Source organism: Molossus molossus, unplaced genomic scaffold (genome assembly GCF_014108415.1).
Source record: "Molossus molossus isolate mMolMol1 unplaced genomic scaffold, mMolMol1.p scaffold_m16_p_4, whole genome shotgun sequence".
Classification (NCBI taxonomy): domain Eukaryota; kingdom Metazoa; phylum Chordata; class Mammalia; order Chiroptera; family Molossidae; genus Molossus; species Molossus molossus.
Genome location: NW_023425377.1, coordinates 15,028,164 through 15,148,676, shown reverse-complemented (window position 1 = coordinate 15,148,676; position 120,513 = coordinate 15,028,164). Strand labels below are relative to the sequence as shown.

At 41.5% G+C, this 120,513-nt stretch overlaps 2 protein-coding genes and 1 pseudogene across 10 annotated transcripts; 2 read left to right on the top strand and 1 right to left on the bottom strand.

Annotated features, from left to right (window-relative positions):
* The first annotated feature begins 2,758 nt into the window (after nt 1-2,758).
* Nucleotides 2,759-2,854, top strand: LOC118616634 (annotated as a pseudogene).
* Nucleotides 2,855-22,560: 19,706 nt separating this feature from the next.
* On the top strand, nt 22,561-69,619 carry TTC1 (tetratricopeptide repeat domain 1). 4 transcript variants are annotated; one of them, XR_004962008.1, is made up of 10 exons: nt 22,561-22,618; nt 23,837-24,193; nt 43,705-43,765; nt 44,853-44,965; nt 48,188-48,224; nt 52,439-52,587; nt 54,784-54,838; nt 64,975-65,022; nt 65,985-66,133; nt 69,393-69,619. XR_004962008.1 is itself a non-coding variant. In XM_036281668.1 (9 exons), the coding sequence occupies exons 2-8, from the start codon at nt 23,867-23,869 to the stop codon at nt 64,998-65,000; spliced, it is 768 nt and encodes a 255-aa protein (XP_036137561.1). In that variant the 5' UTR covers nt 22,561-22,618; nt 23,837-23,866; the 3' UTR covers nt 65,001-65,022; nt 69,471-69,619. The 4 variants fall into 4 exon arrangements, 3 of the variants coding, with proteins under 3 accessions (XP_036137561.1, XP_036137560.1, XP_036137559.1); XM_036281668.1 differs by lacking the exon at nt 65,985-66,133 and having other exon boundaries at nt 69,471-69,619; XM_036281667.1 differs by lacking the exon at nt 65,985-66,133.
* On the bottom strand, nt 61,069-104,074 carry PWWP2A (PWWP domain containing 2A). 6 transcript variants are annotated; one of them, XR_004962007.1, is made up of 5 exons: nt 103,450-104,045; nt 84,662-85,626; nt 74,904-75,023; nt 72,384-72,582; nt 61,069-61,113 (listed from the first exon to the last, which is right to left on the bottom strand). XR_004962007.1 is itself a non-coding variant. In XM_036281665.1 (5 exons), the coding sequence occupies exons 1-4, from the start codon at nt 104,016-104,018 to the stop codon at nt 83,946-83,948; spliced, it is 2,373 nt and encodes a 790-aa protein (XP_036137558.1). In that variant the 5' UTR covers nt 104,019-104,037; the 3' UTR covers nt 74,969-75,023; nt 83,932-83,945. The 6 variants fall into 6 exon arrangements, 5 of the variants coding, with proteins under 5 accessions (XP_036137556.1, XP_036137554.1, XP_036137555.1 ...); XM_036281665.1 differs by lacking the exons at nt 61,069-61,113; nt 72,384-72,582 and adding exons at nt 97,022-97,073; nt 97,841-97,911 and having other exon boundaries at nt 74,969-75,023; nt 83,932-85,626; nt 103,450-104,037; XM_036281661.1 differs by lacking the exon at nt 61,069-61,113 and having other exon boundaries at nt 71,563-72,582.
* Between the last annotated feature and the right edge of the window lie 16,439 nt (nt 104,075-120,513).

Sequence of the window (120,513 nt, the reverse complement as noted above, 5' to 3'; positions counted from 1 at the left end):
CCCTTCAACATCACCTCCCCTTTTCCTCTCCCGCCAGCCCCTGGCACCCACCGTTCTGCTCTCTGCTCCCAGGAGTCCGTGTTTTTAGATTGCACACATAAGTGGGGCCATGCAGTATTTGTCTTTCTGTGCCTGGCTTATTTCACTTAGTATAATGTCCTCCAGGCTCATCCACGCTGTTGCAAATGGCAGGATTTCCTTCTTTTTTAAGGCTGAATAATATTTTAAATTAGGGCAGGCAGCTTTGTGCTCCCCAACCTTGAGGACCTCCAAAGTCTATTTAGTATTGCATTCATTTGCTAGGGCTTCCATAACAAAGTGCCACAGACTGAGTGGCTTAAACAACAGGAGTTGTTTTCTCACAGTTCTAGAGGCTGGAAGTCCCAGATCAAGGTGTCAGTATGGTTGGTTTCTTCTGAGACCTCTTTCCTTGGCTGATGGAAGTCAACGTGACCTCACACAATCTTTCCTGTGTGTGTCTGTGTCCAAATGTCCTCTTCTTATGAGGACAGCAATCATATTGGATTAGAGCCCATCCTAATAACTTATTTTATATTACTTACCTCTTTAAAGACCCTGGCTCCTAACACAGTCACATTCTGAAGTATTGGGGGTCTAGTACTTCAACCTATGAATTGGAGGGGGGCACAACTCAGCACATACAAATATCAGTATCTCAGAACCTTGGGACTAAAGTCATAATGTTAGGGCACATCAATGAGATAGGCATTAGTATTGTCTCATTTTTAGGCTCAGAGAAGTTTAATAACTAGTCCAAGACTATGTGACTTGCAGATGAAAGAGGAGGGCTTGAATCAAACAGCCCATGGACCTTGCCCTGCACACCTCCAGCCTGGAGAAACCTCTGCATGTGGGAGGAAGCACCTCTCACCTTTTGTTTTTTCAAGGGCCCTTCTCCTCCCCACCCACCCTGCCCAAACTGTGCCCTTTCTCTGGTCGTGGGCTTTTAGAAAACAAAAGCCAGGGAATTTTGCAGCTCCTGAACCCCCTCTATTTACACCTCACCTGAAGCTTTGAAGCACAAAGCCTGCTGCCTGCTTGAATGAAAGGAAAGTGATGGGAAGGGGGAGGCAGAAACATGAATGAACAGTGCAACATATCATCCGTTCTCACTACACAGATGTCCCAGCACCCCCATCCGAAGGGTGAATCAGTGCTAAGATGCTTCGTGTGTGTGCATGCTGACTCAGCCAGGTGTGAAGGGGGCTCGTGCTCACAGCTAATGCAACTCCAGGCCACCCCCACACGCTCTTGCAGAGCAGGGATTGATGGGGAAGCCTCTGCTGCAGCATTCAGGGTCTCCTCTCCTGCCTCCCCACCTGATTCCTGGGTGGTCCTCAGACCACATTTTGAGAAGCACTGTGCTTGAGCATGCACACCCCTCAGGAAAAGGACCAGGTTTTACTCCCCTTGAGATCCCTTGCAGGGACCCACTTTGCTAAACACTGAGCTGGAAGCGCCGCCTCCTCCCTCCTCCGAAGCCTCATAGCACCGGGAGCTCGCTTTATGCCTGCCCTTTGCTTTAAACCCAGATGGCTTCGGAGCAAGTAAGCCTCTCATCTGACCCTCGTGTCTCAGATTGTTGACATTCTCACCCCCGCCTCCGTCGAGGCCGGAGCCAGGCCTGGATGCAAAAGGCCGGTGATGTAAGAAGCTCAGGGAGCCTGTTGGCAGAAATCAAACAGCAGGTATTTTCATGCCTTTTAAACCACTCCGGGAGGTTTCAATGTCCTCCTTTTGCAGGCTCACACATATTTGGCGTTCGGTTTCTGTTTTCTTCCACTGCCAGGAGTTCGGGTCTCCAGTCCCCGGGCGGGGGCGCACTGCGCGCCCAGGTGAGCGGGTGTCTCCTGCGGGCTCAGCAGGATGGCGCCGCGGCGTCTCCAGCTGCGCGCTGCAAGGAAGGCGACGCCTCTCGGAGCTTCTCCTCGCCTCCCGGAGCGTGGCGTCCTTAATCGGTACGTGCAGAGACTGGGAAATAGTTGTTTAAACACTGCAGTGACCGAGGCCGCTCCACGCCCCCTTCCCCGAAGCAGGTGCTCCGAGTGGGGCAAACTCGGCCTTGAGGCGGACCCGGGCGCCACCTGCTGGCCAACGCACCTACGACCGGGTGTAAAAGAACAAAGTTGCTTTGCAATTCAGTTTGCGCTGCTCGGCTCGTTTCCACCGACCCCCCTATTGGTATTTCAGCTGCAGCCAGACTGGGTAGAAATCTGGATTGGGGATGCTTGAAATCAAGTATTGGCTTCAGGGGAGCCGGGAGGCCCCTAAACAGTTACGCAGAAGGTACAGGTTTCTGGAAGAGTGCAGAACAACTTTCATGAGTCTAACTACTATTTTATGATCTGTAGACAATGTGCCAGGCAACATGCCAGCCATTGGTAGTTAGTGGTAGTAGACCATTGGTAAGGCAGGTCACTTCTGCCCTTGGACCTTACATGAGCTCTACTATAATCCGTAGTAGGGTGAACAATGGCCTCCAAATATGCCCACCTCCTAATCCCCCGACTTGTAAATGTTACAAGGGATTTTGCAGATGTGATCAAGTTAAAGATCTAGATCGAGATGAGGAGATTGTCCTGGACTATCCCAGCGGACCCGATGTAATCACAGGGTCATTATAACAAAAGGGACCCAAGAGGAGTCGGAGACAGCCAGGTGATGTGACAACAGACGCAGTAGAACAGAAAAAACATTTGAAGGGGCTCTGTTGCTGACTTTAAAGATGCAGGAAGGGGTGCAGCACATATGTTCAAATTGGAATGATGCAGAGATTCGCACGGCCCCTGCGAAAGGATCATGTCCACATCCGTGAGTGATGCGTCCCATGTTTACAGAAATAAAAACAAAGACGTGGAGAGGAGGCCTGGAGCCAAAGGACAGCGACGGCGTCTGGAAGCTGGAAAGAGCAAGGACCTAGAGCTGCCAGAAGGACCTGCTTTCACCTTGAGTTTAACTCAGTGAAACTGCTTTCAGGCTCCCAGCGTCCGGAACCGTAAGAATACATTTGTGTTGTTTATGCCACTAAGTTTGTAGTGATTTCTTTCAGCAGCAATAGAAAACCAATACACATCTTAGCAGGCCTCAGACCCTAAAAGTGGTGAGACCTCACACTCACAGTCCCTTTCAATGCGGAGGATCTCCACATCACTAGTCCTACCCCTCTGCAGGAGGAGACAAGTCAAAGAGACAGAGGAAGTGGATTTACTGACCTTCTCCCCTGTGTCAGAGAGATAAGCCTACATCTGAGTCCCTTTCCCGGAGAGCTTTGGGACCAGTGGGGAAGATCCAACTCAGGCTGCATTTTTCTACCTGGGCTATACAGAGATGTGCCAGAGATCCCACAAAGCTATAGGATAAATGTGGGACATCTCCTCAAGCACTAGTTTTACTGGAAGACACAAGATTTAAAACATTTTTACTACAGGCATACCTAGGCAATATTGCAGGTTCCGTTTCAGACTGCTGCAAAAAAGCAAGTTGTGATCTCTTTGCAACTGGAGGGGCTTGCTTTCAACTCGTAAAAAACACATCTGTAAAGTGCAAAAAACCCAAGTGCAATAAAAGGAGGCAGGCCTGTATACAACTGGAATTTTAAGATAAAACACAGGACTTGAATGAACATTTTCTCTCCCTATCGCTACTTGCAGCTGTGCCTCCCAGATATTCCGGGCTATGCACTCATTTCCCCCGCCCTTGGTGATATTTCAGTGGGGAAATCTAAAAAGCTCCAGATTAAGAAACAGGTGACTTTGAACTAGCGGTGGAAGGTGCAGGCAGATAAGCCTTGACTCCATGGAGGTCTCCAGGCAGAGGGTGAGGCGGGAACCTCTGGGAAGACTGTTAAGAAGGGGACTGAGGCCCGCCTGGGAGGGTGTAGGCAGGCACATCCGGGGGAAGGAGGGAGAGGCCACAGGAGCACGACCCAGCTGGTTGGCCACTGAGTCAGGAGGAAGAGGTGTGCAAGCTGGCCTGGTCCTGAAGGCGTCTGAAAGCACAGCAGGACATATGTTTCAAATTGATAATCTACTGAGAGTGTGGAGACAAAGGCAGCCTCGTTCAGTGCTGGGGATGGTGTGAGTTCATGCAGACATTTTTTAGGGCAATTTGGCAACATCCAAACATTTTTTTTAACTTTTTTATTTTATTTTTTATCCTCACCCAAGGACATTTTTTGCATTTATCTTCAGATAGAGCGAGAGGGAAAGATGGGGGAAGAGAGAGAGAGACACATCGATGTGAGAGAGACACATCGACTGGTTGCCACCCACACAACCCCAATGAGGGCCGGGGACAAACTGCAACCGAGGTACATGCCCTTAGCACAAACCAAACCCAGGACTCCACAGGCTGATGCTCTAACCACTGAGCAAAACCAGCTGGGGCGGCAACATCCAAACATTTTAAATGAACATTCCTTCAGCAGAGCACCTGTAGGCTGTGAGCCACAGAGACACTCCTACAAGCACACACAGCTCTATGAGGGTGTTTCCTGCAGCATTGCTGTAGTAGGGAAAACGGTAGTGATACCTGTACCTGTCCATCCAGAGGGAAATGCTTAAGTGAGTTATGCATATCCCTGCTGTGAGATTGTGCAGTGGTTAGAAGAACGAGGTCACTCCATATGTAGTGACATGGTGAAAATCTCTACAACACAGTGGACATGGCCAAAGGCAGATTACTAACCATACATATAGCTTCATTCCATGTGGACACATTTTCAGACCGTATGTTTGTGTGATTCTGTGTGGGAAATGGGAATAAGTGGCAGGAAGGGAGGAACAGGGAGGGTTCTCTGTTTTTATTTCATGTATTTCCTATCTGTTGGAATTTTTGTTGCTGTTGTTTTCACAGATAATATATTCCTAAAGTACTCAAAGTTTTTTTTAATTGTGGTAAAATACACCACATAAAATTCATCATCTTAACTATTTTTAAGTGCACATACAATTCCATAGTGTTAAGTATATTCACCTTGTTGTGCAACCAAACTCCAGACCTTTTTCATCTTGCAAAACTGAAACGCTCTACCCACTAAACAACTCCTCTTCCACCCTCCAGCTCCCATCGTCGCCCCTGGTAACCACCATTCTCCTTTCTGTTTCTGCGAGTTTGACTCCTCTGCATGCCTCATGTATGGTTTTGGTCTTTTTGTGACTGGCTTATTTCACATAACAATATTCTCAGGGTTCATCCATGTTGTAGCATATGCCAGAATGTCCTTCCTTTTTAAGGCTGAGTAATATTCCACTGTATTTATATATCACATTTTGTTTATCCATTCTTTCACTGATGGACATTTGGGTTGCTTCCATCTTTTGACTTTTGTCGATAATACTGCTGTGAACATGGGTATAAATATCTCCTCAAGACCCTGCTTTCAATTCTTTTAGGTAGATACCTAGAAATGGAGTTGATGGATCATATGGTAATTCTGTGTTTAGTTTTTTAAGGTACTGCGGTACTATTTCCCATAGTTGCTGCGTCATTTTATGTTCTGCCAGCTGTGGAAAGTCTTCCAGTGTCTCCGCATCCTCACCAGCACTTGTTATTCTCTGGGTGTCTTGTTTGGTTCTGTAGTAACCATCTGATTGGCTATAGATAATACCTTATTGTGGTTTTGATTTCCATTTCTCTAATGATTAGTGATGTTGACCAACGTCGTGTGCTTATCCATTTGTATATCTTTTTTTGGAGAAATGTCTATTCAAGTCCTTTCCCCGTTTTTTAACGGAATTATTTATTTCTTTGTTGTTGAGCTTCAAGTAAGTCTTTTAAGTCAGTTTTATTGGAGTATACTTTATATAAAATACATTTGCTCTTTATTAAGTGTATGGTTTGACAGATATTGACAATTGTTGGCGGTCATGAAACCAACACCACAATCAAATATAGAACATTTTTATCACCCCAGAAAGTTCTCTAAGGCCCCTATGCAGTCATTCCCCTCCCCCCACCCTCCGTCCCCGCAGCCACTGATCTTTCCTGTGGTTTTCCCCAGTATCGTATAATGAAATCCTACTGTATGTAGCCTGCTTTGTCTGGTTTTGTCCATTTTGCAGGATGCCTTGAGATTCATCCATGTTGTTACATGGGTCAGTACAGTCGTCTCTCATTTATCGGGGTTAATCTGTTCCAGACTCTAGCGGTTGCACCTGGCGCTGAAGGATTCCTGGGGTGCTCGAATACATAGGCCTACAGTCCATACATATAGTAATTTACATTTTAATTGTAATACAGGGGTATATAATTGACTCAGACAACCGAGCGTGCGCTGTGTCATTTTCACTGTCTCCATCAACTTTTTAATGAATATATTTGAAAAAACCACAATAGAGTGAAGCTGCAGAAGTCAAAGCGCGAAGTGGCGAGGGACGACTGTGATTCATTCCTTTTTATTGATGAGTATTATTCCCTTCTATGGATAAGCCACAATTTGTTTCTTAATTCCTCATTTTATGAACACATGGGGCTGTTTCCAGTTGTAGGACATTATAAATAAAGCTACTGTAAACATTTGACTACAGGTTTCTGTGTGGAAACACATATATATGTTTTTCTTTCTCTTGGGTAAATACCTAGGAGTGAGATTTCTGAGTTGTATGCTAAGTATATGTTTAATTTTATAAAAATAACCAAACTGTTCCCCAAATTTGCTGTGCCATTTTGCATGTCTACCAATAAGGTGTGAGGTTTTGAGTAGCTCCACGTCCTCACCGACATCTGGTATAAGTCTTCTTAAGTTCAGTCATTCTAGGAGATGCATAGTCTGTCTTGTGGCTTTAATTTGCATTTCCCGAATGACTAATAATATTGAACATTTTGTTGTTGTTGTTAATCCTCACCTGAAGATATTTTTTTCATCGATTTTTGGAGAGAGCAGGGGGGAGGGGAAGAGACAGAGAGAAACATCGATGTGAGAGATACATCAATTGGTTGTCTCTGGCATGTACCCCAACCAGGGCTGGGGATCAAACCTGCAACCCAGGTACATGACCTTGACCAGGATTCAAACCCCAGACCCTTCGGTGGGTTGGCCAACATTCTAACCACTGAGCCACACCGGCCAGGGCTTGATCATTTTTTATGTGCTTCTTTGCCTTCTGTACATCTTCTGTGGTCATGTTTCCAGACCTCTTGCTCATTTTTATCGTTTTGTTTTTTTTAATCTCCTTATGGAGTTGTAAGAGTTCTTTATTTTCGGTCTAATTCTTTTAACATGTATGTATTTATTTTGCAAATGTTTTCTCCCAATTTATGTCTTGTCTTCTCATTTCTTTAAAAGTGTCTTTTGTAGAGCAAGCATATTTCATTTTGATACAGTGCAGTTTATAAATTTTTAAAAATTTATACTTCATGCTTTTTATTGTCCTATAAGCAATCTTTTAATTTGAGAAGAAAGCAGACCCAGCAGATAACGCTGCTTGCTCCAGGAGGCGTGTGGGGAGGAACAATTGGTCTTTGAGCTAAAGAATGCAGAGATGGGAAAAATTAGCGTGACCTTCATGGGGAGGACTGAATGGAGAAGGGAGGAGACAGTGGCTCTAGGTTCAAGCAACTTCCCCGGCCTCATTGGTGGGCTCTGTTCTGCGAGAAGACATGAATAAACGTGTAACTGCAGACAGGGCTAAGTGTTCTGAAAGAGAGACGCACTGTGCTCTGAGTGCTGACACCCGGGCCTCTGGCCTAGTTGGAGAGGGCGGGGTTAAGAGGTGGCTTTGAATGGAAGGAATGAAGCTTGAGCTGAGCTTCCAAGGGGTGGGAAGGGAGCACGGCAGGCAGGGGGAACAGTCTATGCAATGGCTCTGGCAAGAGGATGTTTCTGAAAGGCCAGTGTGATGATGCTGATCAAAAGGCTGCCAGGGCCCTGGCGGGTTTGGCTCCGCAGTTAGAGCGTCAGCCTTCGGTCCGGAGAGACCCGGGTTCGGTTCCCGCTAAGGGCACGTACCTCGGTTGCAGTTTGTCCCCGGCCCTGTTTGGGTTGTGTGGGTGGCAGCCACTTGATGTGTCCCTTTCACGTCGATGTCTCTCTCTCTCTCTCTCTCTCTCTCTCTCTCTCTCCCCCCCCTCCCATTCTATCCGAACAAAAATATCGAAAAGTGTCCTCGAGTGAGGATAAAAAATAAATAAATAAATAAAAAGCTGCCAGGGGCCAGGCCATGCAGGGTCCTGTAGGCTTTGGATGTATCTTTGACTTCATCCTAAGAAACTGGGAGCAAAAAAGTGAGTAATGTAATCAGATGTGCGTTTTGGAGAAATTAATCTGGCTTCTGGCTAGAGGATGGATGAGACGGAATGGAGAGGTAGCACTCCACCAAAGTTAGTCTAGCCTCCTCACTGAGGTGACTGCACCTCAAAACAACGGAAACAAACAACGGAAAACAACAGAGAATACAAGTGTTGGCAATGATATGAAGAAACTGGAAAACTTGTACATTGGTTTGTGGGAATGTAAAATGGTGCATTTTACAACTCCATAAGCCCCTGTGGAAAACCTAGATTGACCGTTTGACCCAGCAATTCCACTCCTGGGGACAGACCCCAAGGACTTGAAGATAGAGACCCAAACAAAAACGTATACATGAATGTTCATAGCAGCACTATTTACAGTAGCCCAAAGGTGGAAATAACCCAAAAGTCCATCAACTAATGAATGGATAAACAAAATGTGGTATAGCCATACAATGAAATATTCTTCAGCCATAAGACAGAAAAGAAGTACTGATATGTGCTGCAACACAGAGGAGACTTGAAAACAGCATGCTCAGGGAAAGAGCCGGACACAAAAGGCCATAGCGTGTGATTCCATTTATATGAAGTATCTAGAGTCAGCAAACCCATAGACACAAAAAGCAGCTTAGAGATTGGCAGGACTGAGAGGAAGGGGCACAGGGAAGTGAGTGATCATAGGTACAGGCTTTCTTTTCGGCGTGATGAAAAGGTTCTGGAACTAGACAGTGGCGATGGTCACATAGCATTTTGAATGGTCACTAATAGTAACTTTCATGTTATCTGTATTTTACCACAATAAAAAGTTAAAGTTAGCCCTGGCCAGTTTGGTTCAGCTGTTAGAGCATCGGCCTGAGGTCCCGAGAGACCCGGGTTCGGTTCCCGCTAAGGGCACGTACCTCGGTTGCAGTTTGTCCCCGGCCCTGGTTGGTTGTGCGGGTGGCAGCCACTCGATGTGTCCCTTTCACATCAATGTTTCTCTCTCTCTCTCTCTGTTCCTCTCTCTCTTTCCCACTCTACCTGAACAAAAAATGAAAAAATGTCCTCAGGTGAAGATAAAAAAAAAAAAGTTAAAGTTAGTTTGTTCTCATCTACCCCTTGGGATCCTAGTTTCTTTATCAACACAAGGAGGAAGTTGATCTCATTAGGCTCTTCGAATCCTAATTTTTTTGGATGCCATAACCGCTCAGGTAGTGTACTTTGCCCTCTGCCTACCTGTGGGATGATTTAAGTAAAATCTAAATAGGTAATAATATCGAACCATAAAATGAGAATGTACTCTCTTTTACTCCCTCTGATTTATATCACGTTGAAAGTCTCAGTTTGGTGCTAGTAAATTTCTAACACTTGCCAATCGCTCTCGCTCATATATATATATATTAAAGAGATAGCAGGCCTTAGGCTCAGAGCTCAAATTTAATAATACTGTTTTCTTTTCATTGTATTTATTTTTTTAAATATGTTTTTATTGATTTTTTAGAGAGAAAGAAAGGGAGAGAGAGATAGAAACATCGATGTGAAAAAGAAACATCAATCGACTGCCTCCTGCACGCCCCCTACTGGAGATCGAACTGGAAACCTGGGCATGTGTCCTGACTGGAATTGAACCGGGACCTCTCAGTCCCCGGGATGATGCTCAATCCACTGAGCCGCACCGGCAGGGCTCATTGTATTTACTTTTAGTGAAAACTTCTCTTCAGAGCAAGTGGCACTGGTATTATGAGACTGACATAAAATTTCCCTTTTAATATAAGTTTTGTTAAGTGGAAAAGGATGAAATTATTTTAAAATGTATGTCAACAATAGAAGGACCACACAAATAGCAAAAATCGCTATGCGAATAAGCTAATGCCTGAAGTACACTGTACAATTACTGCTGTTACTTCTTAGAAACTATAGCCCATCCAGCTGTGAGAAATTGTAGGCTGCGGACAAGTTCTGGCTAAGAACTCAGATTGTACCAGCCCCCATGCCCCTCCACACTGTCACTGTGTCACTGTCATGGAGCAAGGGGAGCGGGCCAGACAGGCCTACAGTTTGGAAATTAAAGCTGAGGAGACAGGAGCTGGCTTCTGCTCCAAGGCCTCTTGAGCTGACCCTCAGGATAACGGGGATCTGCTGTGACTCCTCAGAATTCCCCAGCAGGGGAAGGGATGGACAGACACCGAAAAGAAGATCTGGTCAATCTCACTCCCCCCCGCCCCCCCGCCCGCCCTCCAAGGGACACATTAGCCACCCCTGAAAGAAGGAATCGCAAATGTTGACTGCTGCTTGGTAAGAGGAGGAAGGGGAGATGGAGAAGGTCAGCACAATGTAACATTTTGAGAAGCGCTCCTACTATTGTACTCATATAATTAAGTCAGCGTTATCAGTCAGCTCCGGCTGCCGTAACAAATACCACAGGCTGGGTGGTTTCAAGAACAGACATTTATTTTCTCACCGTTCGGGAAGTCGAAGATCAAGATGTCAGCAGGGTTGGTTTCTACAAGGCCTCGCCTTGGCTTACAGGTGGTCGCCTCCTCATCCCTGGTGTCTCTTCCTCTCCTTAGAAGGACATCAGTCCTATTAGATTAGGGCCCCACCACCCTTAGAATCTCCTTTAACCTTCATTATTCCTCATAGGCTTGATCTCCAAATACAGTCATATTGGGAGTAAGGGTTTTAACACACGATTTGGGGGGAGACACGGTTCAGTTCATAACGGTCAGGGTATGGAAATCTTCTGGAAGGATACGCAGCACACTGTAGTTAATATCCTTTCCGGGGGTCAGGAAGGATACACAACACACTGTAGTTAATATCCTTTCTGGGGAGTGGTGCTGGGCTCCAAGGTGGTCCTATTCTTCTACCTGAAGTTTTTAAATGGTGTTATTTTAAAAGACAATGATGATGATAAAAGGATATTAATTGGATGGGGTGACACATTAATTGGATAGCCTGCCCAGTACATCTAAAGAGGCAACCCAGCCCTGGCCAGTTTGGCTCAGCGGTTAGAGCGTTGGCCTGCAGTCCAGAGAGACCCGGGTTCGGTTCCCGCTAAGGGCACGTATCTCGGTTGCGGTTTGTCCCCGGCCCTGGTTGGGTTGTGCGGGTGGCAGCCACTCGATATGTTCCTTTCACATCGATGTTTCTCTCTCTCTTTCTCTTCCTCTCTCTCCCTCCCACTCTATCTAACAAAAAAGGGGAAAATGTCCTCAGGTGAGAACAGTGAGGAGAGTCAGAGGCCTCACTTCTAGGCCCCGGGAAGCCTTCTTTGCAGGCCTAGTGATCCCCAATCTATAGTGCCAAGGGCAGGAAAGGGGCCCGGTGGGGAAATAGCACTATCCTGTGACCAGACTACAGGCCAGGTGTGTCTATAGGGACCGCCATTGCCTCTTTACCCTTTGAGCCTTCTGAGGCCCGTGGGCTTACACCCCCTGCACCCCCAAGTCCCCAGCTCTGATGGCAGAAGGTCCATCAGAGTAGCCCCTGGAGCAGGGAGTAAGGGGGGTGTCGTGAAGTCTGAGGTCCTTTCCAGCCCCACAACCTCTGCGCTCACTTCCCGTCCCACGTTCTTCTGCGCAGTCAGGGCGCTGGCAGAACCGACTTCTCAGGGCTCCTGGAGGAATCAGGGGCGCTCCGGGCCCCGGATTCACACAGACCGCCCAACTCCATGGCTGCGGTCCTTCCCACTGATTACTAGGTGCTTTGTCTCTGCCAGCATTTTCCGAAACCGTCCCTGTCTGTGAGACACAAGCATGTAACCCCCGCGGAGCCGCGTGGAGGCGCGCGGGCCAGAGCTGGGCCAGGGGGCTGGGGCGGGCCGGGTGATGCCGAGGCTGCGTGTGGGGCTGCGTGTGAGCCACCGGGGTAGCAAGTGTGCCGAACAGCAACGCCCCGAAACAGCCGTATGACAGCATCCGCCCTTTAGTGAGCTGGGCGCTGTGTGGCGTCCTTTGTACCCACGAATCCTTGACAAGAAACCCCGAAGGGAGCTCTTGCAGGTGAGAGGCTGTCACCGGCCAGGAAGGGGTGTGTCAGTCAAGGCACGAGTTGGCCTGCACATAACAGATACAAGTGACAGTGGTTTGGACGAGACAGAAGATGTTTTGTTTCTCTCACATGAAAAGTCTGGAGGTAGGCCGTCCGGGGATGGTGTGGTCGCTCCAGAGTGTCAGGAGAGGCCCATGTCCCTTCTAAGGTTTGCCTGCGTTATGTGGCCATAATGTCCCTCTTCCAGGCAGGGACAAGGGCAAAAGGCACATTCAGCTGACTCTGTCCCCCCTTTTAAGGAGGTTTCCAGAAGGTCCTCTCTGTGCTTCTGCTGTGCACGTGGTCACTGTTTCCTGCCAGATGGCGTGTGCCCGAGACAGCACTAAGCATTACATATATTATTGCACTGGTTTTTCATAGAGCCTTTAAGGAAGGTCTTTTCAACCCTGAGGCTCTAGTGTACCCCTACTATTATACTGCTAAGGGATCCTAGATAAATCACTTTCCCTCTTTGCTCCTCCGTTTTCTCATTTGTTTTATGGGGAATTGGACTAGTAAGTTCTTAACTTGGAGTCTACAGACCCGTATGGGGCCTTGCAGGTCAAGGGGAAGGATCATGAATTTGTTTTTTGTTTGTTTGTTTGGGGGGTTTTTTTGTGTGTGTTTTTTATCCTTACCCGAGGACATTTTCCCATTTTTTGTTCAGATAGAGTGGAAGGGGGAGAGAGAGAGAGAGAAACATCGACATGAAAGGGACACATGGAGTGGCTGCCACCCGCACGACCCAAACAAGGCCGGGGACAAACTGCAACTGAGGTACATGCCCTTAGCGGGAACCGAACCCGGGTCTCTCTGGACCGCAGGCTGACGCTCTAACCACTGAGCCAAACCGGCCAGGGCAGGGTCATGAATTTGGATGGGGGGAAATATAATATTCTTGTTTTCACTGCCCTCTCGTTAAAATTGAGCATTTTCTTCTATTATGACTGTAGGCAACAGACCACAGTAATCTCAGCAGAACCTATGACTTTTTCACCAAAAGAAATTACACATTTTTATAGCATATTATAGTTGTTCAGCTATGTTAAAATACTGTTTTTTTCTCATCACTAACTCAAAACTATGATAGTTATTACACCTACCATATTTAATGTGATTATATGTGTGTGTGTATATATATATATATATATATATATCTCCAAAATGTGATTTATGTCACAGAAACATTTTTAAATATTTTGGGAAGCTATTGCAATAGAATTTATTTTCTTCATAATCCTGCATGTTTTGTTTTATGCACACCAAAAAAACATTTTTCTGGAAAGGGGCCCATCGGTTCCGTGGCCTGTCCAAGGGGCCCGTGGAGCAAACGAGACGACCTCCTGGGCTAGGAGATCTCTGCCCCTCTGGCTGTAAATGAAACTCTGCCAATGGCTATCACGGTCACCTTTCACAAGTTCCTTCATCTCTTGGTTTCCTGTTTTCTCTTCTGCAAAATGGGAATAATGCTTTGTCTAGCTCAGAGCTGCTAGGAGGACCAAAGTAATCTGCGTTGAGCACACTCAGTTGCAGAGCTCATGCATATTTAATTGCAGGGGTCAGCTTCTGAAGTGCCAAGCAAATGCTGAGTGTTATTAAATTATTCAGCTTTAGCCCTATTTCCCAGAGATGCTGATGTTTTTCTATTACTTCCGGATAAGTGTCCTCCTATAGCCGTATATTCGCTGATGCCAGGTTGGGATTGAACTGGCACAAAATTCAGCAGTAAAGAGGAAAATGCACCTTAAGTGCATTTGGATAAATCTACTGAAGAGCACAAGGAGATAAAATGAGATTTCACCAATGGGTCATATCACTTCAACTGTCTTAGCCTTTTGAAAAACTTGAGCCAATGTACCATGGTTAAAAAATGTCATAGATCAACAAGTCATTTTCTCTGCAACCTCTAAACACAGGGATAATTGGACAAATGGCAGAAAAGTTGGTTTCCTTCAGAATCTTTGCCTTTAAAATATCTGTGAATGCTTATTAAATATTTATTCATCCAAGAAGTCTGCTGAGGCAGCCATCGTTAATGTTTTAAGTAGCAAAGTAAAGATCTACAAAATCTTATTTGTTAAATTATGTTTTAGAAAAAACCTCAAATTGTGTTTGGAGTGTTACAGAATGTTTTCGGTCTCGAACTCAAAGACACAGGTAGTCAGCTTGGCCAGGAAAGATGGCTCCTAAATAAGCCAGTATTCTGATCAATTTCCCCCAAGATTTATGGAACTACTCTGCGATGTTTTTGTTGGAGAGGATGTTTGGTCTGTGCAATGGAAGCTGCCCTTTTTTCTGGCTTTGAGAGACTTTCAGTCTGATGCTGGGAGCTGAGCTGTATAGAAAACCCAGCTAAATGTTAGACTTAGAGGAAATGTTTATGCTACTAAAATAGAAAAAGAAAAGCTTTTATATGTTTTAAAAACCGACAAAGAATACACCCTGGTTTGTATGTTTTTATCTTGGGACTAGTAACATATCACTCATTCATTCATTCATTCATTCATTCGTTGACAAGTGTTTCCTGACTATCTACATTTGCAGGGCACTATGTCAAGCACTCAGGATACAAACAATGAGGCCCCTGCCCTAGTGAAACTTAAAGGCTAATGGTATAACATTCAAATCTTTAAAAGACAGGCTCTGTCCTAAGTATTTTATATATGTTAATTTGTTTATGCTTCCCAACACTCCAGAAGAAAAGTAATGTTACAGGGAATCAGAAGTTTATTGAGCTTATGGAGCTTGTTCAAAAACTTTACAAACTAGTCAGGAGCTGAGCTGAGATTCAGTCTTGGCCAGTCTGATGCCACACTCTGTGCTCTAAAACAGGGGGTGGGCAAACTACAGCCCACTGGCCAAGTCCAGCCTGTTGTCTGTTTTTGTAAATAAAGTTTTATTGGAACACAGACACTCATTGTTTACATGGTATCTATGGTTGTTTTCACGTGACAACAGCAGTCCAGCAATTGCAGCAGAGACCCTAAAATATTTACTACCTGGACCTTTAAGGAAAAAGTTTGGCAACTCTTGCTCTAAAACTCTACTTTCTAGCAGAAAAAAAAAGAAAAGAGGTGAATATAATAATTGAAAATAACTAAGTGCCATGATTCATGAAATGGGTGCTATGAAAGAGAATGAATAACTGAGCTTTGGGTCGTGGTTAGAGGCATCCGAGCCCCCAAGGGAGGGGACCTCCATGCTGAGATCTGCATCCCAGGACTCAGCCCTTTACTGAAGAATTTATAGATTACTTAGCTCCCCAAATATCTACTGCCTCTGCCTTGAACTAAACAGAGATGACAAAGAAATCAGTCTCCTTTCTGGAGCGAAAAGATTTTCTCCCCTTCAAAGGCAGCCTGGGAGGATTCAGTGAGGGGAATAACAGATGACAATGTTCAACACAGTGCTTGACACCTAGCTGGCCCCTTTTCCTTCTGACTCCTGACCTTGCCACCTGCTGGACCAAAATTGACCCACTGCCTGACCTTGCAAAGGTTTATACATCATGAACTCAGTGCTTTATGCTTTCAAATGGGCATTGACATTTAATGTAGAAAAGTGAGGGTCAGAAGTATGTTTCCTAACTTGGAATAAATTGTTTGGTGCAGTTGATGAGTCCCAGAGGAAAAAATGTGCCAGCTCAGTCATTCCATTTGTGGTTGGAGCACAAGATTCCCTTTCTTGGTCTAAATGACCAAGTTTGTGAGGGCAGAGCGGGGTTGGGCAGCCAGGCTAGTGGGTGCAGGGTGCTCGCCTTGGCAGTCTTCTGGGTGACTGTCTTCAAGACTGTCAGTCTCCATTTGTATGGTACCTTCATCATCCACCATCCGCATCAAAGGCCTCATCTCTAACCAGGCTCTGAGCCATTTGCTTGACACTGAAAAACTGCTGAGTTTCCCTGCCAAATATATATCCATACATATTTTTAGAGATATAGATCACCTTCAAAGGCCGCTTCTCCTTCTTGCGGTTAAGGTTACTGTATCTGCCCACCTCTTCTGTTCTTTGGGAAAATATACTTTATGACTAGACCTGGCATTATGTCCTTGGTCTGTTCTACTAGCTGTGTGACCTTGGAGAAAATGTTTAACCTCTTTGAGCCTCCACCTTATCATTTGTAATAATAATACCTAGCAATGCCATCCATTTATACAATATGCCAGGCACTGTGCTCGGTTCCAGGAATTTCAAAGCAAGGAAGAAAGACAAGATCTCGATCCTTGTGGCTCTCACAGTCTGGTAGAGGGAGTTGTAATAATGAATAAAGAAATACTCAAGATTGTTACAGATGTGATAAATGCTCTGAAGGAAATGTACCGGGTGGCATAATAGAGTAAGCTGCTCGGGGGATATTGAGGCAAGACCTGAAGAATGAGAATGAGCAACCCATGGGAAGAGCTGTAAACAGCATCAGGCAGAGGGAACACTGAGCACAAGGGCCTGGAGATGGGGAAGATACTGTGTTTTAGGAACACAGAGTAGCCTAGTGTCCAGGAGGGAAACGTGGTACAAGGTGAGATCAGAGAAGTAGGCAGAGACCAGATCACACGTGTCTTCTAGGCTGTGATAGGAATTTTAGACTTTATTCTAATCAAAGTGGGAAGTTCCTGAAAATGATTAAGACTTGTGTAGGATTTGTGTTGTTAAAAGATCAGGCTGGTCACCGAATGGTGAAGAGATTATAGGAAACTAGGGTGAAAGTAAGGAAGCCAGGGTTATTGTAAGGATTACCTACAACTGCAAATGTGAAATAATGAGCCCAACCCCTGACACACGTAAGTTCTCTGTGAATGTTTGTTAGCTGTTGTTCCGGAAAGTCTAAGTCCATCCTGTCTGCTGCAGTAGACACCAGCTTCCTGTGGCTGTTGAGCATTTGAATTGTGGCTAGTGCAATCATGAACTTAAACTTCTCGTTTCATTTTATTTTAATTACATTAAACGTGCATTTAAAAATTAATATTTGATTCAGTCATTGGGAAGTATATTTCTTAAAACTTGGGTATATGAATCTACTTTCCTAACTGTAAACGTTATGAAATCTGAATACAGATTCAAGTATTTTCGATGAAAACTTAAGGTCCAGAGAGAGATGTGCCATGACAGTGAAATTCACACATGATCCCAGAGTCTTAGACGGGAAAGGAGAATGTAAAATATTCCATTACTTTTTATGTTAACTGCATGTTTAAAGGATACTGTTTTGGACATACCGGGTTAAATAAAATATTATTTAAATTAATCCCCCCCCCCTTTTTTTACTGTTTTTTAATGCTGCTACTAGAGATTTAAAATTACATCGGTGGTCCATATTTTATTGTTATCGGACATGCTTATCTAAGGGAAACAGAGATACAGAAATTTAAATGCTCAGAATGTTAACTCTTGGTTGTGTTTCCTATCAGAAATCTCAGAAATCTTGAGGATTGGACCTGGGAAAGAATAAAGAACAACAGTATCTTTGGGAAACACGACAGGAATACAGTGCTTATGTATATATCCTCAAGGAACCCTTCAGCATCCCCGACTACTCCTGGATATTGGACCTGCTTTGGCAAGTTCAGGTACCCCAACTCTGTGGGAAGATGAAAAATGGCCCCAGAATAAAGCTCTATTCCCAAAGCCGGGCTCAGTAAACCTCGTGGTCTTAATATAGCTACTTTGGGCACAGAAAGGACTGAGCCAGTCTAGCATAGATTTATCAGATGTCTAGGTCCAGGGAGTGTAGAAGCACAGAACCTCCCAAAAGTTTAGCACAGTGTATGCATAATATGTCACCGGGAAGGCGGGAGTGCTTACCACCTCTGCCTGCAGATTCTCTCCAGAGCAATTTATTTTAAGTTAAAGTGTGCCAGGGTCTGTACAGAGTAGTTTAGGTTCATTATCCCATTTAAGCCTCATGAAACCTTACGAAGTAGGTATCAAGGTTCAGTGACTCGTCCAAGATCAGATCACCCAGCTGCTAAGAGGCAGAGCAGGAGTTCCAACACAGGCCGTCTGACTCCAGAACTTTCACTCTTAACCACCAAACTGAACAGCAATCCTGTTGTCCTGCAAGTGACCCAAAGGACCACCTTGTGTATAAGGCTTCCTCTCTTGTCTCCTCCATCACTTCCCACCATGCTGAGACTTGCTCATCTCTCCCTGGCCTCTGCTCTGCTCCCAGCAGACTGGCCACAGACAAAGCGTGCAGCTCCTTACTGCTTGAGGGATAGGCGTGTGCCACTAGGAAATCAGCCAGCTGCTCCCCTGAGAGAAAAGCAAAGAGAAAACGGCTCCTTTGCTACTCTCCTGATTTATTGCTGTACCCACCACAGGGTCTAATATGATGCCTAAGGTTCATTCATTACTCATTCATGCATGTTCAACAAACTTTGTTGATGAGTCCCCTGTCTGAGCTGCACAAATATTATCACTATTAGTAAAATTATTGATTATCATTAGCCACACTAATAATAATAAAATTCCTATCACTATTAGTAATTGGTCATAATAGTAGTAATACTGTGAGGCCTTCATGAGTAATAATAATGATTGTGATAGCAGCAAACATTTATTGAGCATTTACTGTGCCAAGTGCTGTTAATAGTGAAGTGTTTTTATCTTTTTTTAGCACTTCACTTTCTGTGTTTTAGATAAGCCACGATGCCATTTAATTCTTACAACAATCCTATAAGGTCATTCCAGGAGTCTCCAAATCTCCTTGCACAACCCATCAGAGCACTGAATGTCCAATGTCTGGACCATAATTCCTGAAAGAAGATCGTTCACCCATGTGCTCCGAGGATGTTCACTGTCCCTTGACAAGAAAACAAGACAGACATGGTATCTACCCTGGGAAATAACCACAGAACTGCCCTCTAGATGAAAAACCCTTTTTCCTGTTACAGAGTGGCCATAAGAGCTAAGAGACCAAATCTCCACGGTTCCAGAACCTGATTGGCGGCCTTCCATCTGTAAAAATCTGTTTCTTGCTTTGTATTTTATACTTGAGCAACATCCAAATACTTGTTGTTAAAATCAAAAGCAAATGGAGACCAGCCTTGAGGGTTCCCTGAGCAGATAAAACCAGTTTAGTCATCAGTTTAACTTACTGCCAATCACTGGAGAAAATAAACTGTCCCTGCTTCCTTATTCCCTATGTAAGCTGCTTTATAACACTGGGCCCTGAGCCTCATTCTCCGTTTTGGTTTGAGTGGTCTTGGTTTGCAGGATGGCTTTTTGGTGTGCGCATGATAAATTTTTACTAATCACTAGTTCAGTGATTCATGGGTTTTACTTTGGCTATTTCTGAACCTTTGATATATCGTGGCACCTGAACAGGGACCCAAAGAAGATGAACCCCAGCAAACTCGAGGCTGGTGAGCAAACCAGATGCTGGTACCCACAGAGCTTTGTGTGCTTATGGAGTTTTTGGGTGTCTCTTGGATCCAAGCTCCCCTCTCTCTGCCTTCTGAGCTCTCCAACTGTATTGTGCACACTTGCTTTCTGTTTCTGTTTTGTTTTCTGGTGTCTATTTCTGTTGAAGTTTCCAGGCAAGTCAAACATCCTGTTCAAAAGAAGCGAAAACACACAATCCCCAGCATTTTGGAATCTCTGTGGAAATCAGGGCCCCTCATAGCTAAGATGTTTTAGGGAACCCAAAAGCAAGATAGGATTCCCCCTTGTCCTTGGACCAGGCTCTTGCGCCTTTCTGGAAAAATGGATGAACTTTTGGATATTTGGAATTGTAATGGCCATTCTGGGGAAACCTGGTTTTAGATAAGTCCATCTTAAGAAATATCCTTGAAACGAGAGGATCTCAACCCTTTGGAAGATGATGGAGTGCATGATCTAGTATCCAGAAGCTTTTTAGATACAAAAGACTCCAAAAATAGCTCTAAAGAGATCCTTACAGCATGCAAATAAATATCTTCTGAGCAGGTAACCTTAACTTAGCCCATCTGTCAGAAACACAGTTTGGCTTTAACTATTTTTTTGAGTTTGATACCTGAGACATGGCTAAAAAAATTGAAATTTCTCTGTCTGTCTGTCCATTTAGGTATGTCTGTGAATGATATTATAGATATGACATTTTTCTGCCTCTGGATGGTATTACCAAAATTAATTTGTAAAAAGCTCTATTCCATTGGTTTAAAGACAAACAAGCATTATATAAATTAAGTATACTCTCAGAAATATAGGAACTAACCCAAATGTTTTTCAAGTTCACATAACCTAGGGTAATCTTTGATAAATAAAAGCTAATTTAAGTTTGTTTGTTTAATAAAAGACAGTCATGACTTATTGTTGTCAATATCGAGTATAATGCAAATATATAGCTTTCTATAACTGGGTTTACTAATCAAATAAGCTCATGTTATCTCTTACAAAATTTGTTAACAAGAAAAATAATTTGAAATGATGGTCAGCTGTTTAATGTCTAATCCAAAAGCAAGTAATTCAAATAAATGTAAATAAGATAAATGTTTATAAGTTAACTAAATCATGGATATTCATTGACTGTATGTCATTTCCAAATAAGATCAACATTCCCCCAAATGCTCCTTATATTTTCATGATGTCCTTCAGTCTCTCCCTGTTTTCTTTTCCTCTTAATAAACAGCCTAACTCAAATACAGTTATAGTTCATTTTATTGTGCTTCACAGATGCTGTGTTTTTTGTTTTTTTGTTTTTTTTACAAATTGATAAATTGAAGGCAAGACCCTTCACCAGCCAAAAGTAATGATTCACTTTATTGCAGTGGTCTGAAACCGAACCTGCAAAATCTCCGAGGTATGCCTGTATCTTGTTAAAGAAGACCTACCAAACGGGAACAATTGGATGTTTGTTCTTGGTGTAAAAAGAAAAGAGTTCTTCCTTTAAGCTCAGTAGTGCCTTTATCTTCCTCTCTACCTCACCCCCACTGGCCTGTGAGCTCCTGGGGATGGAGCAGGCCAGGGACTGTCTTATTTCGGTTTCCTGTACCCAGCTACTGTCACAAGGCCTGTCACTTGTTATTATTGTCTCTAACATTGAACACTGTGTGCCATGCCCTGTGCTCCTTGTCTTCTAGATGACGTCATTTCTTTATTCCAATAAACTTAAATGGGAGGTACCACTGTGACCCATCCCAGTTTTTACATGAGGTAAATGTATATATTAAAGCTTAGAAACATTAAGTAATTTGCCCCGAAGTCACACAGGTAGTCAAGTGGCGGAGGCAGATTTAGAACTCAAATAATCAAATAACCCACCTAAAGCATTTTTCAAAGCATGTGGCACCTCCTAAGCATAGAATCAGTATGTGTTGGCTACTAGAATTATCGTCCAAAGTTGAACAACTGGGAAAAAAGTAAAAAAGCTGACACTGTAACTGAAGCTTATTTTGTTTATTTTGCTCCAAAACTCACAAGAATTTAATTAACAGGACTTCTTATAGGTCATAAGAGGCCTAACCACTTACATTTCTGAAGTTTCTGCTATATTTAAAATGTAAGAAATATTAGGTTTCAAATTTTTGATGCATTTTTTAATGTTCACTTTTAATATATTAAAGCTTTTGCCTTACACAAAAATAGAAGTGAGTGAATAACTTCATTTAGACATAAGTTCAAAAACAAGTCTGCTTTCCTTCCCGGAAAAGCCCCTCCAGCGCTCTCTGCGATAGGTTCTGTGATTACAGAAAACTAATTAATACTCCGCTGTCATTACTGGTTACCTGTCTATCTTAAGGGATATCTTAACTCGGAGTCCCCAGCACAATGCCTGGGGTCCAAGACGCATTTCTTGAATAAATGTACAGGGCAACAGTTCGAGTTTGGTTCCAGGACCTCTTACACTCTTAAATATTATTGAGGACCACAGAAAGGTTTTGTGTGTGAGAGTTGTTATACCAATCACTGTTTACTGTATGAGAAATTACTACTTGAGTTAATAAATACTAAAAAAAATTTAAGTTAACACTACACCCATTATATGCTAACTTAAATCATCTTCAAAGGCACACTTTTAAGACCATTAGAGGGAAAACCTTCTTTTCGGACAAGGTTTATGCTTCAGGATTCCTCTACGTATTGCTAGCATGAGAGAGGTCCGACTGAAGGAATAAAAGGAACACCACAAAGACACCAAGAGCCTTTCCCTTTTCCTTTTTCAACAAGTGCTAACGCGGAGTGTTGCCGTAACCCAAGATGGCCACCGCCATGCATATTTCAGCCCGTACAATGACGTCACGCAGCGCCATTCCACTACATTTCCCAGAATGCTCTGCCAACAGCGACGCCATTGGTCGGCGCCGACGGAAATGCACTTGACGGAGCGGAAGTAGAAGATCTCAGAAGCTAGGAAGGTGAAGAAGAGAGGGACTGTGAAGCTGTGAGTAGCTACCTGGGTCTTTCTAATTGGCGGGGAGGGACGCAGCGTGGGGACGAACTGTTGGGAAGTGCGGGGGTGGTCCCTTCTTAATCCTGGGGCCTCAAACTCCTGCGTTCTTCCTGCTGACCTGAGAGCGAGGAGAAAGGAAACTGCTGTGGAGGCGAAATCTCCCTATTACGATATTGCTGTTTTAAGTTTGCTTGACGAGCTGGGGCGAGTTCGGCCTCTTGTCGCGACACAGGGGTCAGTGGCTGATTTTACTGCGAACGGAGGGTGGGGCTGTGACGGTCTGACTCAGCTTCTCTCGCAGTGGTTCGCAAATGGCTGCACATTAGAATCACCTGGGACGCCTTTTTGAAAAATACAGATTCCCTAACCCAACGCCAAACCAGTAAGTCAGAATCTGTGGAGAATAAGGTCTGGGTTAAAGCGCCCCAGGTGTTATGTTGTGCAGCCAGGGTTGGGAACCACTCTTACTTAGTTCCCAGTTTTGACCCCCACGGAAATCCACTGTAACCTGCGTGGGCTTATGGATTGGGGTAAAGTTGATAATCACTGGACAGGGAATGCATTTTGAGTTCCACCAGAAACTTATTTTTTACTTTCCGTGTGGTGGTGCTGGAAGAAAGAGGGTGTGTGTTTTTATTTAGGTCCTGGCTATTTATTCTAAATAAAGCTTCGGGTCACATAATTTATCTTGCCATTGTTTTAACCTCTCCCAATTTTTTGCTATCCGACGAAATGTGAGCAGTGGAAAGTGGAAGAGTCATATTAAAATCGGGCTCTTTTGTTGCTTATGAGAAGTAGCGAAGCCCTGGCCGGTTTGGCTCAGCGGTTAGAGGCCCACGGACCAGTGAGTCGTGGGTTGGATTCCGGTCAAAGGCACGTAGGTACCTACGTTGCGGTTTGGTCCCGGCCCTGGTGGATCGAGGGATAGGCAACCAATCAATGTGTCTCTCTCACTCCGATGTTTCATCTGAAGATAAATGGATAAAATATCCTGGGGTGAGGATTAAAAAAAGAAGTAGTGAACGGGATAGCAGTTAAAATGTCATTTGACATTATTTATGGGCTCATGATAATCTCTTTATATATAATGAATTCTAATAAAAGGAAGTTCGGGTGTGTTTTGCGCTTTGATGGAGAAGTTCATTTACATGTGATAGGATTGTTTTTTAATGTAAGCACCATTGCTTAACATGTTTTCTCTTTTCCCAGAACCAGCTTCACCTCCCTCACTGATTCAGCATGGGGGAGAGGTCAGAAAACTGTAGGGTTCCAGAGGATCTGTTCAATGGTTTGAAAGTTACAGATCCCCAGGAGGCAGAATGTGCTAGTCCTTCGGTTTCTAATCCCAAAGATAGCCAGCCCCAGAGCAAGCTGCTTACGGATGTTGAGCCCCAGGAGGACCAGGGAGAAGAGGAGCACTTTCATGACTGCAGCGCCTCGTTTGAAACGGAGGAACCAGGAGTGGACAAGGTTGAGGACAAACCTGATAATGATGTAAATTCCTCTGAACTCGATGAAGAATACCTATTAGAACTGGAAAAAAACATGCCAGATGAAGAGAAACAGGTAAGTATTTTATTTATTGTGCATGATCTGCCAAATAAACTGCTTTTTAAAGTGAATAAATATGTCTGACACTGTATTATAGACCACTTCGTCTGTGGTAAAGAATAACTTGCCCATTTGTGTCTTTATTGCTTTAGTGGTGATGGATCTGAGATAAATCAGTAGCATGACAGAGAAGCATAGAGTGTGTCTGGTTAGCAAAATTTTCCTTTCTTTTTTTTTTGGTGAACTTTGATTTCTTATATTTACTTTTGTGTAATTATTTTCTAACCTGTATATATACCTTTTAGCTTTTTTATTTGAATTTTTTTTTTTTTTTTTTTTTGGTATGTGCTCCTAGCAGGAACTAAACCCGGGACTCTCTGGTCCACAGGCCGACGCTCCAATCACTGAGCCAAACCGGCCAGGGCACCTTTTAGCTTTTTTGTGACCTTATTTATGGTTGGCTGCTGAAATTCTTGTAATGGACATTGTTTTGTCAGACTTTAGAGTTATGGAATGCTGCCTATTTATAGTAGTCCTTGTTAGCAAAAAAGGACTGTCTGAAAATCCTGATGGTGGTTGAGTTACAGTGGGGAGTGACTGGGGCTTGTATCATTTACACAGAGTTCTCAAGGAACAGAATTGTGTATGATAGGAGCTGTAATTTGTTAAGCACCTGTAATGTGCCAGCCGAGCTTAAAATAATACTTGTTTTCATTTAATCTTCACAACATGCCTAATGAAACATACCGTTGGCATCCTTCATAAGAGAACAGAGTTCAGAGTGGTAAAGTACATTGCCCAGGATCACACATCTAATAAATGGCAGAACTGATTCTCAAACCCAGATCTGTTTGATTCCAAAGGAAAGAAAACATACTGTAGAGTTTAGTAACAAAATTAACTGTTTTCCTACAAGGCCAGTACACGAATAAAATGTACACCTTCCTGCTTCTTTGCCTCAGGGCCCCATCCTTAACTGGGCAAGCTTTCACTTTTGGAGACAGGAGTCTTGGTGTCCTCTACATACCCTGATTTCATAAGCAAGGTTGTTGAAGAGTTACCATAATATCTGAGCTTGTCTGCAGAGAACTTGAACAAGACTCATTGTTTAGCCTGTGAGGAGTTTGCTCACTAAACGGGTTATGATAGATGGGTAATAGGCTGAGATAATAAATGAACAGTGACAGGCACTTGTCATTATTAAGTCTGTTGGTTTTAACATGCATGTGTTAACTTTTGTGCTAATGTATGCCACCAGTAGAGGAGGATAAAGGACAGAAATGAGTGAAGTTCATAAACTGCCTCAGCAGAAATGGCTCAGAAAATTAAATCAAGTGTTATTGGATAACATTAGGGAATTGATTTCCCAGAAAATGAATGTTTGGTTCAGCTTTCATATCGCTAGTGCAGACTTTTTAGAAAAACAGTTATGTTAAAATGGTAGCAGTTTTCTGATGCCTTAATATATATTTGTGCCTTGTTATCGCAGTGTATTTTCTATAGTGTCATCGGTTTGGCTCAAGTGTTATACATAGTCTGCACCCCATTCCCAATTTGCAAAACTTTTTTGTGTCTTCTGGCCAGGAAATCACATTTTAAATTCTAGAAGTATTTAAAATTATTTTTATTACCAATTAATTGTATATTCTAAATAGCACAATACTTTTTATAAACTTTTAAAATTTGAGATATAATTTACATATAGTGAAACTGTTGATGTTCTAATGTACAATTTATTGGGTTTTGACAGCTGTATGTAACTCACCCTATCAAGAAAGAGAACTTTCCATCATGCCAAAAACTTCCTTTGTGTGTTTGATCATCCGTTCCTTCTCCCAACCCCACCAGCCCAGGGAACCACTGTTCTGATTCCTATCCCATTGGTTGGTTTTTCCTGTTCCGGACTTTTATATAAATATAATCACTTTTAAAATTGTTAAAACCGCCCTGGCCGGTTTGGCTCAGTGGTTAGAGCGTCGGCCTGCGGTCTGGAGAGACCCGGGTTCGGTTCCCGCTAAGGGCACGTACTTGGTTGCAGTTTGTCCCCAGCCCTGGTTGGTCGTGCGGGTGGCAGCCACTCGATGTGTCCCTTCATGTCGATGTTTCTCTCTCTCCCTTGCTCTCTCTCCCTCCCACTCTATCTGTACAAAAAAATGGAAAAATATCCTCGGGTGAGGATTAAAATTGTTAAAACCCTTGGAATTTTATATTTTATATATTACACCCTATGTTTTCATAGCTTAATTTGAAAGTTTGTAATAATATCTCCTAGAAATAATATGCTACAGTGATAGTCATTATTTTATAGAAGTGTAAACCATTAACTCCATTGTAAGAAAACAACCTATGTATGAGAATGCAGACTGCCTTTAGCTAATTGTGGAATACTCTGATAGTTATTTTTATGCTGTTCTGTGAAATTATTAGGAAACCAGCAAAACAATTGAAGAAATATCTCTCTGCTGCATTATGTTTAGATTTTATAGGTCATTGGGAGCAGGATATCTTTAAACTTGACTCGTAAAGTGTACAAAATTCAAATAATTGAACAACAACAATGAAAATAAGCACAAATGGCAAAAAAAAATGTGAAAAGACTTTAATAATGTAAATTAAACATTATGTCTCATCAATCAGATCAGAACATTAATCTGATGTTGATAAGAGGATATAGGAACTCCTGTTGGGAGTTTACATTGCCACAACATTTTTATGGGATACAACTATCAAATTTTATATGCACTTTTCTTTAGACCAGGACTGTCAATAGAACCTTCTGCAATGACAGAAATGTTCTTTATTTATACTGTCCAGTACGGTAGCCACTGACCATCGGCTACCACACATCACATGTGACTGGAGAGTACCATACTGGACAGCACAGCTTTAAACTTCTGATTCTCTTCTAGTCATTTCTTTTAAGGATGTTATTAGAAATATGCATATATGTATATGGAAAGATGTGTTGCAGCATCATAATTTTGGAAATCCAGAAATAATATTAAATAGAAAGTATTACTTTATTACTTTTGGCATATTTATGCAGTAGTGTACAATGAAGTCATTAAAAAGGAGCTAAATCTTAGAAATGACATGGAAAGATGCCCACAGTATAATGTTAAGTGAATTAAGCAGGTGTGATAATATGATTTATAAAGAAATATATATTTGGTATTTGTCTAGTTCTTGGCACAAAGTACCTAAAACCCTTGGAATTTCTTAAGTGGTAAGAGATAAAGGTGTATTTTATTCATAACAGACCCCTTTCCACCGCACCTAAGTTAATGTTAACAAGGTGACCTTTGGAAAGCCTCTAAGGATGTGGTCAGGTTGTCATTTTGGAGCTTTCAGCCTCACCTCTTGAGAGGGGAGAGGGCATAGAGGTTGAGTTAATCATTGATGACCCATGATTTGATCAGTTGCTGACCAAGGGCTCAGGAAAACAATTTCCTTACTAGATAACTAGTTTATTATAAAGGATGTAACTCAGGAACAGTTGGATGAAAGTGATGCACAAAGCAAGCTATGTGGGAAGGGGAACATCCATGACCCTGGGTGTGTAACCCTCCTAGCATCTCCATGTGTTTATCAACTCAGTTCTCTGAACCCCATCCTTTTGGATTTTTAATGGAGTGTTCATCAACAGCATCAAAAGTTATTTTCATTATTGAGAATATAAATAAAAATTGAATCTTAACAACCAAGATGAACTTTTTACCAAAAGCACATAAAACTTCCTTTGAGGATTTGGAAAAGAAGTGCTATCATAAGATCTATATATTGCTATATGTTTCTCTTTGGGCAGAATCAAGTATCAATAGCCAAAGTCTGAGGTCCCCGGCTAGCTCAGTCAGTAGAACGTGAGACTCTTAATAGCCAAAGTCTGTTGTTCAAGCTGACTTGATTTGCCCTGTGGCTGAGAAGATAATCTAAGCTCAGGAGTGCAGAACTCATAAACCAAGAATAAGTAAGGAAAAGGAAAGCAGTTGAGATTTGGTAAAAACAGGAAAAAAAATTTTTTTTTTTTGGTTCAGATAGAGTGGGAGGGAGAGAGAGGAAGAGAAAGAGAGAGAAACATCGACGTGAAAGGGACACATCGAGTGGCTGCCACCCGCACAACCAACCAGGGCCGGGGACAAACTGCAACCGACGTATGTGCCCTTAGCGGAAACTGAACCCAGGTCCCTCTGGACTGCAGGCCGACGCTCTAACCGCTGAGCCAAACTGGCCAGGGCCAGGAAAAATTTATTAAGGAAAGCAGTGTGTGTGTGTGTGTTTCAGCAACAAATCTTAACTATTTGTGAAAACCTAACTGTAGACATGACAACCCAGAGGAATGGGATTTTCGCTGACGTTTAAGATGTACTAGCTGCAAAGCAAATACGTGCTTCTGGAAGGCTTGGCTGAGGTGAAGGACAGATCTGGTGGAGATGAGAATTATTGCTATAACATTAATGACACAAAGATGCATATAGTATTGGAACCTATAGAATATACTGTATTGTGGTATTGATCCTGCAAGAGAATCACCTTTTATGGGCTACTTGTCACAGTGGAGTTCTTAGGCCTCGATGTAGTTCCCTGGGTAATTCTTAAGCACACTAAAAGTTTGAGAACCACAGTCATGGGGCCTTGCACATAGTCTTTCTTCATTAAATAGCTGTTGAATGAATAGTATGGTTATTTTTCCTATGAGGGCCAATAATTGGTCTTACAAGTTAGATTTTTTTTTTTAACCCTTCTTTTTACCCAGATGTGATTGATTTCTGGATGGCTGTACTTGGCTTAAAAATTTATTTTCTTGCCCTGGCCGGTTTGGTTCAGCGGTTAGAGCATCGGCCTGCGGTCCTGAGAGACCCGGGTTCGGTTCCTGCTAAGGGCATGTACCTCGGTTGCAGTTTGTCCCCGGCCCTGGTCGGTCGTGCGGGTGGCAGCCACTCGATGTGTCCCTTCACATTGATGTTTCTCTCTCTCTCTCTCTGTTCCTCTCTCTCCCTCCCACTCTACCTGAACAAAAAATGGAAAAATGTCCTCGGGTGAGGATAAAACAACAACAACAACAACAACAAAAAAAATTTATTTTCTTAAAAAAAAAAAAAAGAGGAGATATATTAACAGAGGTCCTGTGTATTCAGCCAAAAATATCTGAAAATAAGAAGGTAATTTACATTAAAGAATACAGTTTTAGATGTTGTTAAAGTTACTTATTATACCTGAAAATAAGAAGAGGATTTAGATCAAACAATAAATTTTTATAGACTTTATTAAGATTTACTTATGACCAGAAGCATGTCTATGGACTTAGCCTACCACGTGAACTGGTGAAATGGACAGGTGAGCATTTTTTTTTTTTTAAAGAATTAGACTGGGCATTGACGCAGATAACAAGAAGTCTTCCTTGAAAGGACTAGCCAAGCAATAAAGAGCACAAATATAGTCCATTTAAAATAAAGTGTATATTAGGCCTGGCTAGTGTGGCTCAGTGGTTAATCATTGACCCATGCACCAGGAGGTTGCTGGTTCATTTCCTGGACAGGGCACGTGCCTGGGTTGTGGGCTTGATCCCCAGTGGGGGGCATGCAGGAGGCAGCCAATCGATGTTCTCTCTCATCAGTGTTTCTTTCTTTCTGTTTCTCTCTAAAATCAATAAAGAAAAAAAAACTTTAAATAAAGTATATATTAAACCTAATATAATGATTTCTTCAAAAAAAAAAAAAAGTTCTTTTGTAGCAATTACTTTAAAAAGCTGCAGGGGGCAGCAGAGAGCTGCTGGTAGCTTTGCAGTATGGAAATTGCTGATGTGATCCTCTTGGCTTTCTCTCTGTTGTCTAAATACATTCATGCTCACTGCAGGATTATTTAAAGATTTTAAAATATATATGAGGCAAGCTTTTTTTTTTTAAATCCTCACCTGAGGATATTTTTTTCCATTTATCTTCAGACAGTGGAGGCGGGGAGTGGGGTGGGGGGGATCAACTGGTTGCCTCCCACATGACCCTGACCAGAGCCATGGACTTAACCAAAACTGAGGTATGTGCCCTTGACCGGAATCGAACCCGAGACTGGTCTCCAGGTCAGCGCTCTAACCACAGAGCCAAACCGGCCAGGGCTTGATGTGAGCTTTTACTATTGAATAATAATAGAAGACATATGCACTTGTAAGCTCCAAGTCAAGTGTGTTATTGTTGTATTCACTGACCTAAAACATTGGGAATATCCCTAGGCAGCCACTGCATTGAGAGTATCTGGTAGAGAGTGGTGGTTTTGTGATTGATAAAGGAATGGAAGAGTACCTTCTGACATTTTTGCCAGGTTTATGCCAAGATTTAAAGTTGTATCACTTGGAGTTTTCTAGGTTTTGAGTCATAGTTAGAAAGCCATTTCCCCATACTGAGGTTAAAGTGGAATTCACCTATATTTTTTTTTCTGGTACTTGTATGGTTTAACTTTTTACATTTAGGTTTCCAATCCACTTGGAGTTTATTCTTGTGTGTGGTGTGACATAAAGCTCTAATTTTACCGTTTTCTAAATGACCAAGTTGTCCCAGTACCATATTTGAAATCATCTTTGCCTCAATAATCTAATTAAATTTTAGTATCAACTAAGACCAAGTTTGTATCCTTTTCCAAATGCTAACCTCTACCTGTTTGTCAGATTATCATTTAAAGTCTAACTCACTTTATAATGACACTTTATCAGAATAAAGAACCTAATTTAAGACTCAGATTGGATTACCATTCAGGGATTTGAGTGGTGATGAAATTTTAAAATAACTGGAGAATTGAATAGTTTAAAAAGTAGAGAAATGTGCTGTTGAATGGTTTTCTACTATATATTTCAAAGTTCTTTCATCTTTTTTTGTGTGGTATGTGCCCCTAGCAGGAACCGAACCCGGGACTCTCTGGTCCACAGGCTGACGCTCAACCGCTGAGCCAAACTGGCCAGGGCAAAGTTCTTTCATCTTGAAGAAAATACAGTTTCCTGTGTAATGCAGACTTTTTTTACCCTATGATCCAAGAAAATTATTCTTGGGAAAATAAATTACCTTTCTTTAGGACTGTGAAGCATATAACTGTACTTATCTTTTTTTACAGCAGTTTCTGTGCCTTACTCAGTTACTTCCTGGGATTTTATTTCCACACCTGTGTTAGAAAGCTCTGTCCTAACTCTATAATTTAACTTGGGATGATAATACTACCTACCTTATAAAGTTGTAAGGATTAGATGACTAATACATAAAAAGAACCAGAAGGTGTTAGTTATAGCTGTTAAGTCAAAATTCAACACTGTAGACTGCAAAATACCTTTAGGGTCTAGATCTTCTAAGATCTCTTAAAAGTCATTTTTGAACACTTTTTCCCCACGGTGACAAGCATAAGTGAATTTTGCAGTGTTTTAGAAGTATTCTAACTTTAGTCAATTATTCATAAATTATCCTTCAACTTAATTTATGAAGAATGAATCGAGTGTTTGGCTGGGGCTGTTGGGTATAGGGTACGAGAAATGGAGGTTTTGTTTTTATCCTCACCCGAGGACATTTTTTTATTTTTTGTTCAGATAGAGTGGGAGGGAGAGAGAGGAAGAGAGAGAAACATCGACATGAAAGGGACACATTGAGTGGCTGCCTCCCACATGATCAACCAGGGCCAGGGACAAACTGCAACCAAGGTACGAGCCCTCTGTGGGAACCAAACCCGGGTCTCTCTGGACCACAGACTGACGGACACTCTAACTGCTGAGCCAAACCGGCTAGGGCGAAATGGGGGTTTTGAATTTGGAAGGGGCACATGGGAAGCTTCTGCAGTTCTGACAACTTGTTCTCTTTTTCTGAGTAGTAGTTATGTGGATTATATTTTAACAACAATGTGTTAAGCTGTATGTCGTTATGTGTGTATTTCTCCATGTGTATTTCTGATAGTGGGGTATTGAAATCGTTAACAATTGATGTTGGAGTGTCTGTTTCTCTTTTGAATTGTCATTTTTTTCTTTGTGTATTATATAACTGCTATTAGGTGCATATACATTTATAACTATTAGGCTTTCCTGATTTATTGACCCTAGTATCATCATGAAATATTCCTTTTTTGCCTCTAGTAATGTTTATTGTTATAAAGCCTGTTTTGTCTGATATTACTTTAGGCACTGCTGTAGACTGAATGTTTTCATTGCCCCTCTCCCCCCGACAAAATTTATATGTTAAAAACTACCAGTGTAATCATAGTATTAGGCGATGATGGAGCCTTTGGAAAGTGATTAGGTCATGAGGGTGGAGTGCTTGTGATTGTGGTTAGTGCCCTAATAAGAGGCTGAAGAGAGCTCCCTTGACCATTCTGGCATGTGAGGTTCTAGCTAGAAGACTTATAGACTGGGAAGCCGGCCTTCACCAGACAGAATCTTCCAGCATCTTGATCTTGGACTTTCCAGCCTCCAGAACTGTGAGCAATAAATGTTTATTGGTTATAAGCTGCCCATTCTATGGTAATTTTGTGATGGCCGCCTCAACTGACTAAGGCAACCACTCACCTCTCTTATAGTTGCTATTTGCACAGGGTTTGTTTTTTCCATTCTTTACTTTCAACCTATTTGTGTCTTTGAATCTAAAGTGTGTCTTCTTTTTTTTTTTTATCCTCACCTGAGGACACTTTTGCATTTATCCTCAGACAGAGCAGGAGGGAGAGAGAGAGAGAGAAACATTGATGTGAGACACATCGAGTGGTCGCCACCCACACGACCCCAACCGGGGCTGAGGACAAACCACCTGTGGTGCATGCCCTTAGTGGGAACCAAACCCGGGACTCTCTGGTTTGTGGGCCGATGCTCCAACCACTGAGCAAAACCGGCCAGGGCTAAAGTATGTCTTATACATTGCATATGGTTGGATCTTCTTTTTGTTTGTTTGTTTTGATTCAGTTTCTTATTTATTTACCTTCAGTATTATTTTGTATTAATTTCGAGTATACAGTGGTTTGATCTTCTTAAATCCAACCTGGCAATCTGGTTTAATTGGGGGTGTTTAGTCCATTCATATTAAACGTGTTTATTAATGTGGTTGAATTAACATCAGCCATTTTGTCTTCTACAAGTCTCATGTCTTTTTTATACCTGTTTCTAACTTTCATACCTTCTTTTGTTTTAGATTTTTTTTTAGTGTACCATTTTAATATTTCTAATTTTCAAGATGTTTCTTAGCTAAGTTTTCTTAGTGGTTGCTGATGAATTACATTATGCATCTTGTTACAACCTAGTTTAATACTATGTAATTCTAGTAAAAGATAGAAACTTGCCCTGGTCAGGTGGCTCAGTTCATTGGAACATCATCCTGTGTACTGAAAGTTTGCGAGTTAGAGTCCTGGTCAGAGCACATGCCTACATTGCAGATTTGATCCCCACATGGGGCCCATACAGGAGGCAGCTAATCAGTGTTTCTCTCTCACATCCATGTTTCTCTCTCCCTCCCCCTGCCTCTCTCTCTAAAATCAGTAAACATATTCTCAGGGGAGGATTAAAAAAAAAAAAAAAGAAAGAAACTTTTTTTCAATATAGCTTCATTTTCTCCCCTCCTTTGTACTACCATTGATTGTCATATATATTGCATCAATATATGTTGTAAATCTAACCAATATAGTGTCATAATTACTATATTATAATCATTTTGTTTCTTAAAAAAGAGAAAATAGCCCTGGCCAGTTTAGCTCAGCGGTTAGAGTGTCAGCCCACAGTCCAGAGAGACCCGGGTTCAGTTCCCATAAGGGCACGTACCTTGATTGCAGTTTGTCCCCGGTCCTGGTTGGGGTCGTGTGGATGGCAGCCAGCCAATGTGTCTCTCACACATCCACGTTTCTCTCTCTTTCTCCCTTCTTTTTGCTCTATCTGAAGATGAATGCAAAAAAAAAAAAAAAATGTCCTCGGGTAAGGATAAAAAAAGAGAAAATAGTACATTTATAGAGCCTTATGTATTTAGTGTTTCTAACACTCTTCATTTCTTCATGTAGATTTGAGTTTACCATCTGGTATCATTTCCCTTTCAGTCCAGAGGACTTCCTGTATGTCTTGTTAGGCAGGTTTATTCTCTGTCTTTTTTTCTGAACATCTTTATTTTGTCTTCATTTTAGGTATGGTTTTACTAAGTATCTAATTCTTGGTTGACAGTTTTTTTCCTTTCATTGTTTTGAATATGTCATCACACTGCCTCTGGCCTCCATTTTTTTCTGGTGAGAAATCAGATGTAATCATTGTATTGTTCCCCTCTGCCTGAGAAGATGTTTCTTAGTAGATTTAGACTTGCTCCTTCTCTTTATCTTTCAAGAGTTTGACTTTGGTGTCTCTAGATATATATGTAACTGGGTCCACTGAGCTTCTTGAATTTTTTTAAATGATTTTATTGATTTTAGAGAAAAAAGAAGGGAGAGGGAGATAGAAACATTGATGGGAGAGAAACATCAATTGGCTGCCTCCTGCATGCCCTGTACTGAGATTTGAGCCCAAAACCCAGGCATGTGCCCTGACTGGGAATTGAACTGTGACCTCCTGTTGCATGGGTAGACGCTCAACCAACCTGAGCCACACCAGCCTGGCTTCTTGAATTTTTCGATTAACATTATTCATCAAAATTGCTTTTTCAGTCATTATTTCTTCAAATATTTGTTCTGTACTTGCTCTTCAAAAATTTGTTCTGTCCCTTTCTTTTAAATTTTCTGTCCCTTTCTCTTCTCCTAAGACTCCCATCACATATATTGTGAGGCCTTTGCTTATTTTTTTTCCTGAATCTTTTTTCTGCTCGCAGTTCTTCAGATTGGGTATCTATTGCTCTAACCTTAAGTTTACTTATTTCCCATGCCAATTCAGTCTGCTGTTGAGCCCCTCTATGAATTTTTCATTTCAGTTATTGAACTTTTCAGCTTTCTTTTTAAATAATTGGTTTGTTTATCATGGTTCTCTGTTTTTCAGATGTGTCATCATGCTCTCAATTAAGCCTTTAATTTCCTTTAGTTCTTTGAACATATTTATTTATGGGTACTTTCAAGTATTTGCTAGATATAATATCTGTAGACACTCAGATGTTTCTATTGACTGCTTTTTTTCACTTGTGAGTCAAACTTTTCTTTCTCTTTGTATATCTTATAATTTTCTGTTGAAACTGGACATTTTTAAATCCTCGCCCAAGGATATGTTTTCATTGATTTGAGAGAGAAAGGGACAGAGAGAGAGCAAGAGAGAGAAAGAAACATCGATCTGAGAGAGAAACAAAGATCGGTTAACTCCTGTACACACCTCGACTGGGGATCAAACCCCAACCTTTTGATGTACAGGATGATGCTTCCACTAACTGAACCACCGGCCAGGGTGAAACTGGACATTTTTTATTTTTTTAATCCTCACCCAAGGACCCTTTTTTTTTTTTTTTACATTTATCTTCAGATAGAGCAGGAGGGGGAGAGGGAGGAAGAGAGAGAAACATCGATGTGAGAAAGACGCATTGACTGGCCACCACCCACACAATCCCAATGGGGCCAGGGACAAACTGCAACCGAGGTACGTGCCCTTCGTGGGAACCGAACCTGGGCCTCTCTGGTCCACGGGCTGATGCTCTAGCCAGGGCGAAACCAGACATTTTATTATTTTTATTTTTTATTTCTTTGCGTTTATCTTCAGAAAGAGCGAGAGGGAAAGAGAAACATCGATGTGAGAGAGACACACCGAGTGATTGCCACCCATACGACCCCAACCGGGGCCAGGGACAAACTGCAACCGAGGTACGTGCCCTTAGCAGGAACTGAACCCGGGACTCTCTGGTCTGCGGGTCGACGCTCTAACTGCTGAGCCAAACCAGTCAGGGCTGAAACCGGACATTTTAGATAATACTGTTGTGACTCTGACAACCTCCTCCTTTCATTTACTTTTATTGTTACTCTTCTGTTTGTCTACGTGTTTGTTTAGTAATTTACCTGGACTTGAGCTATGTAATTCATTTCCCCTGGTGTGTGTGGCCATTGATGATGGCTCTGCTCAGTTGGGTTTTGTTTAAGTCTGACTTTCATGGGGTTGCGCCTGTTTGTGCACAGCTTGGTGATCAGCTGATAACTGATCTGAGATCATGTTCAGATGCCTCAAACCAATAAGGCTTCCACTTGTCATCATTGGGTCTGTGTGTGGATTTAGAAGTGTATTCCAAGTTCAGGCAATTTTCAAGTCTGCCCCTGCTGGAACCCCATGTGCCCCACCCCCCCAGGCTCCTCATAGGACAAAGATGTTTGAATAGCTTCGGCCCTCCCCATTTTCCCAAGCATGTACACCACCTTCAGTCAGCCCGGGTTATTTGAAGAGCTTATCAAGTGCCTCTATGACTGTCAATTCCTGTATCTCCCTGTTACATTTCTGTCTGGTCCATGTTCCCTCATTTGCCCAACCAAGATTATGACTGCCGATTAGTAGAACCCTTGACCTTCCCCATTTGCTTGCCACTCACATTACTACTTATTACTGACAACACCACTGGGCATGCATGGATTATTCCCTCCTCCTGCTTAGAATCGAATCAGCTTTCTCCAGCATGAAATTGGATATTCATAGCCTACCTCGCTGTGTTAGAACCAGCGTGTTGAATGATGGGAAATAGAAGGGGATCAGTCCCTAGCAAGTATGCCACAGATTTCCATAGTTTTCTCCTGAAGTTTGGTAGTTTTTCATGAAAAAGTATTGCTCACTTTGTTGTAGCCGTTAGTCAATTTCTAAAGCACTTGATTGGTTGTTTTTGATAATTTTGTCCAATTTTATAGTTGCTTTTAGGTTAGAGGATTTGGCAACCTCATTTTCACATCAGAAGTCCCACCTTGTGTTGAGTTTTTAACTGTGTAAATATTTTACACATTCAACTATTAAAATTAGTCAGGATGAGGAAAAATTAAGCCTTTAAATGGATTACAATCAAATTAATGTAACTATATCAAATTGATTGCATATTAACATAACTATATTAAATTGATTACATAGAGAAAATAATTCTAGTAACTTTGGACACTGGAATTACACGCTTAGTATTCTGGCTGTCTACCTGTAGTAGGATATATTCTAAAGTCAGAACTGCAGTGAAATCTTGAACTTTACTTAGTAGATTCACTATTCATATAGTAAGTTTGAAACTTTTGTTTATTGTAGAATAGACCAAATGAGTAAATATATTGCTGTTATTGGGAACCAGAGTTTTTCACTGTGGGAGAATGTGAGGAAGAATCTTGTTGTGTTTACTTGTATGAATACATACAAGATTACACTTCTATGTGTTTGTTGACTGGTGAGATTTGTTTGTTTTTTTCAAGATGTGCTTTCTGGTTTTCTTCGCTTAGAGGACCTAAAAGCAGTGACTCCCTAGTAACAGTGAGCATATTAGCTAGCACCCAGGTCTTGGTTTCTAAATACCATTCCCCACTAAAAGGATCCATGACTCCTTGGAGAAATGGCTGATTCAAGGTCTGGTGGGCAGAGTACAAAGTATTGTACCTGGGACGTAATGTACATCTGCAGCAAAGTCCACCCTTAGGAGGACAGCCAGGCAAAAGCCTGTGCAGATCCCGGAAGTGGGCTAGGGAGATACAGGCATGGTCTGAACAGGGCCCCATGGGAGGAAGAATGGTCAGAAGAAGGCCTTGATAGGGGCCCTTCTTGCCCAGGTCTAAGGACTTTGCAGTAATTTACAACCCATGAAATTATTTTAGCATTAAGTACCATTTCAAACTTTTCACAGTGCTTTTGTTATCTTATGATTTTTTTAAAATAACCTTTGAGGCAGAAATGAATTCCCAAATTAGAGACATTATGTACAGTCTGCATTCAAAGGAAGATCATGTGGGAAGGAAGTGAAAGGTGGCCCTGGAGAGGAAATAAGGTTTGTGTTAGACTTTAAAAGTAGGAAAATTTGGTTTGGACAGTTGGGAGGGAGATATGGAAGAGAAACAAGGGCATTGCTTGAGTAAGCAAAAGATTGGAATGAAGAATAAACATGGTGAGTTTTGAGAGACAACAAAGAAATCAGACTGTCTAGGAGATAAGGTTGAGTAGGTGGAATAGAAGTTAAAGGACAAGAGATTTCTGAATTGCTTAATTTGCTTACCTGTAAAATGGATAGTTAAATACCTCCAGGCCCACCTCTTAGAATTGTCTTGAAAAGTAAATGAGTTAATGTATGTGACAGATTTTAAGCAGTGAAATGCTATACTGGTGTGTTATATTGAACTTTGAATACCAGGCTGAAAAGTTTGTAGTTGGGGGTAATAACTGTTGAAGTAAACTCCATTTATCAAGGGCATTGTCTGTTTGGGGTTTTCCTTGACAGTTCCTTCGATGGTTTTACAATGCAGAATGATGTCACTATTTCCCCTGAGTTTTCAGTGTTGGGGAGCAGTGAGGGGTAACAAGCCCTGTAAAGTTCTTTGGTTCCCATTGTTAAGGAAATGGAATTCTAAAGCAGATGTTTCCCTGTGAGGCCTCTCTGGAATGTGTAAAAAGGCATTGTTGAGGCCCATGAGAGGGCTCCTAACCACATTAGACCTGAACAGGGACCAATTTGCACCTGATAATGCTGCAGAATATCAGCAGTCATTTATGTGTGACTGCTCCCAGCACTTAGCATGGTAAGTAAGACTTATACACTATAAAATCTGTCCTTGGATTCCAGTACCATTATACAGTATATGTGTCATCTTTTGGAGAAAGACTATATTCCAGCAGCAGAATAAACCCTAGTCTTTGCACTGGCATCAAGTTAATCTCTTGGCACAGCTGGTAGATAGTGCAGCTTTCTCTTCAGAGTGCTATTTTTACCTGTTTCCAAGGAGATGTTCAGCATGATATTGATAATTGCATTAATTCTCACTTTACACAGTCTGTGGAAGCAGTAGCTCCTTTACAGTATTGACTGCTTCATGGGTCACCGATTTGTGATTGATCAGCTGAAAAAATAAAATGCCTTCCTGAGAATAATTGGCCTTAAAAATATGTTCTGGATCCCTTCTCTTTGCCAGTTCAACTTTTAGTCCAAGTAATAGACACATGAGCTTTTCTTGGGCTGGCTGCTCAGGTTGGCCCTTAATTGGTAATTCCTTCTGGGCATACCTTGGATCTAGGCTCTGCCCATTGGGATCTTAATGTTCTAAAGTTACTAAAGAATGATTAAACTCTTTTGACACACATGCACTTACATGTACTTCACAAGAGCCTGACCTGGTAGACTGAGTGATTCAACTGTGGTCAGAACATTCCTGATGACTTGGCACTGGAGAACAGATTTAGATAAAAAGTGGCTTGAAATTAGAGTAAAGAAGATTGAAATTTCTTAAAGGATGGACATTTATTAACTTGATGAGTTGCCCTTCTCTAAAGAATTTTTGTTTTTGAAATAACTTTAAAAATATACTAAAGAGCCCTGGCCGGTTTGGCGCAGCGGTTAGAGCGTCGGCCTGCGGTACTGAGAGACCCGGGTTCGGTTCCCGCTAAGGGCATGTACCTTGGTTGCAGTTTGTCCCCGGCCCTGGTTGGTCGTGCGAGTGGCAGCCACTCGATGTGTCCCTTCACATCAATGTTTCTCTCTCTCTCTCTTCCTCTCTCTCCCTCCCGCTCTATCTGAACAGAAAATGGAAATTTGTCCTCGGGTGAGGGAAAAAAAATATATATATATATACTAAAGACCTTTAAGATCTGTGATGAATTTATTTGTGGTATCATATACTTTTAATTTATTAACATGTTGCCTTTCATTGATACATTTTCTAATGTGAAACCAACTTTTCATTTCACTATTAGAACTTTATTAGACAGTGATGCATGGTGTGTCTGTCTGTGTGTGTGTGTGTGTGTGTGTGTGTGTATGTGTGAATTTAAAATTAAGGAAATGAACTCACTAATATTTATAGGGTTTTATTTTTACCTTACTTGAAGTTGTTTTGTAACTTTAAAATTAAATTTATTGGGATAACATTGGTTGATAACATTATGTAAATGTTACATTTCAGATGTACAACGTTATAATTCAACATCTGTATACTTTTGCATGCTTACCCCCAATGTCTAGTTTCCTTCCCTTGCCATATATTTGACCCCCTTTACTCACTCTGCCTTCCCTCTCCTGTTTTCCTCTGGTAACCATCATTCCATTGTCTGTAAATATGAGTTTGTTTTTGTTTTGTTTGCTCATTTGTTGCTTTTTGTTTTATATCCCACAGATGAGTGAAATTATGCAGTTTTTGTCTTTCCATCTGACTTATTTAACACTTAGCATAATATTCTTAAGTTCCATCTATGTTGTTGCAAATGGCAATGTTTCATCTTTTTTATGGTTGAGTAGTTTTCCACTGTATATATATACCATATATGTACCACATCTTCCTTATCCAGTCATCCATCTATGGACACTTAGGTTGTGTCTATGTCTTAGCTATTGTAAGTATTGCAGTGAACATAAGGGCGCATATTATCTTTCTAAGTGTTTTCAAGTTTTGGGGGCAGATACCCGGAAACTTACTGGGTCATATTGTAGTTCTATTCTGAATTTTTTTTTTTAAGAAACTTTCGTACTGTTTTCCATAGTGGCTGCACCACCAGTTTACACCACCAGCAGTGTAAGAGAGTTCCTTTTTCTCTGCATCCTCTCCAGTACTTGTTATTTGTCCTTTTGATAATAACCATTTTAAGATGTGAAGTGATATCTCATTGTGGTTTTGATTTGCATTTCTCTAATAACTAATGATGTACATCTTTTCATATATTTGTTGGCCATCTGTATGTATTCCTTAGGAAAATGTCTGTTCAGGTTCTCTGCCCATTTCTTAATTGGATTTTGGCATTTTTGCCGTTAAATTGTATGAGTTTTTTAAAAATACATTTTGTATATCGACTCCTTATTGGATAAATGATTTTCAGATATTTTCTCCCATTCACTCGGTTGCTTTTTCATTTTTTTGGTGGCTCTTTTGCTGTTCAGAAGCGTTTTAGTTTGAGTAGACCCACTTACTTATTTTGGTTTTTGTTGCCTATACTTTTGATGTCAGGTTCAGAAAATCACCAAGACCTCTGTTAAAGAGCTTACTACCTCTTTTCTTCTAGTTCTATCGGGTTAGGTATAACATTCAAATCTTGAGTGCATTTTGAGTTAATTTTTATGTATGATGTAAGATAGTGGCCCAGTTTCATTCTTTCGCATGTGGCTGTCCAGTTTTCCTAGCACCATTTTTTGAAGATATGGTTCTTCCCCCATTGTATATTCTTGGTTCCTTTGTCATAAATTAATTGACCATATATGCCTGGGTTTATTTTTGGGCTCTTCTCTGTTCATTGACCTATGTGTCTGTTTTTATGCCAATACCATACTCTTTTCATTATTAGAGCTTCGTGGTAGAGTTGGAAATCAAATATTGTGATTTCTCCAGCTTTGTTCTTCTTTCTCAAGGTTGCTTTAGCTATTCGGGGTTGAAATACCTTTTAACTAGATTTATTATGGGGTTTTCTTGGCTTGTGCATCCAACCCCCTTCATACTTGGAAGAATTTTTCTGAGTTGTAATCTTGTTGAGTGACAGTACCCCATGTCACTCAGTCCATTTTCTAACAGCCAAGGCATGTGACCTACCCTTGGCTCATTCCATGTGATCAAGACTTTGAATCTGGGTGGGGCAAAGAAATGGAAATGGTTGGGATTCATTTGCTGCTATTACAAGTTTATCTTGGCCAGACTCTTCCACTAAAAGACACTTAATATCTTCATGCTTCTTGACTTAACAGAACTGCCTTGATTCCTGCCTGTTTCCTAAGCTAATATTTTAAGCCTCTCATTGACTCTGTGAGCCCCCACTGTCTCTCCAGTAAATCTGCCCCCTCAACATTTTTTGCCTAAGGTAGTCTTTTTGCTTATACCCAAAAGTCCAAAGCAATACAGTAGAGAATATTATAATCCAAGCACCTCCCTCCTAGGTAGTACAGGGTAAATGTGGCCACATTTCTTATATTTGAGTCCCATTACCACCTCCCATTTTCTTTTTTTCTACTCCCTTAGAATAGCCCTCCTTCAGATATGTTGTATCTTAAAATGAATTATCATTGTATCTGCTGTGCATCTGGCGTACAGTAGATACCATAAAAATGAGAGTCAATTCACACCTACCTTTTAGTTTCTTTATTGAGATTCATCGAGTGTTCTGTTTCATCTGGAGTATAACGATAAGGCATTCAGGAAGCACCCAACAGCATGTTTACAAATCTCTGGAGACATAATATTTTTACTTTGGTTCCTAATCTTAAGAGTAACAGTTGTTTAGGCTCCAGGCTTCCCCTGTGCTTGAAATACACTGCTAAGTATATTTCCTCCCTTTGAAATTTGTATTTAGTCAGAAGCTTCAAGAATGAAGAAGATTCTGTTTCTGTTTTTTTGTTTTTAAATAAATAACAAAACACTGTCACAAGGCGGCAGGCCGGACCACTTCTGGTTCTGCTTGTGCCCACCAATGTTCAGGGCTGAAAGCAGAGATTTGGCATGTGTCGTCTTTGCTCTGCAGAGTAACATTCATTTGGCCTTTGAGTTTGATGGGTGCTTGGCCATCTGTGTGGATTTCTGAGTTGTTAGAAGCTAAGAAAAGGGAGATTTGTTTGTCATGGTCTCTTCAAATTTCCTGTGTTAACCTGCTGACAGCGTGCTGCCCTGACCCTGCAGGTGAGCACATCCTCATAATGCACTCTGCCTGCATACCTTGTCTCCTTCAGGACACAAACCACAACTGTAGCTAAATAAGTATTGGATTACTTGTTTTACAGGAGAATCATAGCTCATTTATTGAGCCCTTATTTGCTAGGCACTGTATTAGGAGCTTTATGTACATTATCACATTAATCCATAAAAGAATTAAAGCCTTATTTTTAAGATGAAGAAAATAAGACTCAGAGAGATCTGAAAGTGTCCAAGATCATGCAGATAACAAGCAGTAGATCCAGATTTTGAGTTTACAGTGGTGTGTGTGTGCCAGTGGGCATATTGTTTAGTTTCAATCTGCATAATTAGGAATCCAGTGGTACCTGAATTACCATTCCATGCAAAAGGTAGAAACGTAGGAAACATAGGGTTTGTGTTTGTTTGCTTTTTATTTATTGAAATATGTTTTTACTGATTTCAGAGAGAAGAAGGGATAGGGAAAGAGAGATAGAAACATCAATGGGCGCCCCCTAGTAGGGATTGAGCCCGCAACCCAGGCATGTGCCCTGACTGGGAGTCAAACAGGCGACCTCCTGGTGCGTGGGATGATGCTCAACCAGCTGAGCCACACCGACCAGGCTAGGGTTTGTTCTTTAAACACAATCAAAACATTGGCCATTAGATCCAGATGGTTATGTGTTTTTCTCTGTATCTGTTGGAGATTTAGATAGAACTGACCCAGTTCTCAAAAGTCATGTTGCTGCCTATCAAATAGCCTGATATGTAAAGAAAGCTGACCTTTTCATTCCCTGAAAATAATATTGTGACAAATTATGTCATTCTCTGATCTCCTTCAGAAAAGAAGAGAAGAGAGCACTAAACTGAAGGAAGAGGGCAATGAGCAGTTTAAGAAAGGAGGTAAGAGAACTGTTTCAGCACTGTTGAAACATCTTGACTCCTCTTTCTTTCGTGGAGTCTGTGGAGACACCCCCAAAGAACATTTGGGAACAACTAGCAAATAAACTCACAATACAGCATACCTCCCAGCTCTTGGAATTTTCCTTTTTACCAGGTTCAAATCGTTCTCAGCTGACAGTGACCAGTTACCATGTGTCTCTTGGCACAGGCATAGTTCTTCTTTTCTGTAATCCACTATCTATAAATCCAGAAGTTGGGAGGAAAAACTCTTCAGCTGTGGCTTCGGAAAACTCTAACCTGGAATGTTAAAAGGCTCTTGGCTGCATTGCTGTAAAGCCAGGGCCCCATTCCTCACTTTGCAATAGTGCTATAAAACCGGCTCGAGGGTTCCAGCAGGGCCTAGGGAGGAATTCTGCTTGTACTTGGGCTGTTCTTATATGTGCCCTTTTCTTTGGATGCTGTAAGCAGAGAAGTACTTCACATCCTTCTGGGTTTCCTCCATATACTTAGGAATGAGTCGGGCTCATTCTGATAATTTGGGAAAACTGTTTGATCTTATGATAGCCTTTATCACATCTTAAAGTGTAGATGCTTAAAGAATCTAGGAGTAACATTTCCCCTAGTTAATTTTAGGTTTAATTTTTTTTTCTTATATCCTGGTTTAATCAATAATCAGTTCTTTTCTAAGAGAACTAGCAGTTCTAGTTTTGAAAACATATCCTTTGTATTTTAATATTAACTGTTTCCAACCTAAGAAAGATGTGAATAAGCAGTTTTCCTTTAGGACCCTGACCATCATTCTGTGTGTGACAGTGAATATATAAATTTATCACCATTTTCTCTTTTAAGATCTTTCATCAACCAGGCCATTAATCCCAGACTTCAGTCTTTTTTGTCTCTCCAGTTTCCAAATCCCCTCTCAAGACTCCTTACTAAATTGATAAGCTCAATAGGAGGTGAACATTTAGAGCGTTCTGTTGGAGACCTTTGTCCTCTGACTGGAAAGCTATGTATTCTGAGATCCTGTGGAATACAGTTGTACCAGGACAAAATCGTAATGACCTCTCACCTTTTACCTCGTCCTCAGATTACATAGACGCTGAAAGTTCTTATAGTCAAGCCCTTCAGATGTGCCCATCCTGCTTCCAGAAAGACAGGTCTATTCTGTTTTCAAATAGAGCTGCTGCAAGGATGAAACAGGTATGTAACACTGACCTTCTCTTTTTAAAGAAGCGCATGAACTTGCAGTGATTTTGTAGGATAGCTTCTCTCCAAAGACTAGCATAGGGCCTTAACGTTGGTGCCTCCCTTTTCATGCCCATATATTTCCCTGATAGAAAGGGCACAGGAAAGATAGGAACGTATTTTGAAAAACTTGAGTCAGATTACTGTTAACGTTCCTCATTAAAATGGCTGAGTGAACACTTACGGAAAAAAGGCTTGCGAAGTTTCCACCAAATGGGGGAAGGTCAATGAAGCAAAGACCTTAATAGTGCATGGCCTGGAATGGCTACAGTGGCCTGTTTTAGGTCTCTGGGATTCTAGATGAAGACCACAGGGAAAGACTGATTAAAACTCTGGGTTTCAAGGTGCTTCTTCCTGAGATTCTGATTTTTCTGTTCAAAGTGTGGACCCTTAAATGCAAAATAGCTGTTGGGGAAAGTTCAGAAACAGTTTGCATTTCCAAAAGATTGAGAACCTGGTGTAGCAGGGTGAACATAGAATAGAGAAAAGTGCAGTTATATTTGTTTTGTACCATGTTGGTATTAAAAGTTAGATTTCTGGTTGATTTGTCTGATTTCCTATTTCCAAAATCCAGTATATTTTGCTGGATTGAAATGATGAGAGTTTTGGAAAAAATAATATACTTGTTTAACTATGGCTACTTGTGTCAAAGTGCAAAGGGTAGGTTATTTAACATGCCTTTACGTAACCACAAAGCAGGCCCTGGATTGGATGAAGTGGTCTTCTGTTTATTTGTTTCAGTATCTGCGTAGCTTTCTCATTGATGTTGCCTGAAATTCTCTAGTGCCTCTCCAAAGTCTCTCTGGATAACCAGGTTGGGGGGGGGGGGCTTATTTAGAGGTTTAGATGTACAGAAAGTTGTTTCGTTTTGGTTTTTTTCTTTTAAACCAGAACTTGTACATTTTATTACTGGATTCAGTGTCCAAAGTGAAGTATTTTGGGGATGATTCGTGTGGCATTGGAGAAGCAATAATTCTAGAGTATATAAACAAACATCTTAATGTATTAGGGGAAAATAAAACAAGTGCATTTAAAATAATACCTATTAATAAATTCTATCAGAATTTACACCTAATGGTTTTTACACTTAGTGTGGAAAATTCTCATCTTTTGCTTTTGCTTCTTGGAGACATCTTGCCACATTCTCAGACTGGAAGTTGTCATTGCTAAGTGGAATCAAGGGCACCTGCAATGTCAGAGAAAAAGCATCCTGCTCATCTGGCTCTTGGGATTGGGGATTCTTTGTTTCCACAGTTGCCAAGTTATTGGTATTGCTAGGGTTGGGCTGGCATAATCTGCCGGTTCTTGAGTGAGGGCAGTGTATGGTCTTTGTCACGTCTGAGGAGAGAGCAAGAGAGAGCTGCTCTGTGACTATTTATCTTTACAAAGGATAGGTTTGCTAGTGGGGTGGGTGGGTGGTGGTTTTGTTGATTTAGTTGCACTTTTATATTTTTAAGAGGATTCAAAAGTTAGAAACTTGATCATGTCCAGGATTCATGCATTGCAACAATTAAGGGCTGTATTCTGAGTTTATTTATGGAGATGCTGGGTTAACTGCTCTAAGGAGAATTTCTGAAAGGCAATTTGGCAGGCTCAGCATCCCTGACTGAGTGCCTAGTGAAGCTTTACGTTTCATGTCTGGAGAGAGAGGATGCAGATGGGTGAGGGCAGAGTTTCAGCTCTGCCTGCCTGCACAAGAGCAGACAACGCCCTAAGAGAGTAGGCTGTAAATTTTTTAAAACTACTCTCCTTATATATTACGTACATTGCTTTATATATGTCTACAGATTGGTATAAGTTATGGAAGGATGGTAAAGAAGTTCCGATTTTCCCCTGTACCTCCCACTTTGGAAACTATCACTCTTAGCACCAGGCAGCGCCTGGGTCCCCCAAGGTGTTAGTAGACTTTGGGCCTGAAGCAAAGGATTCTGCAATAAAGGCCACAATTCCTTGATCTGCAGAGACTGGTTGTTCATGAAATGCGCTGCAGCTTATAGCAGTTCTAAGGGCACAAAGAATACATCAAACAGATAAACACGTAACTTGTAAAGAGTCATTTCTATTTCAGAAACTTGAAAATATGAAATTGTGAGTCTTAGATTTATAGAAAGCTAATATATTGGGGAAATACTGGCTTATACAAAGTTACACAGATTTCTTTACTATGGTACTTCTTAGAGCTTTTAATATATGAATTGCTATGATTAACATTGGAAGAGATATAATGTAGTTAGTGTTTCCCAGAACACTCTGGAACCTTCTGTGTTTATTGTGGGTAAAAGACACCTGACATATAAAATTGACCGTTTTGACCCTTTTAAAACATGTAATTTAGTGCCATTAAATAGATTTATAAATTGTGCAACCATCACCATCTGGTTCCAGAACTTTGTCATGACCCCAAAAAGACACCTTGTACCCTTTCAGCCTTCACTCCTTATCCTGGAACTGTTTTTCATTAAATTTTAAAATTCAGTTTGGTAGACATTGCTCTAAAATATTCTGCAAAATATTTAGTATTTGCTACCATAGCCATTACGAAAGTATTGAACATTTATTTGAACTAACATTTCTGTGGTATTGTAGAAAACTAGAAAAATAGATGTGTTAAATAGCAGATTAGTGTCAGAGCTAGAACTAGAATCTAGTTTTTTTGACATCAGTGTCTGTCCCCTGTGCCATGCTTCTTGATTCAGCAAGCTCAGTCAGTGAGGTGTCTACTTGGTGGGTTGTTGTGTATTCATTTCCTCGGTGGGTAAATTAAGGTTTATAACAGACTGCACGTCAAGCTGCACTGTGTTATTGTAGATGTACCATCTGTTTACTCTCTGGAAGATGTCACTTGGGTCAGATAGCCAAAGAGGAGGGTTAGTAATTTAGTCATTCATGTAGTAGTTTTTTGCCCTGCTTATTGATCACAAAGTTTTCTCAGTGTCAACTTTCTGACATAAAGCATCTTGCAAATTGAATAGATCAGTGACAGCAATCTTTAAAGATACTGTAGGAAGAAGCTATTTGAATTTTAGCTTGGAAGTAAGTTGCATGTTTCTGTGTGATTTCTTTGAAGAGCATTCTGTATCTCCATAAGCAATTATTAATGATCAGCTTTGTCATTGAGCCTTTGGGCCATTAAGACAGAACTAGGGTGACACATATTAATGTTATATTTCCTTTTAGGACAAGAAAGAGATGGCCATCAGTGACTGCAGCAAAGGTACAACTTTTTGGTCTTGTTACATGTTAACATACAAGAGCATCACCTCAGCTAGACCAGCAGAGATAGAAGCTGTCGGTCAGGTGTACACCTGTACATGTGTCCCCTTCTCTGAGGTCTTTGAAGGCCTTTATGGTTTAGCCCTTCTTAGAGGAATTATGTAGTAGTCACCTTACTGTAAGTGTGCTTTTGATGGATAGTTCAGTCAGTTTATCCTGCCTTATAAACAGGTAAAGAAAAATTCAAAGCTACCTTGGCAGCAGAATTCGGTGGAACAGAATTTAATTCCTGTAGTGTCCAAATTACTTTACTTTGAAATTGAAGTAGACAAGCTTAGCTGTTGTTTGAGCATCTTGATCTATGTGTTTGGGGGTTGAGGGAGGAGGGTGGTGGTGAAGGGGCAGTTTCTGTTAGGTAATTGGTACTCTCTTCAGGTGTAATAATTCTTCCCAACCTCCTTGCCATCATTTTAATTAGCCTTTCAGGTTCCACACACTGAATCAAGACTTTGCTGTCTGTTATCTGACTTCTCTCAGAGTCTTTTCATCCCACCAGCTTTCAGAGACACCCAGACTTAGGATCACTATTTTTTGTTTTGTTTTGTTTTGTTTCAGATATTTCCTGACGTGTCAGACATTTTTTCTTGCCTTTCTAACCAGCTTGGTGTGGAGAACAGACATAATCACTTTTCCTTGCATCCTGCTGCTCATGAGTTTTTCTAGCTAATTATTACTCTTTGTAATTTGTATTACTCTGTTTGTTTTTTTCTCATTGGATAACAATTTCTTTGAGAAAACCGTAGGGTTAGAAAGAATCTTATGTTGTCTAGTCCAACTCTCAGACTAAGCATGAGTTCCCTCTTCTGTTTTTTTCTTTACATTAATTCATTACCCTCTCTACTAGGGCTTTTTTTTTTCCTTTGTGCTTGGTATTTATTTATAGTATCTGAATGAAACTGTTACTACATTAGGATCTAGTTAATTACTTCTCATCTATTATATCTTAGGCTGGAACTAATTCTGAATGTAACATTTCATTTGGAAGAAGGTGTTTAACCTTAATCTGTGTGTGATGTATGACTTTGAAAAGTTCAAATTAGGAACAAGCTGCTGATTTTCAGAGTTTCTTTCTCTGTAACCAAATGATGAGAAAATGCCTTGTAAGCTTGGTTAGCAAGGTATACACTAGGAAATAGATCATGTCCAGTTGTAGCCTGGGGGGTGGGGGGGGACAGTATTTTCCAGATTTGTGTTTGGATTTGGTTAAACCAATATCCATGTGCTTATACATAGTCATTATGGGCTACAGGCATTATACCCATAGGCAGAATACATTGACACCAGTGTGGCTCATTTGTATCAGACACCTCCCCTCCCCTGACACATACATGTTCCCACTCAGTTCATAAATCTTCTTGGCAGAGGACGTAATAGTTTATTTCTGGGGTCATATTGGAGCTTGTTACTGTTAATGATATAGGACAATATTTAATGCCTCTCACCTTAGGATTTTCAGTGTTGGTATAAATAAGCGTTAAGTTGATTCTCTTCACATGGATTGGGAATGAAAATCACATGTTAGAGTGATTTGTTTATTTTAGAGGTTTTTATAAAGTCATCGTGGGAAAAGTTACTTCTCTTCAGTACATATTTGCATTATTAGAAGCTATTTGCTAGTTGAGATGGGAAGGGGGCAGAATCTGGGTTAAAATTAGAAGTTCAATTATTTATATATTATTTATTTTTTGTTAATTCTCTTGAGGATATTTTTCCCATTGATTTTTAGAGAGAGTGGAAGGGAAGGAGGGGGAGAGAGAGAAAAAAATATCGATGTGAGAGAGACACGTTGATTGATTGCCTCCCTCATGCACCCCGATGGGGGCCAAGGATCAAACCTGCAACCCAGGTACGTGCCCTTGACTGGACATCAAACCCCCAACCCTTCAGTGCATGGGCTGACATTCTAGCAACTGAGCCATACCAGCCAGGGCAGGGGTTTGGTTTTTTTAAAAGATGTAGTAGAGGTCATTGAAATGTGTATCCTATGGATATTATGATACTGTAATTGGGTTGTTTTTTAAGACTGTGATGTACTGGGCTAAGGGTAGGTTGGCAGCATATAAAGTTGAAATGTTAAGAGGTTTGGGTTCTCAGTAAACCTTCTGCACCATGTCCCCCGTGCAACCACTCTACCGTTTCCCTGATCCTCTGCAGTGAAAGATTGTCTGTACTTGCTGTCTCCTTGACCTCCTCCCTTTCTCTTCTCACCTACACCCGTCTTGTAAAGATCACTGACCACCTCATCTTCCTCAGTGCAGTAGTTGCTTCTCTTTCCTCACCTTGCTTGGCCTCCGAAAGGCATCTAATATAGTGTATCAGTCCGCATTTCCTCCATTTTGTTGACTGCTGCTGCTTCTCTTTTGCTGGCTTCTCAGCCAGTCTCAACATTTTGGAAATCCCTAGATCTTAGTGCTATGTAGGGCCCTCTTCTTTTTTCCCCTGTGTTTTCTTATCCAGTTGGGAGACTTTAAATACCACCTGTTTGCTGCAGTCTCTTACTTCAGCTCTTCCCTGTGGTCTGGAGCCCTGTATCTTACTGTAGAGTAGGCATCTCTTCTTGGTAGGCATCGCCTATCTGAGATGCCCAGAACAGACTCTGCTTCCTCTCCAGTCCCCATATACACACACCCCTACCTTAAATCAAAACATGGGCAGCCCTGGCTGGTTTGGCTCAGCAGTTAAAGCGTCGGCCTGCGGTCCAGAGAGACATGGGTTCGGTTCCCTCAGTTGCAGTTTGTCCCCGGTCCTGGTTGGGTCATGCAGATGGCAACCACTTGATGTATCCCTTTCACGTCGATGTTTCTCTCTCTCTCTCCCTCCCACTCTATCTGAACAAAAAATGGAAAAATTTCCTCGAGTGAGGATAAAACAAAAACAAAAAAAGCTGTTTGCCCTGGCCGGTTTGGTCCAGCGGTTGGCGCATCGGCCTGTGGTCCAGAGAGACCCGGGTTCGGTTCCCGCTGATGGCACATACTTCGGTTGCATTTGTCCCTGGCCCTGGTTGGTCGTGCGGGTGGCAGCCACTCGATGTGTCCCTTTCTCTCTCTCTCTCTCTCTCCCTCTCTCTCTCTCTCCCTCCCACTCTATCTGAACAAAAAATGGAAAAATATCCTCAGGTGAGGATTAAAAAAAAAAACACATTGGGCAAAGGATTCTTAGAGGGGCAGTGGTGATTGGATAAAGGAAAGAATATTATGACCTGAAAGAGCTGGAGCAGTAGTTTGAAGGAACTGTGAGGGTTTAGCTGAAAATGTAACCTCAGTAGTCAAGGTGTAACCTCAGTAATTGAGGCCTAAAAAAAAGAGAGCGAGAATGAGCCCTGGCCAGTGTGGTTCGGTTGGTTGAAACATCATCCTGTGTACTAGAAGGTCTCAAGTTCAATTCCCAGTCAAGACATATACCTATGTTTCAGATTTGATCCCCAGTTGGAGTGGGAATAAGAGGGAACCAATCAATGTTTCTGTCTCTCTCTTCTTTCTCTCTCCCCCAACTCTTCTCTCCCTTCCTTTCTCTAAAATCAATTTTTTTAAAAAGAAAAAAAAAAGAATGATAGCAAAGTCTGCCATCAGACTGTTTTCCCTCAACCCTTGAATCTGTACCTTCCAGTTCTCTCTCTCTCACTGGGGACTTGAGCTCTTTGTCTGGCCTGTTCTGAACTGAAGGACACGCATCTGAAGACTAGGACTCAGGGTGGGGGCCAGGGCTTCGTGAACGACAGCCACAGCCGAAACCAGCCTGCCACCTGCTTTTGTAGTCCATGAGCCAAGAGTGGTTTTTACATTTTTCAGTGGCTGGAAATAAAATCAAAGAGAAATAATACTTCGTGACACATGATACTTACACAAAGTTCAAATCTCAGCATCCATAAATAAAGGTTTGTGGGAACACAGCCACTCTTTCTTGTTCAAGCACTGTCTGCTTGCTTTCCTGTTACAATAGCAGAGTTGAGTAGTTGTGACAGAGACGGTCTGCCCTGCAAAGCCTAAAATCTCTACAAGCCTGCCCTTTACAGAAAAAGTTTGCTGGCCCCAGGTATAGTCTTTGGCAAATGACTCTTCTTTTGAGACCCTGGAGGATGATTAATAAAGAAACCTGATTTAGCCTAGTATGTCTAGACCCTTTTCCTCACGGTAATAATGATCTCTTCTTTTACAGCCATTCAGCTAAACCCCAGCTACATCAGGGCCCTGCTGAGGCGAGCAGAGTTGTACGAGAGCACCGACAAGCTTGATGAAGCCCTGGAAGACTATAAATCCATTCTAGAAAAGGACCCATCAGTGCACCAAGCAAGGGAAGCTTGTATGGTAAACACCTCGTTTTTTCTTGTCCTTGTGTTGCTCCTCAGTGAATCTTAAATCTTCCTTAGGACACAACTACATTCCATTTCTATACTTTTGAGGAACCTATCGCAATATATGAGCGACAACTTGGAAGTGGTGGCCACAGACCCCCTATGAGCATGTACCATTTAAACTCCATTCTCAACGTGTTACCTGTAAGCCTTTCATCTTTAGGGTTGATGAGAATTTTACTTCTTTGTTGGACTAGGAAATTTTTGTCCACTGTAGTTGTATAGCTCAGATCAAAGTGAGTCTTAGTGGTATTGGTAAGAAATATCTAGTTTTCTTATTCATTCACCAAGTTTCTATTGATTGTCATATGCCCAACACATTTGCAGTTGAATGTATCTTAAAGTAACCTTCTTATCTTTCTTAAAATGACTTTTCTTATCCCTGACACTACAAATTCCTTTGCTTCTAAATGTTATATTTTTGTCACTTGTAAATTAGCTAAATGTTATTGCTTTCTCCCATTTAAAAAAAAACAAACCCAGATTTGTACTTGACCTTTAATACCACTCTGTGATGGTCCCTAATGCACAGAGCAGCATACGCTCTGAAAAGGGACTGCTGAATTGGACATGCATACGTTACTGCCCCAACGTAATGGATGTCCACATCTGTTTGAGAGACCCTGGCTTTAACTAACAGCTGTCTTCACTACCAGACTCTTCAGAGAGCTGATAGGGTGGACAGGTCTGTCCTGAGCCACAGTGTGCAGCAGGGAGATCACAGGCCGGCAGACAGGAGGTGGAGAGCTACAGCGTGTTTTGTTTAAGCTAACTTTTTGTTCGTTGTAATTGAGGCCACTTGCCAACATTTAAAAATGGGAAAATTTTACTAGATAAAAATCAAAGCAGACTCCTTTAGAAAATAAATGGGAAGATGTGGACATACTGCGTTCCTCTTGAACTCCTGCACGATGGCACCTGGCTAGATCTCTCCAGTTCCAGTGCTGGCCACGCCACTCACACTGCCCTCCACCGACCCCTTGACTGCTGTGTATTTCCTGCCTGGCCCTGCTCTGCAGGGTTTCCCACTTATCTCTTAGAGTGATTGTTCCACTGGGCAAACATAAGAAATGTTGAGTGATCTTTCCACATTAATGTCCTAGGTAGTTTGAGTTTTGTTTTGCTCTATTTTGTATACATACTTCCTTCTATAATAACAGATCTTTTATTTATCTAGAAATGAGAGACAGCCTGGTTTGGATAATTAAAATACATAAGCAATTTAAAACCAGTTTCGATCTTTTATTTGACTTTTAACATATCTCTGAATGGTGGTAAGATAACTAAATTTGACATGAGGAAAGGGAATACTTAAAATCTTGGCCAGATTCTTGGTAGCCTTTATCCTTATCATATTAGTTTTAAGCCTTCTATGAAAGGAAGTCTTTTATGCTAGTTGTTATGTGCATAAAGAATTTATATTATTTTGAATTATTATAACTGAGTTACTACTGGAATCCCAGAGTACTTGGGGCCAATTACGGAGCTAAAAGTGGCCATAGAAGACTAATCTAGATCAGTGGTTCTCATCTGGGGTCTCAGCGGGGATGATTTGGTTCCCACAGACATTTGGCAGTGTCTGGAGACACTGTCATTACCAGGAGGGTGCTGTTGGCATCTAACTGGGTTGAGGCCAGGGACGATCTCAACATCCTGCAGTGCATGAGACAGCCGCACAGCAAAGTTGCCTAGTCCAAAGTGCAGTAGTGCCTGGGTAGATCACTGAGCTAGGTGATCGTTTAGGGGCATCCAGTATTTCTCTGACCCTTTCTCAATAAATTAGATTCTATAAAGAAAGGTTTTCAAGTTAAAAAATATAAGTGAGCAAAAAAATTAAAATATAAATATCACCCATAATCCCACCACCTAAGTATACGTACCACTGTAAACTTCTGGTAAGTATCCTTTTAGACATTTTCATTGATGTTTTTCTTGGGCCACTGTTAAGAACTGGGCATAGAGCAGTGAACCAAATAAAACTCCTATCTTTGTGTAGCTCACCCACAAACAAAGACTTGGTTTTTTCTTTAATATCACATATCTGTACTTAACCTTATCTCACTTTCACATTAGTTTTTAATGTTTCTCAAATTCAAAATAAAGCTGAGGGGTTTTTTTTACCAGCCAATTTCTCCTCTTTTCCCCTCAGAGATTACCTAAGCAAATTGAAGAACGAAATGAAAGACTAAAGGAAGAGATGTTAGGTAAGTTTGCTTCCCTTACTTTCTCTTGATCAGAAGTAGCTGGGAAGTGGGGGTGGGGACATCAGTATTTTTATTCACTCTAGGGAGAAACAATAGAAACGGCTTCCGGGCCCTGTATTTGCTGTGGGCAAAAGTTCCATGGGGTAGTGAGCTCTTGGCTGTTTTCACTCCAGAAGGGCCACTGTGTTTTACAGAGGGTGTCAGCTTTTCAGAAACCAAACTGCCATTTATTTTTCTTGGAAAATTTCCCTGCCTTCAAGAATGCAAACACAATTCAGTTCCCAACCTGGGATCCCACCAACCTGTATTTCAGACCATGAGTGTCATGAAGACAGTTGAGTTTCCTCACTGAGTGAACAGCTAAACGTTTCAGTTCATTAGGATGCAGTCGCCGCCAGCCAGTGCCATGGCAGAACAAAGGGGATTTTTGTTTCGAAAATTCATTGAGTCTCTCTCAGAAGATGTGAGAGGGCAGAAATTAGGAGTAAATAGTGGGAGGAGGCTGTGGTGGAAGGTAGGGCAAGTTGATTCTTTTGATCATGTCTTAGGTACTTCTCTTGTGTGCCAGAGCATGTTACAGTTGGAATCAGAGAACCCCTCTCGTGAACAGTCTCCTAGACTAAGGGGAATAAAGGTTCCTGGCCAGAGACCTGGCCAGCATATTCTGTTTATAACCTGCCTGATATTTCCCTACTCAAGATTGGACCCAATAGCATGGAGAGCTTATAGTTCAGCCATTCCATGAGATGCTGCTCTTCCCACCTTAACCAGGAGCTGCCAGGTGCCTGTCCTGACCTCGAGAGTCTAGAGCCCTGACATGAAACTCATGTGTTCCCCCAAACGAACCAGAGACACAGGTGGGGCACTGCCCCAGTCACCCTCCCTTTCTTTCACTAGCCCTGCTGCTGCTCCCCTGCCCGGCTGCTGTGGCACAGACATGGGCTTGTTCATCGTCCAGCCCAGGTTTTCCACTCGTACCATCACTCCTTCCACCTCCTTGGAATGTACTCCTGGTCTCCTAATTCCTGAAGTCACTCGGTGTTCACTCCTGGCCACTAACATCCTGAGGCGTGCACATTTATGAGCTGAATTAAGACCACCTGGTGTCACATTCAAGAGCTAAATATGGAGTTAGAAGTCACTTGTTTGTTGTCATTGTGAGGATTCAACACATTCCCCTGTTTTCCTGTGCGTTATGTGCTTCTCTGGTCTGTGTGCAGTTGGGGTCCTAGAATCCGCTCCCTTACCAACCTTCACAAGAAAAGACTCAAAATTGTTAGTCTCTTAAAACTACTGAAGCCGAACCTGTGGGTTTGGAGATCCAGAGTCTAGTTTTCACATTTCTCTTCATGCCACTCTGCCTAACAGTCGGTACAGACTGTCCACGCAGGGTCGGTGCTCTGGCCGCATGGGCACATCAACCAGTTTCTCACTGCCGTTGTCCCCTTGGTGGGAATCAGCAGTTGTCTTTCCATTTGCAGTGCCTGCTTTTTGTTCATTTCCTGATTGCTGTGCTCCTCAGCTTCTCTTAGAATCATTCCTGCTTTGGCAATCCTTGCGAAGGCTTATTATCCAGGAGCTAACACGAGCAATTGAATAGGGTGTGAATTTCGTCCCCTCGGTTCTGTGCGATCTCTTGATTTACCTTTTGCTCAGTAAAGTAAGTTAGCTGTGTGGCTTAGTGCCCTGCCTCATGAGAGGAAATGCCCTGTCAGGATTCAGTTGTATACATTATGGTTCTAAATAGGAGAAAGTCCCAAAGGACCTATTCCATTGCACCCAAACCCCAGTGATCTTTTATTTTAATTTTTTTGAGAGAGAGAGAGGAAGGGAAAGAGAGAAAAACATCAGCCGGCTGCCTCCTGCACATGTGAGCCCCCCCACCTTACCCCCTCTTTCCCCGGGATGGAGCCTGCAACCTAGGCAAGTGTCCTGACCAGGAATCAGGAATCAAACCAGGACCTCTCAGTCCATGGACAACACTCAATCCACTGAGCCACACTGGCTGGGCCCAGTGATCTTTCTTTAATTAAAGTTATTGGGGGAACATTAGTTAACATTATATATATGTTTCAGGTGTGTAACTTGATAATACAACATCTGTATACTCCATTGTGTGCTCACCACCCAAAGTCAAGTATCCTTCTGTCATGTGTTTGACCCCCTTTATCCTCATTGCCCTCCCCCCACTTCCTTTCTGTTGTCTGTACCTTGAAGCTTGTTTGTTTCATTTGTTTGTTGCTTTTTGTTTTATAGCCCACATTTGAGTGAAATCATATGGTTCTTGTCCATTTCTGTCTGACTTAATTCACCTAGCATGATATTTTCAAGATCCATCCATGTTATTGTTGCCAATGGCAATATTTCATCTTTTTTATGGCTGAGTAGTATTCTGTTGTATATATGTACCACATCCTCTCTATCCAATCCTCGGTCAAAAGATATTGTGAATAATGCTTCAGTGAACATAGGGGTATATTACATGTTTGCAAATAAGTGTTTTCAATATTTTCAGGTACTCAGAAGAGAGATTTCTGGGTCATATAGTAGCTCTTAATTTTTTTGAGGACCCTCTATTCTGTTTTCCATAGTGTCTGTACCAGTTTACAGTCCCACCAACAGTGAAAGAGAGTTGCCTTTTCTCCACATCTTCTCCATCACTTATTTCTTACCTCATTGATAATAGCCATTCTAACAGGTGTGAGGTAGTATCTCTTTGTGGTTTTGATTTTCCTTTCCCTTATAACTAGTGAAATTTAGCATCTTTTCATATATCTGTTGGCCATCTGTATGTCTTCCTTGGGAGAGTGTCTATTCAGGCTATACACCATTTTTACTCAGATTTTTGTTGAGTTGTATGGGTACTTTTTATATATTTTGGGTATTACTTCCTTATTGGAGTTACTTTTTGCAAGTATCTTCTCCCATTTAGTTGGTTGCCTTTTTGTTTTGTTGATGGTTTCTTTTGCTGTGCAGAAGCTTTTTAGTTTGATGTAGTCCCATTTATTCATTTTTGCTTTTACGTCCATTGCATCTAGGGTCAAGTTCAGAAAAACCCCCCTGAGACCAAGGTCCATAAGTTTAGTACCTATGTTTTTGTCAGTATTTTATTGTTTCAGGTCTTATATTCAAGTCTTTAATCCATTATGAGTTAACTTTTATATATGGTGGCAGGTAGAAGTCTAGTTTCATTGTCTTGCATGTAGCTTTCTAGTTTTCCCAGCGCCATTTATTCAAGAGGCTTTTCTTTTTCCATTGTATGTTTCTGGCTCCTTTGTCAAAAATTAATTGCCCATATACATGTGGGTTTATTTCTGGGCTCTTTTTTTTTTTTTTTTTTTTTTTTTTATCCTCATCCGAGGACATTTTTCCATTTTTTGTACAGACAGAGTGGGAGGGAGAGAGAGGAAGGGAGAGAGAGGGAAACATCGATGTGAAAGGGACACATCGAGTGGCTGCCACCCGCACGACCAACCAGGGCCGGGGACAAACTGCAACCGAGGTACGTGCCCTTAGCGGGAACCGAACCCGGGTCTCTCCGGACCACAGGCGGACGCTCTAACCGCTGAGCCAAACCGGCCAGGGCTATTTCTGGGCTCTTAATTCTGTTCCATTGGTCTGTGTGTCTTTCTGTCAGTACCATGCCATTTTAATTATTGTAGCTTTGTAGTATAGTTTGAAGTCAGGGGTTGTGATACTTCCAGCTTTGTTCTTTTTTCTCAAGATTTCTTTGGCTATTTGGGGTCTTTTGTGGCTCCATACAAATTTGAGGATTTGGGGGGGGATCGGTTTCTGTGAAAAATGCCGTTTGGATTTTGATGGGGATTGCATTAAATGTGTATATTGTTTTAGGTAATATGGCCACTTTAGCAGTGTTAATTCTTCCAATCCATGAACATGGAATATCTTTCCATTTCTTTGTGTCTTCTTCAGTTTCTTTCAGCAATGTCTTGTAGTTTTCAGCATGTAGGTCCTTTACTTTTTTTATTTCTAGGCATTTTATCTTTTTTGTTGCAATTATAAATGGGGTTGTTTTCTTCATTTCTTTCCTGATATTTCATTGTTATATAGGAATGCAGTGCATTTTTGTATATTGGTTTTGAATCCTGCAACTTTACTGTGTTTATTGTGTTCTAATAGTTTTCTGGTGGAGTCTTTAGTGTATATAGAATTATGTCACCTGCAAGTAGTGACAGTTTTCCTTTTTCACTCCCAGTTTAGATGCCTTATATTTCTTTCTCCTGCCTGCTTGCCCTGCCTAGGGCTTCAGTGCCTGTGATGAGCAGTGGCATGCATGAGTGGACCTCCTCGTCTTGTTCCGAGTATGATGTTAGCTGAGGATTTGTCATGTATGGCCTTTATTATGTTGAGGCACTTTTCATTCTGTACCCATTTTATTGAGTGTTTTAATCATAAGTGGATGTTGTATCTTGTCAAATGCTTTTCTGCATCTATTGATATGATCATATGAATTTTATCTTTTATGTTGTTAATGTGGTGTATCAAACCCCAGTGGTCTTAAGGAGATGAAAACAAATGGCATCCCTGGTGCTCCTCAGGGTAAACTAACTACTGCACAGTTAGTATCTTCAAAGAGCAATTATGCATAGTAAGTCAACTGCGTTACCATAATGTAATGTTGCTTGGAGGCACCAAAGTTAATGTTTATCAGAACTGGATCCAGTGACAAGCATTAATCTCGTCATAAGCATTCCTGTCTGAGTACAAGCAGTTTGGACTCCTCTCTTTGCCATGGATCTCGTCTAAAAGATGAGACTTGGACACTTTCGGGCTGACTGGCGGTGCCAGATTTGCTACAGGTGGCAAGAAGGAAACCTAATTGATGACTGCCCAGATGAGGGCGGGATTCGGCTGCCAGTGGAAAGTGGCAGAGAGCCTAGTTTGGCAAATGACCCTGTCTTAGGCACAGGAAGCTGCTTTAGTCTGAGTGTCCAATCTGACTCTAAACAGGAGCAGGAAATCCATGTGTGTGTGACTGTGTAGCTGTTTAGGAGCATGATTTCTACTGGAAGTGCTTCTCTGTCATCATCTTAAATAGCAAAAGTTGAACTTTTCAGACACTGAAAACTTGTTAGTCCTACCAAAAAGCTCTGTGCTGTTCCCTTGTGTGTGGCCCTGCTGTGGTTTCAGAGCTGCTTCACTCGACATCGTAGACACTGGCATTTGCTCAGTGAATAAATGGCCTTTCCCACAATGGTGCATGACCTTTCTGTATGAGCCTCCTCCAGGCTCCCCTTTTGTGGTTCATTCTTCACTGTGTCACAGCATTAGCAACCCCAAGTGCTCAGTTCTCAAACCGTCAGTGGCCTTCCGTATGGCACAAGAACCATAGACTGCTGGGTCAGCTTGTGAGAACCTAAACCTGATGTTATGCACCCTCCCACCTACCTTCCTGCCCAGGGGACACACTGCTCACTCTTGCCTACCTGGAGAGGGACTTGCAGTGAACCCTCCACCCAGGCGGTGGCCCTCGAACAGAGGCTCCTCCAAGTGGAGCTGCCCTCCTGGGACTCTTGAGATGCATGCTCACTCACTCTGTGTCAGAAGAGCCGTGTATTGTGCCGGCAGTGACATTTTATGGGGCTGCGTTGTTGTTGTTGTTGTTGTTGTTGTTATTAATCCTCACTTGAGGATTTTTTTCCATTGATTTTTTTTTTTTGAGTGGAAGGGAAGGAGGGCAGTGGGGAGAGAGAGACCAACATTGATGTGAGAGGCACATCAGTTGGGTGCCTCCTGTATGTGCCCCGCCTGGAGTCCGGAATCCAATCCATGATCCTTCAGTGCCGGGGCTGATGCTCTAACCAGTGAGTCACATCAGCCAGGCTTATTGAGTTTCTTTAAAGGTTGGTTTCCTCCCAGTCCTCTGCTCGATGCCGTGACAGACTGCCAGAGCTCTGGGTGGCACTTCCTGAGGATGCTGTTTTTTCTCTGCTCGTTGTGGTCTCCTGCCCCTGCATCCATCTACCCGTGGCCATGCCCTGTGCTGCCCCGTGTGCAGGAACAAGGTCTGTGCCGTGATGCTCGGCAGAATAAATCTTAGACTGAAACCCCCAGTTCTCTCCATGAGTTATTAGTACAGTCCTGGACGTGTAAAGGCCACATATCTTTAAGTTCTTTACCTGGGCTTTACTTCAAGGTGGGAGGCCTCAGAGGGGCAAAGCTGCTAACAAGGGTAAGGTGGGAGGACCCTGTACCTCTGGTAATTGGGATTTCTTTCCTTTTTACCCTCATTTTCATATCCATTGGAAGCAGACCTGTAAGAAAAATTAGAACAGTTTAGAAAGGGTTGAAACTGTTTATTCACTCATCCTAGCCAGTATATTCCAAAACACTCCTGGTTTCAAACATTCCATCCCTTTACCCACAAGTCCTACAAATCTCTCAAATGTCCTAGAAATTCCAACTTTTAACATACAAACTCCGTAACTCTCGTGTGTAGAATCAGCACCTATCTTGGTAACACCTGGTAACACCATGTGTCTCTGTTCTGGCTTTAGGACAGGAAGTCATGTGGTGGTTAATAAAGCCTGAAATTTGGGGAGAGGAGACTGGACTACTGAGGTTGATGGGCCTGTGCCCATGAGTGAGATCTCCCGTTTCCCAAGAAGTGCTGAGTTTGGTGTGGAAGTTGAGGCTTTACGTAGAAAAACAAGAGGCTCTTGAGTTTGAATTCAGGTTTAGTAGCAATCTGCTAAGTGGAATTAGATTCAGCAGGTGGCTGCTGCTGTTTCATAGAGAACAGACTTGGAGGGACCTCTGTCCTCACTGCCAGACAGGCAGGGGTTGGCAGGGGTTGTCTTTCCCTTGAGAGCAGCAGGTGATTTGCCCACCACTCATGCCAGAGCCTGTGTCCTTTGGTGGGTCTGGTCAGTTTGGACAGGAAGCTTTTCACTCTCCTAGGAGCCAGCCAGGCTCCGTCACAGTCATCTGGGGTGGATGGCACCGAAGTGACTGCACTCCTGAGGGGGAAATGGGGTCTACCACCAAGAGGTTCTCTCTGTTTTGTACTCAGTAGTAAGGCAAGCTCAGTTGGAGTCTTCCTGCTTCTGTTTATTCCTGTATTTATTTTGTGTTTTTGCTTTTACATTGCAGGTAAACTAAAAGATCTTGGGAACTTGGTTCTCCGACCTTTTGGACTCTCCACAGAAAATTTCCAGATCAAACAGGATTCCTCTACTGGCTCCTACTCTATCAATTTTGTTCAAAATCCAAATAATAACAGATAACAGTAGCTTTTAAAGCTGACTAATAAATTGTGTGCTGCTTGCTCTCAGCAAGGGGAAAGGCCCTGCCAATGTTTAAGTTCTAAAAGCATCTTATGTCAAGATAAGCTATCCAGTAGAGCCCAACGCTCCCCTTTCCCTCGTGTTTTACGGTCAGGTGAGGTGCACTTCCTGATGTAATGAGCCTCATTCGATTTCCATTTTAAGGTGGTGTCCATGCAGCTATTGTCCCTAGTTCTGGCTGTCCTTTGTTTTGTCCAGGAGGAAGCCTGTCAAGGCTGACCTCCCTGGGCCATACAAACATGGCAAGCCCAGACACCAGCTCTCCTGGACCAAGCCAACCTGCTGGTCCGAGACTGCCCAGACACGACTGATGGGGGCCCTGCCTGCTGTCCCCGCTCCCGATCACACCGCCCAGGCTGCCGGGGTGGGCTCCGGATTTCCCCTGTGGTAATAAACGCTTTCTGTGACGGTCTGAGCTGGGTTGTGAATTTTATCCCTGTAACAAAAGCTGAAGCAGAAGGCTTCTCTGGTTCTGGGGAACAGTGTTGGTTTCAGGCAATGTTACTGAGTGTTACTGGATTCCTCAAATCTGTCCAAAGTCTTAGTTGGCTCCTCGAAGATGATCTTGAAAAGCTGACCATTGTGCCGTGTGCTGGAATTCAGAGACCACCTCACAAGCTTTGGGCCTCTCTGGTTTGCACAGATACTTAGGAAATTATTTTTGTTTTGACTACGCATCTTAATGTCAACTTAAAACAGCTTCAGTCAGGAGTGGTGGTATGTGAATCCCAAAACAAAACCATATTCTTTTAGACTACGTTAACCCAGAGGTTTCAAAGGTAGGTGGGGTGTTTTTGTTGTTGTTTTTTGGCTTTTGTTTTCATTGGTTGATGCTGGTGAAAAGCTTTCTTTCAGTTCTGGTTTCAGTGTCGAAGGCAGTGATGTGTGTTTCATCTCAGAAATGAAGCACATGTAGTTCTGAAAGTGACGTGCAATCGTCCCACTCCCCAGGGGAAGGCTTGTGCTGGTTCTTTGATCCGTTCCTCAAAGCCCTAGCCTGGGTTGCTCTGTAGAGAGCAGAATGATGTGTAGTATTGACTGGTTTGCCTAGCTTGTCTCCCAGATTGAAGTGAAATTCTTCATAGAATTTACTAGGGGAGAGGGAGAAATAACATGATTAATTTGGGTTTGCTCTCTTTATGGTAAATCTGGCATCTAATTTTCGCAAAAAAGTGAGAAATCCCGCAAGCCGTACAGAAAGCGTGTGAAAGGTGGGGTGCCGCGTCGGCGGGGAGCTCCCTGCACGGCGGGGTCGGGCTGGAGCGGTCCTGGCGTCTTGATCTCGGACTCCTTCCCACTCACACATTAAAGAGCGTTTTGGCTCGTGTGGATCCTATCTGTTGATATTTACATTAGTAATGAAAACTGAGAGATTTCGCCCTGGCCGGTTTGGCTCAGCGGTTAGAGCGTCCACCTGCGGTCCAGAGAGACCCGGGTTCGGTTCCCGCTAAGGGCATGTGCCTCGGTTGCGGTTTGTCCCCGGCCCTGGATGGTCGTGCGGGTGGCAGCCACTCGATGTGTCCCTTTCGCATCGATGTTTCTCTCTCTCTCTTCCTCTCTCTCTCCCTCCCACTCTATCTGTACAAAAATGGAAAGTCCTCGGGTGAGGTTAAAAAAAACAAAAACAAAAAAACTGAGAAATTTCTAAATAGTGAATTCTTTAAAAGTAAGTACATTTCATGTTAATATAACATTTTTAGAAAAATATCTTCCAAAGTAAAAGCACATTTTGTTTTTTATTGATTTTAGAGACAGATGGTAGGGGAGAGAAAGAGAGACATCTATTTGTTATCTTTCCATTATTTATGCATTCATTGGTTGATTCTTGTATATTTCCTGACAGGGAATCGAACCCACAACCTTGGAGTATTGGGACGGTGCTCTAACCAACTGAGCTACCAGACCAGGGCCCAACAAAAATACACTTTAATAAGAGTGACATCATTTTACACATTTGTAAATCCCTTTAATGTGAAGCTTGCAGAAGATTCTCATTGGCATTTGTGCTGTTTGTCACTATCACATCATGAAGCCTGGGAGATTCTGCATACTCATGACAGAAGGACAGTAAAAAGGGGGGGGGGGGAATAATCCCTTAGTTATTGCTGTGAATACATTATGAAATGGACTATATTTTGCAAACTGGTCAGATTTGACTTGAGCTCAATGGCTAAGATTAAGCACAGGTCTGGACTGAGATTCCTGAATGACTAGCTGAGCTCCAAGGAAGAGAAAATAAGACTTGTTTGCCTAGAAACAACCCTTCTTAAGACACTACCATTCTTACAGGTATAGAAATGTTTCTTAGGCCTGGCTCCTCTGTTTCCTCTACTCCCCTCCCTTTACTCCCTCCTTTTCTTCCCCCTCCCCCACCACCACCCTCCTGAAATCTTCCTGGATGCCAAACAAGGCCCACATTAAATGCTTCTAGTGAGTGGGCCAAATAATGCATCTAGAAAGGAAAGAAATCAACTGCTTAAGCCAAAATGTTTTTATCTACCAGTGTTAATTCTCTGCTTCCAAAATATGGAAGAACAGGTAAAATTTGGAAAACATTTGACAGTAGGAAAACCTTGAAATGGTTGAAAAGTAGGTGTAGTGTCAAGGGAGGAAGGTGGCCTGTATTTGCCTACTGTTGCTAAGATGTATAATTTAAAGTTCTGTGATGCCTTCCTCCAACCAAAAAAATAATATGCCAAAATTTACTTTTAAGGTAACCACAGTGTATGTATTCTTATTCCAACAATAGAGCAATGGATCAAAATAATTTTGGATCTCCTTCTAGAATGTTTTTGAAGACTCAAAGATGTGTATTTTTTTTAATACTAGGATCTATTCCCTGTCTGCTTCCATGATGAGACCAAGAACTCCTAGAAGGTAAGGGCCCTATTTCTGTTCAGAACAGCACCAGCACCTGGGCTGTACTAGAAACGTAGGGAGTATGAAAGGGCATTCTTCAAGAAGTGGTCTCAGTGTGAACCATCAGTCTGTGTTCAGATTCTGTGCTCTTTATTTAGTGCCTGTTTTAAAAGGTCTCCTTTGCCACTAACCATTACCTGTTATCTCAAGATAATTAGCAACTAGTCATCTTCCTCAAAACTCTAAGATCCAGCAAGTGATTCAAATGTCACCTTAGAAGGTTTATGTGCTATTTTTCACTTTCCAAAGAATGTGGCAGGAGACAGCAAGACTCCCCTGGTCTGTGCAGTAGTGTTTTTGTGCAGATAGGTGTGCATTTCTGGCCACTGTGGAGGGCTCAGCTAGGACTTCTCAATAGTGAATTCAGTAATTGCAGCTTAAAGAGTTTGCAAAGAGCCCCTTAAAGCCAGGCAAGCCCACCCTGTGTAGAATGTCCTCAGACCTTGAGCATTCAGCCTGGCTTGTGAGCATGTCTTCTAGTTTTTAAACTTCCATTTTTGCATCTTGGGTATTTGCAAGGATTTGTCTTGAGACTCAAAAATTGACCGTCCTCTCCTTTCAGCTTCCCCACTTTCTCCCAGATCACATTCCATTGTCTCTGGTGTCCTCTGTATGTCCGCACTGTCTCATCTCAGCCACCTCTCCAGCTTTCCCAGGAAACTGAGACTGTTACTACCGATGCACACCCGGCTGGTAGTTCCCTCTGTACGGGTGCACTGTGGGTGATTTCATTGTCTTCACATCGTGGATCCAAGCTATGATTTAATCCTAGTCTTAAATCCCAACCTCTTTTTCTAAGAACTGACTTTCTGTACATGTTTCCCTTCTGTCACAAGCAACTGGCTTTTTTCTATCCTCTTGCTCTATGACACACACCCCTCCCCAATATCCTATGGCCTTACACGTTATTATGCTTATAGGAATAGAGAATATTACACCAGGCGGAGATGTGGAGGCTGGGGAGTGGCCGAACCTACTAATTAATGACCTGAACGTGGCAACCCTGGGCCCACATCCGAGCTTCAGTAAAATGACAAGACTCACACTTTGGACCTTCAGAGTTGCTCAGGTATTGTCGAAGTCACAAATGTTTGTTTAATCCATAAATGACAAGCATTTCTGACAGTACTTTGTGTAGCTGAAGGTAAGGAACCACCCTTGGAAATGTTGCTAGGCCTGGTGGTTATTTCTGGCGCTCCTTGGGTCTCTGGGCTGACCTCTAGACCATTGCTGAAATACACTTCAGTCTTCAAGCCAGAATCCAGATTCGGGAGGAGCAGACATAGGGACTTTTTGGATGCATTTTACTGTTAGAATAGATTCCTGGGATGGGGAGCAGGCAGTAGGTGTTAAATGTAACCCTGACTGAAGATGTATTGGTAGGAGTTGTGTGTCTGATCCCCAGAGCTAAGTACAATCAAGGAAAGTCTAGAACTGCAGCATCACACAGGTGCAGCCTGTGAGCCCACAGGCAAGGTAGTGATCACTTCCCTTTCACCTCCTACCTCATCCCTCCCTTCTCAAATTCTCCTTGGCACACAGCCCCACCTTAGAAAATTCTCCTTGGAGCAATTTCAGTGAGATAACATCCCTTTCAGCCTGTCCCTCTGCACAGCAATAGTCACAGGCATAGTCTTTTCATCACCTGGATACTTTAAACAAGGATATTCGTGCACATTCTACCAGAAGTGGCTGGAAAGTTCCTTCAGGGAAATGCACAATTAAAAGCTGTACAGAAGAGGGGGGTGATCATTTCTGGTCCCTGTGTTGTGTGTGAGCTGCCGAGCCCACACTAGACCGGGAATGAGAAATGGATTACTTGCTACCAGTCCGCCCAAGAGGTGTGGCTAAAATAACTGTATAGAATATCAGAACAACTGCTCACAACCCTTGGGGGGTTTTGGGGGGCAGGCAATCAAAGAAACTAGTCATAAAATCAGTTTGTGAAAACTGATGAGGCCACTCTCATATTTCAAAGCATCAGAAATTCTAATCTTCCTGGCTATGCATTGTAATTGTTGGAACTAGTGATGGGTACGTAGGGTTTGTTATACTGCTGTACCTCTAGAAAGGTTTGAGATATTCTACAACAAAAATACTTTCTTCTAATGTTGCAGCCTTCTGCCAGCTAGGAATAGGCTCCATCACACAAGTGTGAAGTTGTCAGCCAAAACAGGACTCCCTACCTCCTTTTTCCTTTCGCTTGGGGAACTGGGGCTCACATTTTCCCCTTAGCTGAAGCAGGGCTTGCTGCCCCACTGTCAAGAAAGCCCACAGCTAACACTCTGTGGCCGTGACTCAGTGGCCTGCCAAAAAATATGGCCTACCTAGATGGGAGCGCCTGTCAGCTACTGGGCTGCCTAGCTCAGGTATCATGGCAGATGTTAAGGGAACCTACCCAAAGGCTAATCAGGAAACTTAGTTCAGATGGGAGGTGCTAGATCTGAAGGTACAATTCCCTCTGTGGGGTTGGTTCCCTGCCAGACTGATGTGTATATCAAACACCCCATCTGGACTCAGCCAGGCAGCTGCCTCGGCACACATGTGCCCCTCAACTCCCCAAATGTTAGAAAGTCAGAAGTCTACAAATGTAAAAGTCTTCAAGCAAAGACAGAAGTCCTCATGGAGGCCAGGGAATGGAGTGATGTGGGAGAACTGTGTGCATTTGAAAGGATGTATGCTTTGGTGGGCTCTTCATGGTACTTGGTCTCAAGTACACAAGACTGTTTTATTTTTTTATTTTTATTTTTTTATCCTCACCTGAGGACATTTTTCCATTTTTGTACAGATAGAGTAGGAGGGGGAGAGAGGAAGAGAGAGAGAGAAACATCGACGTGAAAGGGACACATCGAGTGGCTGCCACCCGCACAACCAACCAGGGCCGGGGACAAACTGCAACCGAGGTACGTGCCCTTAGCGGGAACAGAACCCGGGTCTCTCCAGACCGCAGGCCGACGCTCTAACCGCTGAGCCAAACTGGCCAGGGCCACAAGACTGTTTTATAGGGACGGTTTGATAGCCTCAAAATAGAATATGCTATTTGCAGCTTTGCCTCATGAAGTCAACTGGAAGGAAAGGTCTGGTAACTTCCTAAGGCTGTGTAGCACTTGGATTGGATTCTGCCATTTGGCAGAGTTGGCATCAGAGGCTGGAGTTACAGCTTGTGCTACAAAAGCTTTTCCAGCCCATCATCTTATACAGATGTTAAAGCAGCTGTGTTGGAACATGTGAGGAATTGACCCCGTCACTGTCTTCTATAAGGGGTTCTGTGTCTTACTGAAGCCCAGGCTGTGCCACATCAGGCCCCCTCTACCTCTTCACGTTGCTAATGTAGTTCACCTTCTTTAGAGTACAGGTAGGTTTCTGCTTAGACTCAGGACCCACGGGAGTTAGGAGCTGAACTTGAGAAAGAATTCAGAAACAAAAGATTATAGGATTATTTCACTCAGGGAAAATTCCCTGGTCTCCATGCTTTGGGTTTTGGCTAAATCGGAAATGAAGAGCTTGTTGAGCCAGACACTTTCCCACACCTCATTTTGGCCACTGCATGGTTCCTCTGTCAGGAAGATTGCTGATAGAACTAATATTAGAACCCATGGGGATCTCTTCTAGGCATTTCAGATAATGAGCTTGGACTAGAGAAGCATCTTCCTCCTAATACTACCAACTCACTTTCCTTCCTTCATGTCGGAAGCTTCTCGTGTGCCCCACAAGGGAATGATGAAAGGGCTAACCCCAGAAGTATGCTTAACTCTTAAGAACAATGACCTAGCCACTGTTTGACCTGCTCCTCCATCTTCTGGGATAGTAGTGCTGAGTTGTATCTTCCTTCATCCCGGGTTCGTTACCTACCTTCTTAATATCTAAGCAAAGGAGTTGTTAGGCCATGAAATTTCATTGTGAATAAGCAGAGATTTGGCAAGACACTCATCGCTAGAGAAAAATATGCTTAAAAACACAGTATGCTCTATTCAGGGCACTGAGGGAGGCATCATTACTTGAAAGAGAGAAATGAGCTATCAGGTATAAAAGCAGTAAAATAGCTTCTAACTACATGCATATTTGCAGTGACATAACCCACATGACCAGGGAGGTGCTGGTACCATCCATGTGTGATTCCAAACTTACGTTCTTATCTGAAGACAGCACCAAAAAGATCCTAAGTGTATCCATGAGTTTCATCACTCATCCCCTTGTAGGAGGAACCGTGTCTATAAACATACTGGCATAGGTACACCATCAGGTGTGGTACCATGGAATAAGGGAGGGGGGATCTCATCTAGGCATTTCAGATAATGAGCTTGTTTACCTTCCCTGGTTCTCTCTAGCTCCCTTATCGTTAGTGGAAACCTGAGGAAGAAAAGATATTGCCAGATTCCAGTGGCCTCCTTTCTATACTCATTTAGATAAGCTGAAATGGGAGAATGTTTGCAATTAAAGACTCCATGTATATCTGGAAAAACTGGCAGCCTTCCAAAGGATCACTTTACACAAATGGAAAAAAAAAAGACTGACCTAAGTTTTTGGGTCAGTGCTGAAAAACCTCAACTATCTGGTAAGTTTTAAGAGGCTAATTTTTTCCTAACAACTGAGTGTTTCTGGTCAAGCCCTTGACCTCACTTTCACATTGATTGTGCTGGGCTTTTAAAGAAGCAACCAGTTATCCATAAGGGAAGGACTCCTTAAACAAACAAAAAACCCACCAGTAGATATTTGTTCAATCACACCCAACTCTGAAGGGTAAGTTATTTCCATCAGAAAACAAATGTTTGTGCACAGGGTCCTAATGGTTCACATGCTTCCAGCCTTAGACATAAAGAAGTCCCATCAAACGTCCCAGTGATTAAGAACCTACAGTTTGCCCTGGTCAATTTGGCTCAGCGGTTGGAGCATCGGCCTACGGTACAGAGAGACCCGGGTTCGGTTCCTGCTAAAGGCGTGTACCTCAGTTGCAGTTTGTCCCCGGCCCTGGATGGGTCGTGAGGATGGTGACCACTAGATGTATCCCTTTCACGTCGATGTTCCTCCCACTCTATCTGGACAAAAAAATGGACCGGTGTCCTCGGATGAGGATAAAAAAAAAAAGAAAGAACCTACAGTTCTCTTAAGGGAGCACTACTACTTAAAACAGCTCCCTAAAGGATAACTAGTGGTTGGGTTTTAATAGTTAATAACCTTTAAAACCTAACTCCTAAAAAGTAAACAGTTTTTAAATAAAATTTTAAAAATATCAAGACTTTATTAGATAAAAGTTACACAACATTCTTTTAACATTTATGTCTCAGCATACTTTAGATGAGAAACAATTTTGTCATTCAAGTCTACAAAATGAAATAGGCTTCTGAAGATTTGAAATACAGACAAAGGTAGCATGAAGCAAAGCTTAAATATTAAGCAACTAAAGCAATGACAGTGAAATAGCAACATGGTATATCTAGATTTTAAATACCACCAAGTTCCTTTTTTTTTTTTTCCATGAAAATCTGGTTTGTAACAAAAGACCTTTAGAGAATTTGTCATGAGAAAAAGATACTTAAAACCTCCTCTCTCTCCATTCTTTTACCTTTATATTATTCCTTGGTCATTTCCACCACTCTGCACAAATAATGCTAAAGGTTAATTAAAAGTCTTAATTATACAACCCCCCCATGGCTTGGGAGTTGTCTGGTTCTTGAAGGGACCCTGAAAGGTACTGCTGGTGTTAATACAGCTAAAGGACAGGATGGACAGAGTTGGGTGCCACTGAGACATGTTACCTTCAGACTCCCTGCTGGCATAGTTCCTGAGCTGACTTTTTCAGATTTCATCACATGTATAATGACTTCATGATACTTTAGAATGCAATCAAAACTTTTAATTACGTACAGTGTAATTAGAATTTGCATTAAACTCACAGAAGCAAGACTGCCTACCTTTTCTTCTGGATTTGTAAAACAAATCCTTAGTCAGGTATATTAAAAGTTCTAAAACGCTCACCCAGAACCTTTTACTAATCCTGAGTGGGGAGCAATTCCAAATTTATACAGTGAGATTATGGAAAGTTTGAACACTTAAGCCAAATGCTCAGTTATCTGTTATGTAGCTTCAAATGAATTCTTTTTGGCATTTTTTTTTTCCTTTTTTTGTAATATCTTTCTGGTTTAAAAAATAAATCAGTATTGCCACTAAAAAACTTCAGTTTTATTATTATTAAAAGTACGGCACCATTAAATATAAAATGCCTTAAAAACGTAGTATTAAGCCTGGCTGGTGTGATTAAGTGGTTGAGCATCGATCGACCCATGCACCAGAAGGTCACCAGTTCAATTCCCAGTCAGGGCACATGCCCAGGTTGTGGGCCAAATCCCCAGTGGGGGGCATGCAGGAGGCGGCCAGTCAATGTTCTCTCTCCCTATAAGAATCAATAAAAAGAAAAAAAGAAAAATTAAGGTTTATTTTTATAATATGTATTTTCCAAAGATAAGAAAAACATTACAGTATCCATTAAAAACAATTCATGTTCTATTCATGAAACGCTTGACACCATCTTTATGGGTCTGTTCCCCAGGGGCAAGTCCCACCTGGCACCTATAAGAATTTCTTGCGCTGAGATGAGAAGGAGGGGCTCCCTGTGGAGAGAGGGCCTCATCAGAATTCAGATTTGTCTCCTTTTCAGACCTAGAACTATAGGAATAAAAGGCTTTTCCAGCTCAGTGGATTTAAGAACTAGCTCTCAGAGCAGACCTTTTCACTCTGAGAGCAACACTAGCATACTACTCTGACTCAGAATTTAAAAGTTAAGAATGTTTTTATGAAAATGTGCACAAAATGTTAAATACTGGTGGCAAATAAATACATCTTAAAATGTTCTAACAAGCAAACATATTCAAGGTAATACAACCCTGCTTTATCAAAGAAAGAAAAGGTCCAAATTTTGGGGGTGGGCTGGGGTACCGTGCCATCCTTTTAGTGTGAGGTTAAATCTTTTCTATCATTTCTGCCAGCATCCTGCAGGGAGACATTGGCCTCAGCAAGTATGACTACTGCAGTTTCATAGGCGAGTCATTTTAGAAATACCTGTGCTCATATCTGAACTGAGTAATATAAACCTTGGAGAAAGCACAAAGTTTTAGTATGAAAGATAATTCAACATTTCTGCCATCATCCCATGCCTTTAAGCCTGTGCTGATAACTTCACAATCAAAAGAAGTTCCTGTCAGTGATTCTCTGTACACAAATTCAGATGAATTCTTTGTGTGCATATTTCACATCACTTTTCTCCTCATCTCATGCATAATTTATTGCAATAGTATATATTTTAGAAAATATTCCCCTAATACCTTTTCTTCGGTTTAATATAGCACAATTTGCAGGTGCCTCTTTAGAGACTGTTGGTTTTAACCGCTGCCTGAACATTTACTTCTTAATGCAGCTTTAAAAATCTGAGTCTCCAATTTTCATTCAATCCTGGTGCTCTGGTGTTCTCTGTGACATTGTGGTACAGGTCCATGAAACCAGCAGCCTGCTAATGTCTTTGTGCTGAAATATAGTAAAGAAAAGGAAGAAAATGCAGTTAAGCACAAGTAATTATATGAGAAAAGTGATGTCCTTGTGTAAATTAAGACCTATATAGATTGTGGGATCACACTGATTTTTTTCTTTTAAATCAGTTAAACTTGACCTTTTTTTTTTTTTTTTTTTTTGAGAAAACAACTTACTGCCACTCTAAACCAGCAGAAGCACTCATGTTATTTCTGAAGTATATCTGGACCAATTCCAACACAAAGAAAATGGTTGTCATCTTCAGGTAATCAGTCTGCACTTGATTATTTCTAAAGAAAGGGAATTTTAGCTTTGTTCTTTATACTGCCATTTCACAGGTTACAATACTAAGCTTTGTGAGTCAGCTTAGCTGCTGTGGACTGCTGTGAGGTTTCAGCAGCTTCCCTTTAGCACAGGCTACCTATAGGCTAAAGAAGCAAATTTAAATACAAAATCTGGCTATGTAAAAATTAGCTGCAGATCACACTGTCTACACATGTGCAAAGAGCAAAAAAGGACGGTGCCTCCCCAGAGTAGACACAGCACATCAGAAGGCATCAAAAGTACTGTTTTGACCTGGAAGACAACTTACACACACTGGGTAAACTGACCAGTCTCCCCTGTTACATCAGCAAACATCAGCAGAGGGACTCTGAGCAGAACATTTAGAAATGATAAGGCTTATACAAATCCCTGAAAAGGAGCATGACCAGAATGCCTAACATTCCAACTTCCCTTTAATATCAAGTTGTTAGAACCCCATCGAAATCCTCTACAGTCCCTGGAAACTCAAGTATCAGTAAGAGTTTGACTTTCAAAAGAGGTGATCCGTGGAGAGAAAAATTAGTTTTTTTGTCAAATTTATTTTTAAACCAATGACATAGTATTTTCAGTAGAATAACAGACAAATACAGAATGCAAAAAGAAAAAACCATCTCCCATCCTTCCCAATATTGAACTTCCAAACATTTCATAGTAGGCGTCTTTCCCATTCTTAACTAGAACTCTTTGTTATCTTCCAGCTGCTTTCCTGCTTCATTCACTTACTGGATCAAGGCCTATAAATAAAGTTCACAGGGTATTCTGTCACATTTCTTCTTGAGCAATGAAAAATTACTCTAGCCATAAAGACAGCACACATCAGAGTGGAATGTGAGTGTAGTCCTTGCTTCTGAAGAACCACAAAGACTAACACTTAAGATTTCACAAATTCAGCTAAGAAAAGTTTTTATTTTCTAAAACTAAGATATTATACTAATAAATTTAGAATCAGAACTTTGGTATAAATATCCACATTTATAAATTTAAGGAGAAAAAATAGTAACTAGCCAATCCCATGTACATCTCCATTTCCTTCTATTTATGATTGTCATTTTGGCTTCAACCTGAGTGAGGCCTATTCAAGGTGAAGGACTGAAGCAGATCTCACTATTCATGAGAGGTGTGGAAAACTAAAGACGCTATTCCCTCAAGATCACTGTAAGGGTAGCTGCCACCCCTCTACAAGTAAGAGTCCAAAATATCCCTGCCTCAACCTCTGATCCAAAATGCGCCATTCTGACCCATCTTACAAATTACAGCTCATGCCACGGTACAGACCACTTACAGCTCTTCACTAGCTGCAAACACCAGAGGGTTAAATAGCCTTAATTCAGGGAAACAAACAAATAAAAAGATCAAATTCAAAAGCAACACAAACAGAATCCCTAAACCATTTCCTCCTGTAGAAGAGCCCAAAAAAGAAACCTTTTAGGCAGTGTCCAAGGAGGTTTTCATAAATGTGCTTAAATAGATTACCACTACAATTCCACATTCTTGCTATCCTCTGAGCTTTATAAATAACATTGGTTCTGAGGTTAATTCACTAAGAATATATATGAACATATATATCCTTACATATATATTAAGAAGAAATGACTAAGAAGTTCAAGTAATGAATATAAAAGGGACAAAGAAAGTGAGATAGCGAACAGATAAAGAAATCTAGTATTTGACTATCCAGGGAGGCTCAGTGACTATTTGATATAATTCTACAATCTGACACCCAACTTCTACCACCATAGGAAATATTCCTCTCCATTCATCAAAGCTCGAAGGAGGCTGGCTGTACTTTTTTAGCACAGCAGGTAATATCAAATGAAAAGTTATTTTCACTCATTAAAACGGTCACCTACATGAGGAATTCACAGCTACCAATGAAAACTAGGGGAAAAAACCACTAATGAATTATTTTACATCTAGCCTAATCTGCTTTGGAAATGATCAAGTGATGACATGGTGCCCTCTTCACTTTGTGGCAGGGCTTAACACAGACAGACCTGCCCGTTTCACTGTTAACTTCAATGCTCCCAGTCTGAATCCACAGTGGTCTGTCAGACACTGTAAGGGAGCAGCAGGATTCGTCACTGTCTGATGTAATAGCTGCCATTTGTTGAGACCTATGGTAGAAAAAACCAAGTTAACAAAAGTAGAGAAGTCATTCGAGTTCTTTTAATCCATTTTACAAAAAAAATTTAAAAATAAGACCAAAATTCAGTTGAATTTTCATAATGAATTTATTCTACATAACTCTGGCTTCACAAAATGTGAAGCTTTGATTCTAAACTAAGGAAAAGAGCCTCGAGGTGTGTACACACCAGCTTTGGCCAGGAGAGGGCACTCTCCAGCCCAAATCAATTCAGCAGCAAAATGCCTTCAGGCACAACGAAGATGTGGCCTCCAGAGCTAACTGGCATTTAATGTTCCCGACCAAAAAGAAAAAAGTTTACTAACCTAGTATTAGAATAGTACTGATCTTAGTATTCAATAAGGGTTGAAGTCACCATCCCTATCGCATTACATTAATGCAACCCTGTTTTGCAGAGTGACCAAAAACATGAATCCCTTTCTCCTCTAATGCCAATGACCACCTGTGCATACTATTCAGGATCTGAGTTACCGCATAAGTTAATATCTGCTGGAAACAAGTTTGACTCAATAAGCTTTCTCACTTAGGCATTCAGAACAGACTTCAAATACTAAGCATAATTCAAAAGAAAGACTCAGGCTTTTTTTTTTTTTTTACTTTATTGATTTTAGAGAGAGGGAAAGACACACCAATGACAGAGAACATCGATTGGCTGCCTCCTGCATGCCCCCACTGGGGATCAGGCCCACAACGGCCCACAACCTGGGCATGTGCCCTGACCAGGAATTGAACTGGCGACATCTTGATGCATGGGTTGGCACTCAACTAGTGAGCTACACCAGCGGGGCCAGGACTTATTTTTTTAACATATTTGCTAGTCTGCTTAATTTCCTATTTTAAGTATAAATAAGTAGTTCATCTATCACATCACTGTAGTTAACTCAGCAGTCATTGAATTAGAGAATGTTTGGGCCTTGTAATAATTAAATACTAAGTTAGAAATAGTAACATAATGAAAACTTTTTAAAAGACTTTTCTGACATTGAAAAGGTCAAATTTTGTACACCTGATCTATAAACATAATTTCGAATTTTAACCGAGAACAATTTCCTTAAATGAGGCTTAACACTGAGGTTATTAACCCTTTTGTTCAAGGAAAATATATACACTGCTATAACCCAACAGCAATCACACCATGAAAAGGAATGTGAATGCACAAGAAAAATTTATCTTTTAAACCTCTCCATTCATAAGTAAAAACTGTTAGGCTTCAACAATCATTCTAGTTTTAATTCTAGGCAAAAGGAGTCAAGAAGCTGCAACTTCCCCTGTGCATTGCTCCCTTCCTGTCCCCCGTCCACAGAGCCTGGTTCATGAGTCTTGTGCTAATGTTGAAGAAGTTTCCCCTCCCTCAATGTCTTTGGGATCTCACGGTTTTTCCTTAGAAATTGACCACACCTACAGGATCCATTAGGAAAACCTAGGGAGCCTTGATGGTAACACAGTAAAAATGGAGGGACATCCTCATGAAAGCAATTTCATTGGAACTACTTGTTCTGTCCATTAAGACAAAGCATGTGGCAGCTATTCCTGGGAGGCAGCAGAGATATAAAAGGACAAGTCAGAGCAGGGTAAATAAACACTGTCTCCCTTTTAGAGTGCATGAAAGAAGGAAGTAGAGGAGGTCACGCTCTTAAGAGCAAAGCCCTGGATGAAGAACTAAAGAATCATTATACACATGTACCTATCATCTTGCTGAACACTCAACATAAATTTTTTCTTAATACAGTGTAGTATGCTGCAACATGAACACGCAGGAAAAAGGATCAACACAATAGACATACTGGCTTCTAGCTTCAGTACAATTTTTCTAACCAGTTATTTTCCCAGGGTTTTAGACAAACTGTGCATAGTACTTCCCAGCTTACCAGGAGTCCACACCTAGATGTGCTACTCCTAGCCAGATTCCCTGCTAAAAGCTAAATTGTGAAGAAAAGTCACAGGTTTGTAATCAACAGCATCTCAAAAATGAGCCTTGAGTAAAAACGACTACCCTCTGGAAAATGTGTCCACGACGCACACAGATCAAGGCCTTGGAATGTGAAGTATTTCCCTCCTAGAAAGGGGAAACAGTCTCCTACTCAGTCATACCAATAGCAATAAAAATAAAAAGGAAATGTTGAAATCAACGTCCACTTTTTCACCATTCGGCAAAATATGATTAAAATAATAAAACACCAGGACCCTAGGGGAACACAGCATCTGTGCAAACCAGCTAGTTTACCAAGAGCTGACAAGTAGCTCTGTGGTTCTAATACCTTTGGAAAGCTCTCCTGGAGGACCTCTACTGCACTAAGCCCCACCAGCTCACACTTATGCCTGAAATGATGTGGGTGGGATGTGCCGGGATTCTGAAATGGTGATTGGTCATTAGTACGTCAGTGTCTGAACAAGAATCACTCTTCCTCATTCACAATCGGACTGTCACTCTGCTTTGTCAGGCCCTGTGCTTGGCATAAGGGAGAATAGAAATCAGCGACTAATAGACTCCTGGGATTTATGCAATACATAAATGAATGGGGCAAGTGTTGAAATGTTAATGCACTTCTCCCTTCATCAGTTTCCATGACCTCCAACCCAGCTGCCCTCCACATGCCTGCTGGAAATAAGTCATACCTACTTACAGATATTTATGGAGGACCATGCTATTCTTATAATTTTCACATGTTGCTATAACTTTTCATTTATGCTGAGTATGTTGCAGAAGGATAATCTCAAAAGCTACCTGAACAAAATTTCTATGCCATGCACAAAGTGGTGGTTGTGGTAATGATAGCAGGTATTTATATAGGTCTTCTGCCAGGCAGCTTATTGCTATAATGAGGAATTACCTTATGAGGAAGTACTATTATTTTCCCTATTTCACAGACAATGACATTGAGTAACCTGCCTAAAATCACACAGCTTGTGACAGACCCAAGTCAGCCTTTGAATTCAGGAAATCTGGCTCAAAAGCCTGTACTTTCAACTGTGTGCCGGAAAAGTGGATGAGATTGACTTCGCTCAATAAAAGCCCGATAACAAGCACTACTGGTGCCACAATGTTAATGAACACTCACCTGCATCAGTTGAGTTATATGCTCATAATCATCCATGTCTATCTTTAATACTCAACAGGAGGACCCTCACATTGCTACAATATATTCTCCCCAAGCAAGCAACAAATTATTTTATATTTTATGAGGAAAGGGGGTTGGAATGGGGGGAATTGTTCCTTCTGGGCTTTTTCAACAGCGTTTAGGTGAATCTTTGTGTTGGAGAGAACTGAGTGACACAGAACAGTACCAAATTATCTTACATATATCTTAAAAGCCCTTTCTAGAACTTGATATGCATTATAATTACAAGTTTTTTAGTTTGTGAGGAAAGGAAAAATGTGATAACAGCCTAATACTTTAGCTATGGAATATCTGGTTTTCCTTCTAAATACTGACTATTGGAGAGAAAAAAAATTTAAGAAGTTTTAAATCATGATTTCTGGTTAACACTCAGATTTCTAAGGTAATAAAAAGAGGTCAATTATCACATTCTTATGATACAAGGAAACAAAAAAATAATTCATGTTAAAATCAAGTTTTTAAGACCAGGTATTTTTAAACTGGCTTGTTTTCAACATCAGAGTTTTAAGAAATTGTTTTACAAACAAGTATCCAACAGAGGAAGGCCTGTAAGTTAGACAACGTCTAACATCTCATTCATTCAGGTGAAAATGAGAACTTGACTCACGAATTCAGTATTGATAAATCCTGATAATTTTGAGTCTACAGTTTCTTCTTTTCCTTCACACCTCCCCGCAACCAATCTTTAATTAGTGCCAAAATATAAGAATCTATAAGAAAAAATTCAAGTTTGGCCATTAGTTTTTTTTTTTCACAGATTAAATGCATTAAAATTTTATTCAATTCATCCCAAGATGGATTTAAAGATACAGTATAAAAATTCGTATTTCCTACCAAATGTGGTAGCTGGAATGATCTTAGAATTGCATTTTCATAGTTCTCTACATATGTCAAGGCATATTTGTTTTCCATAAGCTGTAGTGACATAAAAAATGTAAAGTACACAAATTTGAAAATATGGGAAAAGTGTGATGGATGAATGTAAATAATTCAAGTTTGGAAACTAATTAATTTTATAACAAATAATTTAAACAGTTTCCATATTCATAATTTTATCCAAAACAATTGTTTTTGTTACTGAGAGGGGATGGTTTTAACCTAAAACCTACTCTTAAGAGTATGTAATGGGGTAAATGCAGTCACACTAATTCACCTAAAAATTTTACCAAGAGGTAGTTCCAGTCTTTAAAAGTAGGAGCACAGCCCTGGCCGGTTTGGCTCAGCGGTTAGAGCGTCGGCCTGCGGTCCAGAGAGACCCGGGTTCGGTTCCCGCTAAGAGCGCGTACCTCGGTTGCAGTTTGTCCCCGGCCCTGGTTGGTTGTGCGGGTGGCAGCCACTCGATGTGTTCCTTTCACGTTGATGTTTCTCTCTCTCTCTCTGTTCCTCTCTCTCCCTCCCACTCTACCTGAACAAAAGTGAGGATAAAAAAAAAAATAAAAGTAGGAGCACAGTTAGCCCTGTGCAAGATTACAGGTTGATTAGGAAGGAATCTTAGAAACCATGTCCCAGTCAGTGTTTAACCAAGAAAACACTCCTGTGACTTAATTTCCAAACACCTTCTAGAATAACATCCCAAATTTAAAAGGTTTCTAGCAAAAAAACAAATTACAGATGGATAGTAGTGATGGTTAGGCATATTTAACAACAACAAAACAAAAAACACAATTACAGTGCTCTGTTAATATGACTAACAGAAAATTTCTACCTAAAATCGTAAGGAAAATAAAGGTAAAAAAAAATCGTCTAGCCCTGGCCAGTTTGGCTCAGCGGTTGGAGCATCGGCCTGCGGACCAGAGAGTCCTGGGTTCGGTTCCCGCTAGGGGCACATACCAAAAAAAAAAATCGTCCCTTGAGGAAACATTGGGGGGGGAAAAAAAGAGTTGAATTGTTTCCCTTCTGATCTTTGTCAGCTATCCATGATGAAGACACCAACACATCCTGGAAAATTAAAAATATCAAGCATCTATATCACTGACTTTAAACTTCCTCTTCTTTTATTCCAATAGCATAGCCCAGCCGGTGTGGCTCAGTAGTTGAACGTTGACCCATGCACCAAGAGGTCACTGGTTCAATTTCTGGTCAGGGCACATGCCCAGGTTGTGGGCCCAATCCCCAGTGGGGGGCATGCAGGATGTGGCCAACTGATGTTCTCCCTCATCAATGTTTCTTTCTCTCTCTCCCTTCCTCTCTAAAATCAATAAAGAAAAAAAAATTTTTGAGAAAAAATAGCATAACATAGTAATTGCTACAGCTTTCATTTTTTAATTCTATTCATTTTGTTGAAATATAGTACGTACATACAAACTATACATACAGAATATGAAGAGCCTATTAACTAAGAACTAGGCAAAATTAATACGGCTTAGCTGTTTTATTTTCTCCTACTAATAGGTATTGCACTAGCCTCTTGTTCTTTTTCTGAATTCCCTACTTCAGGCATTTCAACAGCACCAATATTAATTATAATATCCCAAAGCAAACCCTAAATTTGCCCCACTTCGGAAAAGGGTCTTAACTGCCCATGCAAATTCCCTATTGGAGGCCATTACCTGGCCCAAGTCAAAACATTACCAACTATTCTAGAAATTTGCCAGTCTCTTCAAGTACTTAACAAAAGTGAACCAATGCAGCACAACCATAGAAAAACTCACAACTTAAAAGAAAGCTAATTTTAGATTCAAATTATGTATTTCTTAAGGTATTTCCAAATCCCAACTCAGCTATTCTATATAAAGGATGTATGTCAAGGAATATAATGTGTAGTTTTCCTTCCACAAAACCAATATTAAGTACATCCTGCTCAGAGATAGCAACTCAGTATTTTATAAATTAGAAACTCACCCACTAATGTAGATTTTAGTAGCAGTTCCATCTCCTTTGCCTGCAGTCCCTCATATCTATATTCCTGTCTAATCTATTTAGTACTAAAGTTACTATATATAGATCAAAACCCCATCAGGACACACTGTTGAGCTGTGCAAATGGACTTTAGACTACTGAATTCCACTTTACTTCATCTGTTAGGTCTCTGGTTCCACTTCTAAAAATGAGTTAACCAGATATTCTTTCCAAATGAAGTCAGCTTTCTGGCCTATAAATCCTAGAAAACTAAAAGGGAAAAATACACTAAATTTCTGAGAATTTCTAGAAATAAATTCATCTTTGGCTTTTACAGCTCTCATTTCACTTGGTTTTCCCCCTTGCTCAAAATCCTTTGTTTTAGCCACTTTTCTTGGACCACTGGCGACCTGGCCCAAGCCTAGTTTTCTCTGCAAGGGGAAAAATTACCCATGTGGTTATCTCCATACAAGTAAATGCCTCATTTTATCATTTTTAAAAGAAATAAATGTAAAGAAAGGCATACAGTTACCCAATTCTACTCTATCTCCAAACTTATCTAACTGCTTAAGAAATGTCTATCTGAATAAAACATTAACATGCAACTATTGGATTAGTGTTCCTAAGTTCTTTAAAACTTGTTTCCCTATTCAAACTTCAGGTAAAATATGCTTGACTGCTCGTTGATAATGGAGGGGTCACTTGGCATGATTGGAGATTATGCACATTTGTGATTATGCTTCAAACCTTTTCCTCAGAGGTATGGACTACATAAAATTGAGTGTTCTTTTTGTACTCAACAATCATGATTTTCTTCTTTTTCCCTATGGCCTCTGAAATCAATCAAATTTGATTTATGCCACAAAAGTACATTTGCCAAAGCACTTGACCATATTAGCACTATCACTGTCAAAACCATGTTAAGATGAAACTCACCTGGATCGTTACAGGAAGCCTCAGAATTACATCTTAGGTGACATTTTGCTCCCTTGTTTAAATCTGAACCTTAGTCAAACTTTCTAAAATATCTTAACAAGCTCATTAATCTGAAACAAATACTCAGAAAAAAAATTTAAGATACTTCCTTAAAGCCCCTCAATCATGATGCAAACTTCTTTCAACCTGTTATAAAATAATTTTAATAGTTGTTTCTGTTTGCAGGAAAGAATATGTTCTATTCAAGTGAAACATCTTGTTTTTTCAATTGTGTGTTTATTATAATCAAAAAGCATTGACTGAGTTCCCCAGAAGAAATTCTACTTTCTTTTGCAGAAATCAGTACATAAATCATAGAAGTCCATAATCTTAAGGAAGCTGACAGACTATTGATTGTAAACCCATTAATCTCTTCATTATTAATTCCATAAACTGAGGCATTTAAAATTGGATTACTTAAATGTCAAATTGCCATAGTATCAAATTTAAAAGTTAAACACAAAAGTATGAAAGCAACTTAATCTTGGGATAAACATGCCTTCATAGGCAATCTGATATTTTTCGCTAACAATATAAAGCTAAAAATGGAAAATAAGAAATTAGTCTTAGGGACACATGGACCATGTAGAAAAACAATGAGCTAAGTTACCAGCCCCAAAAGCAATGATACCTGAGGCAGAGGACCAAGGAGAAGAGACTGGTTATAATTACCCAAATATTAAAAAATGAAGCATGTGATGAGATAGTAAGGCTAGAAATGAAAAAATTAAAACCCATACATTTATAAGAAACTGGCAGAAGGGTCTCAAATCTAGAAGCATATTAGACCTCTATACTACAAATCCTCATTTTAAGAATATTTATGCTCAGATATATTCTCTGATAAGGTAAATAAGGAAGTAAGTTTGATTTTTCACCTCCTCTATACAGTTACAAAGAATAATTTTCTACCATCTTGAAATTTTCAAAGCTTTTTGAGAAACACACACAAATAATTTGGATTTAGTCGATTTTATTTACAGCTTGTTTTTTTACATTTCAGAGCATTACACAATTACATTTTCTCATTTTCTGACCTGCAAACAGATACCTAAAACGGAAATATTTTTTTAAATTATCAAATTAGGTACATCCAAAATGCAACAATTACACATACGACAATTTCACAAAGTGTAATTCATCAGGAAGTATCCTAAAAATTTAGGAACAACCAGTCAGGAGAAATCTGACCAAATTTAGCAACCAACTATTTACATATCCAAAGACAAACAAACCTATCTGAACTCCCAAACCAGAAGTTTGAAAGTTTTTGTTAAATCCCCAATGAACAAAGGAGAGAGTGATGATTCAAACCTAGCCAGCTTTGACAGTCTTAATCCCAAAAACTGGGCTATTTCCCCAGTCTGCAACTGAATAGCAAGCATCTCAGTTTGTCAAACACTTAAGTATCAAGCTCTTGCATCTTTATGCACACAGAAAGGTTGTGTGTTTAATTAAAAAAACAAGTAGTCATTAAATATCCACACTATTCCCCCTTGCTCACCAGCCCTTACTGCAATCCCAAATATGCAACCTGTGTCACATAGTGACAGGCTATATTATATTTATATACAGTATGTATGTATATACACACACACGTACGTGTATATATACACACACATACACACAGTACTAGGTACAAATGGCAATTAATAGTCCCTGCAAAAATTCATTTTCAGTTGAGGCTATGGCTCCTATGCCTTGGGATGGTTTGACTTCAAAACTTAAAAATACTGCTAAAATCTCACTTCCTTAAGACAAAATTTGATTGCTTGTTCAGTTAAGCTTCTGTCTAAAAATGGCTATAAGGTAAGTTTTTACTTTAAAAAAAGCAGCAGCCAAGTGCAATTTCTCTCTCCAATTTGACCAGGCTAAATATTTCGTAGAAGTTAACTCCTTCCTAGCTACACTAGAAAATCTGTGGTGCCTTACATGGTTCTTGCCTACCTTACTGTCCACGTTCACGTTTCAAACTGTGTCAACAGAGCCCGTACTTCAGGGGTCAGCTGCTTGGCAGCCTTAGCTGCCTCTGTGATAGCCTTGCGATACAGGCCCTTTCTCTTCTTATTAAAGCGTGACTGGAAGTTTTCTAAAAAGGGGGACAGTTGTGAAAGAGCAAGGAAAGATGTTGTTGGAGACCCGAACCATGAAATACGGGCCTCCTGTCGAACTAAGAGGCCATTATCTTTCCGGCTCACAGTTATAGTAAGAATACGGGCTGGCCACCAAGGGAAGCCATATATCTTGGCCCAAACAATGTCCCCTACACATATGGTCCTGCCATCTGGTGTGATGCATTTAGAGACGTTTTTGGAAAAAACTTTCATTTTCAAGGAATTACTGAGCTTTTTCTCTTCCTTTGAAGAGGAGGATGTGGAGGTGGTGGAAGGTGCATGCATACTGCCTGGAGGAAAATCAAAGCTTTCAGAACTACACTCAGAGTTGGAGGATTTCAAATCATCTGTGCTATCAATGCTACACACTGAAGCACTGGAAGAGTCAGATTTCTTTTGATTTAGGGTCATGTAAACAGAGATATTGCTTTTGCTGCCCTTTTTGCCCAGTGTCTGTGGTTCATCCTGCTCACCAGGCACAAGCACTTCCTTTGTGTCCTGAACCTCACTGTGGGCCTCTTCAGGGCCTTTTGAGGGACTCTGATTTTCTGAAGGGGCCTCACCTGCTGAGCGGGTAGAGGTGCAACGAGACTGGGGCTTGGATGCCAGCTTGCCACTCCGCATTTTCTCAAGTCCTGTCTTCAGTGAAGAGTCATTTTCTTCATTCCTGTACCTTTGTGGTTTTAAACGAACCCGGGGTGGAAGGGAACCTGAGCTAGGATTCTGATAGCGACGTGTGAAATGGACTTTTGAATGTACATTTTTGGACGCAGAGGTTTCACTTTGCTTCTTTTGTGCCTTTTCTTTGGCAATTTTCAACACTTCCCGAGCTTTTGCATGATCCATGTTCTTACTCTGGAGCACTTTCTTAGTACTTAACTGAGCTTTTGATGTATTCGCCTGAGCAGAAACTTTGACTACTCTGCCTCTGCTGTGAGCAATATTTGAAACCTTAACCACAGCATTTCGTTTCTGGCTTTCATTTTGGTTTTTCCCATCCACTTTATGGTCAGTTTTCAGTTTTTTGTTCACAGTAGTTATACTTTCATTTCTCCGTTTTTTATCTTCATATTTAGAAGAGTCACTTGCACTACTACCTTTTCTAATTTCCTTTTTTTCAGCAACAACACTGTTTTTACATTTGTCACACAGGACTTGCCTGGGTCGTAGTTTAATAGCATTCATTATTGAAGTAGGTTCTTCCCTGTACATTTTTCGTTTGGGTCGCTTAATTTTCCGAGGAGGAGGCTGAGGTATTGACTGGTTATATGTGTCCCTGATAAACAAAGGGGGAGGATAAGGTGCTCCTTCGTGGAAGAGTGGTGGTGGTTTGGAAGTCCACAGGCTTTCGGCCAAGCTTGGCTCGGGTGGCGGGACAAGAGAAGGGTCATCGGCAACAGCACCATTCACTTCACACTTGACTTCTGTCCCTTCTTGGAATGTATTACTTTGGAGCTGCATGGCTTCAGGCTTATCCTTATATTCCCTTTTGGGAAATACTGTCACAGGGATCCCATGGGGCCCAAACCTTTAAAAGAAATGAAAGAAAAAGGAAGCCATTATTGTTAATGGCTATAATACAATTTCTTAAACCATACCTAATATTTATTTGCATGACCTTTCCTGAAAATTATTTCATATCAAAGAACAAAAACAAAAACCCACTGACCACCTCCCCCGCAAAATCCCAAAGCCCTCCATATTTTATAGGTCCCACATTTTAGGTTAAAACAGAAATACTCAAATGGTCACTTTTATGCAATGCCAGGATAGCTGAACTTACTTAGAATAGACCTTTCTGGTCTTGAATCAGAAAGGACACCAGATACCTTAATATTAAACATCTGATTTACATTTGCTAAACTATACATAACACTACCAAGCAAATACAGTTATAAATTTGTGATATATATATTCCTCTGATTAGAATAGCTTTCAAAAGCTTCACAAAAAAAAATTCAGCCTTAGCGACCCAAAAAGTATTGAATCAGTAAAATCCCAGCTCTCCTAATCACTAAAGTTTCAAAAATAGTTGCCCCTTTACTCTTGCATACCAATGTGTAAGCCTTTCAGCACACCACTTCCCCACAAAAATGCTAGAATTTCAGATAGTCAAAATACCTCAAAAGCAGACAGATACAGTTGTGGGTTTCTAACTTTTTAAAATCACATCACACATGAAGAAATACAGGGTGGCGCAAAGGTTTATTCTTGTATTATTATTGTATTTTCCATACAAACAACTATAAACCCACTTTTGCTCCACCCTCTATTTTCATATAACAATCCAGTAAAAACACTTTATATACACTTGCTTACATCTATACATACATAAATACACACCCTTAAGCAAAAGTTTCACTTACTACTTAACCTTAGGTAGTACACAATGATAATTTTTTTCTACTCTAGTCTATTTGTTTTAAGGCTAGTCAGACACATCAAATAGATTTCAAAACTCCTTACGGGTCCAGACCCAGTTTGCAAAGCAATGGCAATGAACACAAATCTTTATACTATTCTTGGTTTCTAATCAAACAGGGTCAATAACTTTGTTTCTTATGTAGAATTAGAAATAACTGTGTCTTGTCCAGCAGGTGTGGCTCAGTGGTTGAGTGTTGACCCATGCAGCAAGAGGTCATCATCGGTCGATTCCCAGTCAGGGCACATTCCAGGGTTGTGGGCCCAATCCCCAGTGGGAGGCATGCAGGAGGTGGCCAATCGATGTTCGCTTTCATTGATGTTTCTCTCTCTCTCTCTCTCTTCCTCTCTCTCTAAAATCAATAAAGGAAAAAAAATTTTTAAAAAAAGAAATAACTGTGGCATAATCTGCCTGGGCTAAACATCGAGAACCCTTAAACTAAACATGCTATACTCAGATTCCTGCACATCAAAATAAGTCACACTACCAAATAATTTCATCATATACATGTTACCATGTTCATTTTAAACACTATTTGAGTCAAACAGCATTAAACACAATACAATGATAATGCCAATCCTTTAAGGCAGAGGTGCTTAGAACCCAAGAAATTACCTTCAGGTAGTCAGACAGAACCAGGTATTAGATGCAAATGTTTTGTATATGTCTGTGTTTCTGGAGAATGAGTCGTTGGTTCTCAGATTCTCTATAAAATGTCCTTATGCCCCCAACCCCACAAATTGTTCAGAATACCTTTGTTGAGAGAAATCCTTGACATTAGGTACCTTAGGGCTAGGCTGTAGACACATCTAAGATGGGGCAAGGATACAGGAAGAGCCAACACCACCAGGATATGCGATCTAACAAGTAAATAGTTTTCTTCCTAAAGTCTTATTAGCTTGGCTACCTCCCACAAACCAACAACTTAACAGCAAGTACTTAGAAACCACAAAAGAGGAGGAAAGCCTTTTTTACCTAAGGAGGGGCAAGTTTGGGTCTGGGCTAGTCCACAAAGGAAGCACCCTTTCTCACTATTATCAAACTTTGCAAATAATGGCTTTTTATTCTATCATAGCAATCGGTACCTAAGTGTTTGCTTCCTGACTACTTAACTGCAAGGCCTTTTCCTATACAGTCGTCCCTCGCCACTTCGCGCTGGGACTTCCATGGCTTCACTCTATCGCGGTGTTTTCAAAAATATTCATTAAAAAGTTGATGGAGACAGTGAAAATGATACAGCATGTGCTCGGTTGTCTGAGTCAATTATATACCCCTGTATTACAATTAAAATTAAAATTACTGCACGTATGGACTGTAGGCCTATGTATTCGAGCACCCCAGGAATCCTTCAGCGCCAGGTGCAACTGCTAGAGGCTGGAACGGATTAACCGCAATAAATGAGGGACGGCTGTATATAGGTGTGCTCAGTAACCACTTTTTAAAGATGACTAGACAGAGGAGAGGTGATTTTTGTGTTTAAATGTAGAGCTATGTAAAACAATACAACTTATCTGAGGTATGACCACTCTTAGTATTAACAATAAAAGTTTCTAACTCATAAGAAGCCATCATTTTACCCTGGCCAGGTAGCTCTGTTGGTTAGAGCACTGTCCCACTTTGCCAAGGTTGTGGGTTCGATCCCTGGGCAGGGCATATACAAGAATTGATCAATGAATGCATAAATAAGTGGAACAAAAAGATGTCTGCATCCGTCTCCTCTCTCTCCTCCCCTTCCTCTCTAAAAAGCAATAAAAAAAAAAATTTAAAGCCATCATTTTGTCCCCATTACAGTTTCACACGTTTCCATAGCTGAACAAATTTCCTTCCCTTTTTTAGGAATAACTAAACCATAATCATGTTGACAGTTGACGAAGTTTCACAGCTGTCTCTTATCAACCTTGTGTTCTCAGGCATTACTAAACCTCTCCAAATTCAGTTTTCTCATGTGTGAAATGGATTAACACTGTTTCCTACCTTAAGGATTCAGATCAATAAATGTTAGCCTTTTTTTTTTTTTTTTGCTAAAACTTACTTCATTTAAGTAATTTGACCTTATTTTCAACTAAAAATTAACTAGAGTTTAGGATCTTTTCTATATCTTTAATTTATAATCTCAATGTGAGGATGATTCAGCCAATTAGCAAAGTTGTTTATATCAAATAAGCTGTGGAATCTGGTGTGTTTACCCTAATGGAGTTTAATAAGAACATTAATTTCTCATCTAGGATGGTTTTTCCCTTGCCTTTCCCTCTGAAGCAGATAAAATACAAACATTAAATGTTTTCAACAACGTAGGGATCACTTAATTGTGTAATGAAATTGCCAGCACCAAAAGAAAAAGGAAAAAATAAGTACAAACTGGTGGATGATTGGAAAAAGCAGAAAAATGGTTTTAAATAATAGTAAGATTTCCTCAAAGGAGCAGGAAAAGGGTATCAACGCCCATCTCAGTAACATGCTATCGCCCCACATGGAGAATGCTTTATGCCATGGCAGTGTTTCAAATTGAGGGTGGAGATGTTGGCTGTAAAATCAAATCTGAGGATTGCCAACAGTGATTAAAATAAATTTAAAAATCAGTGTAGCCCTGGCCGGTCTGACTCAGCGGTTAGAGCATCAGCCTGAGGTCCAGAGAGACCCGGGTTTGGTTCCCGCTAAGGGCGCGTACCTCGGTTGCAGTTTGTCCCCGGCCCTGGTTGGGTCGTGAGGGTGGCAACCACTCGATGTGTCCCATTCACGTCGATGTTTCTCTCTCTTCCTCCCACTCTAACTGAACAAAATATCCAAAAAAATGTCCTCGAGTGAGGATTGAAAAAAAAAAAAAAAATCAGTGTAAATATATGTAACAATAATGAAACTGTTTCATATATGGATTCCTATGCATGTAAAATGTATTTGTAACTATACTCAAAAGTTTGAAAGCTACTAACCTATAAAACTAACCTTGAGCCCTGGCTGGGTGGTCAATTGGTTAGAGCATCACCTTGATACACCAAGATCTGGGGTTCGATCCTGGGTCAAGGCATATATAAGAATCAAGCAATGAATTCTGTGAGTGAGACAAGTCAATGTTTCTCTCTCTCTCTCTCAAATCAATAAATAAAATTTTAAAAGAAACAAACTGTATCCTTTTTAAGAATATAAAGTAGCCACAAAACGATAGTGTCATAAAATCTTCAAATCTAATTCCTCAAGTGTAGTCTGTGAAAATCTGCAACACAATACTCTTTGGTGTTTGAAAATGGAGATGTATTAATACTTTAGTGACTCATTCTACCCTTACCCATTTTCAGTCTTTAACTACCCAAAAAGTTTAAAAGGAAAATTATTCAGGTATTTTGACTTAAATAAAAATAGTTTCTGGGGAAAACCAGATGAATTGTACAAGAGACCTCTCTACGATCTTCACAACTTCCTGTGAACCTATAAAAAGTTTTAAATATAGCTGTCTTCTTAATAATGTAGGAGTAATGAGTGCCAAAATTTTGAGGAAGGAGAATACTTGGGCTTAACAGTTATTTTGTGTCAAGGCAAGAGAAAACCACTATGAAAAAGAATCCTCAGCTTCAAAATGTGACTACTATTAGAAAGTAGAACATTTTGTATTTTTTGGGTTCCACTTTAGATATATGAATTTATTGATGATTCTAGCTTTGACTAAATGAAAACTTTACTTGTCTACTGATAAGCTTTTACAAAATTAGGCTATTTGCTCAAGATTTCTGGCATTACCAATCAATCCTATACATAAATATGCATCACTTCTGGGAGTGAAGCTCATTACCATCATCCAAATTCCCTTTCCAAAGGAATACCTCAAACAAAACTAAAAATGTTACCAACTACTCAGTTTTTTAAAAAGCCAGACATATTGACAATTCCTTATTCTGAAAGTGTTTTTAAATGCTGATATATAGTGTTAATCAGCTTTAACTTCATGGCAACCTCAAGAAACTCATCTCTGACCTAGGGTTATATTCTTTTCCTTCCTGTTTATAACAGTTTAATAGTTTAACAGCATTAAACTATAGTATTTAATAGCTTACAAGAGTTTAATAGTATTATTCACAACAGCCAAAAAGACAGAAATAGCCCAAGTACCCAGTGAGGACAAAAGGATAAACCAAATGTGATATATACATATGCATTATTCAGCCTTAAAGAGGAAATCCTGTTATATGATACAACATGGATGAACCTTTGGAACATTTTGCTAAGTGAAATAAGTCCATCACAAAAAAACAGATAACTAATTCCACTTAAAGTATCTAAAATAGACAAATTCACAGAATGAGAAAAGTAGAATGATGGCTGCCAGGGGCTGGAGGAGGGGGAAAATAGGGAGCTATTTAATGGGTCTAGTTTTAGGTTTGCAAAATGGAAAAGATTCTGGAGATCGGTTTCACAATAATGTGAATATACTTAACATTTACCGAACTATACACTTAAAATGGTTAAAACTTTATGTGTTTAACACAATATATTTTTTTTTTGTTACAGATGTTTCTCCTTTTTTACTCCATTGATACCCTCCTCCCCATCCCCCCCACCCCGTCCCCAGCGTTGTTGTCCATGTCCATTGGTTATGCAACACAACATTTTTTAAAAATTGTGTAGCTACCTAATGTAGAGGGGAAAGTTTGATAAAAAGCAATATATTTTTGTGGTAGTAAAGGAATTATTTGTGCAAGTAATAGTCACTATACTGGGGAATAACGGGACAATACCCCGACCTGAGGGAGAATCCAAGTGAACATCAGCAATGAGAAAATGATGGTCACGTGCCTGCAGATGAGGTACCCTGAGAACACAACGTTGTCTGAACCTGAATCCCTCATAAACAAATATCAGACAAACCTCAAATGAGGAACCGTCCCTAGTACGTATGCTCTATTTTATACTGCAACTAGATGCAATATGTGATCATTTACTAGAGGAGGGAAAAGCTTTCTTTATAGGACATTATTGGAAAAACTGACAAAATAATGAAATATGGGCTGCAAATTAGATAAAATTAAATGCTTCCTGAATTTGAAAACTTTATTGTGGTTACGTATGAGGATATCTTTGATCTTAGGAAATAAATGCTCAAGTATTAAGGGTTGTAAAGGAGGATGCAACCTACTTTCAAAGAGGTCAAGGAAAAATGTTTATAAAGAACGATAAAGCAAATGTGGCAAAATGTTAAAAATTAGTGAATCTTGATGAAGTTTATATTTGAAATGATTTCAAAGTAAAATATTTAAAAATTGAGTTTTAAAAAGGTATAATCTTAAATTTAGTTGACCTTAGTTCCATCAAACATTTAAGCATATTAAAAAAATCTGTCCTATTTTAAGCATAAATGCCAGCAAACCCACCTTACCTGAAGTACCAAAAAGCACAAAATCTATATTCAAATATAAGCATGACAATTATAGTCAGATAGTAAAAAACCAGGACCCAGCCTTAGGACCCAACTTCAGTAGATGAGACTAAAGTATAATGCTAGTCATTGCCAAGAGGCTACAAATTTCAGAGGAAAAGAAATCACTGTGGAATCGTGATCAGGCAGTGGGCTTTGCAAGAAATGGACTACACCTAGAAGTGCCAAAGCTGGTTCGGTGAAGAGTGGTTACCTATTTTAGAATGTTGGTAACCAATTAAGCTAGTTTAATAAAGTAAAACGCTCAGCAAGTGGGTGAAAGCCAAGAGGACCAGAGGATCCCAGGAATCACCAGTTAACAGCATGATTCCCTCCCCCATAGGAGACAGTCAAGGATTCAGAGGCTTAAATAAGCAATAAAAGAAAGCTAATCCAGGGGATGGGGAGGAGGGTATCAATGGGGAAAAAAGGAGAAACATCTGTAACAAAAATAAATTAATTAAAAAAGAATATATAAAAATAAATAATTTTTTAAAAAAAAGAAAGTTAATCCATTTGGCAGAAAGAGGGTGTTATAAGGTTAGGTAAGTGTGGTGGATGAAGAATACTAGTCTCAACAAGACGAGGCCAGTGAAAGGACTGAAAGTGTTAAATTACTGTTAAAAACTTAAGCTCGGCTATACTAGTCTGGTCCCATTATTTAATAAGTAGAAAGAGCACAAAAAATTTCCTTTCTCTAACTTTGAAATGTGTCATTCATTTTTTATTTATTTTTTTTCCCGTGCTCCCTCTGCACATGCAAGGCCACTGACCACCCTGGTAGGTGAAGTTTTCATTTCTCCAGTGATGTAGGGGAGCAGGTGACCACTGTAGGCTGAGACATTCATTGAAGAACTCAGAGAAAGCATAGATTTGACTTGGATGCAGAAATATGAGCTAAATTTAAAGACAAAGGCAAGGAACTCTTGACAAGAGGGAAGTATGAGCAACTCCGTAGAGGCAGAGGAGGGCTGCAGCTGTTCGGACTGATAACAGTGAGCAATGTCCAGTGTACTCTATGGGCAATGCACAGCCAGTAAGACAAACTCCATACTCTCAGAGACTAGTTTGAGGAAAATAAGGAGGTCTGTCTGGCTGGAGTGGAAAAGTGAGGAGAGAGGTGGCAAGTAAGACTCAGCAGGTAGCCAGGGCAGGTTCCAGTGTCTTGTAGACCAACACAAAGTCTTTGAATTTTCTTCTGCGCTAGACTTTCCAATGGCTTTCCATCTGACTCACAAGGGCAATTTGTGGGTCTTCCATTATATAAAGATCCCTCTGGCTGAAGTCTGGGATCAAGGAGAAAAGGAACAGGTAACCAGGAACACTGGAGAAGCAGTCATCTTAACACAAATGTTTAGATACAGAAGCAGTAAGACCTGAAGCTGGAGAAAGAAGGCTGGGGCTGATCTTGGTTGCCACGCTGGCCAATTTGGGTTTTGACCTTCTGGCCATCAAAAGGTTGGAGGAGGGCAGCATACCAAACACATGACTCAGTGCTGAAATGTGTCATTCTTAAAGAGGAGCCCTTTTCAATTGTTTTAACAGCAACAGGATGCAGAGAGACCATAAGAACTCAATTTTCCTAATGAGACTTTAATTTTCTGTTCATGACAAAGCCCAAAATTTCCCCTCAAAGCCATCTGCCCCAGGGGTTAGTGGGAAGAAAAGACTGAGAAAAATCTCCCACCCTCCATTTGCAATTAACTCCTAGTCATCCTTCCTTATTGGATTTAAAGGGGAAAGTTATTCTTTGCCCGTATTACCTGAAGTTTTTACAGTATTACCTGAAGTTTTTACAGATTCTTTCAAGATATTTTAAAGATGCAAATCACACTGTAGCCCACAACACAACAGGATCTAGGTTGATTGGCTCTTCAAGCCAACCCATACTAAATGACTCTACTAGCTGTTATCATTCATCCTAGTAGCACTTCATAATAGTTAACACGCATACAGCACTATGTGGCATGCACTGTTCTAAATATGTATTCATTTACATTAATTCATAATTATCACAACCACCCTATTAAAGTACTACTATTATCCCCATTTTATAGTTCAAGGAATTAAAGAACAGAGAGGGTAAGTGATCTTCCCAAGACCACACAGCTAGTAAGCAGCAGAGCCAGATTATGAATCCAAGCAGTCATCCCAAAGTCAGGTCTTAACTACTGCCCCCTTCTCATTCTCTCCTCCACTCAGCTTCCCCACTAAGGGAGTAGAGCAGTTGCCCACATGTTCTTTTCAGAATCCCATGGATGTAGTCAGCCTTCAGAATTCATGATTTTTCTGGTTTGCAAAGGATAGTAGCACCCTATTATCAAGCATATTAATATTTCACTAGTGAGCCTGGCTGGTGTGGCTCAGTGGTTGAGAATCAACCCATGTACCAGGAGGTCATCAGTTTGATTCCCAGTCAGGGCACATGCTCAAGTTGTGGGCCAAATCCCCGGTGGGGGGCATGCAGGAGGGGGCCAACTGATGTTCTCTTCCCTCTCCCTTCCTTTTTCTCTAAAATCAATAAAGAAAAAAAAATTATTTAATATTTCACTAATGAAATGAAACACCATTCACACTAAATGGGACAAATAGAACCAATAGCTTCACATAATTTCAAGTTGTGATAGGTTTTTATCACCAAAAATATAACAAAAAGTTCAGTTTTCAGAGCTTTAGGATTTTGAAATTGTAGTTAAGTAACTTGATAGAATTGCCATCAGGATGAAAGAATATATAGGGACCACAGGACCTAGTACTCACACAGTAAGTAGGCACAATGTACAGGAATCATTACTATATCAAAATTAAAATGTAGATTTTATTAATTGTAAGGAAATGAATGGTGTTCTTAATTAAAAGCCCCATGTATTACAAGGGCAATCTGCAAGGACTATGGTACCCAAGTAGGTGAGAAGAGTGGATGATATAAGCATAAAAACAAAGCATACAGTCCAGCCGGTGTGGTTCAGTGGATGAGTGTCCACCCATGCACCAAGAGGTCACCAGTTCGATTCCTGATTGGGACACATGCCCAGTTTGTGGGCCCAATGCCCAGGTTGTGGGCCCAATCCCCAGTGGGGGGCATGCAGGAGACAGCCAGTCGATGGTCTCTCTCATCAATGTTTCTCTCTCCCTCTCCCTCTCACTTCTCTCTCTAAAATCAATAAAGAAAAAAATTTTTTTTAAAAAATCATTCACCAATTATGAACAAGAATACCAGGAAATATCTTTTTTAAATTAATGGGCAGGGGAGGGGCTGCATAAGTCTTATAAGAACATCTCTCTAACCATAAAAACTTACTCATATAGCTTTTAAAGGGGGGAGAAAAAGAGATTAAGCTAATAATTTAGATTTCAAGCTCCCAATCATTCTAACAATTCTCTTTAAAAACTTATCTTGATAACTAGGTTTGAAAATAAAAAGCAAAACCATAGATAAGGCCCTGGCCGGTTTGGCTCAGCGGTCAGAGCGTCGGCCTGCGGTCCAGAGATCTGGGTTCGGTTCCCACTAGGGGCGCGTACCTCGGTTGCAGTTGTCCCCAGCCCTAGATGGCTGGTGTGGGTAGCAACCACTCGATGTGTCCCTTTCATGTTGATGTTTCTCTCTCTCCCTCCCTTCCACTCTATCTGAACAAAAAAAGGAAAAATGTCCTCGGGTGAGGATAATAAATAAATAAGTAAATAAATAAAAATCTTAAAAAAATAAAACAAAGCTATAGATAGGAAACACGCTTTTTTTTTAAACAAAACTATTAATAACATCTGTATAGTGTTTAAATAATAATTGTTCAAATAGTTATAATAGTAAATTCTTTTAAAATAACCATCAAAAAATGATAATAGCCACAAAGTAGCAAAATATTTTTACAAGCAGACACATCTTGACTCACTTTTGTACATCACTTAGAGCAACATACTTGACATTTTCCCAGAAAATGAACACTGCTATAAAAGGACATTCTTAATTATTAATGTAAATACTCATCACAGTTTTCAAACACTTGAACAGAATGCCCTGGGTCCTGGTTCTAAGATACCATAAACAGTTTTAAGTTTCCATGTTTCCATTATAATTTCTATGTACTTTCAATATTTCTTTTGTTATTGTGTATTGTAAGGTCCACCACACAGGTTTAGTATTTCTCAATACTAAGGACTGCTTCTCCTCTCTCTCTCTCCCATCCTCACTCTCTAAAATCAATAAAAACATTTCCTTGAGTAAGAATTGTTTAAAAAGAAAAAAAAAAAAAAAAAAAAGGAAAATATATAGTAGCTATTATTACATAAAGTAAATAAAGCTTGGCAACCTTCTCAGATGTTGGGAATATGCAGAAAAGTGAAATCAAGTATTATAAAGGTGCAAGTTTTCAAAAGCTAAAAACCACTATGCTGCAGTAAACTGACTATATAAACTTGGTCCAAAGGGACAGAGGTGAAAATTACGGTCTAACAAAATTTCTAATGGACAACCAGATTTAAGAAGCTATTTACAAGTTTAATTACCAGTTTTGTAATAAGTATCTACATCTGCCACCCAAGTGGCCCATCCCCACATGTATTACTTCTTTGTAATTACATCCACTTGAAATTAACCTGTAACTTTTATTTTTTTATCCTCACCTGTGGACATTTTTCCATTTTTTTTGGTTCAGATAGAGGGGGAGGGAGAGAGAGGAAGAGAGAGAAACATCGACATGAAAGAGACACATCGAGTGGCTGCCACCCGCACGACCAACCAGGGTCGGGGACAAACTGCAACTGAGGTACACGCCCTTAGCAGGAAGGGAACCCGGGTCTCTCTGGACCGCAGGCTGACGCTCTAACTGCTGAGCCAAACCGGCCAAGGCTTAACTAGTAATTTTTAAAACAGGTTTAATAAATTTATCATTCTACTATTTTAGCAAAACAACCCCTCGCCCCCTAAAAAAATCTATTATCTCCAAATATGGTCTGAAAATCACCTGCAACAGAAATCACTTTGTCAAAAATGCAAATTGGTGGAGAGCAGCTCAGCTGTTTTGAGGCCCACCACCCAAAAGTGTTCAACAAAATCATTTTATATTAAATCCACCCAGAGTGTAACTTAAGCACACTCACTTTCTTGCAAGATCTGCCATTAGAGCAAACTCTATTCTTCTGGTAATGTGTGTGAATTAATTACGGAATTTAAGGAGCACAGGGACAATAATTACAAAGAAATAAGGATGCATTTTATAGGCACAAATAACCACTAAGGACATCTTTCATTTCTTTATCAATGTGAAAATAACTCAGCCATAACAGAGAAAATGAACACATTCTACACAACCTGTTTAAAAACCCCACACAGAAAAACTGATCTTAGGAAGATTCAACCCAGTTGTGTCGAGAGCACAGTACACAGTGAAGTATAGACTTATTTACACAAAAAAGGCTGAAAATTAACCTCATTAGAAATCCCAAGTCCAATAAAACACATCTTGCATAGTTTGTGTGTAACACATTTAGTTATATAAAACTCAGTTATAAAATTTAATACCAAGATGTTACAGGATTCTTTACACTCAGATTCAAACTAGGTTTTTAATGTCCAACAACTAATAACATCCCCCAAAAAATCATTTCAGTCCAACATGAAATGAAAGAGTTCACTCTCAATACAGTGTACACACACACACACACACACACACACACATTAGTATGGTAGGTAGTGAGTGTCATATAGCTGTCTGGGTCAGAAAGTGACTGGCACTTTCCTCTATGCTATTTTACTGTGTGAGGCCTTTATCAACACCTTGGGGATATAAGCAGAATAATCACCAAAAATATATAAGTGTTTTCAATATGTACAACTCAACACAATCATTCAAGCATACTACCTGAGGGCCTAAATTCTCAACCTGGACACTTAGCATAAGCTACTGGTACCACTACTCACTGCTTCACCAGAATGGCTGTATATTTTTCCCACCAAAAGTAGGGCTATTGCACCATACGTTTCATGGTCTCTGTAAAGAAAAAAAATCATTGTCTTGGTTTATATTTTCTTAAAAAACAAGTAAATTTTCTACTAATTGTTTTAAGAACTTAGTGAAATCTGAAGTTTCTAAAGAAATTACTTCAATTCTTTTTAATGCAACAGTATCCCACATACACACACACAAAATCCACATTTGTAAAATATCAATTCTGAAATACAACTAACTACAACTTTTAATAAGCATGTACCACAAAATTTAAATGCACAAGGGTTTTTAAGCATTAGCATTTAGTTCATGATTCCTTAATTTATATCAGGTCCAAAAAATGGGTATCAGAAAGATTTTTCAAGATTTCAAAGTGACTTTAAAATTATTTTTTAAAATATGGGGAACAATACTAAATAATTTAAATGATTCCTGTGTAGAAAGAAATCATAGGTTCCATGAAATACTGTCCCGTCAGGTATGGATTGAGAAGGCTGAGAAGACTCTTGCCTTTGTAGATAATCCTGACTGGTTAAATTTTTCTGTTTGGAATTACTAGAGTGGGAGGTGTGTTTAAGGGATAGGTCCAAAAGTTCGCCAGCAGGCAAGAGATAGATACCCATATCATTTCTAATGACTCAAAACAAGGCTTTCAAAAGAGGCCCTCATAGGACTGTGGCTGTTGTCTCTTCAATTTGCTCCTGAGGGAAAAGAACTATTTTTAAAATGTTATGGAAGAGCATCCAAGGAGATGCAATCGGAAAAAAATCCAGAATGTGGAAAATTCTACCAAATTATTATTTAACAAATAAACTGCAAGGGAATAAAAGTAATGGCAGAACTGCAGATGAAAACTTATGAAACTTATCAACTGCAATGTATAAACTTTACTTAGATCCTGATTTAAACAAAACAGGTTGACTGAGATGTTAATTTTGAGATGGATTTGTGAAATTTTAACCCTAACTGGATATATGATAGAAAGGAATTGCTGTTATTTTAGGTGTAGTAATAGCAGTACAGTTTCAATTTTTAAAGTCCTTATCTTTTTGGAGAGCTATACTGAAATATTTATGGTAAAGGGATATGTTTAGGATCTGCTTCAAAATAATCCAGTGGAGGTGAACATATGACAACACAAGTTTGACTAATGGTTGATAAATGTCAAAGCAAGGGTAATGTATACATGAAGGTTCATTTCCCACAATAAAAATTTTAGATTATGGTACAACCACTGTTTATTCTGGCTAAAATAATCATTAGGACAATTTAGCAACTTGAAGGAATGCTTATCATATAATGCTAACTGAAGAAACAAATGTACCTATGTCAAAATTTCAAAAGCATAACATTAAGGAAAAAAAGGTAATAGGAAAACCAAATTAAATTTGTGGGTTAGTTGATTATTTTTACCTGTAAGTATTACAGTATTGTCACTAGACATTGCCAATGAATTCAGCAGTAGGCAAGTAATTTAAACTACCTAAGAAGGCTGGGTATAAAACAGTGGAGGAGCCTGATAAATGAGAGGATGAATGCCTGGCTCACCTTAAAGACACTCAGTTTCAAATAAATACTATGATATATAATATCTGTTTTTACTAGATATTCAAATATCCTCACATGTAGGGTCCTTTATTGGCCAAAGCAACCTACTCTGAAGAATGAAAGGAGGAGAAAGTAACACTCAAACCAGGATGAGATAGGAAACCCAGACCAACTGGTCACCCTATTTATACATATATAGAGACCAAGGCATCGGGTTTGTTTGCTTGTTTGTGCTTAACTGAACTGCCTAAAGTCAAAAGTCTCTCAGAACTGGAGACTGGAGCCCAGAGAAGCACAGATTTGCCCAAAGGCACAGTATTAATTGGAGGCCAGTGCTAGAACCCAAATATTCTGAAACTGTCCAGATCGATCACTATTTAGTACCACTTTCTTTTCTTTCAGTTTTTTAAATTACATGTGTCCAGCTCCTTTTTTCCATAAAAAGATTCTCCTCAAAAAAAAATGTGTTTTCAATCACATAACTCTAGAAATAAGACAAAAAATAATAATACAATGACAGGAAAGGGAAGAATGTCAAATGCTTAACAAAAAAAGACTCTTAATCCATATGTATATGAAATACTTTACTCTAGGATCAAACAATTCCTACATGGTAAAAAACTCAACTTTTTAAACGACATTTCTGTACCATGCATATTAGAATAAAATAATAAAAGCAATAACTGGCCTTTTTCTTTAGACTAAAGAAAAGCACACATACATTGATGCACTTAGGTAGTCCACCAAAGGTTAATTTTTCCTGTCTTACTGAACAGGCAAGAACCAAAACTTCAGAGCCTACTCTGCATTCCAATATACAGCTAAGGACATGGGGAGCCTCCAGGCAGAAGGCTCCATGGCTATTAGCTGACTAAAGAATCTGCTTGGCTCTAATATCCACAGCATTTGATTACCCCATATTGCTACTGAAATCAAGATAAGCACTACATTTCAGAAATATGCAATTCTTGACTTACTAAAAAAAAAACTGGCAGCCCAGCCAGTGTAGCTCAGTGGTTGAGCATCGACCCATGCACCAAGAAGACACCGGTTCGATTCCCATTCGGGGCACATGCCCAGGTTGCAGGCCAAATACGAGGGGGGGGGGGGGGCGTGTTGGAGGCGGCCAACTGATGTTCTCTCTCATTGATGTTTCTCTCCCTCTTTCTCCCTAAAATCAATATAGAAAAAAAAATTTTTTTTGAAAAAACAAAATTTGCCAGTCCAACTAACTTTTTAACATGAAAGTAGAAGTGTAGGCTTTTTAGGTTCAGATCAACCTATATTTGAATCCTTACTTCGCCATTTATAAGCTAAGTGACTGGCCAAATTAAATGAACCTCAATTTCCTCCTATATAAATGAAAATACCAGGAATTCTAAAGACTTAATAAAGCAGGTGGCACAATGCCTGGTACATAATAGGCACTCAATAGGAAGCTCTTATTTTTACCTAAAGGTTTAACCCAATGGCCAATTCGAATCGGATACAAACTATTTTTAAAGCAACTAATGACTGTAGTCATGGTCTTGGTAGTCTATAAATTGTATCTCCTGGATCATTAGCTAACCCCAAAAGTATACATGAAAAGACTGCTATTGCCCTGGCCAGTGTGGCTCAGTTGGTTGGATGTCTTCCCAGGCACCAGGAGGTTGCAGGCTGGATTTGTGGACAAGGGCACATGCCTGGGTTCCAGGCTCTATCCCAGCTAGGGAGTGTGTAACAGTCAGCAGATGGATGTTTCATTCTCACACAGATGTTTCTCCCTCTCCCTTCCTCTCTCTCTAAAAACCAATGAACTGTTCTTAGAAAAAAAAAGTACACAATCAACGTAGCACATTACAAAATATACTTGGCAGTTCCATTTTCCAAATTATGTTAATATGATAAAAGGATACCAAACTAGTCAAGTCTTGGTCAAATAATTCCTTGAAGTGCTGAATTTTAAATACTCCTGTGTTTAATTCCCTCGCCACTTCTACAGTGGGTGCCTCCCATTAAGTTAATAGAAGGCAGGGACTGCCCTAGCTCGTGTACTCAGTTGGCTGAGCATTTTCCCACGCACGGAAAGGTTACCGGTTGGATTCCCAGTCAGGGCACATACCCAGGTTGTGGGTTGGATCCCAGGTCAGGGTGCATACAGGAGGCAACTAACTAATCGATGTTTCTCTCTCTTTCTCTCCCTCTCCCTTCTTCTCTAAAATCAACAAAAACATTTTTTTTAAAGGCAGAAACTGTGTCTCATACATATACAGGTATACCTCGAAGATACTGTAGTTCAGTTCCAGCTCATCTTAATAAATCAAGTATTATAATAAAGCCAGTCGTAATCTTTTCACTGGTAGAGGGTTTAGCCTTCAGTTTGTAAAAACAAAAAGCAAAACCTGTGAAGCACAATAAGGAGGAATACCTGGGAGGGTGTATACAAACAGATGTGCTCAATAAATAGTTGTTGAATGAAATGCTATTTCCCTTAATGGGTTTTTTAAAAATACTTTAATATTAACCTTTTATGTAAAAGGTTAATAAAAATAGCTTCCTCAACAAAAGAAACTGCTGTTTATAAGAAGCACTCTAGTAAAATAGACCAAAACTCAAAAAAAAAAAAAAAAAAATTGCAATTCTCCACCAAAGAAAATTTTTCAAAAAGTAAAACACCAACATATGAGCACTTCAAAACAGGACTGCACTATCCATTCCATTTCCAGAAATAACTTACCTTTTTGCACCTTCCTTTTGCAGATTTGAAATCCAGATTCTCACACAATCACAGGCCTTCACTTCTGTTTGATTCAATAGCATACACACTACTGAGTCTCTTTTCCCTTTCATTATTAAATACATCAGTAGAAAGCACACTAGTCTTATTCTGCTTTCTAACTATGAAAACCAAAGTTCAAAAGTCCTAAGTCAAAATTCTCAAAAAAAAAAAAAAATTAAACGACGTGCAGAAATAATTGTAAAGGCTCCCCATTTTCCCCCATCAAAATCATACTTCGAAATGTTATTTTAAATAACAAATGTTCCCCAAATGGGAAAGCACTCTTGTGCGTTGGCGGGAGGGGGCAAGAAGTTAAAAGTAACACATAGTAAAACTAGCTACTTCCAAACAGGTGAGCTACCATCAGAGTGTGTGCTGTTGCAGTAAACAGAATGGAGAGCCGTGAATGGGAGTCTGCACTTCATATCTGCAAAAGAAGAGTAAAAAGGTTAACTCGACTCTAGACTTAGACTATTTCTTCTTCACCTATATAAGCGATGCTCATAAACATTTTAAGTCAAATGTGCTGGTTAACACAGAGGTCTGTGGGTGACCTCAACCTCTTTGTCCTTAATACATCAATTTAAACTATATCTACAGTATTGGAAGTCCGTATTCGAACACTTTTATACCACCCCAATCTTGACATTCAAGGTTTTCTAAAAATTCGATCTCCTTTAGGCTTTCCTTAAAATTATCATCATAATTAGCCAAATATGTTCCCTGTTGAACAGTTACCTAAGGAGGATGAGTTCTAACAGTAAGAAAACCCGTCAAAAGGCTCATTTTAAATAAACGTTCTTCTCCTACACGGAGTGACAGGTACCCTTTTGGGAACCCCAATGCGCACACCCCTTTCTGCAGCCTTATTCCAGTGAAAGGTTAATCCGAGAACAGAAGTGCCTCACAAGCAGGCTCCCCGGCCCAGCACCCCGTTCTCCGCAGAAATCCCTGGCATTTTGCATGAACGCCCCCTACCCCCGCCCCGGGGTGGCTGAGCCGCGCGGAGACCAGGGTGGGGGCTGGGAGCCGGGTCCCGTCGGCGCCCGCGACCACACCTGGCGGCACACCTGCCCTCGCAGGCGCTCACCTGGGCCGGGCCGCCCTCTCCCGGCCTCGCGCCCTGCCCCACGGAGCGCGCCACGCGGGACCCGAGGCGGCGCGGGCGGCGGGGTGCCGGGCGGCGGGCGGGGGCAGGGGCCGCCCTGGCTGACACCCTCCCTGGGGACCGAGCGGACCGGCGCCCAGGGCGGGCTGGGTGGGCGCGATACCTTTTGGACAGATCCATGAGGACCCCGGAGAAGAGCTTCTCCCCAAGGCGGAACGACACGACGAGCGCGTCCTCGATGATGTGGTCCAGCGTGACCCGCACCTCCGAGCCGGGGATGAGTTGCGACACGGCGGAGTCCCCGCCCGCCGGCGGCACGAGCGTCGGGGCTGCGGGCTGGGGCAGCGGCGGCTCCTGGCGCTCCTCGGGGGCCGGGGGCTGCTCGGGCGGCGGTGCCGGAGAAGGGAGGCCGGGCCCCTCCTGAGGCGCGGCTGCCGCCGGCTCCACCACCCGGGCGGGCAGCTTCTCCTCAGCCTCCAGCTCCGGCCCCGCCGCCTCTGGGCTGCGGGCGAGCTCCCGCGGAGGCGAGAGCGACGGCTCGTCGGCCTGAGGAGAGGACGGCTGCCTGTCGGCCTCGCCGTCCGGCACAGATGCTTCAGTGGCCGTGACCGGGAGGGTGTCAGTACCGGCCTCGCTGCCGGGGATGGGCTCCATCTCCGGCTCGGCCTCGCCGGCGCCCCCCTCCCCGGGGGACGCTGCAGTCGCTGCCGCCTCTGCAGCCACGGCCGCCATTTTCTTCCTGGCTTCTCCCTCCTCCAACTCCGGTTGCAGCGGCGGTGGCGGCAGCGCTGCTTAGTTCCCTGGGCCTTCCCCTCCCTCCCGCGAAGTTTCGTCCCGCCCTTTCACTGATGCTCGTTATTGGCACCGCGCCATTGGTTCCGTCCTACTCTCTTCCCTCACTTGTGATATTCCATTGGCCAGATCCGGACGTCTATTATCTAGTCAGTCCATCCCTCCCATGCAGAGTAGGAACTTCTCATTGGCCGGAGGGGTTGTCAAATGTCGAATCGTAGTGGGGGGGCGGGCTCAAAGTGGGCGGGGAAAGTAAAAAGCTGAACTATATACATATCGTGTCTTTCTATTGGCTAGAAGAGGAAATAAAATATTATGGTTGGCCTACGCTCCTGCCCGTTATCAGCCAGGCTTTCAAAGGTGGGAGAAAGGAGGGAATCACGTGGCGTGCCAGTTCTTTCAAAGGCGACCGATGGGGTGGAGTAACAAGCGAATGACGGAGGGGAACTGCTTCCCAAGAATCCGTGCGCAGAGGTCCTTAGAATAAATGTTATTTCTAGGCGCGGACCTGCCTGCGGCCGCTTGTGGGCACGACAAGTTTCCTTGGAGAGGACAACTAAAGTTTGAAAATAATTCTACAAACACTTTTTAAGTCCCTGCTATGCTAGACACTGTGCTAGGTGCTGGGGATAAAATGATGTGCAAAACGTTCTCCATAACCTCATGGTAGCTACTCCAGCCCCACACACGGAGTGTTTTCCTTGACTTCACTTTCTAGGAAAATGCTAATGAAAAGCACAGTGAATTAAGCTAATGAGAGTTCCAGAAATTAGTCTGGAGGCATTGCTGGGCTTCCACCTAACACTACTTGTTCTCTCAAAATCACTGGAAAACGGGTGCACTGGGTTCCTTGCTTAAGCGTTTTTTTTCTTTTCTGGTCTCTCCTAGGCCACAGGTACAAAAAGTCCCTCTCTTCGGTGTCCTGCTTCTCTATTCTTACTGAGGCTTTTGGTTTGTGTGTCTGGAAGAAGCTACTGAATCCATTTCTCTCAAATTTCACATCAGAGTCGGTGTTCTCTCCAGAAGATTGTAGTGCCTACAGGAGGAAGAGGAGGAAAGTTGCCAGCATTAAGGAAAATAAAGTTCTAAAGAATTATGGCTAACATTTGAGAACCTACTATGTACCAGTCACTAATTCAGACACTTATACATCTCGTGTAATCCCTAACAATACTCCTATGAGGCAGGTACTATTATTATACCTATTTTATAGATTTTTAACAATTGAGGGCCCTGGCCAGTTTGGCTCAGCGGTTAGAGTGTCGGCCTGCAGTCCAGAGAAACCCGGGTTGGGTTCCCGCTAAGGGCACGTACCTCGGTTGCAGTTTGTCCCCGGCCTGGCCTTGGTTGGGTTGTGCCGGTGGCAACCACTCTATGTGTCCCTTTCGCGTCGATGTCTCTCTCTGTCTCTCTTCCTCTCTCTCCCTCCCACTCTATCTGAACAAAAAACGAAAAAATGTCCTCGAGTGAGGGTAAAAAAAAAAAAAATTGAGGGCCCTGGCTGGTTTGACTCAGCGGTTAGAACATCAGCCTATGGACCTAAGGGTCTCTGGTTTGATTTCCTGTCAAGGACACGTATCTGGGTTGCAGGTTCCATCCGCGGCCCTGGTGGGGTCATGCAGGAGGCAGCCAGTCAATGTGAGACACATGGATGTTTGTCTTTCTTTCTTTCTCTCTCTCTCTCTCTCTCTCTCTTTCTTTCTTTCTCTCTCTCTCTCTCTGTCTCTCTCTCTGTGTCTCTCTCTCTCTCCCCCCCTCCCTCCCTCCCTCCTTCCCTTCCACTATCTAAAAATCAATGAAAAAAATATCCTGGGGTGAGGATTAACAAAGAAAGAAGTTGAGGCACAAAGAGGGTGCCCAAGGTCATCCAGCTATAAATTGCAGAGTCACAATTCCAGCTTTACATTGGAAAGAATAAAAAAAGCAAAAAGTAAATATCACCATATGCTCTGACTATTTCAAGCCACAAGGCTGTTGGGAAAAGGCCAGTAGGAAATCCCTGTCAGGGCAGGTTCGGCATCTCCAGAGTAACAGAAGGAAATGAATTTACTGACTTCCACTCTGTGCCAGAGATGTTCTCATCAGCTCTCATTTAAAATCCTGTGAGTTGTCTTCTTTCTCTTTTACAGATGAAGAAACTGACCTTAGCCAGGTTAAGGATCTTCTTAAAGGTCTCACAGATGGCTAGTAGCAAATCTTATCTAACCCAGGTCTTCTAAGGGCATGATTGTTTCACTCACTCATTTACTTAAATAATTTATCTCCTACAGGCCTGAAACCTGCAGTAAACAGAAGTGGATCCCACTTTACAGGGTTTTCACCATAATCACTTTGTCTATAGTTCACCATTATCAATTAATTAAATACAGTGAGAAAAATACAGTTCAGGTCCTAGGACCCAAGGACCCTCTGTAGTGATTTACTGCAAGACACTGCAGTGAATTATTTAAATTAAGAACGTATGACAGATTGTGGTATGCCAAATTACCCTCCTAAATCATTTTTTTTATTCTACTAGTTCCCTATGTTCCCATCAAGTATATCCTCTTCTGCTTATCTTTCTCTCTGTTCCTACTCTACCTTTCAAGGTCTGTTTTCTACTACTCTTCAAGCTTTCGAATACCGGAAAGATCTGGTCATGAATTTTTTTTATCCATTTATTCAACAAATAAATATTGAAGGCCTACTGTATGTCGGTTACTGGGTTAGGGTGGCAGAAGTCATGCAGAAAAAAACATGAAAGACTTGGTACCTGGCCCCCTGGGGTTTATTTTTCTGGTTAGGAAGTTGGAAAATAAGTAAGAAATAAACAAAATGATTACAGATTGGGAGCAATGCCTTAGAAGAAATAAACAGGATGAGGTGACAGGGAGTAGCTGGGGAGGAGAAGAGAGTGTCTGCTCTAGATAAGGTGGTCAGAAAAGGCCTCTCTGAAGACTGACATTTTCCCAAAGATGCGGAAAGATAAGAAGAAGCCAGGTATTGGCATTGCTTGACATTTGGGTCAAAAGGAACAGCAATTACAAAAGTCCTGAGGCAAAAAGGTCTTAATCCAGAAATGGAAAGGAGACCAGTGTAATTGAAGAGGAACTGCAAGAAGATAAGTGGGTGAGATAAGATTGAAAAGGAAGACAGGCCCTGGCCAGTTTTGCTCAGTGGTTAGAGCGTCAGCTTGCGGACCAAATAATCCAGGGTTCAATTCCGGCTAAGGGGACGTACCTCAGTTGCAGTTTGTCCCTGGCCCCGGGGTCGTGCGGGTGGCAACCAGTCGATGTCTCTCTCTTACATCGATATTTCTCTCTCTTTCTCTCTCTCTTCCTCCCTCCCCTCCCACTGTGTATGTAAATAAATGTAAAAATATCTTCAGGTGAAAATTTAAAAAAAAAACTGAAGCCCTGACCGGTTTGGATCAGTGGTTGGAGTGTCAGCCTGCGGACCAGAGAGTCCCGGGCTCGGTTCACGCTAGGGGCACGTACCCCCCCCCCAAAAAAAATTGAAAAGGAAGACAGGAGTCAAGTCATATTTTATGCACTACCGATACAAAAGCAACACCCTGGCCAGTTTGGCTCAGCGGTTAGAGCGTCGGCCTGTGGACCAGAGAGTCCCCGGTTCGGTTCCCGCTAAGGGCACGTACCTCGGTTGTGGTTTGTCCCTGCCCCAGTTGGGGTCATGTGGGTGGCAACCACTCGATGTTTCTCTCTCTCTCTTCCCCCCTTTCTCCCTCCTGCTCTACCTGAAGATGAATGGAAAAAAAAAAAATGTCCTCAGGTGAGGATAAAAAAAAAAAAACAAAAAAACAAAAGCAAGAGATACTGCCCTGGCCAGTTTGGCTCAGCGGTTAGAGTGTCAGCCTGTGGTCCAGAGAGACTCGGGTTCGGTTCCCGCTAAGGGCACGTATCTCGGTTGCAGTTTGTCCCCGGCCCTGGTTGCGTTGTGCGGGTGGCAGCCACTCGATGTGCACCTTTCATGTTGATGTTGCTCTCTCTCTCTTTCTTCCTCTCTCTCCCTCCTACTCTATCTGAACAAAAAATGTCCTTGGGTGAGGATTGATTAAATAAATAAATAAATAACAAAAGCATGAGATGCTGCCCTCAAGGAGTTCTAAATCTAGTGAGAACCCAGCTTTCATAAGTGTTGTATCCTGGTCACTTCTGTATTCAGCTTCCGCGGCACAATATCAGCATAGAGGAGGCCCTTGGTATTTGCAGAATGGATAGCTACGTGGCATTTGTGGCTGGATGGATGGTTGAATGAATGGATGGAGGACTAGACGGATGGTTGGATAATGTCTTAGTCTGTTCAGGCTGCTAGAACAAAATTCCACATACTTGGTGGCTTATTAACAACAGAAATTTATTTCTTATAGTTCTGGAGGTTGGAAGTACAAGATCAGGACGCCAGGAAGGTCAAATGAAGGCCTTTTTCCAGGCTGCAGACTTCTCTTTATATACTCAGATGGCAGACAGGGGCAAGGGAGCTTTCTTAGGGGCAAGGGAGCTTCTCTTTTAGAAGGGTATTAATCTCATTCATTAAGGCCCTGCCTACATAACCAAATCACCTCCCAAAGGCCCCGCCTCCTAATACCATCACCTTAGGGGTTAGGATTTCAACATATAAATTTTGGAGGGACACAAACATTCAGACCATAGCAGATGGATAGTTGGTTGACTGGACACATCGCAGGAATGGATGGGTGAAAGGATGGATGGATGGATGGATGGATGGATGTCAGGGATAAAGAATCCAACTGACTACTTAAGCACATTCTTACTGTCAAAAGCAGATTTTGATCTCAAGCTCTGAGGATGGCTAAAAACTCAGAGAGTGAAAATAAATGAACCTGTATGAGATTCCCAGTTGGCCTCCGACTAGCTGTATGATATGGGTATGATCTTAGACAAGTTGCTTAGATTCTGTTTCCTCATTTATAAGTTTTTTTTTTGTTTTTGTTTTTGTGGTACATGCCCCTAGCAGGAACTGAACCCGGGACTCTCTGGTCCACAGGCCGATGCTCAACCACTGAGCCAAACTGGCCAGGGCATTTTATAACTATCTTAATAATAACTAGTTTCTTATCAGGTTGGTGTGTTTGTTTTTAAATTATGTAACATATATAAAGTGCTTAACACAGACCCTAAATCATCATAAGCATGTTCAATAATTGTTAGTAAGTAGATTTAGAAATTCAGCTTTTTCATTGCATCTGGGGTTGATTATACTCCAGGACGTTGACTCCCAATAACCAAACTTGTAAGAGACTTAAGTAAAAACCTAAACACATGCCCTGGCCGGTTTGGCTCAGCGGTTAGAGGGTCGGTCTGTGGTCCAGAGAGACCCGGGTTTGGTTCCCACTAAGGGCATGTACCACCAAAAAATAAAATAAAATTAGTGTACATTTAAAAAAAAACAACAACACTGGGGTGTTGGTTCAGAGAAAAGGATAAATATCTCTAATTGCGACTTAGTGTTGTTTTGTTGTATTTTGTTGTTGTTGTTGTTTCTGGGCCTGGTTTCCCAGGAAATCAAATTACAGAGGATAGCATGCGGAACAGAGACTTAAGACCAAAGGAACCGACTGACGGCACATGGCTGTGAATGGTGGCTGAATGAACTGCTTGTCCTATTCTAGGCCTATTTCTGTCCAGGTAACCAATATTTCTCTTCTAAAATCAGTGACCTATTCCCAGACCAAGACTGTGATGGACAACTACTGACAAACATGTCAATCATTGGCTCTCTCTACATGTGTCTCAGTGGTTCTAAATGTATCAAGGGATATCACTGAAAATCTGCTGAAAGCTATTTTTTAACATATTGGGTGACCCCATTTATATAAAATACAAAAACAAGCAAAACAAATGTATGCTCACAGAAGTGAGCATTTACTTTGTCACAGTGCCTGTGGGCAGAAATCCAGGCATGGCTTAGCTGGGTTCTCTGCTTAGGATCTCTCTCTCCAATCTGGAATCAAGATGCCAGCAGGGCTGCAGTCTCATCAGAAAGCTTAACTTAAGAAGGTCCCACTTCCAAGCTCATTGACATGATCCTTGGCAGGATTCAGTTCCTTGGTGGCTGTTGACCAGAGGATGCCCTCAGCTCCTGGCCACATGTGTCTCTCCACAGAACAGTTCACTAGTTACAGCTTGCTTCAGCAGAATGAACATAGGAGAAGAGCCAGAGAGAGATAATGCAAAAGAGAGAGAAGCCACAGTCTTTTACAGTCTAATCTCAGAAGAGGCATCCCCTACTTGTGCTGTATTCTATTCAGAAGCAAGTCACTAGGTCCAGCCCAAGGAAAGAACATTATACACGGGCATACATGAATATGAAAAGGTGGGGATCACTGGGAGTTGATCATCCCACAATTAAAAGTTTAAAAAATATATTTCAGAAATTTCCCCCAAATGCACCTCCACATACTTATTCACAGTCTCTGTTAAATGCTTTATATCTGAGACCATCTGCCACCTAGTAACAGATCTTCACTTCAGAACAGCAGGTGGAAAAGGCCATATTTCAAAGGTACATCCCAATATTGAGGACAATCTCTACAATGAGAGCCATCATTGATCCAACCATTTAGTGAGCACCTAGCAAGGGTGGGGAACCTTTTTTCTGCCAAAAGCTATTTGGATATTTATAACATCATTCACAGGCCATACAAAATTATCAACTTAAAAATTAGCCTGCTATATTTGGTCAGGCTAATTTGGTAAGGTGTGTGACATTAGCTGGTATTGATTTTGTGGGCCTTATTCGGCCCTCGGGCTGGATGTTCCCAACCCGTGTGTGCCAGGCAGGGACAGCAGTCGAATGATTCTGGGGAATCAAGTCCATCAAAGGTGGGCACTGCCCTGAGACATCTTCCTCCAGAATCTCAGGTGTTCTTTCATATTTTACCCTCCCATCTTTGTATATTCTCAACAGATGTCATGTCAACATAGTTCCTTAAAAATGGACCCCAGGAGCACTACTGTAGAGGAAGTGGTTCTAGGTTGACCATCTTGGGTTGCCTAGGACTGAAGGGTTTCCTGAGATGTTTGGTGTTAGAAGTGGGGCGGTCCTGGGCAAATCATGGTGGTTGGCCAGGCTGCATGATCTGTGTCTTACAGAAATGAACACTGATCCTTACAACCACTCAAGGAAAGAGAGCCTCAGATTGGTCAGAAAAAACTTCCAAAGGATGGGAACTGGGCCTGTCAGTCTCCAAAGAATGTTATCTTGGCACCTTTGATCTTTGGGCTGTTCTTTATATTTCCTTATCCACCCCCTAGGACAAAATCCTTAGGTAAATGCATACCAGTATGCATTTCTGTCCTGACTTCTAGTTCTGAGTACATAAGTTAAACTTCACCTTAGATTCTAAACACCTCTGATTAAACCCACCCCCTCAAAAAAATTCTAGGAATGTTTGTTTACTTGACATTCCTCTCAGTTGGGTTCTCCCATCATTTCAAACGTGGTAGCTACTCAATTATTACACCTAAAATAAGGACTTTATTTTATAGCTTCCTTAGCATTGTGCTGGGCCAAGTAATAACCCAATATTGATCAAGTGCTTACTTCATATCAGGTATTAAATCAAGTAAACCTTATTATATCCCTATGAGGAACATCCCATAATTACCACCAGTAGAGACTAGGGAACTAAAGCACAGACATGTTAAGTAAGTTGTCCAAGGTCACACAGCAAGTATAGGTTACCAGAGAGTAAGAACTAAGTGCCCATTGATTACAAAGAACTCCTGTGCTTTCACTGGGAAGGCTATCACTTGCTCGGACAACCTTAAGTGAAACCTTCTGAAAAATGGGTGGAAACTTCAGCTAAAGAGGTACATATGATCTGAGAGCCATCCTTGAAAAGCCACAAACCCAATATCATTTTGACAGAATTGTTTGTGTCATCACAGTTTCTCTCTGTCTTGGTTTTCTCATCTGGAATATGGGAATAATAATAGTCATCTCTACCTCAAGTAATTGCTATGAAGGTTACCTTAAATTGGGTCATAACTGGGAGGCAATAACTATTTTATTATCCCTCCCAAAGGTCTGGAAGCCCGGGTGGGAGCGTGGAGATGATTTGGTTCATCCCATGTAAATTCTGAGCCAGAAGGAGAGGGCCAAGCACTGGTCTTAGCATTTACTTCTTGGCTGTTCACTTCCAAATAGCTCTTCCAGTGTTTACCTCCAGTTGGTCCTCTGACTGCAGTTGCTACATATGCAAATACAAAAATAATGACCTGAATGTTCAGTTCTAAGTTGCTTTGGTTCCTTTTTTTTTAAAACCAAATCTCTATTGTTTTATCTGTATATGTTTTAAAAAAAAACAGATTTTTTTTTTTTTTTTAAGAAAGCTATACCTAGAAAAAAGCCCCTTGTTTGGTCTCCTTCATTATTGCACCTCTCACAGGTAACACAGTGCCTTCAAAAATGTAGAATTCATAAACAAGTGACTCAATAAGTGAACAGTTATTTCCAGGGGATCATGTCCCAGTTTTCCTAATTCTCTCATTTTTCTACAATGAACGTGTGTTTCTCAGGTGGAAATGTTTAAATTCTTCATCAAATAAACACACAAACAAGTGAATAAAACGGGGCCTGGAGAGTCTTGTAATGGGAGGATTTCCAAACACGGGCAGGTGTGCGGAGCCCCAGGACCGACGGGGTTCTGGTGGGGAGGAGGGACAAGAGAGTCCCCACGCTAGAACCCGGAGGCTCTACCAGCCTGCTGTTTCCGTTTTCCTTTGAGTCACATCATTTTTGCTCTGGTGTGTTTGCTGGGTGAAGGCGAGCAGGGAGTCCCAGAGAGTTTTTCAAGGACGCTAAATGATTCCTAAGGAGCCCTCGGCTGTGGCAGAGGTCAGGGTCTCGGCTGCCTGCGAGGCGAGGCATTGGAGGTGGCGGCGCCCCCGTCCCCGAACCTCTAAGAGCGCCCCCCTTCTCTGTTGGCTCCTCTATCCAAATCCGAAATCCTTCCACTCCGCACACTCCAGCCAGGCCTGTGGATGCCGACAAAGAAGGGAACAGACAAGCCAGTGTAGCTGTCCTCTCTTTGTTCCCTTGACCTTGAGGCACTTCGCTCAGCAGAGCTCGCTGTTCCTGGGAGCCCGGCAAGAGTCCTGGAATGAGAGACAAGAGACCTTGGAGGGCTCTTAGCCGCACTCGTCCTCGCAGCTTTGGTCACCATAGTGACTTCTCTCTGTAGGCACACCGCTGTGGGTTTGCTCGATATTCACTCATAGGAAGGCCACCTCTGCGCTCTCCGTCCACTGGGGACCGAGCACCGCGTGCGTTCGCAGTCATGGGGCTGACACATCAGGCCTTCAAAACCGCGCGTGGTGTGTGCGCGCGCGTGTTTGTGTGGCGCTGGAGGGTGGGGTGGTCTTCTGCCGTGCAGGGGGGAAGGTCAGAGCGAGGAAGGAATTCAGGTTTCTCCGGTCCTGCCCCCTCATGGAAGGGGGGACTTGCCCAAGGTTGCCAGCCCATCTGAAGGACGACCTGGATAGAACAGGTCCAGTGCTCACTGCACTCCACCATTCCGGAGCATGCAGGGCCCACGGCCTCATCCCAGATTTTCTAATTTACTGGCCTTTGGTGCCAAGCACCAGAGTCACATTTCCGGGGACTGTCAATAAAGATTACCAAAATTTATGGCCATCAGACCGCGAGCCCCTAGTGAAAGGCCAGAACTAGAGCTCCTGTAGTGAGACAAAACACTTCCATTTCCAGTACAGATTTGCAAGTAAATTAGCTCATTTAATTCTCAAAATTACTCTGTAAAAGTGACTATTATTCCCTTTTAAACTGAGAAACCTGCAGCTTCAGAGAGCGGTTGAATGCATCAACTGGGAGTCAGAGGGAATTTGAGGCCTAACACTGCAATTTTCTGATGATAAAGAATGGCATAATCGCTCATTAGTATTGGCACTAACCTCAGATTCAATGCGATCTCGGTCCTGCCTGTTTCCCTGCTGTGTGACTTTGGACAAGTTACTTAACTTCTCTGAATCTCCATTTGTGAAAACAGAATAATAATAGAACCTATTTCATAGGGTCATTGTGAGGATTAAGTAAAGTAATGCATGTAAATCACTGAGCACTGTGCCTGAGACTTAATAAGTGGTTTCTATTATTCTAAAATTAGAAAGTATTCTCCTGCTAGAACTGCTGGTCATTGACAAAAAAGAGAAAATCTACATCCCACTTCCATTCCAGGCTCACCCAGAGCCCAAGGCCTTCCTTTGTGTCAGCCTAGGAACTGGGTGCTTGAAAAAACAAAAGACATCCCAAAGAGAGGAAAATGAATTTGAAAGATGCTTTCATAGCTTGATTTTGCAATTTTAAAAGATTCAGACAAGGGAAAGGAAGGGAAGTGTTGTAACTAGTGTCTCTCTATAGCTTTGCTGCTGTACCTTTAAGAGTTATGCTCCCCGTCACGGTGGCCACCAGCCTCATGTGGTTATTGAACACATGAATCGTACCTGGTCCACATGGAGACGTACTATAAGTATAAAATACATACCAGATCTTAAAGACTTAGTGGGAGAAAAATATCATAAAATATCTCAATGATCATTTTTAAATTTTTAAATAAAATACATTATTAGAATTTATTTTACCCATTTGCTTTGATGTTTTAAATACGGCTACCAGAAAATTTCCAGTTATTTATATGGCACACATTGATGGCCTTCCCTTTGCTCCTCTCCTATTATTAAAAACTAGTCAATTACAACAGTATCAACATTCCATGTACAAGACTGAGCTGGTACAGAAAAATCCAATTCCAGTTCAGCTGACCTGTGCAGAGCATCTCACAACAATATTGTCTGGAAGGTATTGTTATCTACATTTTACTCCTAGAGTACAAGCTTAGGAATGCCAACCCTTCATTTTGCCAGGGAAGGTTGCCAGAAACCACTGTTATTATGTACTATCATCATTTCATAAAAGAAAATGTATTTTAATACTAACAAAATAGAACATTTCAATTAAATAAAATAATACATTGCCCCCCACAGCTGTCTCCCAATAAAAGCGGCCAGCATTTCTTAAGAGCTTGTTACTTTGCTTTATCTCATTCCATTTTGTAAAACCCATGGAGTCAGTACTATTATATCCCCATTTAACAGATGAGGAGGCTGAGGCTCTAAGAGCCACTTGGCTGGTACACGGGGGTTGTAGGATGTGAAGCCACATCTGGTGAGGGGGAGGAACAACATTTCTATTACCCATAAGGTTCTTCTAATAATCAAATAGACATGAGATAGATTAGCAAGAGAAAACAATCAAATTTAATACATGCATATGTAGGGGAACCCCACATGCAGGAGAGGTTCAGAGCTAGAAAGGGGTTGAAGTATATAAGACATTCTGAGCTAGGGACGAGGTAATGCACTTTGGGGGTTTCAAAGGTTCATTGCAGGATCATAAGAACAACAGATGTTTAAAATAAAAGTTTGCCCTACTTGGCCGGTGTGGCTCAATGGATTGAGCATCGACGCATGGACTGAGAGGTCCCAGTTCGATTCCCCTCATGACACGTGTCCGGGTTTTGGTCCTGATCCCCAGTAGGGGTCATGCAGAAGGCAGTCGATTGATAAGTTTCTCTCTCCCTTCCTCCCTCTCTAAAAAAATCAATAAAAACATATTTTAAAAAAATAATTAAAAGTTTGCCCTGCCATATAGATAGATCAGAAGGGTTATCTCTCATAATCTTTTATTATGGGCAACGCTCTTGATTGAAGTTTTTCTAGGTAGTTAAAGGAAGGGGCAGAAGTTTCTCTTGAGCCTGAAGCTGTAACTGCCTTTACCTCAAAATAATCTATACCACTGAGGCACATCTTGGGGTGGCTCATTTTCGATGTCCCTCATACTGGTAAACTCTACAGCCTGTTCTCCATCACATCTACCTCCCCATAATTGTCCCAGGAAGTGAATGTAGTTTGCATTTGGCTATAAATTAGATGAGTTTTGAGTATGTGTTGTTTGGGGTTTTTTTTTAGAATCTCATTATAAATTCATATCCTTTCCCGCCCCAGTCTGTACTTGAATTTGGGAAAAGGTAATCACAGTGAAGTGAGGGGAGTACTTAAAAAGGAATCAAACACATTTGCCTTCATCCTGCATGAATATGGTAAAGGGATTTCTAACTGGCCCTTCTCATTTTTTCTTCTAATGGGAAATGTCAGGAAGCTCCGGCTACTTAACCAAGCCCACGGAGAAGGCCCTGGTGCCCAATGTCCAGAAGGCCAGGCTGCAGTTGGGCTTCCTGCCTCCTCCTCCCTCATGGCTTCATCTGCATCCTTTGAGGAAGCACCGGAGGCCCTGGAAGATCACGGGCTGCTGAGGGCTTACCACTCCAAGTCAGCCCCTTTTCCACCTGCCGGGGTTTAGAACTGAGCTCCCCATGCCTGAGTTACAGGTGATTTCTGACTTGTCCACATCCTGGCTTTGAGCTTTCAGAACTCAGCCCTTAGGGAGATCTGCCTGACTTCTAAAGCTTAGGCGAAATCTGCTCAGCATTCACCTCCAATTCCAAAGTCCAATCCCGAGGTTGCAGATGTGCAGACTAGGAAAGCTGGCATTTTATTTTATTTTTTTATTTTTTATTATTTTTTTTATCCTCACCCGAGGACATTTTTCCATTTTTTGTACAGATAGAGTGGGAGGGAGAGAGAGGAAGAGAGAGAGAGGGAAACATCGATGTGAAAGGGACACATCGAGTGGCTGCCACCCGCACGACCAACCAGGGCCGGGGACAAACTGCAACCGAGGTACATGCCCCTAGCGGGAACCGAACCCGGGTCTCTCCAGACCGCAGGCGGATGCTCCAACCGCTGAGCCAAACCGGCCAGGGCGGAAAGCTGGCATTTTAAAGCCACAAGTATAAAGGGAGGCCATGAGGCCATGATAATCATATCTTTTACACATTGGGCTTTGTAACTATAATGTCTGTTATTTGCTAGGAGCTTTTGCGAACATGGTATTGATACCACTGTAATTAGCTAAGTATTAATAATAAGAAAGGATGCCCTGGCCAGTTTGGCTGAGCAGTTAGAGCCTCCGCCCGGGGACCAATGAGTCTCGGGTTCGATTCCAGTTCAGGGCAGTACCTTGGTTGTGATTCATCCCTGGCCCAGGTCCGGGTCTTGCAGGAGGCAACCAGTCCATGTGTCCCTCTCATGTCAATGTCTCTCTCTCTCCCGCCCCCTCTCTGTCACCCTCCCTCCCATTCTATCTGAAGATAAATAGAAAAAAATATCCTCAGGAGAAGATTACAATAAGAAGAATAAGGAGGGGGAGAAGGGGGAAGGGAAGGAGAAGAAGAAAGAAACAAACAAAGGGAAGGCCAGGCATTATAGGCACGTTCCTTGCAAAACACTGGGGGAAGGGGACTGGACAAAGGGAGACAGATGCATATCCAGTAAAGTTGGGATGACTAGGAAAGGTGCTTGCTGTCAGTCATACTTGGGAACAAAGGTCATTGGCCAGAATGGGCGTAGCCGCTGCAGGCGCAAGGAAATTTGTTATATATAATCCCCTGAACAAAGAAGTTCCCTCTCTTGGTTCCTCTTGGCATTCTTGGCTCATGACTCAGAATTGGCTTCTCGGCATTCCCCCGTGTGGCCCACGGCCATGAGGACCCACACACACAATGGACTAATGGACTGCAACTTAGCCTGATGCTGTATCAGACCTGTCTCCAACATGGAAAGGAAACTGTACACTGGCTTTACGTCTAGCTTTACTGAAACCCCAGCTATACTTCTATGACTGGACTAAGGGAAATGGGACCTTAGAAACACAAGGATTTAACTCCACATAAATAAAAATCACTCATTCTCTTGTGCGAGTCTCAAAATATTCTTTTACTTAAAATATTGTAAGTCCACTCCCAGTAGCACCCAGTGGAGAAGAGGACCCCTCACTTCGTTCAATATCAGTATCATTTAGTCCTCAAGCAACCTAAGAGGTCAGTCTTATTCACCATACACACAAGAAAATTGAGGCTAAAAGAAGTGAATGACTTGCCCAAGATCATGCAGCTGGTAAAGGCTGAGCCGAGACTTCATAGCTGGATTGTCAGACTCCAAAGCTTAGAACTATGAACTAGTTTGTTCAAATCACATCATGGCTAGTAAGTGATGGAGCCAAACTCCAATTAAAACAAAAATGAGCCCTGGCCGGTTTGGCTCAGCGGTTAGAGCGTCGGCCTGCGGTCCGGAGAGACCCGGGTTCGGTTCCCGCTAAGGGCGCGTACTTCGGTTGCAGTTTGTCCCCGGCCCTGGTTGGTCGTGCGGGTGGCAGCCACTCGACGTGTCCCTTCACGTCGATGTTTCTCTCTCTCTCTCCCTTCCTCTCTCTCCCTCCCACTCTATCTGTACAAAAAATGGAAAAATATCCTCGGGTGAGGATAAAAAAAATAAAATAAAAAAATAAAACAAAAATGAGAAGCCATGCCTTCCCTAGCAAACTTGTAGAGATTAAAAAATGATACCACCCTGGTCGGTGTGGCTCACTTGGTTGAGTGTCATCCCAAAAGTGTCAACCAAAAGATTGCCGGTTCAATTCATAGTCAGGGCACATGCCTGGATTGCGGGCTCAATCCCCATTCCCCAGTAAGTGGTATGCAAGAAGCAGCTCATTGATATTTCTCTCTCATTGATGTTTTTATTCTCTCTCTCTCTCTCTCTCTCCCTTCCTCTCTCTGAAATCAGTAAACATATTTTTAAAAAATACTTTATGAGCCAGCCAGTGTGGCTTAGTGGATTGAGCATCATCCCATGGACTGAGAGGTCCCAGTTCAATTCCCAGTTAGGGCACATGCCATGGTTGCAGGCTCAATACCATTGTGGGGTGTGCAGGAGGCAGCTGATGTTTCTCTCTCACATCCATGTTCCTATCTCTCCCTCCCTTTCTCTCTCTCTAAAAAATCAATAAAAAATATATATTTTTAAAAAACCAATTTATGGCCCTGGCTGGTTTGGCTCAGCAGTTAGAACATCGGCCTGCGGACCAATGAGTTGTAGGTTCAATTCTGGTGAAGGGCTCGTGCCTTGGTTGCGGTTCGCCCCCAGCCCTGCATGCCGTGTGGGAGGCAGCCAGTTGCTGCGGCTCTATCACATGGATGTTTCTCTCTGTCTCTCTCTCCCTCCCTCCCACTTGATGTGATAATAAGTGAAAAATATCCTCGGGTGAGGAATAAAAATAATAAAAAATTAAAAAATAAAAACCACTTTATGTATAAAGATGTTTATCACTACTTAATTAAAGGGGAGGTAAAGGAACAACCTAAATTTCAACAAGGGTTGGTAAACACATTATTATATGTTCATTCAATGGTATATTTTACAACTTTGGAAGTTGTGATAAGGCCCTTTCCAGGTAGCTCAATTGTTTAGAGCATCATCCTGATATACCAAAGTTGTGGGTTAGATCCCTGGTCAGGGCACATATAAGAAGCAAGCAATGAATGCATAAATAAGTGGAGCAACATATTGATATTTCTCTCTCTCTCTAAAATTAATACACAAAAAAAATTTTTTTTAATTGTGTTAAACTTTATTAAAGATTGTGTTATACCCTGGTCGGTTTGGCTCAGCAGTTAGAGCATCGGCCTGCAGACCAGAGAGTCCCAGGTTCAGTTCCTGCTAAGGGCACATACCTGGGTTGCGGTTCGACACCAGCCCTGGTCGGAATTATGAGGGTGGCAACCAGTCGATGTGTCTCTCTCACATCCATGTTTCTCTCTCTCTCTCTCTTCCTCCCTCTCTCCTTCCTGCTCTGTCTGAAGATAAATGCAAAAAAAAAAAAAAAACAAAGATTGTGTTAAAGATTTGCATCAACATGAAAAATGTTATGTCACAGGTCTAAAAGGATAGAAAGTATTACAACAGTGGTTAAATGCATAAAAAATAAATACTCTAGACTTCCGGTCAAGAAGGCAGGTAGGTAAACGCGGTATCACGTCCTCCCACAACCACATCAAAGTTACAACTAAACTACAGAACAACCATCATTCAAAACTGCCTGACATCGAGCTAAATGGAAGTCCTACAGCTACGGAATTAAAGCAGCAGCCACATCCAGACTGGTAGGAGGGACGGAGGCGCGGAGGCGCGAGGGCCGGTGGCGAGACGGGCTGGTCCCACACCCACGTGTGGCGGATAAAAATCAGGAGGACACCTCGGCAGGGAAGGTCCTCCCTGAGGTCTGAGGGGTACCCGTCCCACACTAGATGCCCCGCTCAGGGCTCCAGTGCCAGGAAGAGAATCCCCATCACTTCTGGCTGGAAAAACCAGCGGGAACTGAGGCTCAGGGAGGCTGACGCGGCTGGAGCCCCAGGCAGCTCCTTAAAGGGCCCGCGCATGGACTTATCGGACTCTCTCCCTCTAAGCTTGGGAGGCAGCTCGAGGGGCGCCAGAGCTGTTTG

Coding starts and splice junctions, on each gene's coding strand:
- TTC1 (XM_036281666.1), top strand. CDS start 23,867: ATGGGGGAGAGGTCAGAAAACTGTAGGGTTCCAGAGGATCTGTTCAAT. Junction 43,766..44,852: donor TGAGCAGTTTAAGAAAGGAG/GTAAGAGAACTG, acceptor CCTCGTCCTCAG/ATTACATAGACGCTGAAAGT. Junction 52,588..54,783: donor AAGCAAGGGAAGCTTGTATG/GTAAACACCTCG, acceptor TTTTCCCCTCAG/AGATTACCTAAGCAAATTGA.
- PWWP2A (XM_036281665.1), bottom strand. CDS start 104,018: ATGGCGGCCGTGGCTGCAGAGGCGGCAGCGACTGCAGCGTCCCCCGGG. Junction 97,912..103,449: donor CTCATGGATCTGTCCAAAAG/GTATCGCGCCCA, acceptor TTTTCTTTACAG/AGACCATGAAACGTATGGTG. Junction 85,627..97,021: donor ATGGCAGATCTTGCAAGAAA/GTGAGTGTGCTT, acceptor TTTCTTTTAAAG/GTTTGGGCCCCATGGGATCC.